The 113,558-nt window shown below is 32.4% G+C and overlaps 2 protein-coding genes across 5 annotated transcripts; one reads left to right on the top strand and one right to left on the bottom strand.

The window, feature by feature from the left end:
• Positions 1–5,296: 5,296 nt before the first annotated feature.
• Positions 5,297–112,110, bottom strand: LOC106673247 (cubilin). Of its 4 annotated transcripts, XM_024229384.1 has the most exons (18): positions 112,007–112,110; positions 84,523–84,632; positions 72,426–72,493; positions 46,184–46,276; positions 27,510–27,560; positions 18,940–18,987; positions 10,731–10,908; positions 9,287–9,498; positions 8,521–8,728; positions 8,181–8,389; positions 7,885–8,113; positions 7,619–7,815; positions 7,199–7,427; positions 6,914–7,134; positions 6,674–6,856; positions 6,454–6,583; positions 6,206–6,390; positions 5,297–6,149 (listed from the first exon to the last, which is right to left on the bottom strand). In XM_024229384.1, exons 4-18 carry the CDS (start codon positions 46,266–46,268, stop codon positions 5,932–5,934), a joined length of 2,583 nt encoding a protein of 860 aa, XP_024085152.1. In that variant the 5' UTR covers positions 46,269–46,276; positions 72,426–72,493; positions 84,523–84,632; positions 112,007–112,110; the 3' UTR covers positions 5,297–5,931. The 4 variants fall into 4 exon arrangements, with proteins under 4 accessions (XP_024085152.1, XP_024085153.1, XP_024085154.1 ...); XM_024229385.1 differs by lacking the exon at positions 18,940–18,987; XM_024229386.1 differs by lacking the exon at positions 27,510–27,560.
• LOC106673248 lies at positions 76,151–80,141 on the top strand. The gene is made up of 4 exons (XM_014405291.2): positions 76,151–77,365; positions 77,455–77,641; positions 79,337–79,610; positions 79,669–80,141. The coding sequence occupies exon 1, from the start codon at positions 76,159–76,161 to the stop codon at positions 77,083–77,085; it is 927 nt and encodes a 308-aa protein (XP_014260777.1). The 5' UTR covers positions 76,151–76,158; the 3' UTR covers positions 77,086–77,365; positions 77,455–77,641; positions 79,337–79,610; positions 79,669–80,141.
• Positions 112,111–113,558: the final 1,448 nt, after the last annotated feature.

Genomic DNA, 113,558 nt, shown 5'->3' with positions numbered 1-113,558 from the left:
AAAATACAAATCGTGTTATTACAGATTTGTTTAGAGTGAGGAGTCATTGGACCTGATCCCATAACAAAATGTAGGCTTTATTATCTATGATACACACAATATATTTAATATGTTTAACTTTCATTGGAAAAGTGATTTATTATTATTAACTAATTGCAGAGTGAGCATTTTCATACAATAATTTATTATACTTTACATTATTATACTTTCATAAGTGTTTATTTACGTGTATATCTTTCACCCGTCTCAACCATAATAATTTTAATAATAATTATAATTTATTTTTTATTTTTATATCTTTTTTGTATAAAACATACAACATATGTAACAATTTCCTATGTCAGTGTTATTTGTATTTTATTATTTTATTGAATTATTTCCATTTTGGTTTTTTCCCCTTTTCTCCTCAATGGAAGAAGAGATGAAGCCGATTTGTGCATTATTCAGGGCGATATATAGTTTTTTGTTTTTTTAAAATCTTATAGTACAAAATATTTACACTTCACACAATGGGTATTGCCTGATAAACACACTTCACACAAACCTTCATGACATCTTAAATTTTATTTATGAAACTTATAGTAAGATGGAATTGGAAAGAAGAAATAAGAAAGTACATATCAGAGAATAGTAATTTCAAGAAAATATTTTTATGAAAAAGAACATTTTCATGAGAAGATACAGATCGTCAAGCAATTAGATGCTCAAATTTTAAAATATCAATTCCAAGTGTTTAAAATTTACTATCTTCTTTCTTTCAACTTTTATTGTTTGAATTACTTTATAATAATTACATATTTGTTCGTATAACTTCTTTTTTATGAAGGTAAAATATGCAATTAAAAATCTTATAAAGTCAAAAAAATTGTCTTCAGGTGAATATTATCTTAGTAATTACAGATATTAGTTGTTTTTTTAAATGAAGCTTTGGAAGTTCTACATATTTGACATAAAGTTCAATATTTTATACTAATGAAATGAAAATGTATTATGAATGGATAGTCTCTTTTTGACAACACAAAATAAACGAATTTCAATGAATAAAACGTACAATTTTCTTGTCATCAATGGTAATGAGGGTCTCTTTTCTATCAGGCAGTGTATATCTAGTTTGGATTGTCAGTATTAAATGTTATATATAATATTGATAATATTTTTATTTAAAAAAAAATAAAATAGCATGGTTTAGTTCGAAATTATGAGGAAAATTGAGGTAAAGGTTGTTTGCGTTCCAATTTAAGATTAGATGTTTAGAACAATGCGCAAAATTAGAAAATTAGTTTTTTTAAGAACAAAATCCAGAATCTTTGAGCACTTATGAAGGAATGAAGATTACAATAGACATTATAACAAATAGCTATGAAGAATTTTTTTGTGATTAACCCTGTTTCTGTCTCATTAAATTTATAATTACATTATTACAAATTTCAAAACAATCAACAAAAGAAATGGAACAAAGCACAATATACACTTTATACAAACATTTTCCCAACAAACAATCCCCGTTTAATTTCACCCGTTAAATTACTCGACTAACAAACCAAAACAGAAATAATTAATAAAATAAATATCTTATTAATAATCTTTAATCATGGTGTAATATTACTTTATTTTTCAGGATGGAAATAAACACTGACTGTTTTTATTTTACAGCTTGTTTCGAATTATACAAGACTTTTTTCCTAACAAGTAATGCCAACGCTCTAATACAATCCAATTTATATTTTGTTATAACCCTATATAAAAAAAATGCACAAATGTTTTTTTAAATATTTTTTTAATAAGTAACTTTTTAAAATAATATAAACAAATTTTCTCTTTGCTACGTAACTCTGTCAAAAATGGGCACTTAATAGTAATGTTTTTCTTTTTCTTAAGTATTTTCTCTAAAATAATAGAATGCCTTAAGCAACCCAAAAAATAAATGAAAAAAAAGAGATTATATACTATTAACAAATCTCTCTATACACGCTTTGAGCCAAATATTGCGGAAGATCATGATCTTATGTTCTAGAATAGTTGCAGCATAAACGATGCTTCTGTTTAAATATAAGATTGCATGATAATGGAAAATTGAGTGTGTGACATTGTTTTTTTTTCTTTCTCTCTCTTCTCTGTATTATTATCTTTTTCTCTTCATCATATTTATACTTAAAAATACTACATATAATACACAACCAATCGATATTGTTGCATCCCCCCCTACTACTACTTCCGCCGTAATTCATGATAATAAAATGTTTAATATGTATGATAACAATGCAAACATCTTTAATCTATAATTTAACTTATATAAAATTTCTTTTATAGATTAAAAATGTTCAAACTTAATTTTTTTTTTTTTTTAAATGCATTTATTAGATATTTCTGTAGTCAACTCAAATTTTTCCATAATTTTTTCTTGTTCTTGTACATATCGATATAAACAAAAATATAAATAGTTTTCTAATAACAAGACACACACACACACACTTGACAACATATCTGTGATAGGAGTAGGTTCAGTAACTATATTATTTTTGATACTAAAGGTTATATAAATAGTACTAATATTTTTTAAAATAAATATTAAACTAAAATATATTTGTGACCTTTATGGCTAATGTGCGAAAAATGTTTTGATTATTTTCAGCAATAAAAGGATGCCTTGTGCTTGGATAACTATAATTGTTTAATTAGTTGTAGGTAAGCTTTGTTTTTTTATTTATTAAAACCTAATTCAAAAAAATATCTAAACTCTAATTATATATTTTTGTTAATTTGGCAACATTCTTTTATTATTTTCTTTTTTAATTATTTTTATAAAGATAAAGAACGCATATGTAATATAACATTTAAATTGATGAAACCCTTTACCTTAGTTCACTCTTGATGCGCGTGAATTTTTGTTTAACCAAAAGTGGAAGTTAAAAATAAACTAATTAATAATTATTTATATATTGACTTGGTTTTGTTATCAAATAATTACAAACTAGAGTAAAAATTTTCATTTTAAAAGATTTTTTTTTCATTGAACTGAAAAGGACAAAATAATCCTTAAATAAGTATAAATTAAATATGATTATGAACAAAGAAAACACTAAATACACATACAACAAAATGCTTATTTCCATTTTTAAGTTTTATATCATATATAATATATATATTTTTTAGAATCTATCAGTACTAAAGAAACATTTTTGTTAACAATGATTGAGATTATAATATTTAATTATTTTTTAATATAGATATATTTTTTTTCAATATTTTCCCCTCATTATTTACAGTAGAATAAGTATACTCAATACGTGTAACTTTTGTTAAAAAAAAATTATTTACTCTTAATAAAAAAATATTTGCTGCAAAAATGTAAGCAATCGTTGTTACAACTTAGGCTCGACTCATTGAGTCGTTCAAAAAACTACACAATAATTGTTATCTATTCTGTTCATCAGTAATACTCATCATGTGTGCCAGGTTTAGAAATGGTTTGGATGGTTTTTGTTAACTTCAAATGGATAAAAGAACGTTTTTTTTTTAGATAAATGTGTCAATTAGAAACTCAAGTCAACTTTAAGCAAATGATATCAAAGTTGAAGAATTAAAATTAAAATTCAACGGTTTTCTTCATTCATTTGTAAACAAGCTGGGTGGAAATTTTCTTGGATTAATCAAACCGAATTTCCTAATAAAAATGAAGAAAAATCATTTAAGATCCAACATTCTGGCCAAAGGGCACAAAATGTACCGTTTGCTATTTTTATTTTCTCTTTTTAATTATGCTCTCATTGTATATAGATTGGATTAGCAAGGGACTATAGCAGTATTTAAAAAATCAATAATAGTTAACATTTTTTTCTGTATTAAAAGTTATTTTAGAAATAATTAACCTGTGTATTAAGTTAGTGAAGAGTGTAAGACCGAGAGGGATATTTTAAATTGTTCTTCTTGTGTATAACTTAAAATTCTGTTACTGATCCCTTTGGTCTAAAATATAATTCTGTTAAAATTGAATGTCCCTATTGTTAATGATTTTTTTTCTCCGCAAGGCATACTTTTTCTCCATTGCTAAAATAAAGAACAAATTATTTTTGTGCTTTAAACAGCACTGTGTTAATGCCAAAAACATAAAATAAATCAACATATCAAAAAGCTGTTTGTGAACTTAGTAATACACCCTTAATAATTATATAAACTACTCGACATGTGGATTAAATATACATTGCATTAATATCTTACATGACGACTTGTTTTGATATTATATTATTATATAAATTTAGTTTCAACAGTATGTATACTAATTTATAAAACAACAACACACATGATTGTTTTTTTAAAATTATTTTTGTCACTCATTTTTTGAAATTATTTTTATTTTTATAGGCTAGTTCATTATTTTCTCACTAATAGTAAGTTGTTTATTATTATATTGACAACCCACACCTGCGGCAGTAACAAACTCCCTTTATATATTATAAATAATTTATTTTTTTATTTTTCTTAATTTTGTTGGCACATGTTGTTTAAGTACAATTAATACTGATCATTGACAATGTAACCAATGAATGAGAAGTATTTATGGATTCTATGATATACAATATCATGCCTTATAATGGACATGCGATTATTAAAAAAATATATGAATCTACTGATAACTCTACAAAATTGTCTTCATATCCATCATGTTTAAGGTTTCATTGGTTGGGTATTATCGTTTTTGTTGTTAAAATTACCCATGGAACAACTTATTCATCCCTTAAGATAAATGCTTGTAGGCAATTAGAGAATATCTCAATGTCATAAGGACAATTGACAGTATTAAAAACATTTACTAACTAAACAAAACACAAAGTAACTCTAAAAAACAAACAAAACGTTCAGTTTAAATGGGGAGGAACTTACTTTCATTACTTATTTATGCAAATGCATATATTTCACAATATATACATACATACAAGCATTCACACAGTTTTCAAAAAATGTTTCAGAGACATTCATTTTGTTTTAGTGATGTTTCCTTTATTTATAAAATATATATTTTTTATTTCATTTAGTACACGGAAGTTATATAAAATTATGAAACATTTAATGTCAGTGTGAGTACTCAATTTTCCGGCCATTTTGTTATTATTTTATTATCTTTAATTAAACAGTAACCTTACCAATGTTAATTCCATTTATCCACATCTCTTCTTTCAACGGTAATACACTACTAAACATATTCACCATATCCTATAACATTTTAGTATAAGTTCGCACAGGTTTTTATTATTTTAGTTTAAAATCTATTANTTATATAATTTGTATTTTACAGTAATGTCCAATATTTTTTCCCATTATATTAACAAAGGATACAAAAACAGTAGTTTACTGTCTGTATATATGAGCAAGGACTGCACAGCACGTATTCACAAAGCCTGACCAGAATTCGTTGAAGTTGACACAGTGCACTTTGGAAATTCCGTCGAGATCCCCTTCCATTTTGCAAACGCCTTAATTAATTTTCTGAATTTATTATAATACATATATATTTTTTTTTGTAAATATAACACTAGTATGGATACTAAGTATAATTCGATCAACGATAATTACAAAAGTTAGGAGGTTATTCACTTTCCTCTGCACCGTATAAAACGTAATTCAGGTGTTCTTTATTTTATTTTAGTTATTTAATGTTTTAATTATTTAACACCAATTTATTTGGGAACCGTCATCCCCGCACCATACACTTCCATATGATGATAGATAACTTTTGTAACATAAATGCATCTATTCTATGTGCTATTGTCAAAAATTTTAGCATTTGAAAAAATTTATTTTGGGACTATAAAGCAATTACTAGAAATATTTATGTATTTGGAGTAAAAATACATGCCTTATAATTTATCTGAATTTAAACTTAGGTAGATGAAAGTGTAGTCTGTGGGTTTGACAGGTTGGGTTGAGCAAGGATCAGACACTGTCGACGCTTGCAAACCTCTGTCCTAGTTCATCGCATACACGCTGTCGCGAAGTTGGGGGTGGAGGGCGAGGAAGATGGAGATGGTGAGGACGACGCCTCCTTGAGCGTAAGCGCCTACACAATAAACAACCAAGTCCAATCAATAGGAGACTACAGCCTACTCCGATGACTGATGGCCAGAAAATTTCCATTGCAACTTCTGTGATGCCTGAAAACATGACAATACAGTTAACAATGATCATTTAACAATACGCATTTACTTACAGTTAATTTCATCTGAGGTATCATTAACTCCACAATTAGCGACCCTGTTACAGCGAAGTTTATCTGCAATGCAGAAACTGCTTTGTTGGCAGCGAAACTCATCACAATTTTCACCTGAATCTGCCACTTCAGTCCATACAGCTTTGAACCCTTTTGCACCAACTGATTTGTCTGCAGATATGAAACTAAAAAAACCCATACAATTACAATACAATTAACATATAACTTATCAGGTATAGATAGAATACCTTATACGGATATAATTGGATTCTGACATGTATTGCCATTTCTCAGTGTCCTTCTTTTCCCCGCAAAGTTCTAATGGGGGCCCATCAAGAGTGTACCATAGTCGGACAACTGCTGCTGGACAACCTCTTGCTGTGAAATTAATTTGTGTTTAGCAATAATGAAAATAATTTTAAATTTATAAACTAATAGGTAACACAATTAGAATGTAGAAAGACTTACTATTGGGTTCACCCTCTATAGCAAATTGTTCAAAGTTGAGTAAGACCTTATGGTTTGGGCGGACATTAATGTACCAGTTACATGTTTTACTGGCAACTCCTTTAATCGGACCTCCATATTTCAATGGGAAGTTTGGGCTAACAATAACTCCGTAATGGCTGCTACTCACATTGCTACCACAGTCTAGATGAAATTAAATGTTAAACTGATATATTGATATTCAATAATTTAAAGACAAACCTCCAAAAATTGACTTAGCGACATCGAAGGAGTACCGTGCTTTAAAGCCACTGTAAACTCCTTCCTTATCAGTATGTAGGATGACTTTTAGGCCAATAGCCCCCCTGTTGGAGTCCAACGGGCCAGGGGCTGTCATACCGCAATATCGTCCGATCAGCTTCTCCGTACCGTCCCTGTATAGATTGTACATCTCCAGCCAGTCTTCAAAACAGATGGAAGAACTGAAAATTGGAAAAACAAAATTATACGGGGACCTAGGTCATTTTGTTTTTTCATCTCAATTACCCATAAAAGCCAAATGTTCCATTTATCGCATCTGCACGAACTCGAAAATGATCAAATATAAGTGAGACTTGTTCGTTAGGTGTTGCATTGAACACATATGTGCAGTTGGTCTGACTTGGATAGTTTGAAGGGTATCGTGGAGAATTGAACTCTCCCTTTTTCCTGCTTGAACTTCTGTATGTAAATGTACAACTACCATCAGGGGCTGCTGTTCCCGGAATTCGATATTCTGTTCATAACATACAAATTCAGATAAAAATGTCAGAACAATAATTAATTTAAACTGTAATTAATTAAAGCATAAAAGTTAAAAATACTTTTTAACCATGTAATATTAATTAATGCAAATTATGAAAATTCATATAATTGTATGGGTGCTATTTGTTAGTTAAAATTCTATTGCTTAATTCATATACTGACCTGTTTCAAAAGTATATTTTGCTTTAAAACCTTGCCCTTGGAGTTCACCACTGCTGAAAACCATCACTAATCTTGGGCCATCGGACACAACAATGTTTGGCTTGATCTCTTTACCGCACAGCTCATGGTCAAATTTTTCATAAGAATCTGTCGCTTCTTGCCCTTTTAAATACAACTTCAAATAGCCATCACTGCAGCTGCAAAGATTCAATTGAAAATTTAAACCACTGTTTTAAACTGGAACCTTTTGGTTTGGATGTACTTACTCTCCTTTTTCTCCTTTTGGTATATCAAACTTTAAGAATTCTAAGCGTACTCGTTCTAAATGTTGTGAGTCTTGCATTCCATAAATGAAATATCGACAGACTATTTTTGGCATATAAGGAAACGGATAGTTGGGACTGAATACATATCCACTTGATTCCTTTTTACTCAAAATTTTCTGATCACATTCAGATCCTCTTATATGCTCACCATCATTTTTCCCAATAAAATCTGCGGAATACAATAATATATATCTCTTTTCTACCTATTAAAGACAAGTCATATTGCAACTATTTACCTAACTTAACAAAACTTTCACTAAATTCAAAAATGCCTTTGAAACCTCGATTCTGTGTGTTGGCAGTGCGCTGTAGAGTTTCAAAGACAATGAACATGGTTGATTCAGAGGAATACAAAACGAGATTTCTCTGTTGACCGCAGTAGGTACCTATGACAGCCGAATCGTTTGTGATGCCATCATAGATCTTTAAAACATCAAACGGGCAGCTGGAACAATAAGCGCAGTACATATTTAGAATATACATATAACTTACAATAAAGTACAACCTTAATACGACAAGGAAATAATAAAACTTTTCAGTTTGAAGACCTTTTATAACTTTTGATATTGAACTTACTGAGGTCCACCATAGAAAAGATCAAAATCCCTGAACTCCAGCCGTACCCTTTGACCAGGTTTTCCTAGGAGCAGGTAAGTACAGGTGAGATCCTTAGGGTAGCTTCCTGGGTATGTTGGGGATACTATGTTACCCTGACGTTTCTGTTCGGCATGAATTGTATATGAGCACAGTGAAGTAGGAGCTGGGGTGCCGATTTGATACTCCGCTGTAACAATAATAATAATAAAATTATTCTTTTAATGTAAGGTTGTGGTTGAGATAATAAAGTCAGTCAAAGAGGTAAAAAAGTCAAGTTCTCATCAAAGAATGAGCGGGTTCCAAATTTTAATTTTAATTTATCTCAACCAAGACCTTACGTAAAAAGAATAATTAACTGAAAGAAGTAACTTGGTCAATTGACCACTAAAACATAAATGGAACAATAATAATAATAAAAATCAATCTCATATATATTTGTATTTTTAAATAAAGAATAAATAAAATTTTAACTTTAAAACAATATATTTGGAAAAAAGGAAAATATTAAGAAACATTTTTTGATATAAATTCTAATTTCAAGAAAAAAAAACTTAAAAAAAGTTAAAATTTATCTTTTTGGCATTTATTATATTTAAAAACAATATTAAAAACAAAAGTACAACAAACTACTTTTTACCCAAAAACTACTAAAAAAAATTTTGAAAAATTTTAGTAAGGCAGACTTCCAAGTGGAATACTTGGGTATGTTTCTAAATGGAAGGAGGGATATCTCAGGGGTACTTACAGTCGTTGATGAAGGAGTAACGGCCTGCGAAAAGCTCAGGGGTGGTGATGTTCTTATCGGTATAGAAGCTTATAGCGATTGCTCGATAAAGGGAGATCCTTCTCCTCGGTGGTATGGGGCCACAGAACCTCCCTCCAAAAGGTGAATTGATCAACTCTGATGTCTCTGGTTGTTGAACCTCAGAGTAGACGTCGAGGTACTCGTGCGCACACCTATAATTTGTACCATCCAATTAAAAAATATATGTTTAAGGTGTGGTTTATAACGTAAATCTCACTAAAACCTTGTAAAAAAAAGAGCTTTTAATTTGTGTATTTCTCTAGATCCTAAACATACCAAGCACCATTGAAGCAACCAATTATTTAATTTTAATGTCTAGTTAATAAAGATTTTATTTAGAATGTATTTATTAGCATAAATGTAGGAGCACATTCCTTGGGAAATATTGAGTACTAATTGAGGGGTAATATGAATACATTGTGGTTTTGTGATTTTAATTTATTAATATGAATGGGGGAGCTTATCCCCAATCGCCCCAAAGAGTAGTGAGAATGAAGTCTAGAGTGTGAATGGAGAATTTATCAGTGTGAATGGAGGGCTACCTCCAATTACCACAAGGAATATTGAGTACTCTAGGGTAGTGTGAGTACTAACCAGACTTTCATGTTTCTTGTTTCTGTTTTTTGTTTGTTTGTTATTTGTGCTATTTTTTCCACTATTGACGAGCCCCTGAGGTACAGACAGGTTAGCAATAGATAAAAGAAAGAGAAATTCAGCTACCATCCTAATTGGTCTGATCATAACTTAACTGGAGAAACAGAAAAATGCTTAGTACAACCAAGAAAACCAAAGAAAAAGAGGGCTGGTGATGACTTTATACATATACATATATATATATATATATATATTGGGTTGTCCGGAAAATAATGCAGGATTTTGGTATTAAACAAAAAAAAAGANATCAATATATAGGACCATAATCTAAATTTAAAATCCAGGCAGTTATCTTTTCAGCGTTTGCAATTGCATATGGTTAAGTGGTTTTACGACTATCAGAAGTTGAAAAATTAGTATGAAAAGTCTTCTGAAGTATCTACATGCAAAATATACTTGTCATTTATTCAAAACCAATACTGACCAAAGGTGAGTTGATTTGAGTTTGGTTAAACTGATTTTAGTATAGGACTCTTCATCACCATTGTCTGTGCTATTTATTAAAACTGACAGATTTAGTTATTACTTACAATTCATTGCACACAATTTTTATCAAAGGTACAATATTTTTTCACTTGCTTTCAAACATGTTTGATTAGTTTTGTCAATAAAAAATAAAAAAATAAATTAATTAAAAAACTTAAAAAATGATTGTCAGTCATTATTATATATAGGATATGACATGATAATTATTATTTCAGTATTTCAGGTCAATGTAAGAGCTACTTACTCAGGTGGTGTTCCGCGAAGGTCGAACCCTGTGAATGTGATCTGTGCGCGTTGATTTGGGGCAGCGAGAAATGTGTAGACGCACTGCCGCGAGTGTCCAGCTGAGTTCACCAAAATAGGAGCTGTGAATGTCCCGTTCTGCGGCCCACCAGCACGGCTCACAAACGTACGGTCGCACTCTGAGGAGAAATTAAAAAAAATGTATATTTTTATGATTAAGGCTGAGAAAATGGCTTCAATTTTGATTCATGTGCACAAAATGAATATTTATTTGCAGAAATAACAGCAATATATGTGTGTATGTTCTTCTTTTAACTGATACTTTGTTATCTGCAAATTCTCATTATAAGCATTGTTTATCTTAAATTAATTTACATACTCATAAGAGTAGTACTTTTATTTCAATAATGTTTGGACCATTGAGCAATTTTGCAAAGAATTTTCCAAGCATAAAAAAATAATCATTAAATAATATTAAACTAATGATTAATATGGTCACGTCTTGTGATAGTCAGAACAGAAAACATAACAAAGAAAGGCAGGGGATACTACTACACAAATCAAAAAAACTTTTCAACAGGCTACCACCCTTATCAATAATTTTTAAAAGGATGGTGGTGATTAAGGATTTAACAATTAATTATCACCCAAAAGAAAGAAAACATCAAGCAAATGCTGGTCATACCAAAATTACCAAAAAAGTTATGATAACTAAATAAATCTATCTCTGACTTATCAAAGAAAATTCTAGACGTTGAAAAACTATATAATATAATTAGGGGAAAGATAAAACAAAAGAAAAAAATCTGTAGCTCTTCAGTAGTATGCAGATGGCTCAAAGGTGGAAAATAGTATGGGAATGGGCATAAAGGGGCCTAATTATGAGCATTACATGACCCTCGGCATCATCACAACCATCTTCCTATTGCTAGCCATAGAAACACGGGAACATGAAATAATTACCAAAACTCTCAAGGGTGCAACAATAATAATTGTATCAGATAACCACGGAGCTACAAAGACTCTCCAATTTCCAAAGAAACAACAAGATAAACTCAAAACTAGCCTCAAACTGCCAGAATACTTAAAAAAATTGAAATATACAAATATTCTAATGCTAAGGTCTGTCCCAGGCCATGAGGGAATTTCAGGCAATAAGGCTCAAATTCATTTTGTGGGATAAATTATAGCCATATTAAAAAATAACTGGAATCTTGGGTAACTAAAGAACACAACAAATACTGGTGATGTATACTAGAAAAGAAGGGTGCAAAAAGAAAAAAAAAGAAAACAAAAGTTGACTATGTCTAGAAGGGACAGAGACAACAGACCATACAGCTGTTCTGCAATAGGTAGGAAAAGGTTTTGACTCCTGAAAAGAATTCTGTACTTCATTAAAAAATAAAAAAAAATTCAAGAAATTCTTTAGCAGAGATCGGACACAATTTATGCAAATTTAAGTGCTAAAGCCTTTATCTCCAAACGAAAGAAGAAACAATTTTTCATTTTTGTCCAATTATTTATTGTGTAAAATATATATTGATAATTACATCCCATATTTTCCAAAATATTTTAAACTTAAAATGCGCGTTTTTAATTTGAGAGCAGTATTTTACTTTTATCGTTGATCCGTGTTCTTTCTATAAATAATTTTCTACTGACAAAGTCGAATGATAATCTGGGAGGGTTAGCCTCAATTCCTTTATACTAATTATTCAACAGATCAATAATCCAATTTAAAATCAATCCGAATCGAGAATAAGCATTTCTTTTTTGATAGTTGTTATATACGGAAATTTTTACAATAAATGCTCTTTTATCCAATGGATTTATTATTCATTAACTTAAGATGTTTATGGTGAACATTTCAATGTTCTGTAAAAGTTTACATTAAACATAGAAAAAAATGTTTTGTGTTATAAGATTTCACATCAAATATTGCAATGAACAAATGTTCAATTCGTAAAACTTCAAGTATTGACGTATATGAGACAGTTTTATAAAGTTGTTGTTTCTTCCGGGTAAGAGGAGTAAGGCAGGGCAAGAGAAGCAATTCCCTGTATATTGGATGTTGGCAGGTGAACGAGTATCGCCAAATTGACCTGAAAGAGGATAACAGAAAGGCAGGGAGGTGGGCAGGATTGTTACAAATAGCAATTAGTTACAAATCGACACGAGTATTCTTTTTGCTCCGGGTGGAAACAAATCGGGGTATTTTTTTCCTCAATCTTGGCTATCTAGCGAATGAATTTAAACCGATTTGTACTTTCGATTGAATCTGATCAAAATTGAATCATGACAACTAAGTATACAACAAATTTGAGCACTGATTTGGATTGATAAATAGTATTACTTTATTCTAACTTTATCCGACTAGCTACGGAAAATTGAAAAATTAAATATTCCATGGAAAACTTTAGTTAATAATAAATAAGAAATATAATGATAACATAAATAATACGTATATTTTATTTTTTACGTAGTTTAATTTTTAAAGGTAAAATCGTGTTTTGTAGCTCTGAATAGACTAAACCTGCAAGACACGACGATCGTGCCGGACTGTATCGTCCGACCCCGTTCCTTTTGATTCCACGTGGTTGATTTTTATTAGCAATTAATAAAAAAAAATTGTGTTAATTAATTTTTTCTACAACTGTATATGTATTATATACAACCAGCAGTTGGATTTCAATTTATGATTGTGGCATTACGGGCGTTATAGAGAAAGCTACCCATTGGCAGCTTATATATGTACGTATTCTTTTCAGTCGCTTACTTGGTAATTCTGGGAAATAGAGTAATCGTATTTGTGTGTTAGTGTGATATTGTAATTTACTGTGAAAACGTCTGTAATATGTTTTAATAAATGAAAAAACTATTAGTATGTGAAGATCTCTGTGAAGTATGTTATTGTTTACGTAAAAAGGGGGCAGAAAAAATTAGTCTTAAAATTTTGGATTGAAAACTTTGTAATCTTTGAAGATTGTAATATTTGGCCGATCCATAAACTAGGCACCCGTACATTCAAATAGGTTTGAGTACGTGTATGTATGTTGAAAGTTTTGATTTTAATGATAATTTTGATTGTCGGTTGAGTAGGTAATAAAGCATTTTAAATCGTGTGTTGTCTGTTTTTTTAATCGTGTGTGTGGATTCCAAGTTAGTCTTGTATCAAATGTAAGTCTTAAATTGTAAACTTTTTTCGGATTGAGGAACAGGTTCATTGTACAAGCATAGGCTGAGTTAAGTCTCTCAGCGGAGTGAAAGTGATATGTTATAACTTTGAGAGGTTAAACTTTATTTTTCAAAGAATGCTCAATTTTTCAATTGTTGTGTAAATGAATTTGTAACATAATTGTTGTCATCTGCGTATGTGGCGGAAGATGCATTCTCATTTGAGGGCACATCAGAAGTAAAAATTGTGCTAAACAGAGGAGCCAATATTGGCACTCCTGCAAGCATATCTTCCGTTTCAGACGTCTTCGTACCCTGGTTTACTGCGAAAAATCTCTTAAGGTATGATTGTATAATCAGATAATAGGCCTGGGCTAAAAATAATTTTAATTTGTATAATAATCCCTCATGTCGTACTTTGTCGAACGCCTGAGAAACATCTAGAAACACTCCAGTCGCGTACAGTTTCTGCTGGAGGCATGAAGTAATAAAATCTGTAACTCTGTGAATCTGATGAGTAGTGAAATGATGGGTTCCAAACCCAAATTGTTGTCTGGTAAGATGTTGTTTGAAGTAGTAATAGAAATAATTCTTTTGTAAATTATTTTTTCGAATAATTTAGAAGGAACGGGTAACAAACTAAGGGCGATAAGATGATGGGGAGCTTATATTTTTATGAGATCATTTTAATATAAGAAAATTTCTATTGTATGGGAAAGTGTGTAGTTCTCAAAATTGCGTTAAATGAAAAAGGCAGAAAGATGACGGATTTTTTGGGAAGTTCTTGAACAACTTCAACTGTTATCAAATTATGATCAGGTGATTTTTTTAGCAAGGTTTTGTATTTCTTGTGTATTTTAATTTTTTTAAATAATGCTTATTATTAGTTTTGTTATTTAGTAGTGTTTGAAAAGAAGTTTTGAATTAATTAGTTGATTTGGATTTATATAAGCCCAAATCTGCACATGTGTGTACATATATACACATGTGCAGAGTTGAGTCTATCACTTCTCGCAGTCTACCGGTAATTCCAGCTTTTGTAATTTATAAAAAATTACCGCCAGGCCTTGAGAATCACCCACCTCGGTGTTGGCAGTCAGGGGTCACCTCAGTTTTGTCCGTCTACCCACCGAGGTTCCTGCTGTCAACAGAATTGATAATTGAACTCTTTAATATGGAACGTCAGTAAAAATACCGGTCCAAAATACTGCCTGTTCAAATTCGTATTTCACGATTAAAATTAAATCTCCAGCACTTTTCTCCCCTTGCTCTTCAAAATACATCAACTTTTATTTACACCCATAACCGTTTATCTCCCGGTGGAAAAGAGTTTCGCTGATCTGGAAGTATACAACGCAAGCCAAACATGCAGAGCCGACAGAAAATTCGTTACCGTTTTACACTCATCGCTAATCACTCGTAGAATGTTTATATTTGTTTTGTTTTGTACCGGACCCCTTTTGGATTTTTAAGAACAGCGTCAAATTTGTTTGCAATTACGATTCCAACCTTTGACCGATCAATGCGTATGAATTAATTCTCAGACGAGGCCAACTATTGCCCGGTTTTCTTTCAATCTAAAAATAATATTCCTTCAGATAATATCGATTTGTTTTATTCTCAAACACACCATAAATGATTAGAAGAGGAAAATTCTTGGTCGATTTATTTAATTTATCTATTTATCTATTTGATATCTCAACTAAAATATGTTAAAGTAAGATTTACAATATTTTTATGGCAAAAAGAAAAACAGCTATTTATCATGTAAATCTTAAATAAATCATGTCATAATTCAAACAAAATCGGCATGTTGTTAATTTAAAAAATATTCGTAAACGTTTATAAAATCTTACAATTTGTTGACTAATTTAATAGGGTATTTCAGGTGGACTAAAAAGCCTTTTCCTAGTAAAGTGTCGTGCCACAATGACATTTAAAGGGCGCTCAGGGATCACTAGAATTCCCAGTGGCATTTTATACTTGCTTTTCGTTTCTTGAAACCCCGTAGCCGCTTTTTCTTTGATAGAAATGATTCCATGATGTTGTTGATCCTGATTCCTGAGACAAAAAAACACAAAAACAGTCGGCTATAAATTTGCTGATAATTTGTTTTTCTATTTTAATCAGCTTCATTATCGACCGGGTACAACGTTCTAAACTTCCTGGCTTTTTATACTTTATACTTCATATCCCAATGTTATTTTCTTCTAACTATTGACCGTTCAAGAACAATAACAAGTTTGTCCTTTGGAATGAAATTGATCGCAAAGTAAAGCCGAAATTCAAAATTAGATTTTGTTAAGACTAAAGTATCGTTAATAGTGTCAATTTTTAATTAAACGCCATATTAACAGTTTCAACATTTTTGTCGAGGAACTGCATGTTTGGAAGAAATCGGTTTGTTAGACGATTTTTATGCAATTCATCAGTGCGGGATTTAGTCAGACATATTCTTTTGTTTTTTTTTGTAACACGTTATGAAGACTTGAAACGCGTCAGACAGACGAAACCGGCAACTGTTGGCCGACCAGGACCAAACCGGCCAAACTATTTCGAATAAGTTCATATAAATTTTTTTAATGTATGTATTAAAAAATTAATTCTTTTCTATTGTATATTGCATAAGAAGATTTTGGATTGTTAAGCTTGTAACTATGGTTTAGATTTTTCTTAATCAATTACATGATTTTGGAAAAGTTTTCGATGAAAATTTAACGGTCTTTCTGGGAAGTCTGCCTATGACATTAAATTTTTGATTTATTAATTACGGTGTAGCTAGTGCGAGAGGAAATGAGATGCAAAAATATGATCATGATGATGAGAAAGAGATGTCTTTAGACAAGGATCACTTTAGTTTTTAAATCGAACGTTTGAGAAAGAAAAAAAGAAACACGGTCTATGTGATAGAGTGAAAGTGAGAGAGAGAGGGAGAGAGAGAGAGGCAGAGAGAGAGAGAAGAGAGAGAGAGAGGGAGAGAGAGAGGCAGAGAGAGAGAGAGAGAGAGAGAGAGAGTGAGAGAGAGAGAGTTGAAAATGAAGGAGTTTATATGGTCAGTGAAAAAAGAGAAATAAAAAGTAATATAGATGTACGTAGATTACAAGTAGAGGTAGCTAGATAGTGAGAGAAAAGATGCGAAGAAGGGAGGTTCGAGGGAGGAAATGAAAGAGGAGAGAGCCAGCGAGAGAGTGATAAAGAGGATGAGTGAGTGAGTGAGAGAGAGAGAGAGAGTGAGAGTGAGAAAGGGTGAGTGAGTGTGAGAGAGAGAGAACGAAAGGGTGAATGATTGTGATAGAGTGAAAGTGAGAGAGAGAGAGAGAGAGAGAGAGAGGGAGAGAGAGAGAGAGGCAGAGAGAGAGAGAGTGAGAGAGAGAGAGAGAGTTGAAAATGAAGGAGTTTATATGGTCAGTGAAAAAAAGAGAAATAAAAACGTAATATAGATGTACGTAGATTACAAGTAGAGGTAGCTAGATAGTGAGAGAAAAGATGGGAAGAAGGGAGGTTCGAGGGAGGAAATGAAAGAGGAGAGAGCGAGCGAGAGAGTGATAAAGAGGGTGAGTGAGTGAGTGAGTGAGTGAGAGAGGAAGAGAGAGAGAGTGAGAGTGAGAAAGGGTGAGTGAGTGTGAGAGAGAGAGAGAACGAAAGAGTGAGTGATTGTGATAGAGTGAAAGTGAAAGAGAGAGAGAGAGAGAGAGAGAGAGAGAGAGGAGAGGGAGAGAGAGAGAGAGAGTGAGAGAGAGAGCTTGATGGCATATGTGTTTCGGAATCTTGTCTGTGTTGTGTGTCTTGTAAAAATATACGTTGAATGTTTCATGGCTTGTTTTATTTCATTTCCTCCCTGTTTACCTGTTTATCCTTAGGATTATTATCTACAATTTAGTATGTTACTAATATGTGCGTGATGTACTGAGCCGTATTAATAATTTGAAAAATTACCAAGAAAAGAATAAAGTATCAATTTGTCAAGTCGATTATGAAAAAATATCGTGCAGGATTTGAAAGGCGTTGAAATTATTTATTGGCCCAATAAATTGATTTCATGTTAGGTTTAACGTAGCTTGGTTTGTCTATTTGTCTAGTAGAGTGAGTTCTTGGTAATGTTTTAAATGAGAAAATTGTGTCATGTATGATTATAGTGGTAACAATTGCCTTAACTAGTATCCAAAATTTATATTATTGAATTCTACTGTGTGTATGACAGAAGTTTTATTTCACCTTTGTTCAAAACTGTAAAAAAGTAAAACAGTTCATAGTATCAAAATTGATCCACATCGTTTTGAATTTCACGGGCTTTACCTGCATCTGGTAAATTTTGGTTCTTTATTCCGAAGGATTTGAAGCTTAATCGTATCGATGGATTAGAAATCGTCTAGCATTTCATCTATTTTATAAAAAATCAGGTAAGTGAATCCTTTCCTCCTTGATCTAGGTCAAAGCCCCCTAGAGACTGCTGACTGTACCGCCGCCTTTATTAAATTGCAAATTCTCTCCGTTAGGCCTCCCTTGGCGTTCCATTGTAGGGCAAATATCGGCTTAAGATATGCTTAAGAGAAATCGATAAGGTCGCGATGACCCCTGAAAGTAAGGTTTTACATTTTTTTATTGTTACGATTGATAAAACGACACGGTTAGAACGATAAGCTATTCCGATTTTAAATATAACGGAAATCTTGTATTTAACAATAACTTAACGCGTTTTAATGCCAAAGTAATTTGTACAAGAAATTACTTTATGCTTTGAATTTTCTTCTGTGAGGTACAGAAAAAACATGTTGACTTATTTTAAAATAAATTTCCTAGATAAACCATGAAAATTAAAAATAAAGTTTTGAACATTGATAAACGATTTGTAAAGCGAGGCTGCTTGGTTTCTTAGAAAGAGTTTTACAAAGCCTGAAATAGTGTGCGTTTCTAATATTTTTCGCTGAAAATATAAGTAAGCTCTAAGCTAAGGATGCTACTATTATGATAATACAATCTGGCGAAAAGTGATCCGAAAGGGGTACACTTTTTTTTTAGAAACTTAACTAACTTACCCGATTTCCCGATTCTATGTTTCCTTTCGTGTGCGGAGCAAGTCCCATCTGGAATCAATTGGAAACTGGTATCAGATTGACAAGAGGGTGAACGATGGGGAGAGGGGTGAGAATTTCTAAATTAAAACGAATCATATTACACGTTATTAGAATTTTGTTGTTGTACGATGCGTTTACATCCTGTCGAACCGTTTGATGATAAATCGTAAGCAATTAAAAATGTGAAATTAAAAGACACGATAAATTAACTGTACATTCTATCGACCGTTATGGATATTTTGTAATAAAAGAATATTTTTACTATCATTGTTGATGGTTGTGTCGTAAAATGCTAAACTTTGTCACCCACATTTCTGATACGGAGTAAACTGTTGGATTTCATTCGTTGTAATTTAATTCTTAATTCAATTACTCTTGGAACATACGTTGTAATATTGTAAATAGATGTACAAATATAACAAAAATCTAGTAAATTACTAATTATATTTTTAAAGTTCTGATGATTGAGATATAATCCTTGAAAACTCAACCAAAGAACTGAGTGTTTTTTTCCAATAAGGCTTATGCCTGATTTTTAATATAAGATTAAACTTAAGTTAATTTTTAATTTATTACTTTCACGCTTCATCATTTCCAGACATCCTTTTTCAATTTTTTACAATTTTCGTTATGTACATTATATTTTCTGATGTTATGTTTTATCTTGTTAAATTACAGATTTCTTGGGGTCTAATTGATTGATTTTTGGCAATTTCAGAAAACCTTTGTGTATGTATGAAGGGTAACCAAAGTTTTATTCTCTACCAATCCTTTTTCTTACTTAATCAATAATTGTAAAAATAATTGCAAATACAACAAAGTTTCTAATGCGAGCGATTCCACTTCGAGGAATTTCTTTAGATGGGAATAAGGAAATGAAATAAATAGAAGATGGAAATAAAATTTGAACGAATTATCTCTTGAATTTCACAACAATGAAAAACGTTCATGACATTTCAGGCAAACAACTCAAAATGTATTTTTTTGTCTCTTTTCCAGATGAAAACTCTCCAAAAATTTACACTTTTTAAAAAATGGTTTGAAAAAAGTATATTTTGAGGGTAAAATATAACATATAGAGCCTAAATTAAACAGTATAATGGTTTATAACACACACAGACACACACATAAACTCACTTTCTTTATTTATCTTTCCACTTTCTATATATATCTCCTTTTTTCTCCATCAATCTCATTCGCTCTTATTCTTTTCATCTCACATTATTGCTTAAACTATTTTTTCCACTTTCTCTCATACTTTCTCTTTACTACAGAAAAGAGCCTCCTCTATCGAATTTTCTTAAAACTATTTCGACTATTCTATCTATCATATACACACTCAATACTCTCTTTATTATTCCATTTTTTCTTTATCTATCTATCGCACTGAACCCTCTTCTCATCCTCTTTACGTCACTCTCATGCACTTTTCTCTTTTCATCTGCCATTTGCTCATATACTCTCTCTCGCACCCTCTTTATTTCTCTCTTCTTTATCTCTATATACATATCTTTATATCTATATCTGTGTAACTATCTTTCTATCTACCTACTATGTATTTATCTATCTATATTTTTCTCCATCTCTCACTATCCATGTTTTGTCCTTTTAACTACTTCTATTTTTCCATTTCTTTATTTCTATTTACTGTAGTTCACTATTTCTTTTCTCTCACCACACATACACCCTCTTTTTAATTCTGCCCTCTCTCTTTTTGTTCTCGTTTCTCTCAGCCTTTCTCATTTTTCCCTCTCACCAATCTTTTTCCTGGATTTCTTTTTCTCTAACTGTCTATATCTTTCTATCACATTCTTTATATTTTTCTCAATAGTTCTTCCTTTTTGTATGCACAAATTCCCTTTTTTCATTCACTCTCTCTCTCTCTCTCTCCCTCCCTCCCTTTCTCTCTAATCCCACTCATACAGGTTTTTAGAATTTTTGGTTTCGTGTTGCGAGTAGCATTGTATAAATACTTATAAAAATTTCTATAGTATTAGTATTAGTAGTACATTTATAAATACAATTAAAAATTAAAAGGAAAACTAAAAAACAACTGTTTTTGTGTTGTGGTGTTTCAAATTTACTTTCAGTCGCGGTGAAAGTGTAAAGTGTAAGGTTTTACAGAAATAAATCTTATTTAGCTGGGTGGTTTTAAGCCGTTAAATTAAGTTTAAAAAATGACATTTGGATTGACGATGGAAGTGTTCCTTTGAAAACTGAAAGCAATTAAATTAATAAAATAAATGAAATTGCATTCAATGAGGAGAGCGTGTTAAATGAAGGAGGAAGGCGAAGTGATTGTCGTCCATTATTATGCGAACAGCCAACCAGACTAACTTGAATAAATGATAGGAGGAAAATAGTCTCCATAGAAGAGGAAATTCATAGACCATGAGGTTCTCCGGTTCTGAAATAGGGTATCGACCACCAAAAGTAGATTATGTCCTGGGTCAGATCTGAATTAGTGGCCCCTTTGAGGGGAGTCATTACCGAGTTAGGCGCTGTCCTAACTCGCACTCCGCCGAGCATGTCCGGGTTCCCAGTGCCACCAAGTTTCCGTGAGCGCGTCAAACGACCATTGGTGGAATTTAATTCAATTTCGAGTTTAAAAATCCGTCAATTTTTGGTGAGTTTTTTTTCAGGCGGACCTCCATTGCGTTAAAGATAAATACGATGATCAGTTCAATTATTGCACTTCATTCTTCCACGCATTAATTAGTTAAATAAGTCACGCTATTTGATGAAGTCGTGTCTAAATTTTTTATTAATACTCCTCTGATTCGACACTAGACAGTAAAGCAATCATTCCCATTAATATTTAAACATACATTTGTACTACACCCAAGTAAATTACATAAACATATGTACATGTTTTATTTATGCAGTACACTGTTTATGCGTTTACTGTTTAATTTCTGACGACACCCAATTTGTTTATCTATTTGGCTGAGGATTATGACGGTATGAAAGTGAGAAAGAGAAAGAGGATGTGGGAGAGAGAGACGACGATATGTTTCTAAAAGCTCGTTGCTCATCTAATAATAATCATATTATTCTTAAATTATTATTTATTAATTTGCAAACATATTCAATGAATTGATAACAGTCGTTTTGTTCCCGTTTTTAAATGAAAAAAGAAGAGAAGATGGATAGTGAGAGAGAAGAAAAGTGGAAAAGGGAGAGAAAAACGTTGCGAGAAAGAGATAGATATGTAGATAGAAGGTAGGTAGATATATAAATTGTTACATGAATAGTTTGATAGATAGAAGATAGAATTAGATAGATTGATATATTTATAAATAGAATGCGCAGGACAGAAAGAGATAGATAGACAGATAGATAGAAGAGAGCGGGTGAGAAAGAAAGAGAGAGGGAGGGAGAAAAAAAGAAAAGAGAGCGTATGTGTAGCAAATAGAAAAAGGGAGGAAGCTAATTGTGTGATAAGTCGAAAGAAAGAGGTAGAGAAAGTTTGAGGGAAAGAACGATAGTCAGAGAGAAAAGTGTGCGTGTGTGTCTGAGAGAGAGAGAGAGATAGATAGAGAGAGAGAGAGAGAGAGAGAGAGAGAACGAAAAACTGAGAGTATGTGTAGCGAATGGAAAAAAGGAGAAAGCGAATTGTAAGATCAATCGAAAGAAAGACGTAGAGAAAGTTTGAGGGAAAGAACGATAGTCAGAGGGAGGAAAAGAGAGAGATAGAATGAGAGGGAGAGAGAAAAAAATTAGAGGGAGAAAATAGAGAAAGATAGATTGGAAGGTAGTTTCGAAGATAGATTAGATAGAGAATAGATGAGAAAATAGAGGAAAAAATTTGGACAGTCTGAAGTTGCAAAAAAATTGACTATGTAGTCTCTTTTATTCAAAATTTAACTATTACGAAAACACCATATCACGGATTTTTTGTCTAAAAAACATTACTAAAGACTGATTTTATTGATAAATTCATTTTTAAACATTTAGCCCAATTTCTTACACCTGAAATTTATTGTACGAAGATTTCTAATTGATAGCAAATTGCTACACGCAACAAATTAGAATTATCCCTGATCATTTTCTTTCGATCAGTTAAAAGCAAAAATCCTTATATCCGGTTTTTAAAGTTGAACCTCACGCAATAATCCCATGTAAAGTAACAGGAATTCCGACGAGTATAGTGTTTTTCATGGGTCGAAAAAGAATAAGGAAAGTGCTATCCAAATTGTTATTCTGCCTAACAACCTTCTCTGACCAGACCAGGTTTAAACGATCGGTGAATAAAAAACTGTTTCGAATGCTTTATAGACCGAAGTTTCATTTCTTATTCTAACACCCGCATCCAATCCATTCATTCTTTGCCCTTGCCATTTTTGCTATCTCTGAAGGATCATGAAATTAATGAATGGGCCGGCTTTTATTAACAGAGATTGATGGACGGTGTGAAGCCAGACAATTCAAAATCCATCAAAAATATGTTTCTTTTATTTAAACAGAGAAAGAATTTTACGAGGTTGTTTGAAAAAACAAATTCTTATGGTCTTCTTCATCTTTTTATTTGCGAAAGAACATCCAGCTTTCACGTTAAGCAACGATCAGGCCGAACCTTCTCTGGTCGATAATGCTGAATTACTCAGCAGTGGAGGCTACCACTCGTGGATTATCGGCTCCAATTTCTACTTACTACGAAAAATCTTTATGTCAAAAAAACGTGATTTTAAGAATTTGTCTGCACAAATGTGCTACAAATATCACAACACAATGGATTTGAGATTGGGTTAAATATCCAATGTAAAATTTTGATTTATTCAGAATAAAAGGTGAACAGGCAAAGCAATATGCTTTATAGTAAAAGTAATTATGCCTCTCCCTGCTTATAACTCTGACGTAGTGAATTTTTAGATAAATGTGAATTTATAGCAAATATATTAGAATTTGCTATAAATCTGTATTTATGTAATTTACATCAATATGTTGATAAATACTAAGGGGATGATGCAAAATAAATAATATAGATTTTGGAATAGTAATGAATTTTTCTAAATTTTTATACCTTATCTTTAATTAGATATTGTTTTGGTAAATTTAATTTATCCTTGGACGTAAATAATCAAAAGATACGATCTCGAGATATACTTTAGGGGTCTTTGTATAGAGAATCAAGTGCACGGCCAAAGGGTGTGAGAGTAGGGTTACCCGAGGGTTGATTAAGTGGACCTTTTTTTAAGACCCTTAAGCACCGCTTACTCAACAACTTCTTAGTGTACAACCAAAGGCTAAATACGATCCTGTACTCGGTTGAATCCCAATGATTTACAATTCGGTCGGGCTGGACTAATGGATAAGGGAAGACAATAAAATGTCATTAACTGAAACCCGGTGGGATTAAATGCATCATCCAGCCTCTTTTTTTGCCGTTCGAAAGCACAATTTCGCCATTATACTTTTGAAATTATTTGTTTATCAAATTGTTTTAAAGTACTAAGTTTTAAAAAATGTTGTTGTTAAATGTAAAATCTTTTTAAATATAAACCAACATTAAAACTTAGTAGATTTATTATGTTTAGTATTCTGATTGACCAAATTACTTCTTTCAATTAATTATTCTTTCAAGGTCTTGCTTGAAAAGAAATATTAAAACTTAAGTAATACAAACATTTTTAATGGACTAACCTGAAAAACCAAAATTTGTGGAAATTGTACAGTATTAAGCAATTATGTTATACAGTGACAGAACACCCGATTTTCATTGCTGTTAATTAGCTGAAAATTACAGCGAATCTTTCTTTTCCCAATTGCGACAACGATGCATTACAAAAACCTTTTGTGTACATGAAATTAATAATTTTTTTAAACTTATTCTATTAGTTGTTAATTTTCAAACACATTCGCTACAGTATAGTTTTCATTTGTTCCCAAGAAAGGTAAATTGTGTCGAAAGTTAAGCTTTATTGGTTGGTCACTGTCTTTGGACAAGGATCACTTTAGTTTTTTAAACGGAAGGTTTGAGAAAGAAAAAGAGAAACAAGTATACAAAGAAGAAAAGTGGGTCTATGTTATAGAGTGAAAGTGAGTGTGTGAGAGAGAGAGAGAAAAAGTGTGAGAGAGAGGTTGGGAGGAAAGAAAAGAAAGAAAGAGAGATAGTACAATAATGGGAGTATGTGTAACGAGTAGAAAACAGTGATATAGAGTTACATAAGGGAAAACGGTTAAAATATATTGAAAGAAAGATATGGAGAAGAAAAAAATATAGTGAGAGGAAAGAAAAGTGTGCGTGTGTGTGTCTGAGAAAGAGAGAGAGAGAGAGAGAGAGAGAGAGAGAGAGAGAGAGAGAGAGAGAGAGAGATAGATAGATAGAGATAGAGATAGAGATAGAGATAGATAGATAGAGATAGAGAGAGAGAGAGAGAGAGAGAGATAGATAGATAGAGATAGAGATAGAGATAGAGATAGAGATAGAGATAGAGATAGAGATAGAGAGAGAGAGAGAGAGAGATATAGATAGATAGATAGATAGATAGATAGAGATAGAGATAGAGAGAGAGAGAGAGAGAGAGAGAGAGAGAATTAGAGAGGTAAAGAGAGAGAATGATAGATAGACATTAGTGGAAGGTAGAAAGCAATATATGGATAGGTAGATATAGAGAGTTAGAGAAAGAGAGAGTGAGAAAGAATGAAAAAGTGAGTGTATTTATGGTGAGTAACAAATGGAAAAATCAGAAAAAGAGATATAGATGTAGATAAAGGAAAAATGGTGAGATAAATATAAAGAAAGAAACGGAGACATACTGTTAGGGAGAGAAAAAGAAGAGAAGGAAGGATACTGAGAGGAAGGAAAAAAGTGTCTGTGGGTATGTATGTTTCAGAGAAAGAGAGAGAGAGAGACAGTGAAAATAGAAAAATAAAGAGAGCAAAGGAGAGAAGACATAGATAGAGAGAAAAAATAAAGATAGACAGATAGATAAATAGATTGATATTTAGATAGATATATATAGAGAGAGAATAAAGATAGATAGATAGAGAAAGAGTGAGAGAAAGAGAGTATGTGTACCAGTGAGCAATATATATGTTTTTCTGACAAACTATCAACGTTTTGTCATAATTTTAGGAAATATCTAAGGCCAATTTTTTTGTTTGTGCGCAAGTTACTTTAAATAATTCATCAAACCCCAACTTACAGTTTTATAAAGATTTTACAGTTGGTTTTTCAAACCTTTAACCACGGTCGAATGGGCTTCTTTTGGAATAGATTTATATGTCATCAATTGGAAGATGAAAGCGAAATTACCGGAACAGACATCAATAACAATTTTTCCACCCAGTTTGGTACAGCCGGAAGTGCGCGAATTGATTTCACACGAAAAATACCATCATAGGTTGAGTCATCTTTTCTTTTATTGGCTGGGAAAATTAACACGGTGATGATCGTTACATATGTTAATGAACTTATTATAATAAGTATATAAGGTAGATAAGTATATTTTTTATAAAGGCGTACCTGAAATTTAGGATAATATTATGAATAACATTTTTCAATAAACTGAAGAATATAATTAACGATAATTTATAAGTTCCGTATGTTGAAAATACAAATATTGTTTGTTTCTGGTTAATTGTTGGCAATGTTTTTACCGTAAATGTCAGTTATCTTTGAAACTTTTAAAAGTAAGCCAGATTTGTTACTTTTGATTATAAATTTATATTTGATGTCGCAGTGCATATTATGTACAAGTTTTTTTTAAGCCGCTCATTAACCATGGGATCTTTGACTCGTTTTGCCATTAATCCGGTTTACCCAACTTCGTCACCAATGACCTTCGCCTTTAGAACGTGTTTCGTCTCTTTTCGAACCCGGACTTTTTTCTCTTTTTCCTCTCCTTCTTCGGCGTGTTTAACGTCGATTCTATCGTTCTACATATTCAGCCCTGAGAAAAAGGGTTATTTCAACGAGCACCTGCCAAAATGTACAAAGAGCCTCCGCCTGTCATTTCTGCGTTGATAAGATGCTCAACTGGGGGTAACTCGCTATCTGTTAATAAACTTGTGCCTTTGTCCCTTGGGGCGAGCCTTGTTTTCTAACTCAAAACTACATCCTTTCACGGGGTTTTCGTCCTTTTGAGAGTGAAAGCCTTCCCTGATTAAAACCAATAGTTAAAAGGACTGTAGGCCATGCCCTTTTCAAACCGCAGAATAATGAGCTTTGATAATAAGTCGCTTTGTGCTTTCAAACATTTGACATTTGGAATCGTAGAAATCCAATTAAGTCAGACTTTATATACGTGGATAAGTGAAGGACAATCTTATTATGTGACTAAAACGTACAATTTTGTCAATGTTTTACTTTTACGTAAGGCATTTTTTGTAAAGTAGTGCTAGGAATTGAATCTTGCATTATTATTTTCTTATTTGTTTTAATAATAAAGACAATTTTATTTCTTTAATAATACAGATGAATGATAAATTCGTAACTATTTTTTTAAAAATATTAACGACTTATTTGGACACAATTGATAATTTAAGTAGTTCTGCAACAATCATTGTATCGAAAAAGCGGTACATACTCAAATAAGGCAGTTTCAACCTGTCAGCCGAATTGATTTCACTGGACTCACCTGCAAATCATAAACATGACATATTAATTTATGAAACAAAATTGAATTAAAAAAGGAATGTTAAACTTTGTTAATATAATTTTTAACAATTATTCAATAGAAAATCTTTACCCCTAATTACAGCTAAAGAAAAAACTTTTTTTTGTGGGTTGTTTCAATTGAAGGGGATGGTAACCTGTAGTTCGGTCAGTTCCGAACATTTTGGGCCACTTTTCTTGTTGTTGTTGTGAAAATATTAGTTATTTTTCTTTAGCAATTAGCAGTTGTAGTAGTAGTTGTTTTTGTTGTAAGAAACAGTATATGTTTCTTGTGAAGTATTTATGCTGAATTATTATTCTATGTTGTAACAAAATAGTCGTTTTTGATGTCGCAATAATAGTTGTTTTGTTTAGTAATTAGTAGTTGTAATGTTAGTTGTAGTTGTTATTGATGTTGTTTGTATTCTAACAAACGTAGTCGTAGTACCATGTTGTAGTAATATATTCGTTTTTGTTGTAGCAATAATATTTGCTTTTGAGCAATTGTTTTTAAAGGTAGTAGCAATTAGTAGTTGAAGTAGTAGTTGTTGGTTTTTTGTTATAATAACAGTTATTTTTAGTTGCACTAATAGTAGCTATTTTCATTTTATCAACAGCACTTGTTTTAGTAATGCTTTTTATTTTTTGTACTAATCGAAGAATTTTTTCTTGCTGTAGCGATATTAATATTTTTGCCTGAAATTTTTAGTAGCTCTTTGTTATAAGAGCAGTAGTTGTTGCAGAAATATTGGTCATTTTTTTAGTAGCATTAGTTGTTTATGTACTAGCATTTTTTATTTGTGGAACTAATTGAATTTGGTCCTTTCCGACTAAGGAACAAGTATTAGTAGCTTTTATATTATCTTGGATTTTTATTGTATATTTGTTTTTGAGCAATTCTTTGTAAAGATAACAGCAGTAGTTTTTCTTTTTTATGTCAATAGTAGTAGTTCATGCTGTATAAATTGTGTTTGTTTTTGATGTAGCAATAGTAGTAATTTTCTAAGGCAATTAGTTATTTGTAGTAGCAGCAGTTGTTTGTTTGTAACAACATAACACAGCAATTGTTCTTGTAATAGATTTGTAATTATGTTTGTTACACTAAGTAGTTATTCTTAGTTATACTAACGCAGTAGTTTTTTGTTTGTACCAATGGTAGTTTTTTTTAAGAAACTTATTATAATTGTAGCAATAGCAGTTTTATAACAACAATAGTTAATACTTTTATAGTAGTTGTTTTTGTTGCATAATTAGAAATAATGTTTATTGTACTAATAAAATTTGTTTCTAGTTTATTAGTAGCTGAAACAATAATAGTTGTTATGGCAATATTAGTCGTTTTTTCGTAGCAGTAGTAGATGTTATCATTGTAACAGTTGCAGTTTTTTATTATTCAGCTGTTTCTGAGTAGTTTTCTTCTGGTTGTGGCAATAACAATTTTTTGTTGTAACAGCAATGATTATTTTTGTTGCGGAAATTGTTTTTCGTTTTTCTTGTAACAATTATTTGTTGAGTAGTAGTTGTTGTTGTTGGCTATAGAAGCAATGATTGTTGTAACATTAGTACTTATAGCAATAGAAGTTTTTATTTATCAAAATAGTAGTAGTTTTAGTGGTAGTATGAATAAACTAACCCAATATTGAACGATTGATTTCTCATTTAACATGCGGAAGAAACAGTATCGTTGACAATTACGATTTTTCAAGAAAGAAGTCAAATAATTTACGTATTCAATTTTTTTTTTAATTTTACGATTTTATATAAAATAAATTAGAGATGCCGGGATAGATTTGCGTTCAGGCTATACAAATATGACACAATATATGTACACAAATTTCTAAACCGAATTAAATAAAATCAGAATTTAAAGTGTTTTAGCAAAAATATTTAATTAACACGTTTTGAAAGAAAATTCAAAATGACGAAAAATCTTTTAATGATAGATTAAAATTTAAATTAACAATGTATTATCTGGTTTTGCTCTTAATACATTATTACGATGGCGGGTTTATATTAAAATAAGTATGTTGCGATTAATATAACAATAAAAATAGACGTAATAAATAGGCTAATAATTGCTATATTTGCATATTTGCCCTATATATAGTTTGAAATGGACAACAAAATATGGGTGTCCGGTTTTTTGAATATAAACGACCAAACTCAAAATATTCGTCTGTTTGTATTAATAAAAATAATAATTAAATGGTTTTAAAATATTATAGATAAAGTATTATTAGAGAAATAAACAGATTTTTTATATATAAATTTTACCAAAGAGACCAAAAAGACTCTTTGGTCAAGGTTACGCAAAGTGAATTTAATTCGGTTTTAATTAATATTACTGCCATGTTGTGTAATGTGGGTTTTGAAAACTTTCCACAAAATCAAAAAGTTCGAAATTGTCCGGAAACAAGGAGTAATATGCTTTTCAAACCTACAGGCCCAAAGTTGGAATTAAGCTCAAGTTTGGTATAAGCCTTTGAAATCTGGGATTCTAATAACGAAGTGGAAATGGAAGCGAAAGCATTTTGTCCGACCGTTTCGAAAAGAAGGAAACGACCCTTTTCTCTTTTCTTTATCGACTCTATTTTCACCGTTATCGACAAGTAGGATTCATTCTTATGCTCGGATCGATCTTTAAGCACTTTGGCGTGGGTCGGTTATCTCCAGGAGGCTCACTTTTAAGCAATCGTTTATTCATGGAAAAACACTGGAGTGTGTCACCGAGGCATTTTCGATTTAGAAGACTTCGATGTCTGCCCATGTTCTTCTAAGTTGTTAAAATATGAGAATTTCTGTGTTAAAGTATATAAATTATTTTATTTTTAAAAAGAAACGTAGGAAATATAAAACAGAAAATTATCTTTCGTCCGTTCCTGTTATTTTAATCAGACTATCCTTCTGTTTAGTCTGTCAGATGGTTTTTAACTTCTCGCCATCTTCAGGAAGAGTCTGAATTATTCATCGCTCAGACCTTACGAGAAAATGTCGCAATATACTAATACTGTAAGTTTTACATAATGCAAAAAAATTTTTGTAGAAATTTTTTTTTCAATAATCAACTATAATCCAAATAATAAATTGTTTGTATTTACAGTGTTATTTTTTGGAATAATAACAAACCGTACGATACAATTAAATTGAACGAGAAAGAAAAGTAGATATCGTTGATAGAGATGTGGAAAAGTTTGGAATGCTGTTGTGACAGCTTTCCATTTCCTCTACTAAGCGGTCTAAAAACTCGAAGGTATTCTATTGGGAAATGATACTAAACACTCTGACCACTGTTCAATATTTTGCGACTGCGGAGAACTCCCTAAAATTGTCTATCAAATTTATCTGGTTTTTTTGTGGACAAATAGAATGGAGAAAGACATAGACAAGAAAAATTAGGAATTCGAATCCCTGACAAATTATATCGACTTGAGGGATGGCCACTGTTTTAATTCCCCGGCCGTATATTTGGCCAATTGCTCTTTTCCCCCCGCTGACCCATTTCTTGTCCTATTTATTTCCCTCCGAAGGCCAATGATCGGCCGAGTTATGTCCCAAATTTACAGTTTCGGTTGACTGATGACAATTAGAAACAAACCTAATTACCGTTAACTTTTAAATGTGCAAACAACAATTTATCGTATACGTTCGGATTTTATTTATCGTAAAAATATATCAATTCAACGTTTAATCATCAAAAATAATTTACTAATAAAACTTGTTGCTATCAATATTTAATTTTTTTCCTTGAATGGGCGTGTTTAAACTTTTTTCCTATGATTATTAAAATATTGTAAATATTTTCTAAATTCTTAGGAAATAGTAATACTTAAAATTTTTGAGTATTTAGCACATAGATTTATTTTTAAGTTTATGTTTTAACCGTAAAATTGAAATATAATGATTGTCGGTAGCGTTTAACCTTTAAACAGCACCATGCTGCTCGTTGCTTTTTGCAATTTTAATAGCCAAAAGTGCAATTTATACATATTAATATGCAAAAAAAATTCGTAACACTTTATTGTAACATATTGGAATCTCTATACCAAATTGATTTTTTATGTCTAGCTATTACAACCTACTTTATGTCTATCTTATTACAAATTGCAATGCTTAAACAACAATCTCTACAATGTGTAAACAGAAGAAAACATTTATATAATAAATTTCTAATGATTGCATAAACATTTTTTTTCCTGAAACGTAAATTTTACCTAAGTAGATTATATGTACGAAAAAAGGATAAATTTTGTTTTAAACTGCGTTTTTTTACAAATTCCCTTTTCCGATATTGCACAATAATTGATTTCTAAAACTAATGGACAAGGGACGTCAGATCTCAGGTCGTAGATTCCCCTTGTCGTCCGTAAATTTTCTGATGCATCCCTCACATCAAATTATTGGTCATTTACTCTTCTAAATATGAAAAACATAATGCCCCTAGAAGTTTTTAAAACATATATATATATTGGAAATAACAACTTGAATGCTATGATGAAAATTCATTTAGTATGACAAACGATAAAATATTGGAGTTATCATATGTAAGACATTTTCAGAGATCAATATAGTTAAATTTAAAACAAATTTTTTATTGATTGATAAAAAAGACAGAAAATAGTACAAATAACTAACAAATTATATCATAATTTTCAACTTAGATTTAAGTAATTCGAACCAGTTTGATATTCCAAAAATTAAATTGGTTAGATTAAAACAGAAGGATCCTTTTGATAAAACTCTTACGCGGATTGGACATTTAATAAATTGTGCGAATCTGTTGAAGCATAACGATAATCCCTAATAAACTGTATTAGGCTGCTATAAAAATTATAGGTTAAATTTATTTTAATAAATGTATCATTTTTAAACAGTTATATTTCAAATTTTATTTTGACTCTTATAATTGATAACTTTTAACATAAGAGATAAACACTTTATAGCTTACACGTATATTTTTTTAAACATAAAACTGTTTAATAAATAAAAAAAGTTGGATATGTATAAAATGTGAGTATTTGCACAGTAATGAATTATGAGGATTTATGGAAGAAGAACAGTTACTCATTGCTGATAATTTTCTGGAAATAATAGGGGATAATGGGGCTGAGAAAAAAAAGACTTCAATACCATAATCTCCAAAAAAGCATTATTTACATAATAATTTTTTAGTAACAAGGAGCAAGAACAATTGTCTAATATAATAGTTAGATGTGTAACAGTAAAAAATGAGTGTTTTGTAGTTTTAGCCAACAGAAATTTGAAAAAACAAAAACTAAACATCGATATAAAACATTATATTATTAAAAAAGAACTTTGTCATCTTGAAGTTGTTTTTATAGCAATCAATAGGAAATATGTGAAATTTTAAATTAGGTGGTGCAACAGTAAAAAAGATTTTCTTGGTTTGTAAATGAACTTTTAATCACGTCATTTTTATAGTTTTGTTTTTATATGCTAGTAGATTTTTGGTCCTTAATTTTCTTCAGGTCCCCACATCAAGGAAACATAAAGGTGAAAAGAAAATCACTTGGCAAAAGCAAAGAAAGAAGTATAACAGAAGGAAAATATAACAGATCGTATAAAATTAACAGAAAAAACCTACTAGGTACAATAGTGTTTTGTTTTATACGAAAAAATTTAACATGGCCATATAGTATCAAAAAATTTAAAAATAAAATAAGACGGAGGAAAACCTATTTACAAAGTTAAAATGTGAAAGGATGAAACGTGCCTATAAAAATGCTAAGAAAATTTTTTTTAAGCAATCGACCTAAAACAAAATAAAAAGAAAGATTCATTTTGACTGTTTCTAACTTTTTTCTCACGAACAACAACTGGGCAACAAAAATGATAATACATGACATTAAATAAACGTTGTTAATAATTTTTTTTTGTTATTAAAAAAAGTGATTCTTTTGAACGAATTTGGTTTCTTTTTCATGTAGCTCGGATTCAACCAATTGTTTTTCAAAATGTATATGCCGAAGCAGCCTTGCTTCTTCTTGAGCATAAAAAAGTTTTTATAATTCAAGTGCGTCCCTTGATTTTATAAATTGTATTTAAATAGCAATATTTCAATTAATATTTTGATTTTACTAAGTTTCTAACAACAAAGATGCAAGAAAAACTGTTTAGTGTGACAGTTGAAGTTGTAACGTTGTAAATTAGGAAACGTGAATATGACGACAATAAAAATGCTAAACAATTTTTTAAAACCAAAAACTCAATAAACCAAAATATGCATTTCGAGTGAATGGAACTTTTGTATTTGGACCGGCAAGAAGGTTCAATAATAATAATTGACAGTATCTATTTTGTAAATACCAATTCAAATAAAAACGGTTTAGTAGCAAACTTGAAAATGTGATTATTATGCCAATATAAATGCTTAAACATTGAAATCAGTATTTTTTTAGTAAGGCGAAATAAATTTAACGAAGAACTTTGAGAGTTTAGAACTTTTGTCTTGGGGGAGGAAAGATGGTATTAAAGAGGTGTTGTTTTGATTAAATCCCTTTTAATTTAAAGAATTACAAAAAAATCCGTTTCAAATCTCTTAATCCTTTTCCGTGTACCTGAAGGATCGGCTAAGTGTTGTCAGGTGTGATCGACTGTCCGACGAGGACTATCAGGACGATGAAGACAAGCAGGATGACGAGGATACAGCAGATTGCGACGGCCGCGACCATGTTCCCTGGATCCGACGTGATTGTTGAAATGTTGAAATTCTAGAATGTGAACCGATCACGGACGCTGTTTAACCGAAACTGCTGTCCGTTCAAATATATGAAATATTGATCCTTCGGTGCGCCTGCCCCATCTGATCTCCCTCTCCAGATTCGCCTTCCACTACCACGTGACCGAAACCACGCTCGCGTAGCTCCCCCTCCCGGAACCCACCTGTTAATACTCTCTCAACTTTGTTTCAAAATCCTAAAGACTTTTGAAAGCTGTTAGAAAAAGAAAGCTGAAACGTTTTACAGCACACACTAAACACTCTATTTTGTATTGTCGAATACAGTATGGTTTTAAACTCAAAAGAGCGGGCTTTTGACGGGTTTGATCTAATAAATTCACGGGTTACTGAGAAGCGCGAAAAACCTGTCAACCGTCATATAATCCTTCGGCGAACACTTATAAGGATTGATCTGCAAGAAGGGGAACACCAACCTTCTAACTTTTTCAGTAAAAATATTTTTTTACGAGGTTAAGCAACAGTAGAGGGTATATCAACCCTCTAGGTTCCGGTGTTTTTGAAAAAAAGCGCGTTTGTTGTAAGTATGTCGGGTTCGAATGCAGGGCCACTGTATTCGAACCCGGGACCTTTACCTTACAGTGATGAGCTCCGTGTCAACGCCTAAACCGTTGCGGCCTCCGACGCCACTCAGTACCAATATTTGCTGAGTCATTCAGAGCTTTGAGAAAAGTCAGCATTCAAGCAGTTGATCTCATATTAGGTCGGTGAGGTAATGTTAATTTTTAGTCCAAAGAACGACTGTCATTTTGTCCGTTAAATCGTTAGGACATGGAACCCGATAATAAATGTGTTTCAGTACCGTAATGATGTAAATCATTTGTCAGACGTAAAACATTTCATTTTATATGTAACAAGCATCGTCCCTTGAGCTGAGTGCTTTCTTTGTCGTGGATGAAGTTTTTAATGATGTGGAAGTTCAAGCAGCCTTCTTTTTGTTCCTCCAACCAGACGACATCTTCTTTTAGGTCAGCCAAGTATCCTACTGGAGAAGGGTACTCGCAGATACTATACACACTGTAACTACGACCTCTTTACCCGTCCAGATTAATCCATTCACCTTTGTTGGTCGAACACGTCGCTAATATTGGCCACCAGTTCATAAACTACTGAAGAATTAGTGTATTAAAATACATTTTCATAAAAGCAGCAAGAGTTTACCGTCCTTAAATCACATATCTTTCCTATAGTCAACCACGTAAGATACTTTGATTTGTACTTTGACAAAAACCTAATCCGGAACCAACGTAATAGGTCACCAATTTTCAAATTTAGAATTGAACTGTAAGATCAGTGAGAATAACATAAAAATCGTCTAAAAAATAGTTGACTATTTTCGAACTATCAAATCTCGCTTATCCGTTATCCAGTAAACCAGAGTTTATGAGAATGATCTTAACCGGCCATGAAACATTCAACACGGCGCCTAAACATGAAATATTTGAATAAAGATAACGGAGGTAAAAACACTACAAGCAACAATATTTTTCGAAAATTGTGTGGTGATTAGTGACCGTTAGTCTATGATTATTCGGAAATCGTGAGATGCGGTCTGGTGTGATGTAGTTTTCAGAAAAACATTTTTGTTATCGTACCAACGTTCGATCTTTATTGAGATCATCTTCAGGGCCTGGGATTTACAAGCATTGTTTAAATTTAACAAATGCATGTAGGATGTGGAAAAAATGAATTTATGCAAAAATAATATTTTTTTATTCGATCAAAGTATTTCTACTCACCCAAAGTGTTTGTTTTCAGTATAATTGTGCCATTCTTGCGTGTCGTGTTGAGAGTATCAGTGAGATATTACTGTTTTAAGTTTATATGCGTTGGATTTTGAAGAGGTGGGGAAGGAAGTCGGGATAGAAAGACATTTTTGTATAAGGAGTCGGCTTCTTTGAGGTGAATAGAGCCGACGATGGGAAAAAACGTTGGTAATGGTTCGGCCAAATTATCCTGTCAGGATTATACAGACGGGGATAATTAGGAAAAGGAAAGCTAAATTATTGAAAAATTAGACTATGTAAAAATGTTTGAAGTAAGGAATGTGATGAATGTTTATATGTTATATGTTTTGTGTGATGTGATGATATATGTATGTTATCGATATCGAATTTGATTAATGATATTAGCGTAACTGCGACTAAGTTTGCATGTGTCTGTTCTGTAATTGATGTTGCGTTTACCTCTGTTGATGTAAACCATTTCTAAAAAGTTACGTTTATGTTTGTTTTGTTCTGTGTGTAATATTTTTGAATTGTTGAAGTTGAAATTGTGTTTGTGTTCAAAATAGTGTATAGAGAGTGCTGTAGGATTTTGCTTGGTTTATTTGCAATCATAGATATGTTGTATACTCTCTTATCCAGATATTGGAATGTAAGTTACCGGACAATTTAAACAATTGATTTTGTAGATTACATCAGATTTATTTGTTTTTGTGGGTTTTTTTTATAACTTTCCTTTAAGGAATGCTAATTTATGGCCTTATGTTAATCATATCAAGTTATAATTATGGATAATTTTATTTAAGAAAAAGCATTCTCTTATTTTTACGTCTATTATATTATGATTTTGTTGCGTTAAATGTATTTAATTAAGGGTTCAATTGTATCAGATCTGTGGGAGTCACATAGGAGATTGGACACTGTGATGGGAAGAGGTATAATCAGCGATCTGTAAAATGTTTCTCTGCCTGAGGCGGTAAGAGGGCACTCAAGAAGGACGTGGTTGGCATTTGCCACTACTAAGTTGTTGCAGGAGCAGTAAGGGGAATTAAGGATTTTGATTTTATAAAGGTGGACAGGTAGACTATTGTGGTCTATTCGGAGACGGATTATGAAAGTAAGGGATTGTCGGGGATAATTCATAGAACGGAACCACGAGAAGGGAGGGATATGGGTTTGAATTGATTTGTAAACCTTGGCATTACTTGTGGAGCTAAACTACCTTTGCCAAGATCTCAAGTAATGCCTATACAAATGAGATCTAATATCTCCAACCGAAATGAAAAACTGCAAAGGACCAGATATGGCTGCTTCTTTAGCCACTCTAACGGCTTCATCGTTGTAAACATTGTCGTTATGTCCTTTTACCCAGATTATATGAATGTTAGTGTTGGAGGTTTTCAACTGACATATTAAATTGAACATCTGTTGAGGATGAAGTGATTGGCTTTAAGGATACTGTGAAGGGAATGGACCACACTTTGCCTGTCAGAGAATATAGTTAAGTCGGAAGGGTTCAGAGTCTGAGCATATTTTAAGGCTTCCGAGATTGCTAACGCTTCAGCAGTACAAATAGAGGCGACCCACTCAGTTTAATTTGTACGGCAAAATTATTGCAGGGATCAAAAGATTTATTTGTGTGGGATCTTTAATTTTGGAAAAAAGTGTGTGAATTGTTTTATAGTTTTTGAAAGCTATTTTAAAGTTATCGGACTAGAGAAATGTGTTTAATTTATGTGATAGGCCGTGAATGAATGGCATGGAAATGTATGTTGGTTTGTCTGTATTTGATAGATTTGATGTAGTATTATCAGTAATAGTGGATGGTGTTAGTGTTGAGTTGTAGTTGTTGATTGTTCTGTTGATTATGTGTTTAGGGTAGTGATTGTTTATGGACGATCTGTTTGTATATCTTACGTTCTTGTGGTGAAATGATTCATGGCTTAGGGTAATAATTCTGTGAAGTAACCTTTTGGCCGTGATTATTATTGTATGAAGAGGATGGTGAGATGTAAAGTTGAGGTAGCGATCTGTGTTTCTTGGTTATTTTATTACGAGTGTATCTAAAAATGGTATTGTTTTGTTGTTTTCGATTTCATGTATAAATTGTAGGCATGGGTGAAAGCTATTAAATGTATCTAATGGTTGAATTTGATCTGTGGGAACTGCTGTCAATATATCATGTACGTATTTAGTGACGAAGGGTAATGAGAAAGGAAGTAGTGGTATAACTGTCACACCAGACCGCATCTCACGATCTCCAGATAATCAGAAGAAAAAATGTTTAGCATAACCTAATATAAAATACACAAAATAGCAATTAAAAGGTTTATAAATAACATAATATACAAAATTAAAGTTATAATAAAGTTATAAAATCAGTATTACAAATCAATATGCTTGAAGGGAATTAATAAAAAGAAATATAATAATTCTAGGTGAATTAACTGGACAAATACGAACCACGAACATCGTAAGCCAAGATACCACAAAGCTGATTGTAACAAAAAAGCAAATGGGAAACTTTTCCCGCAAATAAATGTATCCGCGATTTGTGAAAATTTTAACAAAGAAACAACCGTCACGTTGTATTATCACATTTTAGCTAAATCATAAATAATTTAAAGCATCCAAAAAAATATTCTGATTAATGTGCGTTAAGTTTAATGTTTTAGATTTTGACAAAAGATATTCTAACAATTTGTTGATTCAAGCCCAAACGGATAAAAATAAATATTAAATGATATCTACATAGATGTACGTAGCATTGATTCAACATGGATTAAATGACTTTTTATATAAAAGTAGTTATTAGCAACAACATTATTTTGATATTTTGTACATTAGACGAATTTCCTTCAGTCTAATGAAGTGTAATTACTACACTAATTAAGACAGAACAGAAAAATTATATATCTATTACTTTTTCAGATAAGAAAATTGTTGCGTACTGTTTTTCTTCTGTGGTTAGAAATGTGTGCCCTTTTCAGAAAAAGTATAATAAAGTAAAAATTGATCAATTATGTAATTCCTAATTGATTTTACGATATTCTGTGTGCGCGTGGTGCGTAAAACTTTGGAACTTCATTACACTAATGAAGGGATGAATTATCGCTGCAACGTCTAATTATTCAAGCCGGCAATCAGTCATCCTTTATCGCGATTGAATACTGCTGAAGGTTTCAAGTGTCTGCGAGTATCCTCGTTTACAAAAAAAATCACGCGATATGATATAGTCATTATTAAAAATTTTAAATTTATACTTTCTTGATGTTTGGGTGAACGAATGGTTAATTCGAACCTTGTTTTAGTTGATATGGGACCAACCGATTTGGCGTTTTCACGGAAGTCGATTTGTAACCGCATTAGCCTAATTGGGCGATGAATTATCATTGCCACGTCTAACTTTAGGCAGACAACCAACGGTTCTACTTCAAATCTCATGTATAATGGAGAGCTGGTTTCCTGAACGAAACGATTATTCTAGGTGTGACTCAGCAGAAATCGATATCAATTATTAACAATATCTTGCAGTCCGCTGTGCAAAAGGGAAGGAGTCGCTGCCTTTTGAATTTTGAATTAGGACTTACAATTAGTTATTCACCCGGGTTGTTTTTATTTATTAACTTTCAGGCTTTCTCCATCCCGTTCCATTAAGAAGATTATAACACACCGGGTTTATAGTTTACACACTGGCGCCAGGTTTAGTCGAGTTTAGACGACCTGTCTTGACATAAAGTCACTCGTCAAGTTGCCGTTAAACTAGACTGGCAGACAACTAGATTACCAATTAGTATTTGGCTTTGAGGTCTCCCGGGAAAAGCTGGGATGAGCCAAATTTGACACGACGGCATCACTCATCCTTTTTTTCTGTCTGAACTACTGCTAACTTCTTTCTCTCTGAGTACCTCTATCTAGCCATCTGTTTCTTTCTATTTATTTCAGATTCGCTTTCTAACTTGCCCACTCGACACGCAAACTCTCTCTTTATCGTTCTCTCTTTCTCTCTCTCTCTCTCTCTCTCTCTCTCTCTCTCTCTCTCTCTCTCTCTCTCTACTTCTTTCTTACAATCTATCCATTTCTCTAGCTCGTGAAATTTATCTGTTTATACATCTTATTAAATATGTAATTATTTATGAAGTATGAATGAATTTATAAGATATATTCGATTCATCAATTTGTTATTAATATAAGGATCTTTCATGTTTAACGGGTACAGACTTATTATTTTATTTCATTTTATTTTTTATAATCATCATATTAATCCCACAACGTTATAAATACACGCTCCCACAACGTTATAATCTATATTTTTATCTATCCCTCTCCTCTCTCTCCCTTCCCCCTCTCCCTCCCATCTTTTTCTCTCTCTCTCCTATCTTTTTTTCTATCTATTTCTATTTCTATCAACCTCTCTCCTCTATCTCTCTCTTTCTCTCTCCATGTATCTATATATCCATCTATCTTAATCATTCATTATAATTCTTTCAGCCTGTTTCTTTCTTTCCCTTTTTCTTTCTCTCTTTCTATTCCTCTCCCTCCCTCTCTCTTTCTTTCTCTCCTATCTTTTTTCTCTCTCTCGTTTCTCACTCTTTTCTTTCTCTTTCCTCTCTCTCTTTCTCATCATCATCATCTATTTGTTGCATCTCATTTCGTCTAGTTACACCTTAATAATAAATCAAAACTTTAATGTCATTTAATGTCATTATAATATTATAGGATAAACAGAGTGGAACCCAAATCTGAAAGACCATGATATTTTGGACTAAAACTTTTCCAGAACCACGTAAATGATTAAGAAAGAGTCTAAGACATACTTACGAGCTTATCAATGCAAAATATTCTTAACAAAACAATATAAACATTAAAAAATATATATAAATAAATGAACTTATTCGAAATAGTTTGGCGTGTTTGGTCCTCTTGGTCTGCCAATACTTGCCGGTTTCGTCTGTCTGATCTATATTTCATCATTACACCTTTTGATATTGATATTTTTATTTATATTTATACATTTAATACAAATATATATTTATATCAATATCACGTTTATCTCTCTAATGTCGTGTATTGAAGTTAGATTTTGGTTGTTATTTTATTTTCTTTATAATTTTTTCAATATAATTTTGGGCATCGATAGTTAAACATACCTCAATCGTTTACCTGTACCTGTCTCATGTAATCAATAAATTAAAGCCTTACAAAGTAATTAGCAAAAATTTAAGATTGATTTCCAGTAAGTTTTTCATTCGGTAAAGAGAAATCCGTCACCTTCGTCCCAATCACCCTTGGCTTAATAGTTTCACCTTACCAATCTTTTCAGCTTATCAAGGAAATTCAATACAACTTTGTACGATTAGTTAAAAGTTGTGTGCTGATATGGTCTCGAACTTTTTGATCAACTCCGGCCGAGAAAAACCAGCGAACATGTCTATTAATTTGTTAAGTACTGTGGGGAACATTTTCTTTATCAACTATCTCGCTAAGCAATCTACTGATATGTATGGGTAAGGAAATAAATCATTTTGATGTAACCGTCTAAATGTTGGACGGTCTGAACTGTTACGCTAAACCGTAAAGGATGCTTACTTATATTAAAATCAAATACAGATTAATTTTTGTTAAAATAAAAAATAACGTGTTTGGTTGTTAAATAATGAAAATTTTTACAAGAATTATGACAATAAAAAACACGTAAACACAGTCTTAATACCTAACGTAGAAGTCGTTTGCTTGATAAGCCTTTCCGTAACTTGAATAAATCAATTTAAAACACCCTGTGTTAGAGGGGAAAATACAACATAAACTCAAGACTACAGCCATTTCAATCCCGACGACATTAATTCACTGAAACTGTCCTACAGTTTGAAATATTAACTTTTATAAATGTATCATCTGTATATAGAAAAATTTATTAATGACAATCTACCGATATTTAACAAAGTAGGTTATAAATCTACAATTCTACAGGATTTTGTTAGTTTATTTTCTTTCAGAATACTCACAGAGCTTTGTAAGAAGCGCAAGATAAGAATAAATTAAAAGAGCATTTTTTCAAAGGGTTCGGAATAAAGTAAGTCATTGTTTAAGAGATTAAAGTCTGCCCGGTATATTCATTTGGTGCTCTGGTGTGACGATGGTCGTGGGCGAGGGGATTTGTAATTTCCTGTTTAAGACCCCGGCTAAAGGGGCAGAACCCTTTTCCCTGTTTAGAACTCTTAAAAGCATCTCAAATATCTTCTAATATTCCAAATAACATGTCTATCGAATATATAAAAACATTCATTTATTATTTGGCGTGGCAAATATTATAACTAAATGTAATTTGATTTGATATCGAGGGTTGATTTGTCTTTTATGTTTACCACTAAATACAAAATCAAGAAATGTTTAAAATCTGTTTTTACAATTATAACTCTTAAATTTAACTGCTGATTAATTAAATGTAACATGTTCAAATGGTTTGTACAGTTGTAGTTAATTCCAATATTTTTTTCTGTTCCTAGAGAACGATACAAAACAGGTTTACTTTTCCTAGAGTGATGCTGTTTTGTTTGCTAAACTACAAAAAGAATGAAAATATCTGTTCTAAACTGGCAAACAGAGCTATAACACAATATTTATATTTACATATATTTTATTTGATTGGATGTCAAAATGTTATAATTATATTTCACTTTTCATAAGAATTTTATAGGTTTGTATTATCTTTAAAAAATCTTGTTAGATAAGAACGTGAATTATCAATATAAATTACTTTTAAATTTTCTCATGAAAATAACCCCAGAAGTACAGTATAACATTACCTATTTACCATTTGCACAAAATAACTGGCACTATCCTTTTAAAAAGTATTTGCACAAAATGTTGTATAGTACAGAAAAACAATCGATGTCAGAATTTATTTAAAAAAATAAACTACAAAAAGTGAAATAATAGTTAATAGGGAAATATATTTTTAGAAATATTATAGGAACAAATCAGGCGCTACGGTTATACTAACCGCACGACACTACAGTCGTGAAGGTAATGTGTTGGGGAGCGCCGTACTTTTTGATTTTTTTCTGTAATTAGTTACCATAGTTACCATCCGTTATATTGTTAACTAAACTATGGTATAGTTTTTGCATAACAGTAAAGGTGATTAGAAGATACTTTTCTTTTTAATAAACTCAAAAAATAAAGGTGAGTTATCAACTATTTAGTCATTTGGCTGTAGTTTATTTATTTATTTTTTTTAAACCGTAAATCAAGATAGGTTTTAGTCTGGTGGAATAAATCAGGCTCTGCTTATCAAGGGATAATTTGGACTTGTTGTCCATTTGACGTTTAGTTAGTCGGTAGCGCCAATGTATGAGAGTTCCAAGTCAATCTCTTGCTTCGATAAAGGTTATTGTCAAAACGTTATAATTAAATTTTACTTTCATTACATGTTTTTGTATTATATTTAAAAAAACTCTTGTTAGATAAGAACGTGAGTTATAAATATAATAATTTTTAAAAATATAAGTATTTTTAAATTATCTCATGAAATGGCCACAGACCGATTTCAAAATATAGCAGTATCTATTTACCATTTGAACAAAATATTGTATTGAGAAAAACAATCTAAGTCAGAATTTAGTAACCCCTCCCCCCCAAAAAAAAACCACATGAAATAATAATTAATTAGGAAATATGATTTTAAAAATATTATATATACAAATATTATATAAACAGTAAATCAACATAGGTTTTCGTCTGGTGGAATAAATCAGCCTCTGGTTATCAAGGGATAATTTGGACTTGTTGTCCATTAGACGTTTAGTTAGTCGGTAGCGCCAATGTATGAGAGTTCCAAGTCAGTCTCTTGCTTCAATAAACGTTATTATCAAAACGTTATAATGAAGTTCATTAAAGTTCGTGGTCGGATTGACCGAATAACGTTTTTCAATTAATTAATCTATATATAAGGATCACTAATTTCGTGGTCCGCTTGACCAATTAATATATTACAATTAATTAAGAGTTTTAGTTGAGATAAAAAAGTCAATGGCACGAGCGGGATTGGAACCCACGATCTTCGGCTTGATACGCCGCTGCCCTACCACTTGACCTATCGTGACCTCGATCCACTAGGACAACAACTTTCCATCTCAACCGCACCTTTTTTATTTAATTTTCCCTCCTTTTTGCCAAAAGGTGCGGTTGAGATGGGAAGTTGGTGTCCGAGTGGATCGGGGTCACTATAGCTCAAGTGGTAGAGCAGCTGCGTATCAAGCCGAAGATCGTGGGTTCGAATCCCGCTCGTGCCATTGACTTTTTTATCTCAACTAAAAACCTTAATTAATTGTAATATATATAAGGTATTGGTTGAGATAAAGTTATAATGAAGTTTCACGTTCATTATAATTTTATGTTTTCGTATTATATTTAAAAAAGACTTTTATTAAATAAGAACGTGAATTATAACTATAATAATTGTTAAAAATATAATTATTTTTAAATTATTTCATGAAAATGACCACAGACCGATTTCAAAATATAATAGTATCTATTTACCATTTGAACTAAATGTTGTATTGTTGAGAAAAACAATCGAAGTCAAAATTTAGTAACAAAAAAAACAAGCCATGAATTAATAATTAATAACGAAATATGATTTTAAAAATATTATAGGAACAAATCAGGCGCTACGGTTATACTAACCGCACGACACTACAGTCGTGAAGGTAATGTGTTGGGGAGCGCCGTACTTTTTGATTTTTTTGATGGTAATTAGTTACCATCCGTTATATTGTTAACTAAACTATGGTATAGTTTTTGCATAACAGTAAAAGTGATTAGAGATTGTGAGGTGATTTTCTTTTTAATTAACCCAAAAAATATACATGAGTTATCAATTGTTTAGTCATTTGGCTGTAGTTTATTTTATTTTATTTTTTTTAACAGTAAGTCAACATAGGTTTTAGTCTGGTGGTATAAAACAGCCTCTGGTATCAAGGGATAATTTGGACTTGTCCATTAGACGTTTAGTTAGTCGGTAGCGCCAATGTATGAGGATTCCAAATCAGTCTCTTGCCTAAATAAAGCTCAAGATAAAAGAAAAAAATTTCTTAAATTCTTGGAATCAATAAGGTACGCTAGAACTTGTAGAAGTCGTAATTTGAATGCACTTATTTAATTTTACATCTAACAAACCCATTTAAAATAAATAAAAAATACTACACAAATTAATATTTCTGTTAATTTGCGATTCCTGACTATTTACTCAGTCTGTGTATTATTCATATTTTGTCATCAATCAATAATGTTGTTAACTGAATCTCTTTATTGTTTAAATCCTTATTAGTATAGACATAATTTTCAATATTGACGCTAATATCTCACCAACCTAAATATTTTCGAGACTAGTGATACTTTCAAACTATAGTTATCAAAAGAATCAATCAGTGAATAAAGAATGTTTTTATTATAATTATTACATTTAATGTCAAGGGAACGAAGCGTTTTGAAGGAAGGATACAAAATTCCAATCCGATCCTGTCTGAGAATGCCGAGATGTGTATGACCAAAGAAAGGAAGGGTGGTTTAGGCTTGATTAACTGCCGTTAGGTAGTTGGCAATCGGCTGGTAAGGGGGACCGGTATTAGCATGTTTTAATCACGTAAGACAGGTATTAGAGCTTTGTGGGCGCTTTCGAACTAACTTAGGTCTTAGAATATCCACTAAACTGAAACCAAAACAGATCCCTTTGTACTAACTACTCTTTTCATTAGGAGTATCATCAAAGGTTTTTATACGTTCGCTTTTTTATTGTGTTATCTCTAACTTAGAGACATCAAGACATATCTGTTTTGATTGAGTGATTTCACAGAAGAATTTATTTTCAAGAATTTATTTTTTTTAAAGAAAAAATTCAATTTTCTTTAAGCTTTATGAACCAATTTTATTTACCAATTTATTTAGTTTTGAGCGTTATATTACCCCAAGTCGTACATATTGCACATTTTACAGGCACATTTTTTATAAAAGTAATCTTGTGTAAAACGTTACCTCACAATATTTTACTTTTATCTAGCCGTTTAACTACATTATTTAAATGAAATGTATAAATGAAATGTTAAATGTCATAAAAAAATTACTCACCTGATGAGGCCCGTAGACAGATCGACAGTAGACAAAATATGAGTGACAAGGCCAGTGTTGGGGCGTGCCGGGTTCCACGAGCCATACTGTGTCCTGCAAGTGAAAAACAATTGCTAAAACTAAAATTTTTTAAAATTCAATTATTATCAGTTTTTAAATAAATTTTTACGATTTTAAAATTCAACAAATGCTGAACAGTGGTGTTTATTTTAAGGAATTTTATGACTTACTTACAATTATTTATCCAATTTTGTACACATTAGATTTTTATAAGGTTGCTAATATACGAAGACAATAAGTAAAAATGTAGATAAGAAAAACATCTAAACATTCATTACCTGTTAAAAACCTATCAGAGATGAAAACAGTTAGAAAGAATACACTCCCTTTGTCGAGCTTTATAAGAATTTATTTATTAAGAATAATCATCAAGACTTTACAACGCTAATTAATTAATTCAAAGTTGAAAAATGTAATTATTGAGACCATACAGTATCAAGACCATACATTCAAAATGTATATCCAATTATCTATTATATTAAAATATTGTGTGGTATAATCAAATAAAATATTAACCAGATGAATTTCCTTTGAAAAGAAAAATGATATATCAATGCACCCTTACGCATTCCCAAATTTAAATAGAAAATAATTTACACTCTATTTTTTGTGCTGTAAAAATGATGTTTTTTCCAATAATATTCAACGTAAAAGTAAGTTAATGAGTATATTAAATATGATTTTCCATTGCTTGCACAAGCATTTAGGGTGATAACGTTGTTTACACGCATGTGTATAGATGAAACAAAGCAATAATAAAAAAATAAGAAATAAATTTTGAAAAAGACTGACATAATAAAAGAAATACATACCTACATATTATAGAAAAGAGAAAAAGATTGGCAAAGAAAAAGATGCCGAAGGAACAAAAATCTTTTTCCTACAGCGTATTATCGACTAAAATTTTCGACTAAACCCAATTTTCAAAAAGAAAAGTAAAAATGATTGGAAAAATGTATCCTACCTGCGATTAAACGTTTAAAAATAATGATCAGTCCAGATTGTCTATGCGGCATTGGTTTCAAATATGGATGAATTATCTATTTGTATGTACCACCTTTGAAAACGATAAGCTGTTTGTATTAGAAGACAAATTATCGATGAAATTGTTAGATAGCCTATATCACAAGGCGTCTGAACCTCAAAAGACTAACGAGTATTTTTAAAGATTGTTGATTCAATAGATATTGATAAACTGTAATAATTAAAAGTTTAAAAACTGTGATAACCAGTTTGAAAAACTATTCAAGTTGAATTTTTAACACGTACCATCAATAGGGGCCCTATGAGGAAACACCCCCCACCCACTCACTCACACACTTAGGTGCATAAAACTATTACGCAAACAATCAATTATTTCAATCATACACTGGTCACACTCACCTATAAAGGTGGCTTTTCTCAATATTTTAACATTTGTAATATGAAAAAGTGAAATTCAGATTATCAAATTTTTTAGAGATGGTAAAAATTGAGAAATGAGGAGGTTTTGCATTCGTGGGCTTCTCATATAATATAAAGTCCATATCTCCCTATCCATCTTCTCGATAACCTTGATTGTGCCAGTTCGTTAAATCTCGTCCACTGTGCACTGGACGCCGGTCCATCTGCCACTATAGTTCTTCGAGTGGCATTGCTTCGAGGAGGGCCGTACGTATATCATTCTGAAGAAGATCGTAAAAAGCAGAATTTAATCGAACAGGTAAGAAAACGAGCGTTGTCATAAATTAACGCTGATTTCAAAAATGTTGTATCATAAGTTGAAAACAAATGCGTAAAAGTAGAGCAAAAAAGTTTTTATTACAAATAAACGTGGTTTTCTCGAGAAAAACTTTAAAACATTTTGGTTGAAATAGAAATGTGTGGTTGGCGGAATTTAGCTATACATTTGGTCTAGTTTCACCGCATTGAATATCGTTATCTACTTGCAATACACCATGTACATATATCATGTATTGTTGAAAGTTAAAATTTGTTAACAAGAAATTAGAACGAAAAAAAATTGGGCAAATTTGTATCATTTGTGTTCTCGAGAGTTCTGAAAATTACATTGACGTGATTGACGTATCAAAATCTATTTTACAAAATTCAATTTCATCATGAGAGGCCCATTTGCCGCGTCAAAGACAAATCGACAAGCTTAATAACATCTCGGGGCATAAGGGAAAGAAAGAAAAATCGACACTTTTCAATATTACCACCCCGTCTCTGAGATGATAAATCCCCAAATACAAATTATTACTTAATCAACCGGTGTAGTAATGGGAGTTGTACTACCTCCCGGAAATGAAAAGTGGCTAATAGCGAAAATAGTTTCGTCGCTATCCGCAAGAGCACTGGAGTATGGCGGTTCCAGTGGAATTGGGGGTAACTACGGTATTTGCCCTCATCCCCATTTCACCTTACCAAATAAACAATAAAGGGGTGAGCCGATGGCCAAAACTTGTTAAGATTAAAACGATTAACAAATCACTTATTTACAGAATAAGATAGACGATGTATTACATATTAATATAAAAAAATAAACTACAGAGGCAAATACCTTAATATTGAGTCACATGTAATTATTGCTCAGCTAAACTCATAAACATGTATAATATTGACTTTTTTAGTAAAAAAAAGGCGTTGGTTGTTATTTTGAACTCATAATAAAATTTACTATTAAAAAATTAATAGAATTTTTTAAAATACAAAACAAAAATTAATGTTAACTACTTTCAAAAATTTATATTATACTTCAACCGGATAGATTTTTATAATTAAGTTAGGAATGGAAAAATGTGTCTATATTGTACGGTAGAGAGTGGATAAATTTTTGAAAGCTGCACCGACGAAATATCTTATTCAACTAAGAATACGCGGTGGGGGGTGAGATAAGCCTCCCTAACAGCAACTCGCTCTTTATTATTATACAGAGTGGCTGATAAAACCTTAATTTACCACGATAACAGATAATGTAGTGTGTCTTTTACCACTTTCTATCTATACTATCGAAATCCGCCTTCACCCAAACGGATAACTTACATGTAACCAGTTTGTTTTACGACGAAATATACCTCCACGGTTTTCGTGTTGTAAAAGTTTCCAATGTTATTTTGCGTTTTGGATGAAAAAGACGATAGCGGCGAGAGTGAAGAATTTATAAGGGGCTGAAATCAATCTAATTTTCGGTGGTAATTTATTTCGAACTTTTCCCAGGCGTTAACGTTGAAGAGTTTCCGGGATTTTCCTTTTGTGAGTAGTTACGTCGATTAAATTAACTGTATCCTGTATTAAAGTTAGGTTTTCAAGACATTAACGTAGAGATGACTTTTAGAGCAAAGTTTATAAATTAACTTTTCAAGGCAATGATACTTTTTTACAGAACTTAAACTTTATTAAATTGTAATGCGCAATTATCTAGAGGTGAAAAAATGAGACACTCTCTTATCTTACAAACTGAATTATGAAAGAAAGAAAAAATTAAAATTTTAACCTGATAAATGCTCTAGGTTGAATATTTACAGAAAAAACTAGATATAATTAATCTTAAGATTGTCATAAATATGTTATGTAAAAAATGAAATATTTTTAATTTTATTAGTAGGTGTGTAGGTGTGGGAGAGAGAGAAAGAAAGAGCTTGAGAGATAGTACGAAAAGAATGGTTAGTAAATAAAGCAGAAATATGAGGTCAATTGATTGATTGAACGATTTTTGTGTTGATCACGCAAGATTTAGGCTGACATCTAACGCCAATTACATATTTACAATAAATAAAGTTAACACCGCGTTTGTCACATATTTTCAAATATTTAACCTTTAACTTGAACTTAACTACAAAACGAATAAAATAAATTTGTTCATCTACAATACAATATATGAAATAGGAGAAAATTAATGCAGTAAAAAAGTAATACATAATCAGCATTCAAAAATTGGATTTGTTTATCTATTTTAGTTAAACTTTGTACGATTAAACATCTTGAGAGAGAACAAGATACTGTTGTATCAAACGAGTCATACACAACTAAACGGTAGATAGTAATAATGTGCGGTTAATATGTGATAAATGATGGATAAGGATCGAAGGAAAACGTGTGTGTGAGTCTGTCTTTATGTATATGCGCGCGCGTGGTGAGAAAAAATAAAAATTAAAAAGAACGAGGTAAAAAAAAGTGAGAGAGAGAGTTAAAAGGAGAGTTTTTAATTTTATTTGAAATGCTTTATTTAAAACTCACAGATATATTATTATATATATAATATTATACTCATTTAGAGATGTATATGAGAGAGAGAGAGAGAGAGAGAGAGAGAGAGAGAGAGAGATAGAGAGATAGAGAGAGAAAGAAACGGAAAAAGAGAGAAATAGCGAGTGAGATAAATTGCTCGAAAAAGAAAGAAAGTAAAAATGGGAGCAAAAAAAGGTGTATTACAGAAAGACTTTCTAATCTAAATAGAACGAAAGGAAGGGCGTTACATATTGAAATAGATAGAGATTGAAACAAAAGGTGTGTGTGTGTGTGTGTGTGTGTGTGTGTGTGTGTGTGTGTGTGTGTGTGTGTGTGTGTGTGTGTGTGTGTGTGTGTGTGTGTGCGGGAGCGCGCGCGTGCGTTCGTTAGAAAGGGTGGTAGAGAAGGAATGAGTTAGTAAGAGAAACTCCATGAGAAAGAAAAAAGCGAAAAGACAAAAAGAGATCTAGTAATAAATACATAGATAGACATAATTATGTAAAAAGGAAGAAAGAAAGATAGAAAATAAACAGCCAGACAGAGATTGAAGGAAAAAGTATGCGTGCAAGAAAGAAAGAGAGAGAGTGAGAAAGAGAGATAGTTTGAGTGCGAGAGGGAGGGAGAGAAAGAGAGAGAAAAAATCGAACGAGAAAAATTGCTTGAAAAAGAAAGAAAGCATAAAGAGAAAAAATTTGTAGAATAAATATGCATTCAAATCTAAATAGAACGAAATAAAGAGCGTTAAATAAAGAAATAGAAACTGAAAGAAAAAATGATAGAGAGAAGGAGAGCGAAACTGAATGAGTGAGAGAAGAAATGAAGCAAAAATAAATGAGAAAAATGTAATATAGTAATCAATAAACAATATACATCCTATATATACAACATAAACAGTTATAAAAAGACAGAAATTGAAAAGAAAAGTGTTAAAGAGAGAGAGCGAGAGAGAGATTGGGAGACAGAGTGAGAAAGTGAAAGACATGATTTTAATGATAGATTGGCAGATAAACAGCATAATTTCATTAAAAACATTAATTTAAATAATGATTAATATTGTGACCCATGATATGTGGGTAAATAATGTGGGACGACTTATATTACTGGAAAGTCGAATGTGAAAAGAAGATAAAGAATGAGAAGTGAACTAAAAAAAATTTCGCACTCATACACCAACAATATAAAGACTGTACAAATATAGGTAATAATCACGACAGAATTTTTTCAGACAGTAAGCACCAAGTAAGTGGCGCTGCTGGGGGAACGTAAGGGAACTGAAATTGTATGTTGCATTGTTGTCCTAGCAACGGATATACAGTTTAGCTGCGTCCTCCATGGCATATTTTTTGCCCATACGAAATTTATGCTGTGCATGGTCCAAAATCAAATAACATGCTTCATCCTTTTTTTTTACAAAATAGGTTTTTGAAACTATTAAATATCGCGCAAAATTTTCTATTTAATGTACATAATTCGGTTTGCCATTCATTTGTGGCCGCGTTCCTTAAATTAGATTGGAAAAGTTTTTAAATTGCATTTTTGAGTATTTTATCCCTTTAGGGGTTTTCTTAATTATAATCAATAATTGCCCACAAAGATTGTGCAGATGATAAGAAAAATATTATACAATAGATTTTATTATTAAATTGGTAAATAGAGTTTTCTTTAAAAGTTTATTTTCTAAACATCACGAGATGGTCTTAATAAAAACCAAAGTCAGTTGTAACTGTGACTCACAATCCTTGACAATGTTGGGACTGAATCTTAAAAACTTGATTATGTCAATTTGTAGACATATTTAAAATTATTTTGCCATGATGATGACGTTAAAATAGGAAAGCTTGGAAGAAATAACTGAATATGCTTTTCTATAAAGACCATTCAAGAGTATTTGTGGGTAGAAAAGTGATCGATAAATTTAACACTTAAAAGATGATATCTATAATAGTAATTTTTATTATATAATAATAATAATTCAACAGTCAAAGCAGCCAACAAAAACCTCTGTCTTTGCAACTTCAAACTATTTCAAATTTAGGCGGCCCGCTTCAAGTTTCCTGATTGTATTCCAACTTGAACAGGATGCTACAAAACAAACTAAAATCAACTTTCCATACAAACAAAACAACGTTGAATTAATAGAATTCATCAATATTCCTCGTCTGTACGAATTGTTTCACAGGCGTAACAACCAGATAATAGCGGGTGGTAAAGTAGAAAAATAAAAAAAAAAGAAACCTGCATCCATTATTTGATTAAAAAGACTTTTTTTAAATTACCAATAACTTTTTTTTTATATTTTAAAATATATATAAGTTAGATGAAGGTAGGTTGTGGTAGGCATTTTTTTCTATTCGACACCCTTCTATCTATATATGTATTAATTTATATTTGTCTGGCTTTTTCTTTCTTTTTCCTTTTTTTCTGGTCTTCCTTTATTTTTATTCCGAATGTCTGTCTGTCTTTCACTCCATTTCTTCCCCTAGATTTCCGTCTGTTTGTTTTTTCTCTCTGCTTGAACCTTTTTGCTACTTTTCTGGTTCGAATGTTCCCCTATGCGAGTACGATTGAATTGTAGTACTTTTTATAATACTTTAAATTCAAAACAATCATGTATTGAGAATATCGTGTTTTGCTGTTGTGGATGTGAATTTATAATAGATTAGCGATCATTTTCGCTAAAAGGGATAGGGAATTCGAGACCCAGTGCAGGTTTCGAGTTACCACATTACAAAACGACTTATGCTTCAGATGTAGCAATAATTTCCTGTCTATTTGCATTCGCTTCATCTTGAACTTCATTTTGAACGGATCTAATGATTCAACGACAAAAATATTTTTTATAAACATTAGCCTTTAAAGTCTCCCGTCATGCTGGTCCGTCTATTTTCGCTTGTTTTGTCACTCGTCGCGGACTCGTCCAGATGTAACAGGACACCTCTGACCCAAACATGCAAACTAACCTAGGAATATAGTAAAATCTGAAGATTTAGCTTTTATAATTTTACAATAGATATGTGCAAATAGAAACAGAAAGAATTAAGCCTGATTTTCTGCAGTCCTGAAGAACATGCTGGTTTTAATAATTCTTGAAAATATGTTTAGAAAGTTGTTCAAAAAAGAACAAGAATAAATAAAAGTCAATAATGAATTATTTAAATTTTAATTAAATTGTATTTTTAACTATATTTTTACATATTTCAAATTTGAGACAAACTGAGGTGAATTATTGTTACAATATAATTGTATGGCTTTTGAATTTTATTTGTGTGCAATATTTATTTATTTTGTTTTATGTTTTATTATAAGAATGAAACATATTTTATTTTGTTGTGTGCCCTGCGGATTTGGTCTTGAGACTGACGGTTATGGGAAGGGCGTGGTTGACGGTGGCGTTCCAAGTGGCGTTGAACGAGCCGAACCGGTCGGTGTTTTGTGTGACGTTGGAGGGTGGCTCGGGGTGGCCGGGTTGGTTGAAGGTTGAAGGGGTTGGGGCGGCGAGGGCGAGGCAAAGAGGGACTCTTTTTGGAAATGGGTCTGTGCCCGCTTCTCCCATATCGATCTCACCCCTTTACGGAAACCTGGCGAGAGTCTCACTTATTTTCTCTCACTCTCTCTCTTTCTCTCTCCGACATCCCTCCCTCGCTATTTCACACTCTCTCTTACTCTCGCTCTCATGTGCTCGGTCTCTTTCTTGCGCATTCGTCTATCCTTCTTTCCCCCTCTCACTATTTTATCATCTCTCCCTCTTTCTTTCTCTCTGTCTCATTCTCGCTCATTCACAAGATCACACTCGAACGCACAATTATACGATCTTACACATTTTATCAATCTAAAAGGCTCTTCGCCTCATTAACTTTATATCAACCAATTGTCTCTCTCTCCATCTCACCCAAACCAACAGGCAAACAGTCTCATTCGAATCCCTATAATAAATACAGTTTCACCCAGTCACTCAGTTACACTCTCTCTCTCTCTCTTTCTCTCTCTCTCTCTCTCTCTCTCTCTCTCCCACTTACTCACTCTCCCCACTCTCTCACTCTTTCACTCACTCGTTTACTCACTCACTCTTACGCTCTCTCTCCCCGCCCATTCACTCTCTCTTTCCTCATTCACACTCAGCTCTCTCTCACACTCACTCTCTCTATCTCTCTATCTATCTATCTACTGCCTATCTATATATCTCTATCTATCTACGTTAACTTTTTTTATCTATCTATCTGTCTGCGTGTCTTTCTCGTACTTGCTTTCATCCTATCATTTTATTCAACATTCATTTATACAATTTAACTTCAACGAAAATAAATACGATCTCATTCTTTTATTTTATTCCTGTAAATACTCAAAATTGATTTCTGTGTATGTGTGTGTCTGTCTGTCAGTCTTTCCCCATTTATTTATTCAATAAAGAAGACTATAAGCGAACAAGCATATAGTCAATATGTATTTATGTCTATACAGGGTGAATTGCTACTCGTGCTACAAACTTCTCCAGTAGATTCTTCACCCTAAAATGAACAAAAAAGTTCATATTGTCCATGNGTTGAGAATCGGACCATGGACAATATGAACTTTTTTGTTCATTTTAGGGTGAAGAATCTACTGGAGAAGTTTGTAGCACGAGTAGCAATTCACCCTGTATATATTTTCAGGAGCCGCGGTAGCCGAATGGTTAAGGCTTCAGACTCTCGGCTAGTAAATCCCGCGGTCGAGGGTTCGACCCCCTCGTCGCCTCTGGACTTTTTTTCTGACGCCTAAGGGGACCGGTGGACACAATGCAAAGAAATTGACACGGCACAGCAGCTCAATGGAAGGGGGATCAGATCTCAGCGACCCCGAATTTGGTCCCAACCCCCTTCAAAATTGATTTTCTTCGATGGAAGAACACCGGGACACCGGGGTTCAAATTCACACGGTCTTGCGAGCCCCCAAAAATGGAGCCATTGGTAAAGTACAATAAGCTGAATAGCTGCAGTGCAGTATATATTCCAACTACAAGTTCGCTCTCTTTCTCTCTATTTCCCTATTTTTCTATCCATCTATCAATATCAATATAATTTATACATATTTACTTCTTGTTAGTCATTCTCCAAATCTCGATCTATCTTCACGATTCCTTTCTTCTATCTAAAATCTTCAGCTTCTCACTTTATGTTACCACACTCTATCTATTTTTTACATATTTATCTATAAATCAATTCATCCATGAATTTTTAAACTCAACTCAAACGTTTCACTATGCCATATATCGTTTACACTATTTTTCTCACTCTCTTTCTGTCTATCCATCTATTAGGTAACTAGAATTAAAAAAATAAGTAATTTTATAGTTACCTTTAAAACAAGCAATCAATCAAAAGTAATCTATCTGCATCCCATCGTTTTATCTATTCGTCTATCTATTTAGCGATCAATCGATTTCAATATGCATTTATATATTATTCTATATATTGTGTATATTCAGTTTTTTGGCCTCTCATTCGCATATTTGCGTTTTTACAATTTAATTTTTTTCGTATTAATTTTTTCTTACTTTCTTTTCGAAACACATTCTCGGCTCTCTCTTGTTAATTCTCACAAAATCATCCTTACTGTCTCGTCTCTCATTCTGTCGTACCCTATTCCGACATTGCCCCGAGCGCTTGGACTACTCTTCGGAACTTCATGTGTGTGTACTTCACTGTTCAAACTAAACAAACAAGTAGCTCGGAGAAATTGACAATGAGTAAAAGAGCCCTCGATGTACAATTTAAATAAACTAATAACATTTTTAACAAAAAATTGATTCATTTTGTTTTAACTTCTAAAATTCTTATTATATAGTAAACGTTTAATCGTTGGTATTAAACGATAACGTACATTAAAATAATTTTAAAAATTACTGTTCATTCTATTCAACAAACAATTTATTTAAAACAATTCACTTTAAATTGAAAAAAATGGAATTAAGACATTATGTTCAAATGCGTCGTTATGATCTCAGTTTACTCGAGATGTAACGAATTTGATTTATGTAATAAAGCGGTCTTGTATTGATGGAAAAATACATGTTCTCGCCAAATTTCTCAAGTTGTTAAATATAATAAATAAACATCAATCTTCCAGTCCACGATGTGTCTGGATAAGAGAAAGTAAGTTCTCTCGTGAAAAGGAACACATAAATTGACTGTCGAAAACTTTCAATCTTTTAGCCTTTTTAGGCTGAGGCTACAGTGTCAACAATGTCTATCAAGGGAATCAATCTTCTTTTTATTAAATTCATTGGATTTTTATATTATGATTTTGTATAGTGTACTGTGAGAATGTGATTATTGATTGTATAGTCCTGTTTGATTTATTAGTCATGTTAGCGAAAAAATTTAATTGGATTTTTTTTCTGTTCAAGCAAAAATATGGTGAAATATTATATGTATAGCTACAAATAAATATTTTGATTGTTTCTTACAATAATGCACGATATACCTAGATAAATTTACATTGATTTTTGTTCTTTTATTGACATTGTCTTAACTCGGTTTATTTAAATAAACAATCGTACGGTAGTTAAAAACGTTAACACGGCCAAGAAGAATAAAATAATAGCAATCCACAAACGAAATAATTTTAACTTTAGATTAAGAAATACTGTCCAACCAGGTAAGTATGTTCAAGACGTTAAATAAATATTTTAAATACGTGTCAGTGATTATTTATAATGTGTTTTTATTGGACTTACTTCTTTTTCAATGATTACTTACATCGATATTGAAAATTGAATGGTAGAATCTCAAAAACTGTCATCAACTTCTAAAAATGTATATTGATATATTACTATTGGTCCGTGACCTACATACGGGGCGAAAATAAAGTTACATGTTTTTCTCTTTCTCTGAAACCTCCGGGAAAAAGTAAATTTGGTATAAGGCCGTAAACAAAAGTTTTAAAGTACAATTATAATAGGATTAGAAGCTTGTAATTTGTCTGTTAAAGGCATTCGGCTAAAGATTATTTATGATTACTAAAGATTTTATAAAATAATAGAATAAAACTCAATTTTTATTCGTAACTATCCTAAAGAAATACAATGTTGATCCTTAAGTTTGAAACTATGCGCAGTGCATTAACTGTTAGTTGCAAATTTAATCTGAATTTAAAAAAAAAATTTCTTTCTCCCTCCCTCTTCTAACGATTGTGTAAAGACAAAATTTTGTATATAACACATTTTTAAATTATTATATAATTAACTCGTACAGACTTTTTTTAAAGTAAAGAAAATATAACGGAAAAAGAGGATTGATTCGTTTTTAACAGCTTCAAACCGTCATCAGCATTCTACGCGACATGCCCTGACCCGGATCCTTCTGCAGGACCCTCTTTTTGTCCCAGAACAACTGAGGATGTTTATTGTTTTTGCTGGCCCAATTCAAAAAGGGAATTGTGCTCTTCTTTAACTCGAGGTTAAAGAAACATAGAAATTTGAAAGAAAATTGTTTGTAGGCCGTGTTAGAAAATTCACGTTTTATAACAAAGACATGGTCATTATATTCCAGGCACGTAGCGATCCGTTTGAGATGACACAATGTACATATTTTTGTTACCCTTTTCTCCAGCCATTAAAAAGTTTAAAAAAGAGTTAACCTTAATAAAAAGATAACAACATTTTATTAACCAAGTGTTGTTGATCAGCACATTTGATTACATAGTCTAGAAAACTGAAGAAAGAAATAGTTTTACTGTAATAGCCTGCGATCAGGATAAATTGAAACCGCTTAACAGTACAATAGTAAATCTTTAAAAAAAGTACTTAAAGAGTTAATCACATTTTATTGATTTTAAATGACCGGCAATAAGGAAATCATGTGAACCGATATATTATGATAATATCATTTTTATTGACGACAAGGATTACGTGGCAATATTAAAAATTGGTTAGTAGTAAATTTACCTTTTTGTCATTTCCTTATGAGTGAGGTTTGTGTTATTTGTATGCTAAATTTTTCATAGCTTAACTAAAATTGGTTAAAGTTGATTTTAATTGAAAATTCGTTTGAAATTAAATTTTTGAACTCGTTAAAATCATAAAAATGTACAGGTACGAGAGACGTACGGATAAAAATGCTCGCCACCAACGCATACACTCTCTCGCATTATTTTTCTCTCACCCTATTTTTATTTCTCTCTCTTACTCTTTTACTCCCCCCCCCTCTCTCTCTCTCTCTCTCTCTCTCTTTCTCTCTCTCTCTCTCTCTCTCTCTCTCATATACATCTCTAAATCTGCGAGTTTTAAATATAGCATTTCAAATCAAATTAAAAACTCTCCTTTTAACTCTCTCTCTTTCTCTCTCTCTCTCTCTCTCTCTCTCTCTCATATACATTTCTAAACCTGCGAGTTTTAAATAAAGCATTTCAAATAAAATTTAAAACTCTCCTTTTAACTCTCTCTCTCTCTCTCTCTCTCTCTCTCTCATATACATTTCTAAATCTGCGAGTTTAAATAAAGCATTTCAAATAAAATTAAAAACTCTCCTTTTAACTCTCTCTCTCTCTCACTCTCTCTTTCTCTCTCTCTTTCTCTAACTATCTATATATATCTTTCTTTCTTTTCATTCCCTCTTTCCCATTTTTTTGCAAATTTATTCATTTTTTTTCACTTTTATTAGAATTTCGCCAACATCTTAACTCACCCAGAAAAGTCAACAGACCTGTGGGTAATTCACAGGTTGAATTTTCATTGTGACTTCTTCTGGCAGATGGTTTTTACCGAAAATTTTGTTTTGTATAATTTTTGTACTAAATAGACATTAATATGTTTTTATCGTGACGTTTAGTATCAACTTTAAACTATGTTTAAACTTTACACAAATTTTTGATTCGTTGGAAAGAGTTCGCGTTGCTAATCGTTTGAATCATATTAGTAAAAAGGTTGAGATCCCTGCACGACCGGAAATCGATCGAGGGGATATTTTCCTTCAAACAGACACTCAAGTCCAACGGGGGTAAGAGAGGAAAAAAGGAAGTAAGAAAAAGGAACATAAAAGTAGTCTGGAGGTATGTAAATGGTCCGACGGCTAAGAGAAAGTGTTAGAGATTATCTGTGTTTGTTCGGTACTAGATGTGGGTCAAGCATTAAATCCCCGGCGAATGTGTTGACCCAGGTCGCCGTATCCTTCACCTCCGGCTCAATGGTCGACGGTCTGATCACGGTATTTTAAGTATTTCTATGGTAATTCGGAAAAACCCTTCTTGCCGCCGATGGAACGAAGAAAATGATGCTCCTGTTATGATAAATCATTTTTTCTAATCGGGAACCCGCCCCTATAAGAGGTTGAGTTACCCTCTCGATATTACATGCATCTACTATATTTCACATTGCCCTTTGTTTTTTCTGTATATAATTTATTATTCTGTTTAAATTGGTTATTTCCTTATTCATACATTTGTTTTATAATATATTATATATTACTATTTCAGAAAACGTGCATTAATAATGTATAATTTTTCACAAATATTTATTTTTATAAAATAACACACTCTCGACAGTGCCGGTGAAAAATAATTTTAAAAATACTAAAGCCAGAAAATTCAGACACATTTTTTCCCATTAATCGGAATAACAATCTACATAGACTAACCCTTAAAAAATAACACATTACAAAAAAGCTAGGAAGTAATTGCTAGCTAAACCTTCCAACAAAAGAATACAGTTTATTCATTGAAAAGTCCTCAGAACTATCCTGGGATTAGCTGATACTTCTTCATCAACACCGATTTCTAAATGGCATTCTTAAGCAAAATAATTATAACTTACTAGCCCAAACCTTATTCACTCTCTCCATAGGACCTTGGAGTTTTCGGACCTAGAGGTCAACAACATAATTACTCTTTACCAATTACTTTTGTATATATAATTACTCTTGTTTAGGTACGAGGTCCCAGAAAGCAGAGGGGCAACGAAAAGGCCTATAATATATGCAAGGAAAGTTTGATGAGGACAACTGTCGCCTTCAACGCATGCCAAACTATCAACAACGAACATCAATGAAACAATGTTTTAAGAAAAATTTCTTGCTTCAATGAGAATGTATACGAATACAAAAACGTTTTGAAAAATCCATCCAATGACCATCGCAGAAACTAACGTAAAATCTAGAAACCTAGGACGTGTGATTATACTCGACACTGCACACTTCGAGCAGCAGAAACAGAGTGCAGATATTGACAGGAAGAAAAAGAAACACATATATTTTTGATGGTGTGAAGGCAGGTAAAATTAAATACCTCCTACTCATGAAAAACACGCACGGAATTATTTAACAAAGCTTTGCCATCTGATAAAAAGCTTTAAGCTTAAGGAAGAGCTCTGATAATAATGGAAATTGCATAATGGACAAATATTGGTTGCGTGGTGTTGGAAGTAAAGAGACCAAATCTTATTAACTATAACCCCTCAAGCCAAATTTATAGCTGAATATCCATTTCGTTACGCGTTTCAGGAATAATGATTAGAGAAATAATTTTAAAGTAATTTGGTCGTTGCCGATAATTTTAGTCTGACTATATTCGCCGGGTTCGCATCATGATACTATTCTCCAGTTAAGATTTACATAATTTTGTGTTACTTTCTTCCCATTCAATAATAGCTGAGAACAATAAGCGGGGCGACCGTTATACACTTCGGCACGACTGAACTGCTATGATGGTTTAGCCTAATCACATTTTTTTGAACACAGGTTAAACTAGCGGTTTATATATATATATATATATATGCTTTTTTGCAATTTGCTGTTATGCAAGTATACCCACGATATACTAGCCGGGTAAAATAATAAACGAGTTTACAAAAAGACAAGTAAATAGTATTATCAAAATTAAATTCACTAATTTCGTGGTCCGCTTGACCAATTAATTGTAATATATTAATTGGTCAAGGGGACCACGAAATTAGTGAATTTAATGATTAAAAATGAAGTATACTTCACTAAAGCTCTCCGTGGCCATTTCATTTGTCATCGAGAATCCAATCCGATTAGACGATATTTGAAAAATGGCAAAAAGGAGGGAAAATTCAAAAGGTGCGGTTGATCTGGGAAGTCGGTGTCCGAGTGGATCGAAGTCACGATAGCTCAAGTGGTAGAGCAGCGGCGTATCAAGCCGAAGATCGTGGGTTCGAATCCCGCTCGTGCCATTGACTTTTTTATCTCAACTAAAAACCTTAATTAATTGTAATTATCAAAATGTTTAAGTAACTCAACACGTCTAAACCGACACATTGTGTTTAAAAGAAAACGGTTTCCTTCTTGACATAATGAATTCTACGCAATATGCCAGTCTTAAATATTTATGTAATAGACTAAAAGAAATTAAATTTGGTGTATCATTGTTTCGAGTGTTAACCCATTAACTAAAATCCATAAGGAATTCACGATTGGTGATTATTCAACTGAAATTGACATGAAATATTTTCTTTATATACTTTCCTTTAAAAATAACAAGTAGTTTTAGTTTGAAACATACGTAAATGCCTAACAATATTAAGATTAAAAATTTCATTTAAAAACGGGCTTCGGGAAATCTAGCCAAATTTTAATCCATAATACTGATACATTTTGTTTTGTCAGATTATTAAATCTGCCAAAATTACAAAACCATTTTAGATGATAGTACAGAGATCTAGAAAGAATTTATAACTGTGCAAAAACAATGCAGAAATTATTTAAAATATAAACAATAATACAAAAAAATAAACTCGTAATGAACAGTGATAGTGAATATAGTATGTGATCACGGATTTGATCACTGATCATAATTTTTCAGTGTATTTTCACTCAAATAGAGATCTGAGGGACAATAAAAACAACTTCTTCAAAAGTCAAATTAAAATCTTATAACTTGTTTTATAAAATAATAAATAACCAAAATCTTTTACCTAAAAGTTCCCTTTGTGAGGATATATTATATTATTTCCTATTATAATGTATAATAAAATATATAAATATGTGTAAACAATTATGCAGTATGTAAACAAAGCACACGCACATTGATTGGAATAATAATTGTTGTTAAAAACGAAATTGCAAATAACGTTAAAGATAGGAAACATAGTGTTGATCCTTGTTCTAACGGTAGGGTAACTGCATTGCAGGGACAAGGCGATGACAAGGGAAGCTCTGCTACTAGTTGCTTAAACGCCAATTTTAACTCTAAAAAGGTCAGTTTTTTTAAGCTTAGTTTTTGTCATTCGATTGTAAAAATGTAATTTTGCACCTTGTTTTTTTAAGTCGTTACAACAAATCCTTGATACCTTCTGGAATTTTTTTTCTCTATTTCTTTTTATCTCGCCATTAACAAGTAAATTTTTTATAATTTAAGATTAATTAGAATTTTGAATTTTCCAATGGAAATTTGTGTGTGTGTGTGTGTGTGTGTGTGTGTGTGTGTGTGTGTGTGTGTGTGTGTGTGTGTGAACGTACCATTTTAATTGAAAATAAAATCGAGAGTAAGCGTATATCGAGCTGTTTTTGACAATAAACTAATACAAATTGTTTTAAATTTTGACAGGGGAAACCGTAAATTTTTGTGGCAAAGCCCACCCTCATTTTTTTTTCTTTTGCTCAAACGCCGTGACTACATAATGGATCTCCGAGTTTATAGCGGCGATAAAAAATATCAGTTCAGAGGAAGAGCAAGCCGTGTTCCGCATGCGACGGATATGAATATTTCCGAAGGCATTTTAGAACAACGTAAACTTGCAAGTCGGCTCGCCCCGTCTCGCTCTCTTCGCAGCCATTTTCATAGCCCGATTCATTAAAACTCCTCTTTTCCACCGGGTCATCGTTGGTTTGAACCAGATATCTTTCGGAAAGTAGATTTTATTGTTTTAATATTATAAATATTATTGATATCGCAATTGTTCTATCTGTCTTTCCTAAGACTGACATCTAATTTGATGTCCTTTATTTAAATTATTCCTTGTAACACTGTTCAAAATGTGATAACTGGTGCACTCGTCGATACTTTTCGTTTTCAGAAAGAGTCTGTAACGAATCTGAGTTAAAAGCGAGACTCGTGCCCGGCCAATAATGAGGGAAGTTATTGGTTGCGGCCCCAATATCTTGAAGACACGTAATGCCCCCGGTATTGGTCATCTAAAAGGACGAACCCGTTACTTTTCCCAGAGATCACACAGACTCAATTCGATTTTCCACGTCTTAAAAATAAAACAAAAAAGTAAACGTGCATCGAACAGACTGTTTTAACAAACCCTCGAATCATATAAAAAATCCAAATTTTAAAAGAAATCTAACAGAAATGTACTGAGAAATTAAGATTAAAATTATATATGGCTAATGAGTCTAAACGTAAAGTAATGCATAGTTTCGACGTTTTAAATCATTGTGGTCTACTTTCCATCCTCACCGTTTTGATTTTTCATATCTTTACATCGGTCATACCTTTAAACATCGGTGGAGGTTCAGGGTTATAATCAGGGGGTGGCCAATTTTTAAAGCCACTATGAAACTCGGTAGTTAATAACAGTGCTTGTTCAATCGAAAACTTAAGTATTACGGCAGAATTCGGTCGTTTCGGATCATGACTTGTCTATCTTTGCAAATAAAGCCGAAAGTGATCTTAACAAAATAGTGAACTGCATGAGAGATAACATATTTACTTTAAATTCAAAAAAATGGTCATTCGTGCCAATATTAATCCGACAAGAAGCAGAGACTAAAAATATAACCCTTACCATCAATGTGAAAACCAATCCGCACCAAAACTGCCATCCAATTAACGCTGTTGTTGAAGCAAAATATCTTGGCATAATAATTGATATAAATATGAAATGGAATAAACACGTAAATTATTTATGTAATAAGTTACGCAAATGCATTTATATAATTCCCAGCATAAAATGTTCTCCTGACAAAATAAAACAATTGGTCTACAAAGCGTTATTCCAATCTATAATGCAGTTTGGAATAACTGCATGGGGAGGAACATATAGATATATAGTTGAACTGTTTATTTATTACAAAAAATATGTATAAAAATGTTATTCAAAAGAAGTTTTAGACTTCCATCAGTACTATTGTTTGAAAATTATCATTTATATAGCGTTCATCAATTATATGTTAAAAATTTATGCAAGCTATTATATAAAGCAAAGAGTTTAATTCTACAGAACACTTGGGTTACTAGAGGGACCGTTTATAGAATAAAATTACCATCGATCAAAAAAACAATTAGCCAAAACTCACCATTGTTTAAAGCAATAATATTAATAAATAATTTATTTTCCAAATTATATAATTATTACTAGTTTTAATTGCCATTATATTAAATTATGTCAATCATAACATATAATGTAGATTAAAGCTTTATTCCAAATTTGTACAAATTTTATACAAAATGTAGAACAATTACTTAGGTACAACTCCATGCAAGGAACTAGCATAATGCTATCTTGCATAGTTACAAAAAATTGTAATCACAAGCAAACTCAAGAAATATGTAAGTTTATACTTAAGAAAAAAATGTAAAATTTATAAATCCGGTATGTATGAGGACAAAATAAATAATCTTTGCTATTATAATTTGTTACACTTATTGTTTAAATTCAGCCATCTCTCGTAGTAGGTCAGGGATATAAACAGGTTGAGGCAAAACACTGACAAATATGTTTGTCAATAATAGCGGCTACCCAATCCAACATTTAAAGCGAACTACAAGTTCGTTCAGAAGACCGCAATGGCAAGTTGTCCGACACGCTTTTGCCACACAAGCGTCTATGTGTTCGAAACCTGGCATAGTCCATGAAATTTTATTAGAGAATAACGAATAATAAAATGTTTTATATTGGGTTGTCCGGAAAATAATGCAGGATTTTAAGTTTTCATTAAAAAAAATCTATATAAAATATTCTGTTTACGTTTACAGGATTACTCATTTGTATGAATGTCAACACTTATTAATCCTCTTCCAAATGATATTGTTTGTTTACCTCTGTAGCATTCCGCTACTTGGAAATAATTCAGTCATCCTTATAATGTCAAAGCGAGAATTTCGTACGATTTTCTTTTACGAGTTTAAACTCGGCCGAAGCGGAGCCCAAACGGCTAGAAACATTAACCAAGTCTGGGGCGAGGGTTGTGTTAATGAGTGCACTGTGCAAAGGTGGTTTAAAAAATTTCGGGAGGGAGATTTCAGCCTTGAAGATGAAGAAGGTCGTGGAAGGCCTTCCTCTCTTAATGATGATGTTCTGCGATCAGTGGTGGGTGCAGAGCAACTCAAAGTCAGTAAAACGACCGTCGCTGACCACCTCAAGGCGATTGGAAAAGTGAAAAAACTCGAAAATTGGGTTCCACACTCATTAAACGATCGCCAAAAAAATCAGCGCTTTGATGTTTGTGCATCACTTCTTTGTCGAAACAAAAATGACCCATTTCTGGCCAGAATTGTTACATGTGACGAAAAGTGGATTCTCTACGATAACACTAGACGTTCTGGACAGTGGCTCGACAAAGGAGAAGCTCCAATACATTTTCCAAAGCCCCCAACTCATCAAAAAAAGGTAATGGTTACGGTATGGTGGGCTTCATTTGGTTTAATACACTACAGCTTCTTAAATCCTGGCGAAACCATCAATGCTGAATCATACTGTAACCAAATTAATACCATGCATCAGAAATTGGCAGTAATGAAGCCCTCTTTGGTCAATCGGAAAGGGCCCATTTTGTTGCATGACAACGCTCGACCACATGTGTCACGTGTAACGTCACAAAAATTATTGGAGCTTGGCTATGAAACTTTGCCTCACCCACCCTACTCTCCGGACCTCTCGCCTACTGACTACCATTTTTTTAGACACCTGGACCACTACTTACAACACATAATATTCAAAAATCAAACGGAACTGGAAAATGCATTTATTGACTTTATCAATTCTAAAAATTCTGAATTCTACTCAGACGGAATTAATAAGTTACCAACACGTTGGGAGAAATGTATTGAGAGTATGGGAAATTATTTTGATTAAAGAACATTGCTTTAAAGTAACTAGTTTCTTTTTTTTTGTTTAATACCAAAATCCTGCATTATTTTCCGGACAACCCAATAAAATGGTTTTACCCCTTGTCTGCGACATATTTTGTTTGTTTCGTATCATTTAATTCTATTTTCAGTTTAATTAGGTTTAACAGGTGGGTCAGGATATAAGCAAAACTCCTTCCATTTTATATATTGCCTATTATAAAATAGGCAGACTGAAATAATTGTAAATGGCCAAACTAAGTTCAGCATATCGAATACCTCGACAAGGAATTCAACAATTAGTCACACTTTTTAAATTTAATCAACTTTCTAATTTAAATTTTGAAATTAAGTGAAGAAATGTTGATAAAAGGTTGTTTAAATTAAAGTTTTTATTATTAAAGAACTTCTATGTTGAAAATTATAAATTTATTCTATATTTTTGTACATAGTACATAAGCGATTTTTGGCAATACTGCACTAGATGATTTTGAGAGTGTTTTATGTTTTTAAAAAATATATATATAATTTTTTTTAATGAAATTTCATGGAATTCCATCGAGGCACAACTAAGCGAATGAACCACCGGCTAATGTTTATTCATTGTCATTATCATTGTTTGTGAGCGGGCGAGGGTAGTAAGGGCGGTTCAAGGGTTCGAGTTGTGAAGAACCCCTTTTGCCAAGCGCGGGAACTACAAACTCCCGCATACCACCTTCCCAGGATCCCTTCAAAGGGACCTGAAGTAATTTCCAGCCTCACCTGTCTCCAGGCAGAACTACGAGCAAAAATTAGACCCGCTGTCAAAGGAAGACCCACCCTTCATTAGAACCCCTGCCATTCCGGGTGCCCTTGGCCACACCTCAATCGTGGTAAATCAGTATTAAAAAAATTCATAAAATTATGTAAAAAAATGTACGTTTATGAAAATTAAGATATTATATATGTTTCAGTTTCAAATTCTGATTTATGAATTAATAAGCCAAGAAGCTTTTTAGTGGATTTGATGCTTATACCTGTGATCAAATTATACTTATTTATAATCAAATGAAACGTCTTTCTAGAATTGTGTCTAACAAGATAATTTTATATAAGAGTTTGTACGTATAATTCAACCAAATCGACTATAGAATTTTAGTTCTAGGTTTTGACGGCTTTCGAAAGAACAAGCTTTATCAAATTTTCCGTTTGAAACCAACTATTGGCATTTTGTTTTGACAGGGTAGGCTAACTAATTTGAAAAATCCAAAGTAACTCTGGTTAAGGGTTGAGGCGAGGCTGGGAGTTTGGCAAGAGGATGTCACATACTGATATTCTGTAATTAATCTAAAAGTTGAAAGTTTTGACACCTGTCGACAAGTTTTATCTCTTGATTGGTGACAACCGCTCTCCAAGTTCGCCCCTCTGCCCTCAATGCCCTGCAAGAACGGGAAATTAACGCCGCCCATCGCCCATTTCCGCGTGATTCCACGCCACTTTGACCGTGGGCGAAATAGGGTTTTTCTCGGCGACGATAAGAATTTTTTGGGAAAAAAGACAATCCTTGCCACGAATTCCCAAAGAGGCAAATTTATTCAAAGTTCCTTTTTACTCTTTTTTGTTTTGTTTTTTGGTACTCCGTACTTAAAAGGTTCATTTTGCTTTCCTTTTCCCTGGCGAATTCAATCCATGACGTTGAATATCTGAATAACTTCTATACTTTTCTTGTAAATTTTTAATATTTGCTCTTTGATTTCAATTTTAAATTAATAATTATTTGGAGATCGTGAGATGCGGTCTGGTGTGACGTAGGTTTTAGAAAAACATTTTCTTTGTCATGCCAACGTTTCGATCTTTATTGAGATCATCTTCAGGGCCTTGTATTGGTTGCATTTCAACAAAAATTGTTTTAATTAATAAAAATAAAATAATCATTAACTAACAGTCACTAAACACCAAACACCACACAAATGGCAGTAAGTATGAAATTCAAACATTTTCTTTATCGTGCCAACGTTTCGATCTTTATTCAGATCATCTTCAGGGCTCAAAGTGTGTATTTTCTGTGTAGATGTATCATTATTGTGGGTCGTTTTGAGAGTGACACTCTGCACAGAAAACAAATACTTAGAGCCCTGAAGATGATTTGAATAAAGATTGAAACGTTGGCACGATAAACAAAATGTTTTTCTAAAACCTTGTCACACCAGACCGCAGCTCATGAACTCCAAAAAATCATTAACTAATAGTAACTTAACACCACACATTTAAGCCAACATTACGTTGGTTGACTTTAGAGGGAGGTTTTAGATTTTTAGCCTAGTGTGTGCGTTTTTCCAGCTAGATTCTTTGTTTAAAAATTAATTAAATCTGAAAACAAAAATTGGCCTTTTTCATTCATCATTTTTGACGTAATTAAATAAATAAGAAAAACATGCACAGACCAGAATGATGAAGCAATACTGAAACCTCTCAAAGCTGCGAGAATAAACGGACTGACATGATAAAAGACTATCAAATAAAAATTAACATAAATTTTACATAGTTAAATCTGATAGATGTGTAAAGTATTGTTGATCATAAATATGTCTAGACGTTAAAGATAAATCTACAACGCCTTATCCGCCTCAATCATTAATCAACTTCTTATAAATTATTTTTATTAGTGCGCGATTTCCATGTAACTTTAATTAATCAATTCATTCTTAATGTTAATTAATGGTACGAGATAAAGTATGTTTCTCTTCATGCTTAACTTTTGGAAATAAAATGTTTTCAAGAAAATAGTTTTATGTGAAGAAACTTTTTATATGTCAGAGGTGGTGTGTAACTGGTGCAATGTTATCGCTTCAAAAAATTGATAAAAATGATAAATTATGCCGCCGTATGATGGATCAATATGAATAAGATTTCATAAATAAAAATTTAAATTAAGAGTAATTAAATGCACGAGGTTCCTATTGTGATTTTCTTATTTAGCTGGAATAATGATTACATTATTAAAGATTTTTTTAATTTGAAATTTACAACCGTAGAATTAACTACGTTGATAAAAAATAATTCTATTGTCCGGAAAAGTCATTTAGTAATGACACGCCGACAAATTTAAGTTTAGAGATGAAATGTGAATTATGTGGGCTTGTTTGACATTTGTGACAAAGCCAACTGAATTCACCGACCACCATTTCTAAGGAAAGGACGTCGACAAAAGAAGCATCGGCCCCTGCATTAAGGACGAAACGGTCAATTTCATCAAATATTTGTATCCGAGCCGACAAAATGAAGGTATAAAGAAATAAAACCTGTATTAGTGAATAGAAATGTAATATCAACCCCTCCGTGACAACGGCAGGCCCTTTATCCTATATTTCTTCGGTGACGCGGCAAAAAATGCTGCACTCGGCCTTCCCACCTCGCTCACCATGTTCGTTGGACACAACGTCATTAAATTACCATCTGTTCCGGTATTCCGCAAACTTCGGTTCAACGGAAGACGTAAATACTGCATTGCAGGAATTGTGCGATACGAAGCAGAAAAAATATGACTGCATGCAATTTACCAGCCGTTAATGTAATAGTATGAAACACAGCAGGAAGGAAAATAAACATGGAGTAACAATAAACTATTTTATAAAAATAATATAATATATTATATATACGTAATGAAATTATCCATGGATTTTTTGCAGTATAAATAATTAGGACACACTAAAAAGATTTGGAACCGTTGCATTATTTTTTTCATGCTTCTGTTTATTTTAAAAATGAAATAATACAATTTATGAATAATATTATTATCTAATTAATCATTTGGCACAAAAATAAAAGAATAAATTACGAAATCCTAAACCAACTGTTTCAACAAACATTAATTAAATTTAAGTAACATTCAATTAATTAAGATTTTAAGTTGAGATAAAAAAGTCAGTGTCACGAGCGGGATTCGAACCCACGACCTTCGGCTTGATACGCCACTACTCTACCACTTGAGCTATCGTGACTTCGATCCCCTCAGGCACTAACTTCCCTTCTCAACCCCACCTTTTGAATTTTCCTTCCTTTTTGCCATTTTTCAAATGTCGTGTAATGGGATTGGATTCTCGGCGACAAATGAAATGGCCACGGCGAGCTTTAGTGAAGTATACTTCAATTTAATTCATTAAATTCACTATTTTTCGTAAAAAATGGCAAAAAGGAGGGAAAATTCAAAAGGTGGGGTTGAGATGGGAAGTTAGTGCCCGAGGGGATCGAAGTCACGATAGCTCAAGTGGTAGAGTAGCGGCGTATCAAGCCGAAGGTCGTGGGTTCGAATCCCGCTCGTGACACTGACTTTTTTATCTCAACTTAAAACCTTAATTAACTGAATGTTATTAATTGGTCAAGCGGACCACGAAAAATAGTGAATTTAAGTAATATTGTTTATAGTTGTAACGTTTATATTCTTGCTTTAAATTCTATTGACCAAGAGAAAATAAATATGTAATAATATAATATAATGCTAACGTAATTAACGGTGATCTGTAGGGAGAAAGATTATCTCTCCCTATTTTTAACATTTTTCTGTATTTTCATTCAGAGTATTAACGCCCAAGGGAAAAGTATAAACAGCTTAATAGATTTGTTGGTGGTAATCTATGCCGACGATGTAATCATAACTGTCCACTAACGGAAGGATTAAATTGAATATCTAAAAGAAAACTGCGAACTAAATGATTTCAAAATAAATATAAGTAATAATAATTTGAAGATTCAGTATTGTCTCTAAATCATTCGGGTACTTAAAAGTTAAAAATTGAACCTCGTGTCCTATTACTAATACCAGCCCAGCCCTAGAATTCTTAAAATTTTTGCTGCGATTAACCTTAATTATCCTGAAATTTAATTCGTTATTTTCACTCCTATGGATATCATATTGAATTTGACATGTTGAGAGCACAAATATAATTAGATAATAGAATAGACTCACTCTCTCACCCACTATAAAATACATTTTCTATTTACGTACAATTCATTCAACTTTGTTGGTGGAGTACTGGATATTCCTTCATTACAGTTTACGTCTATTACCATCTACACGTACACTAACTTGTTTAAATGAAGGTCTATGGTCTATGGTATTTGACATTCTGCATCGATGCACTTGTACTACACATACAATCACGCTTATAAATACATTTTCACCAAACAGTTATCTTTTATACATAATAATGAGATGAAAATAAAAATAGAGGATCCGACGTTTTGCTGTCGTACTGGAGCCCAATTCTCACATCGGATTGCATTCGTCCTCGATCTCTATATCGAGCCATGGAATGACATCAATTAAGTGGAGCACAAAACAATTTATTTCTTCTTGCAGGACACAACGCGGGCTTTGCCGAAAAATAAATATGTTGTGAAACTTTCATGTTCTTTCTTTAGGCGGGTCAGTATGATCTTTCTTCTGATCTGTAACTCTGTCGGGCCAGCTATGCGTGTATTGATGATTCTGTATGGAGAGTCTCTTAATCATTTGTTTACTTAGAAGGTATAATTTAACCTAGCATCTTCTCAATTACACTATCAAGACTATTAAGGTCGACCTGATATTTTATCAACGATAGAAATGATGAATGATGGAGTGAGTGTGGTGTTCAATCTTTTTTTTTAAAAGATAGTTCCTACTCGCAGTAAGTTGTTTTGCAACGATCCGGATTTCGAGCCCTTTAGCTCATCATCAGCTTCAACTAAAGGGCTCGAAATCCGGATCGTTGCAAAACAACTTACTGCGAGTAGGAACTATCTTCTTTTTTTTTAAAGGATTTTTTCTCTCTTGTAAATACCGACACATTTATGCTTATAATTACGTTCTCCAAAACAGTTATGATACATCTATCACCAAACTTCTTATATATAACAGTTGACAATCTTATTTACCAATAAAACATAATATTATTTATTATATTGAAAAAAATTATCTAATAATAATCCTGAAAAAGAAAAATTAACTTACCATATCGGCAGTGTCCGTGCGTTTTGGCTGTTGTGATGAACCAATTACGCAACCCTTCTTCACTTCACCTGTAAAAAATAAACCGAATTTAGTTAAAATACTTTTTTACATTAGATTTGAAAAACAAACTGTTAATAAATGAAGTTAAATTTGAAAAAAATGCAAAACAGAAAATTCGTAAGATTAATTCGTTTATTATAATTCTCTGGCAGATTAAGGCTTTCAATTTATCTTTCGAGTCTTTATAGCAAAGTCGTTTCTTTGCCAATGAAATTTAAAGAAAGCATCTGATTTCAATCAATTTTATATGATAATTTTCATAAACAATGAATAGTTTGTTCTATCATCAATATCATTGTTTTATAATAATACAAGTGAATTCTCTTCGGAAAGTAAACAACGCTTCTTCTTTTTAATTTACTTATTTTTATCTCTACAATGTTTCATAGATTTATTGTGAGACACATTTCCGCCTAGAGGACTGGCCTAGTGCTCTGTCTGCAGAAAAAATGATATATGAACTGTTTTCCCTAGACGTAAATAGGAAATTGCGCGCTATAACTGAAAATCGTACTTGGATGAAAGGGAAAGCTTCCGTTTCGATAATGCGCCGGTTCACCTACTCTACACGATTTACTTTTTCTAAAATAGTTAGCCTTAAAAAGAAATTACATTGGTGACATGAAATTAGTTAGTTGATTGGTAATATAAAATTTCTAAAAATTATTCTTATTTTGTTCAGATATGAGATTTTAATACACTCTATAAGATCTCATCCGCTTAGTAAAATTGCTACTTCGATATTTATAGAAGATGATTTATGTATGTTTTACTCTAATTTAAGTGCTTTATCAAAGTGTGAGAGGGTTGGAAAACGGAATGCTATCATATCAGTTAAACCAATTTAATATTAATTATCCGAGTCTGCAGAGGAACAGTTTACAACAAGAGTTTATGGAACGGATCCCACATTAACGACGGCTTCGCATAAAAATCATCGACTTAATCAGATAATGAGAGGATAATGAGTGAGATAGAAGCGCCGCAGACTTCCCCTTCTTATCGCACGAGATACAGCTCACTAAGCGATATATAACGAGACCTTCAAATAAATATATTTAAACGTTTATAAAAGCTGCAGAGAAAAGCGGGCGATTATGAAAGCTGCAGGCTATTCAAAGTGTACACTAACTCATTATAGTCGATAAACATTGGATAGGAGTTGCCGAACTTACACTCGTTTATCTGATGTCCCCGACGCGCTAGTAGAAAAGCACTGTTGGACTTTTTAATATTAAAAAAGAAAAACAATTTGACAGCGGTTATAATTTAACACAAAATTAAATATTTAGTAAAAAATTGCCGGACTAAAATATAAATCAGTATTTGCTCTTATTTGTTTAAAGCACGGACAGAACCACTTACGCATGTTAATAAGCGCATCAGAATGATTGATGATTAATGATTAATCATCATGGTCTGCCTGTTCTCTGATGATTTTCAGCTTCAGTGCTGTGATTGTATGATTTCCGTTTAGTCAAGTATTATTTGGAGGACCAGTACTGAATTGCTTGAGGACCCGAAACTCGTCTAACAAACGAGGCTAGGACAAATTAGGATACAATATAGCCAGTAATGACCAAAATCGTATATTTTTGCCACTTTTTTCTCAGTATTTTTTAAAACCGTGAACGTACTTAAACAATAGAATTAATAATACTCCAAAATCCCTGTGGTGACAGGACATTTGACGTTGCAAAGATCCTTAAAATTGGTCGTTTCTGATCATTTTGATCGGGCATTTCTCACCGTTTTACACTATCAGACGCTTTTCGGCTTCTCGTCTCCTTCAGCGTTGGGTCTGGATTTTCGTTTAGTTCCTGAAAAGCTAAAATTCGTCTGATAAACCAACAAGGAGAGGTAGCAGGACAAGACGATATTTTTTAGACTAGTTTCAAATTTTGGCCTTTTTTGGAGAAAAATTTTACAGTGTACACCAGACTCAGTTCAACTTCAACATTTCAAGTTGTACAAACATTTCAAATACTTCTCTATACATCTTGCCACACTTTAAAGGTTTTTTGTACGCTGAAAGCAATAGAACAATGGATTTTAAATTGATCAAAAAAGACAAATTTATGGCCAATAGTTTGAAAAAACAAACTTCGTTTGCTTCGCTGTTAATTCCAATCATTTGTTTCTTCACTAAAGCCAAGAAACTTTCTTCCATACATCCTACCGAGTGATGAATCCAAGTTCACCTCACCTCTAAACCGTTGAAATTTGGAAATGTTTGCAGAAGAAAATCCGAGAATTTCGTACTCTTGTCATCATCAGGTGGTTCACAGTATTGGTGTGGGCTTTTCGGAAATAAAATAATTGGGCCTTATTTCTTCGAAAATAATTTAAATAGTGCTCAGGTCCCGAATTTTTTGAGGGAGCTTACCAACATTATTAGTTGATGTTCCTCTGTAACAATGACAAAGAATGATTCTCCAGCTTGATGGATGCGCCGCCCACAATCCTTTACAGGTGAGACGTTATTGGAATCGTCACTTCTGGGATAGGTGGATAGAACCTTATGGCCCGATCTGTTGGCCTCCTCGGTGACTCGATTTAACTCCACTTAACTATTTTCTGTGGGGCCGTTTAAAAAACAGTGAACCCTAAGTTGAAGAACTGCGGCAAAGGATATAAAAGTATTGTCAATCCATCCCTGACGTCCCTGGCTCTGACAGCTGGTAAAGAATGGTTAAAATGAGCAAATATTTGCATCTTTACGCAAGGCAGGCAGTTCGAACCTGAAATATGAACATGAAATAGCAAACCAGATGGTTGTTTTTTCCATAACTTTATCATTTTTTGACCAACTTAAGCTGATGTATAGTATCGTTTTTACGATTTTGTACTATGAATTGACAATAGACAAGTACACCGGAATCCCGGAGTGGTTATGGCTTGATGATTGATTGGGTTGATATGTAACATAAAATTGTCGTTTCCGATCATTTTGGCTAACCCACCCTTATTGGGTTTTTCTTGTTCAAGAACCAGCTCGTACATAGACCTTCACAGAAACATAGCGTGTGTTCTGCGGTCTCCTCCTTTTCCGAGCAGTATCTGCACATGTTTCTTCTGTCCGATGCATGTGCTTTCTTATGTGGCAGTGCCCTGGTAGGAGTCCAACCAAAATCCTGGTTTGGTTGCGCTTACTTGCCAGCTTCCAGTAATTATTTTGTAAGTTTCGCGAATGTTCCTTCTATGACCATCTTCGCGTACCTCATACCTGTGGTATTGTTCGACTAGGTTTTGGCCTCCTTAAGGATAAAGCAAGATCCTACACTAAGGAGCCGCTGGAAAAACTATGGAGGTTGATTAATAAACTGAAGCTGCCCAGTGAGTTAAAAATAACAGGGGAACACAATAGGCAATAGCACAATTCAGGTCGAGATGCAGTAGGGCTTGTGGCTACTCTTTTATCCCTATCCCTATCTTTGTTGGATTGGTTTGTCGAGAGAATTTCTGTTTCGTCATCTTTGGTGATGGAACTGTATAATTTGAATTCAGGCGAAGACTTTTTTCAATTCAAACTACAGATTGCTCTCTGCGGGCCCTAGAAGTCTCTTAATAAAAGTATAGCCCTTTAAATACATAGTTTAACATTTTCTACCAGGTGTAACAAAATCAGCTGAATCCCAGAATGATAGAAATAATGAGAAAATATTATTTTTAAATGTTTTATTGTAAAGTGATGGCTACTGTGTTTTTTATTTTATTAATCCTTGTTATACATTCCTTAAGTACAGAATGGGAGATTCCAGCCGTGAAGAAATATCCGTTTGTTGTGAGCATTCAGAAAAAGTGGAAAGAGCAACACGTTTGTTTAGGTACAATTATAAATGTCAATTACGTAATTACGTCCTGTAATTGCTTCTGTGACTGGAATGAGCCATGGGGCGAGCGGGTGTGTTATGGGAAAGGCGATTTCGTGTTGTATTACTCAAAAAACCGAACTGCCCAAGACGATCGGGGTGAATCCAAGGAAATAGCTGCTCTGAAGATTCACCCCGATTGCGGCCGATTCAAAAAAAGGCTGGGCTGGGATTACAACATGGCGATTGTAGTATCAAAGAGCGAGTTCAAGTCGTGGCCGTCGGCGAAACCGATTTTCAACTTGGTCAAAAGGGAAGCGGTGGCCAGTCTGCACGGCTACCAAAACGGCGAATGTACGTCTGTCGTTCGTCGTAACGGATCGACATTTGTCAACTTGACGAACCGAATTTACTTCCAGGCCGTCGAACTGACAGTTCTCACCTTCGACGACTGTATCAAAGCTATCTGTCTGTTCTCGCACGACTCATGTTTGACGAAAGACAGCGACGACGACCACCACATCTGCGTCCGCCCGCTCAGATTCGACAACCACATCTGCGAGCTGGATCAAGGTGCGCCCCTCCTCTGTGCCAATCGCTTCTGGGCCATTTTGGATTGGAAACCACTTTGTTCTACATCCGTTCGGTCACCGGCACTTTTTTCAATACTCAATCCGATTGGAGTTTTATACAACGTATTGAAAGACGGGTCGTCGCACATCAACGGATCAACGATTTTAACATTCATATGTTTATGTTTGCACATTTTTTTATTTCTGAATGTGTAAATAAAATGTCCCGGGAATGTTTGTTTTATTACATTTGCCTTCTCGATTTTGAAAAGGTAAAGATTTAGATGGCATTTATCTTCAACAACACTAAATACACTCCACTGAAATATTTCACAACTAAATGGCTATAATAATAACAAAACAGTTTGATGTTTAATGAATTTAAAATGTCTGTTTACAACTACAAAATACATACATTTTTATTTTTAAAATTTCCGTTAGAGTATATGTTCTTAAAAAATCATTAAAATACTTTTTAGTAGGAAAATGTTAAATGGTGAGATTTATCAATGCGTTCTTCTGTATGGTAAACTTGTAATTTGGTCGTTATCGATCATATTGATCTGCCTACCATTTATGTTTTAGCCTGCCGCTTTGCGGCTTCTCGTCATCTTCAGAGATGAGGCTTTCCCCACCCAACCAGCACGCCGTGCTTAAGAAAGACTTCATACCGGCAAAACAAACATTTACTCGGCATGTTAAAATTACAGTTTTTGGGGAGTGTTTAATTTCTTAAGGCTTGGTCTCACCTACGAAGAGAGATCAAAATAAGGTAAAAGAAACTATATATCTATAAATATATTTACTCTAAATCAAAAGAACTATCTTTGCTGGTTTCCCCTGGTCTTAAAACAATTTACATTTAGATATTAAAATTTTATATTGTCTAATTAAATCAAACAGCCAGAGATAAACTTACCTAATATTTGATTGCAGTTTAACTAATTTAACTGAACCTAATAAAATAAATAAATTCTTGCAGTATAAGATCTTATGTTCGATATCCTCGTGGAATCCACACTTGTGGATGTAACTTAACAACTTACCGTGCCCTGTCATAATTAGGATGGTCCAGTAATCGGGGAGATCCTTATTGCTAGGGGTCGAAACCGAACCGATGAGAAGTACCGAAAGGTTAGCCTGCCTTGAATGCCATTTTCTCACTATTTCTCTTCTACCCATTTGACTTGAAACCGTTTGCTTGGCTCCACACACCTCGTACGCTGATCATTCTTTCTCTCTTTCCTCAAAACAATGCTTTTTTTCTGTACAATCAGGATTATAAGAGGGGTGGAATTTAAAACTTTGAGTGCATGCATGAATGTCGTTTTGCACCGAGCTTTTTACCAACTTCTACTCTTAGGTATCTTACCTTAGTGCTCGGCTTGTATTGATTATTTTAATAATAGGTGCCGTTATAATCGTGACTTTTAATATGAAGGTTATATAATTTTTTTTATGGATATGTTTAGTTGGAAAATGTTTCACATATACTGAAAGTGTTTGAATAGGCTAAACCATCAAAGCACGTTGGTTGAGCGAAAGTGTATAGCGGTGGCGCCGTTAATTTTCCTTGTTAAAAAAAAATACGAAATTTTATTTAAAAAACCTCGATAATGTATTTTCTGAAATGAAGAATAATTGTATATCAACATTGACTCAATGATTTTGGAAAGGTGAATATATAATGCTTACTAAATGGCATCCATCTATAATTAAATTAATCTCCTCCTTTAATTTACAGCTATGTAACATTTAACGTTAAACTATTGGAAAAGGTTGTACGTACATACAATGTGTGTGTGTGTGTGTGTGTGTGTAATAATACGTATGTTTACATTTTTTTAATGAAAAAAGTTGTAGAATAAGGTTTAATACATGCTGAAAGTATTTGAATAGGCTAAACAAACAAACCATGTTGATTGTGCAAAAGTGTATAGCGGTGGCGCCGTTAATTTTCCTTGTCATTTATTTAAACACAAAAAAAAACAAGATTTTGTTTAAGAATCTCGATTATGTACTGTCTGAAATGAAGAATAATTGTATATCAACAGTGACTCAATGAATTTGAAAAGGTGAAGATATAAGGCTTACTAAATGGCATCCATCTATAACTACATTAATCTCCTCCTTTAATTTACAACTATGTAACATTTAACGTTAAACTATTGGAAAAGGTTGTACGTACATACAATCAAGGTAAAAAAATCGGACACTTGTATTTATTTTTCGATTTTCCACAACAACTAAATATAACAGTTAATAGTTTACTTAAAATATAAACCCAAAATTACATGTTGTTTACGTCTATAAAGTGTTACTACGCTTTTTACACTCTTTAGATTAAAAATAATGAAAATCAGATCAATTTTATCCTTTCTATAGCAAACTTGTTGAGACAGTTAATTGTTTTTTAGTTTTTCATTTATGAAATAATAAATTCGAATAACAATTTTTTTCTTAAAAGCATTGTTTTAAGTCGAGATCTCGCGCGGGCAGATGCTTTGGCCAACGACTCGATCGAAGAAAAGGTAGTGATTGACAACGAAGCGCGGCGGGTCGAGACGATCGTTTTATTGCTCTTAACGCACCACGGAACCGTCCACTTAACGGCTTCCTTGATAGGTAGTCAACTCCAAACGGTCCGTAATGTAAAGGCGAGCTGTAAAACAGTCAACAGAAAGAAGCTTCGTGAGAATAGTGTAGTCTCTAGACGTCCCGCATCAGATTCTCAACATCGAGTAAAAATGTGACTATTTTCAAATCAGCATCTCCCTTGAACAATTGTTCTTTTTACAGAAGAGGTGCCGGTGGCAATCAGTTGACCGGGAATGTGGAGTGGAGTACACGCTTTTCCTGTGTCATGCACGAGTCACAAACTTTTCAAAGACAATCAGTTATAGTGTGGGGTGTTCTTTGTCTACGCTAAGGTACATCGAGGAAGTTCTTCTGGAAGCTAAGGTCCCATTCGTTCCATTTATTGGGATAACATCGTGTTAATGTATAATAACAGTCCATTGTGAATTTTAAAAAACACTTATGACACATTATAAAAAGACGGGTTAGACATCTTTTGCCGCCTACAACAAGCGTTGAACAGCTTCAAACCACTGATAAATGCAATTATGTTTCACAAGGTGAAATTTTTAATTTCGGTTTCTTATTTACTCGATGCTTAGGAGACTTAAGACCCTCCGAGAGGCCAGAGGAAGTAATAAGCGTTATTAAGAGCAAACAAAGTTTATACATTGTTATTTAAATTTTAAACTATCATCAAATGATTTTTCCGTGTTTCAGAGAATTTTCTTTCATACCATCAATATTTTAATTAAATTAAAACTAAAAATTTTAATTAAATTAATAAAAAATAATTTTGAAAATATTTTAACTCATGAATTTCTGATCTCCTTTAATTTGGTTTACCATAAAATAGATTATATAACAATAAAAATCCATATAGAAAATTTTAACTTGAAATAAACAACAAAATAATAGTGTCCGATTTGTTTTCTTTGAATATATAGACATTGTTTTTACTAAAAACATTTAGTAGGAAAATAGTTGTCACCTATGTAAACGTATTTGAATAGGCTGAACCATCAAAGCACTTTGGTTGTTCCAAAGAGTATAGGGGATGTGCCGTTAATTTTCCTCGGCATGTATTGAATCGAATGAAAGATACAATATTAAAATAAATATTGTATTTTATCTTGCACGCCCTCAACATTGACTCGTGAACTTCAAATTAATTAGCAAAGGAATCATTTAAATTTCAGTGAATACAAAGGATTTTGAGATTTCGAGGCTGTGGCACAATCGTGCGGTTCGAATCGCGAAGTGGGGCCAAAGTTTAATTAGCTTTAGGCGGGCTTGGAGAAAAATGCGGAAATAAATGTTGTTCAAGCTTTCTAAAGAAAAATGAAATCATTTTAACGCAATCCAGGATAAACCACCACCGAGGGAAAACTGGGTCGTGACATATATTCCCCGGCTCCCTTTTTATTCGCAACCGCATACGTGGTATCTTTAGATTTTATTATCTCTCCCACTTTTGAGTAAATTCAAACAGACGACCATGAAGGGTGGAAGGCAAATCAAACGTTTCAATCTGAGAAAATTGAGAAAATTAAAGACCAAAAATTTCAACTTGGTCCTTGAGCCCGTAACGATTTGTAAGCGGTGGTAGTAAGAACAAGCTAATAAAACCAGCCCAATCGTGTGTAGAAGTGCGATATGTGATAAATAGATAGACAAACGGCAAAAGAGAAGGAGGGGAAATGGAGTGATATAGAAATAAGGTTGGGAAAAGAAGGGGATTTCGAGAGAGGGGAGCTTTGACCGAGCGTGACCCGGCGCGAGTGAGCGTAGTGAATCGATGTCTAGGTTTCCATGGTGACATCCGCTCCACCCACCAACCATTGTTGCTGTGTTTACACCCTACGTGCACTCGAGTGCTGCTTCTGCTAGTATCTCGACGACTTTTAGACGGAAAGGGTCGAAAACCCTGTCATGGGGTAAAGCAGCTTCGGATGCTGAAAAGAGCTGAAACTGCCACACTCGAGTACTAAAGATAAGCTAATGATTTCTTCAAAACCATTTCCCAAATAGGCAAAAAAATTTCCTCATGGCTCAACATCCTATAAATAAACTGAGATAAAACAGAACAACCAAATATTTCAACACTATCCTTTTTTCATCGAAGGAGCAGATTCTTTAACCAAAAACCTATTAAAACAGTAAGGAAGTAAATAATCTAACCACATTTCATTATAAGCAATTTATAATTTAATTCAATCTGTTTCAATAATCAAACAATTACTTATCCCATATTATAAAATTAACAAATCTACAAATTCTATCCTTTTGAAAATGTTCATCTTTATCCAACTAACAATGAAGCAGATCAAGGAAATTTGAACCATGTTTTTTTTAAATTTACAAAAAATCATCAAAAAGCACGATAAATTCAGCAAGCCACAGATCATGATCATACAAGGTAAGTCATAAAGGATACAGTCGTCTTAAAGTCGAAGTACTTAAAAAGACATCAGCATCAACAAGATAACATTGTCAGAACAAAAATCTCACATTGGTAAATAATATATACGTCGATATTATTATGAATTCTGTTTCAATTGAATTATTAATAGAATAGAAAGGGACCTAAGTGAGAGCCCTTGGGGACTCCAAAGGATGAAAGGAAAAGAAAAGAATGATAAGATTTTAATTTAATATACTGTTTTCTAATGGTAAGGTGGGAAGATAATCAAATTAAAAGAGTGAGATGGAAAACACGATCGGTTAATTCGACTATAAAAATGGGTGATTAACTTGGTCAAATGCTTCGGAAAAGTCAGTATATTTGGCAGCGACTTGACACTTTTCAGCAAACAAGTTTAAAATAAAGTTCTGGAAGGAGGTGATTAGTTTAGAATTTTCCTTTGGTGAAGCCATGTTGTTTATCTAAAGTAGTGTTGAGAATAAAAGGTTTTAATTTATCTAATATAAGGGATTCGAATAATTTGGATATGCCGTCAATATTCCATTTGTCACCACTTTGTAGATTGGCATTCTGTAGTTTTGTATAAGAAGTTCAGGAAATATATAATTATAATATATAATATTAATATTATATATATTAATATTTATATATAATATTCTTTTAATATTATATATAATATGAAACAAAGGTAGGGAAAGGAGGAATGTCAGGTGATTTACTAAGTCAGATTGTTCTTAAACGGAGTGAAAATGTGATGCAAATAAATTAGCTATGGTTTGAGGTTATGAGGTGGATGGTGATTTAAGTACATATTGCTAGGTATGAACCATTTAGTAAATTTAAATCTTCACCTTTTCAAAATCTTTGAGTCATTGTTGGTATACAATTATTCTTCATTTAAAACAATAAATAATCGAGATTTTTTAAACAAAATTTTGTATTTTTTCTGACTAAATGACATAGAAATGAACGGCGCCACCGCTATACACTTCCGCACAACCAACTTGCATTGCTGGTTTAGCCTATTCAAATACATCTAGCCTATGTGAAACCTTTTCCTATTAAATCTTTTCGTTAAAAAAAATATAAACGTACATAATACATGTAATATTTATGTATATATAATAGTGGATAAGAAAGTAGTAGAAAGGTGCGTATTTTGTCTTAGGCATCATCAAGATATCTGGGCTTGGTGAGAATACTTTGGTTAACTATGATAAACTAAAAAAACATATGGCTTAATTTAACATATAATAAATAAAAATAAATAATTGACCAGTTCCTTACTTTCAAAATTATAATTATACTAATTACACATGGCTTCATTTACTTGTTGATTTTTTACGGTTAGACATTCATAACTTTATGAACTAATCAATTCATATTTTTAGACGTATATTTTTAATAATTTTCAGTCCGATTTCCTCTCTTATCCAGAACAATCTCTCTATAAAATATTTATTTGGCACAGGCAATAAACTTTTACAAATTATAAAAACGTATTTTTGGTTTAAAATAATTATATGTATTAAAACTCATTTTATCCTAGATTCACATAGAATTCCTTCATACAAAACTCACTCCTGTCTCCATCATTCTACGATTCTACCACTCTATAGATTAAAGAGTATTACATGGGTGCGTTAGAGGAATTAGGCCAGGCTTTTATTTATTTTTATATGCAATATTGACATGAGGAAATTTAGACTGCGTCCTATAAACGAACGATGTACCATTTAGTTTATTAAAATCATGTAATAAAAATGATAAAATACAATTGATATCAATTTTTAATATTAGTATTCTATTTTTATATTTGAAAATAATCAGGAATAATTTCAATTGAAAAGACAACAGACTGACGTGGAATCCCCATACAAAACGTAAGAAACAACTTAATAGAAAACAAGGACAACTACGAAGACTTTTGGAATTAAAATCTGTTTTGACCGTCAAAACTCAACTAACTTTATATAAGACATCCGGCGCATTCAATCTTTCCAATCAAAATCTCTTAGACAAATTGTCAAAGTTCCTTCTTATGTCATTAACCTCACTATATACACATCTTTCACACTTTTTTCAAAGAACTGATCTCGCTTCCAAAATTTCCATATAAAAATTTCGATCTCAAGCCTTATCTAGACTTTCCCATTCTCCATTCTGAAACCCTCCATATCGCTTTAAATTTAAATCCATATGCATTTTATTTGGTTGTAATTGACCAAAGTAATGAATTAAAGTGATTTATAATCAAGCAAGTAACCGGTAATAACCATACAAGTTACATCATAAATGATATGCTTAATGGGTAGGAGAATTTAATAATAAACCGAATTGTTAATTAGTTTGGTAATTTATTAATAAATCAGAATATAACTTCTTTTTCTTATAATTTCTTACTAACTCAATGTGGCTTTTAAACATTTTTTTTAATAATTAGGTTTATGATAGAAGATAGAATCAACCCCGAAATATAAAAAGATTATTATTGGCATGAGGTTTATTTTTTAACACTACCTTTATAGAAAATAAAAGGCACAATATATTAATTAATATATTTTCAAACTGCCAAATTAAGAATATAGAACTTTACTAATTAAAATTTATTACTTAGGATTCGTTTAAGGAATATATTTTTAAGTACTTACAGTACGTATCTTCATAACACCCGTCATTTCTCCTAATTTTAAGCCATTAAGGATTAGAGACCATAATGGCGTTAAAATCGGTCAAGACTCATGTTTCTATTAAGAAGTACCTGGAACAGATGAAAATCAAGAATAAATCACTGATATAAAATTGAAATTTTGTCAAGTTTCAATTATTTAAACGGATCGTTTTACGTATAAAAAACCTGTGGATTATGTCATTCTCTAATGATTGTCTAATGTATGACCGAAAAGCCTGAGACCGTAAATTGCTCACAAACAAGATTTCAAAGCATACCACAATTAGACTACTACCAGAAAAATTTACAAAAACTAGACAATCTCAATTATATTTTTATATACAATTTGAAAATGAGGAAATTTAGACCGCATCTTCTAAACCAATGATATATCAATTTAGAATAAAAGAGTTTTGGCCATTCTATATGTGATAACCAGATGGAGGTTATAATTCTGATATAAAATGGACGGTTTCGATTCGTTCGCTGTAAATTAAATTCTTACTCTCATAATCCTTGAATAAGGTTCAGAAGTGTACATAGATATTCATTTTTACCAGAGCGGCTAGCTATTATGGCCATTGCCTGATCCTCACGTTTTGTCTATCTCTCATTTTTTAATGCTTTTATGATTGATGATTAGCCTTCTATACGTGACTAAAATGTGCTAAATTAAAATACACATCATACTATTATGACGAGAACCTATTCTAAGTTTGTCGAGACACGAGTGTTCTCGACATCCTGCTGAGAACCCACGCCTCTCCTAAATTTACGTACAACCAAAACATATGGTTGTGAGGCCAGCGAGGCGATTTCACCTTGACTTTCTTCCTTCATTCGCGTCAATAGATACATTCACACAAATTAAAAATTACGTATTCCCTATCCTATATAAACCGAAATGGTTAGATTTGATTCGATATTTTACACCGTGTCTATAAACACAACCTCTCACGCAAATAAATACATTCACATAATTGTGTCGTCACTAGAATATACAGGGTGAGTCATTTTTTGACGCACCATTGGAAAATCAACGTGGGTGCGTTTAAATCTGATTGAAGGCCTATTTCTTTTGATTTTAACATTAAAAAAGGAAGTGAGTCAATTTTCGGTGCACCATAGGAAAATCAACGTTGGTGCGTCTAATTATGACTCGGCACATTTTATTTTGTTAGTCTCGTACCAAAAAATAGGCGAGTCACTTTTCGACGCACCATTCGTTACAAATTAGTTTTAGTAGGTTGGAAGGAAAATAAACAAAACCAATATTATTAAAACATTATTCAAACACTATGTAAAAATTTAAAAAAAAATTCATCATTTTTTCTGGTAAAGTAAAAAAATTAAATAAATGTAACAATCTCCTTTTTTCTGGTAAAGTAAAAAAATTAAATAAATGTAACCATCTCCTTTGTTAGCAAACTAAAAATGTTCAAAATCATTATAATAATTGTTCAAACAGACCTCCATTTGCTGCAACGTAGTAGCCTAGTCTATCGTAAAACGATGATCGGACGAAAAAAATACTCTTAAACCTTAATCAAATTAATTTGTGAAGAATTTTTTTTAAATTTTTACATTGTGTTTGTATAATGTTTTAATAATATTGGTTTTGTTTATTTTCCTTCCAACCTACTAAAACTAATTTGTAACGCATCGTGCGTCAAAAAGTGACTCGCCTATTTTTGGTACGAGACTAACAAAATAAAATGTGCCGAGTCATAATTAGACGCACCAACATTGGTTTTCCTATGGTGCACCGAAAATTGACTCACTTTCTTTTATTAATATTAATCAAACGAAATAAGCCTCGAGTCTTTTCCAATGGTGCATCAAAAAATCACTCACCCTGTATATTACGCCATTGACTACGACTCTGTCACATTGAAAATTATATAAAACTAAATATTTTATATGACCAAGAAAATAGTCTTTCTGTAAGTACTCGATAATCCATCACAAACAGAACCAAATATTCCAACGTTCAAGCTAATAAATACATTCCCTCTAATTAGGAATGTTATTTCTATATCCGATCATTTCCGTTTATCTACTTCAAGTATCCAATCCATGTTTTATTATAATTGTATTTGTTAACCTTGTACATTATTAATAAAACAATGACAAATATGAATCCTTGGAATGTTTGAGGAAGGAAGTAAGTTTTTTCATTCCAACTGATCTTAAGCCTTATCTCTAATTTTTTAGAGATACTCAAAGACAAAAATCGTACACTCGTATTTTGTTGTTTCTTTCAAACTAAATATATTATTATAGTTATATTAATTACAACATACGTGTTTTGATAAAAATCAAATCAAAGGAGATCAGAAATTGACTATTTTTAATAAAAATGATTTAATTATAATGGTTTGAAAGAAAATTAACCAAAGCACTACCATTTAGTAACGAAATAAATTTTTAGATAAATTTTGAGTTAAAAATTAAATAAATAAATTTGACATATGGTTTAAAAAATATTTGGGTAAGTGTTTTTTTATTACTTGAGCACAAGAGTCAAATTATAAATAACACTTTTCCATTTTGTCAATATATGTTTGTAAGTGTGTGTATACATATGATTGTACATTGTTTTAGCATTTTCCTTGGCAGCGACTTCGGGTTGTTATTATTATAGTACATTATGCAGGATCTCCCTCCGGAGACGCTCTTTCTACGGATCCAATAAGTGCCGGCCTCCTGGTTTATTCATCTCTGCCTCCTCCGCCCACCGTGCCCCCGAGCCATCTGACAACTTGTACATTTCTTGTAATCCCACCACCTATGTGACGCCGGGGTCGATTTACATACACAATTTATTTTCCCATTAGTGTATGCAAATGGATTGTTTGAACACGGCCGGACGCAAGAGTTCCTTCATATTACAATTCGATGACCGACGAAGTATATGGCGGTGCAAAACATAAGTCTACCAGAACCATATGGTTCTAATTTCTTCTCGTTACTTTATTAGTTATTTTATTTTGTTTAACCGGCAATTGGCATCCATTATCGACTGAATACTCTTGGCTTTAAACAATTTTATGTTTAAAACGATAAATCCTCTTAATCGTTTTGAACCCAACTCAAGGCCTGCGAGTCGATGAAGTGTTATCAGTAGCCAGATCAAATTGATCGTCTCTGAACGCCAACCATTCGCTGGGGCGTATCGGTTTAACGCCATTTTCTATTTAAACGGGCCAAAGGTGATACGAAAAAAAATACGATATAGGATAAATAACACAATTTTAATAACATTTTGACAAACCGACAAAATCTCATCGTTTAAGCTCTCTTTGTTTGTTCAGATAAGAGTTCTAGCTATACGTTTTAAGTGTTGTTATTAATTACACATTATTATATGTAGATTGGACATTTACAATAATCCCAGATTCACCATGTTTTTTCGTGCAAAACACGTTTTGCAATTTGCGATTTTCCGTGAAAGGTATTAACAAGAAATCCCTTTTTTATTATTAATTGATTTATGAACTCCTGCGCTGGATATTTATATATACACACTTTTATGCTCTACCCTTTTATTTTTAATAATAAAAAATGTAGAAAAAATGAAATACACGTCTGTAATTATTTTTTATAAATTAATTTAACGAATTAAATTACTAGAAAATAAACATACTCGTAACATATTATCAAAATAAAAACTGCTTTACTTGCTGACAAAACAATGTGCCCGGTTACATTTTTAGAAAATGGATTAAATATGGAATTAGGTATAGATCAAAACGAAAGTGATAAATAATTGCTAAGATAAAGTATGAACAAATTTTTACATCTAGGCTTCAAAAATGTTTTGAATTTGGATTTGTATAGACTTAAATCCGCACAGACTCGTATTTACATACAAACATGTGCCGACTTGGGCCTATTTACTTCTCGTAGACCACCGGCAAATCATTTCCTGGTTTTGCTATTTACAGTAAACTGCCGGCAGACTCGAGAATCACCCAGCACGGTGTCCGGGGACAGACCTCAGTCTTACTCGTCCAACCGCCGAGGTTGGGCTCCAGGTGCTATGAACGGCATCCAAACCAATTCGTTCTCACGTTCATTCTTAAATAATTCACTCTGATACATACGATTCATTCAGTTAGGGTGATGGAGTACTCGATATTCTTCCATCACCCCTTACACATATTATACACTAATTGATGGACGATGGGATACTCGATATTTCTCCATCGACCCACGCACATCATCACACATCCACACTAATAAATACATTCACTATCAACACAACCTTTTTTACATACTTTACAACTAACCTAATAGAGGGTCGTTGAAGTACTCGATATTCCGCCATCGTCTCTTTTACATCACACATTCTCGCTAATGAATACATTCACTCTCGACACAAGCTAGGTATACACAACTGTTACTATTACATACAACAAAACAACCCCGTTTCCTCCAAGAATCGGAACAAGGGACCCAAATACTCGCTGCCGTGCCCAAGACCATTCTTAAATCTGATGACATTCCTACTCGCTTTTTGTATGAAGCCAAGGACAATTGCACCCTTCAATTAGGGGGGGCACATCGAGCAACCTTTCTCTGCATGCCGGACACATACGCGGGCTTTGCACAAAAAGTAAGTGTCCGTCTGTTAACCTCGCATGGCCAATTCTTAATCAGGTGAGGATACAGTCTCCTAGTCGAATCTTCTGGGGGTCACCCATCAACAGTGCTTCAAAAATGTTTTATCATTGGAAAAAAAAATTTCAATTGATACCAAAAAACATGGTGACTAATTATTCAAATAAAAAATTATAAATTCACTTATTTCGTGGTCCGCTTCACCAATTAAATCATTACAATTAATTAAGGTTTTTAGTTGAGACGAAAAAAAGTTAATGGCACGAGCGGGTTTCGAAAAATGGCAAAAAGAAGGGAAAACTCATACGGTGGGGTTGAGATAGGAAGTTGATGTCCGAGTGGATAGAGGTCAAGACAGCTCATGTGGTAGAGCAGCGGCGTATCTAGCCGAAGATCGTGGGTTCGAATGCCGCTCGTGCCATTAACTTTTTTTCATCTCAACTAAAAACCTGAATTAATTGTAATAAAAAATTATATTTGACAGTAATAGTATAGCTCTCAGGAGAAAAATAATGACTTTTTTAAAATTCCGCTATAACTTTTGTTAAATATAACCGAATTTCACATTTCTTTTTGCGTTGTTTTTAGAAGAAAAACAACTTAAAAAAAAAGTATTATTTGCAAATTGGAAAATCAAAAGTTTTACTTCGGTACTCAGTTATTTTAAGAGATAATAGTGGGTCATATAGTTTAAAATAAACTAGAGGAAAAATAATTAAATACAAATAACTTTTTCAAATTTTGTAGTTTTAAAAAATAAAGAGGATGGAGCATATAACTCAGGCCACCTTACATACATAATATAAAGAGCTTTTTTTTGCTGAAATAATTTTAAATATTAATAACAATTTTATAGATATTTTTTAACATTGTGATATCAGGCCTATATGTCTCATGTATAGTTGCTCACAAATTACACCGGATACCTCTACAAATAAAAATTAATGATAACAAAATCGAAAGAAAAATATAAAAAACGTTATTAAAATATCTACATCCTATGAGTGACGACTGAAGAATAAAAGAATGGAGTGGGTTAAACTCCACCCCGAGGAATACCGAGCACTCAGGGAGTGAATGTGATTGTATAGGATGATGATGTGTATTTATGTATTATAGGTCTATTGTCTATTCTGTGCTTTTAAGCCTGGGGGAAAAACGAGAGGTTAGCAATTTAGGATATCGACTTAGACTTCATACAAAAGCAGAACGTCAATAACAGATCGAGACGCTCCAATGGCTGCAGGTTAAAAAAAAACATATGCGTGTAAGACCAGGAAAAGAAGTACAAACACGCAGGCTTTGGAATCATCCGGATGAGGGCAAGTTTCCATTAGGTTTGGAAGTAGGTTGCTCTAAGATTGAGAAATCTGAAAGCAGTTTATACGGTTACAATTGTTTATTCTCTGATAATTGTCTATTTAAGCGGGTCCTGCTTTCACTCAGAAAATCTTTTTGCGTTCTTAGAAAATCAAACTTTAAAATATAATTGTTGCTATTAATTTAATGATTATTATTATCATTATTTGTAATTGGACCATTTCCAATCATCATGCATCTCAAGGTTTTGATCTGTCAGACGAGTTTATTATTCACATTCCATGGTTGGTCTGTGATTTTCTCGTTATTATCACTATTTCTAATTTTTAGTGCATTAAAAGATAAAGAACATATCGTAAAATTAAATTAATAACAAAAACTGCTTGAATATTAAGATCTGTTCATTACTGGTATTTAGACTTAACAAAAATTTACTCCGGCTACTTTTATAATTTCTATATAGCATAATTGCAGTCTAAACTATAAACAAAACATTTAAGAGTTCACTTCTTCATAGAATCCAGGAAAATACGGTTATTAATGGCTAAATTTATAAAACCATGCTGCCAGATGATCTTAATTAAAGCAATATTTTCCTTCTCCAGAACAAAAATTTCCGACGATCAATTTTAGAAATATGATTTTAGACGATCTCTACAAAACGTCAAAATGGTCGTTTGGTTTGATCATCCTGGTTTGTACATCCTTTTTGTTTCAAAGGATCAGACACACTTTCCCATTTGGCCATTTTCAATGGTGGGCTTTAACGAGAAATCAGTTGTTTTTACGGTTTCCGCTGTTTTCTCTGATTTTTTTAAAGTATTCCAATGGGTACCAGACGAGAGGTTAAACTTCTTAGTAGAAACTTTACTATACTTTTTTCAAATCAATCTCAATCAAAATACCAAGAGCTGTGCCAGGAATCATGCTGAAATACTTAGATTTTGGATTGAATAGACAAATAAACCGAATTACGTGTAAACTTGTCACACCTTACTTACATCCATGACCTACCAGCTAGATAGCTAAATACAAACAACGTGTGTAACCAATTATAACAACAATTATAGGCAACCCAGGATGATCCGAAACGACCAAATTAAACAATTATACTTAAATTTTACATTTAATATTAATATTATTTACTACTGAGTTATGTGGTAACTTGTCACACCTTGCATAGAGCTTTAATTATTGTCAATTTAAATTCCATGGACTGCTGGCATGGCAAACACGAGTCGGACGCCCTAACCACTCGGTCATCCGGTCCCCTGATTATTTTTTATATTTTTTTCTCAATCAAATAGCACTGGTTGTTATTGGAAAATTTTTCAAACTTCGCAACGAAAAAGATGCAAAAAATAGGCGCAGTGTGAAAATATCAAAATTGAAATGTAAAAATTAAATGGGCCTTAACGGACAAATTGAAACGGAAATCAATTCGTCCTTTCAAGAAATTTAGCCTCCCCAATTAAACGAACGAAATCGGAAGTAGGTTGATGTTGATACGAACGAGAACGATTGTTGTGGAACAATGGTTTTGCGGTCGGGTGTTGCCTTCGCCGTCCCTTTTCCACTCCACCCCTTCACCGATCTCCCGAAGTGAAACAAAACTGTTTATAACCGAACCCTCTTGACTGACACCCAATTAAACTGTGCCGAACTAGGGGGAAATTGCTGTTTGCGGAACATTGATATAGTCGAGGGTAGACGAGTGGATGGCAGGAAAGTGTGTGAAATGAACGCGGGTGGCCTCTGCACTCCGTCCTCCCACCCAATCTGCTTATATATATATTACACAGGGCGGGCGACCAGGACCCGAGGGGTTAAAAGCCTGAGTAGGCCCGTACCCCATCCCTAGAAGGTCCGGGACCTGGTCGGCTCACGAGTCCTGTATAAACCTATTGGACCTATTCACAAACCCCAGGATTGTGGACCATTTTATCCTGGGGAGTGTTTTGGTTATGTCCTCTCCTTCGAAAGTATTAAATCTTTCCCTAGCATACCTATCGCATTCTGCGAGGTAGTGTCGGGCCGTTTCTTCTTTTGTTTCGCAGAAGCGGCAGAAGGGGTCTGGTAGAGTACCCATTATGAAGAGGTGTCTTCTCAAGGGGCAATGGCCCGTTAGGATACCTATCAGCCTCCTTATTCCCCTCCTAGAGTTAGAGAATAGCCATTTCGATTCTTTAGGTTTGATTTCCTTCAGAAACTCCTTCGATTGTCTGCATCCTGGGGACATATTCCATTCCTTTAGGAATTGTTTCATGCCCCAGCTACCTATACTCTCTTTTGCTGTGCTTAAAGAGTGGGGTAATACCGGTTGTGGTCCGACGAACTCAGTATTTGAACCTTCCTTGGCCAGGCTGTCCGCCTCCTCATTGCCATAGTGCCCCTTATGAGCAGGTATCCATACGAGGGTTACCCTATTCTCATACCTGGTGATAGTCCTATTAATGAGTTCAACGGTTTCCTCTACCAGTCTAGATGTTGATAGTTCTTTTTGTAATGATTTTAGACTGGCCTGACTGTCGGAAAAAATTTTAATATCTTTTCCCTTAATCTTGTTATCCATCAGTGTTCTACAGCAGACATTAATGGCCCAGACCTCTGCCTGAAAGACCGAGGTGTTATTACCAAGAGGATAGGAGATGCTGATCCCTAATTTAGGTATGTGTATTCCAGCACCACTTCCCTTATCCTTAATGAGTGAGCCATCGGTGTAGCAATCTAGACTACGATGGTCATCATCAGACCTATAGTTATAGTCACAGGGAGTGACTACCTGAAAGTATTTTTTCCCTAAAGGTGTTTTCACCTTTTTATCGCTTACACCCAGTAGTTGGTTGTTGACCTTACTCAATAAATGTAAAATTTTCGAGTGTCCTATATTATTTCCCTTATGGTTCCAGCTGCCTTCACTAATTAATCTATAGCAGCTGGTTAGTGCTTTAACCTTGACCTCAATGTGTAGAGGTGTGGTGTTTGTTATCACTTCCAAAGCTAGGGTTGGTGTAGTGGGAAAAGCTCCCGTCATCATCATACAACCTAGTCTTTGTTCCACCAAACTAGGGCTGCAAATAGAAATCTTGGTAGTATGATCGCGGTGTATATCCATTTGGCCACCCATGGTTTAATACCCCATGTTCTACCAACGATTCTCCTACACTGCACCATGGATACCCAATCTGCTTACACTAGTTCCTTTTATCATCATAATTTATTCCCCTAACCCTTTAAACCAGAATGCATTATACATTTTTCCCCGTAAGTAATTAAAAAAAGGTGCTAATGCAAAATTTATTCAGGCTTTATACTTTATATTGCAATTTTGAGTTTTATCTCAAATGCCTCGAAATCTAATCTAAGCTAAAACATAAAAATCAAGGATCCAAGGTGTTTTTACTAATTAAAATAAGCATTATTTCTTTCTTTTGGCCAATATTAATAACTCTATTATGTTTAGTGGCCTAATTGACCAAATTACTTTTTTCAATTAATTATTCTTTATGTAAGGTTTTGGTCGAGATGAAAAAGTTAGTGTCACGAGCGGGATTCGAACCCACTACCTTCGGCTCAATACGCCGTTACTCTAACCACTTGAGCTATTGCGATTTCCATTTGAAGTAGCGGCGTATTGAGCCGAAGGTAGTAGGTTCGAATCCTGCTCGTGACACTAACTTTTTCATCTCGACCAAAACCTAAAATTAAGAATATTAATAAAATTATTTCTAAGTCATCAAACTCTTATGAAACTGTTGAAAAATCATTGGACTCTTGAAAAAAACCAGAAAAATTATTATAAAAATCATAGATAAAAAATTTAGAAAATCTATATCTATTCCTTTGAACATTAGTGTTTAAGAACGAAAAGCGGTTCTGTATAAAAATAAATAGCAGCCCTATCACGTCTATGGCGCAATAATCCTCCTTTAACACGTCATCTCACCCCAAAAAATGGATCATGGTAATTTAAATGACAACCCTCACAATGAATCTAAAATAGAATTATCACATAAAAAATGAAATGTAGCTGATAAAATTAAATATGAATAAACTATCTAATAATCTAAAATATTAACTATATAACTATAACTATATAACTATAACTATTAACTATCTAATAATAAAATAAACAATCCCTCCTATGCAAGGCTTAATAATATAGCTTGTTCGTTTTTATATAAGACATTGCCTTTTATTTTTGCCTTGCCTATTTTATTGTAAAACTAAATATTGTTCCAATGTTCCAAAAGTAATTTTTCAGGTAGAATCTAATGGCGCTATTAGAATTTTAATGAACCGGCGCGTAAAGACGGATTATCAATTTTTTTTCAAAAGTAATGCCCTATTTTTTCACACATTTTCAAAGTCCTTTCCATTCTAAAAAAATGTAATACAAGAAACATAAAAATTCATCGATTTGTTGGAGAAATAAAAAGGTCTTTATTCAGAACTCAATAATTGAATTTTAATAAGCGAATGGTATGTAAATAAGAAAGAATTATTTAAGAACGAGTGAGATGGTCTAAGTTAAAAACATCATTCTTTACTGGCTGAAATGATACATATGTATGATAAATCCTAGGGGTTTATTTTCTTTAGCAATAGTTTAATATGTAACTGAAAATGTAGCTGGGTGTCTACAATTATGAAATGTCATACTGCAACTTAATATGAATAACATAGTTTTAGTACAAATTTAAATTTACGATCGTTTATATATTATTTTATTATTGCCTTTTTCACATTGCTACATTCTTTCATTAATTTGACTGAAGACAAACTGTTCTGATGCTTCAGAATACAATTTGAACACTAGTGACAATTTCCATTAATATCTCTTTTTTCACGTATCATGAATGTCGACTCTTAATTATAATGCAGTTTGAAAATAAAATTAAACTACGCTTAAATTATTAATCAAGAAATTTTCTTTAAAAAATCCACCCTTTTAACCATGATTCTAGTAGAGAATATTTCTTACCTAAGTGGTTTGTTAACGGAATACAGAGAAAGATGAACAAACTTGAAGAAAATTCGACAATATGTGCAAGGAAATCAATAATCATTAAATCATATTTAATTTTATTAACAATGAAAAAATAATATTTTCAAAATATTACAAATATTTTGCTTTAATAGAGCAATATTTTAAAAAGAGACATCAAATTTCAATAAATACCATGGTGGATACTGTAGAAATAAAGTTGATGAATTTATTGCAACAGATATGAACAATAATTTGTAAGTATGTCCAAAAAACACCGAGAGGGAAAGCACGCTCAAATTTTAGTTATAAATTTAAATCGATTGCGCATTTATTGGATTTCAAAGAAGAATTGACAGTTTTCTGAGAAATTAGTTGGCGATATTTCTCCTCTCAGTGGGATTCTGTTCACAGTGTCCTTCTCGGAATGTAAATAACCTCCGTATCGAATCCCAGATCCCTCTTTTACAATGCACTCATTCCTGGCCATTTCACTCTGACAATTTTCCAATGATTGAATTTTTATTAATTTTCTTAAAAGGCCTAGTTACATCAGTTTGAATCTCAGTTGAATTTCTGCAAATTAAATATCAGATTTTATTAGACTCAACTTTTTTCAGACTTGTCAATAGTACACGTTAACTGTTAATTGGTTGTAAGTTAAAATAGTTTTTAAATAAGTCAATTTTTATTTGTTACTACTGTTTATGTATAAAAATTAAATTGCTATTCAATAAATCACACAAATATACTTTTTATTCGACAATTTTCAATAAAATCTACTGGGCATTAGATTTATAATACACAAATGTTTTATCTTTATAAAAATGCTGGGATAATAAGCCACAATACCTTCAATTATAAAAAATCCATAATTCTAATTAAATAAAACATTCTTTGAATCCTTAAAAATTTATTTCGCCACAAAATGTTCCGTCATAGCTTTTTTCCCACCATTTTATAACTTTTTTTATTTTGTTATTTTTGTTAAACAAGGGGTGAGTATTATTTTCCTTTGAAGCATAGAGAACACAATTACAATAAAAGTGACCAAGTTGACGTCGCGAAAAGATCGCTATATTTTTTGACCGAATCTGAAATTTTCAAAACACCTTTCTTAAAAAATGAAATTTTGTTAACAGTTTTTCCAACTTCAACTAAATTCAGCTATTGAGGGAAAAGGCAGCCTGCATTGTAGAATAGAAATGAACCCGTTTTTCTCTTGGCAACGCAACTTTTCATATTTCGACGGCGACTCGGTAAAAATTACTTCACTTCGTCTGAGACGTGTCGTTTTTCCTATATGCGCCGGCCTCCTTTGGATTCTAAGAACTTTGGAAAAGTATTAGCAGTAAAAATGGTAAGTTTTGTTTGGAAGGAATAGTAAAAACTAAACAGTTTTTACATTGAAAACTAAGTTAATCGCGGAATCATTACGAACCACGTGCTGCAAATGTTGAGTAAACTTTTAATAAAACAATAATGTTCATAATTAAATAATGTCCAATGTGGCGTTTTCTTGATTGTAAAGCCAATATTAACTTGAAAAAAATATTTTAGAATATTTCCTGACGGTATTTAAATGCTGTTTTAACGCCTGGAACAATAGGGCTTGTTGGATATATCGAGGTTTCCTTGGGATAATGGTTCAAATAAAAAAACGTTGTTTATCCTTTTTCGCTTTCACTTTATTCAGCTAATGAGACTATTCTGCCCAAGAAACTTTTCCGTAAAGTCAACAATTTTTTTTTTCAGAATGCAGTTTACTTGGTTGCCTCACCGGCTTCCTCTTTGAAGCGGCCTAGCCCGGCAAACATTTTTTATAGTGTTGGTTTTGTATTATCTAAATTACATCCGACTTTCTGTTCAAGAGGGTAAAATAAATAGCCATACGGTTAACTGAAACTGAATAAAAACGAAATGTGTAATTAAATGCAATTTCGTGAATTTTCCCGCTTGACATTATATAACCAACATAAACGAAGTTTGCGGTCATCTTGGTCTGATAAACAGAACAAAACAACACTTACACACTTACCTCTAACTAGGTCTTACAATATAATAAGAATATATCTAATTATTTTTATTTGGGGAAAATAGTAAACCTAAAAAGCTATCGTGCCAAATTATAGGGGGATAGGGATAGGGATAAGAGAGGCGGCCACAAGGCCTACTGCACATCGACCTAAATAGATCTATTGTGCTCCTCTGTTAATTATAACTCATTACCCAGCTTCAGACTATTAACCAGCCTCCACAGCTTTGCCAGCGGTACCTTGGTGTAGGATCTTGCTTGTGGTTTCTCTTGTCCTAGTTGCAAGAACCTGCACCTGAATAGACCTTCACAGAAACATAAAATGTGTTCTGCGGTCTCCTCCTCTTCCTGGCAGTATCTGCACAGTGTTTCTTCTGTCTGTACTCCTATCCGGTGCATGTGCTTTCTTAAGTGGTAGTGCCCCGTCAGGAGTCCAACCAGAATCCTGGTTCGGTTGCGGTTGCCTTCCAGTAATTCTTTTGTAAGTTTTGCGGATGGTCCTTCTATGGATCTCTCTCTTACCTCATGCCTGCGGTATTGCTCCGCCAGGTTTTGGACTCATTAAGGATCCATTTTAAGATGTATGCTCTTTTGTGGCTAGGCCTCAGTAGGGTTCTGGGCCCATAGAGCCCATGTTCGCTCCCTTTTTGGCCAGCATGTCAACCTTTTAGTTGCCTCTATGCCCCGAATGTCCTGGGACCCATGCCAGAGTAAAGTCATTAGGATCGCTGTCTTCCGTCAGGGCCTCCATGCATTTCCAAACACTCTTTGCTTTCGCCCTGAGAGCTCCCTGGCTGTCAGAGAAAATGGCTATCTTTTGGAAATGTATTCCTAGCCTTTTTCTCTGGCACATTGTTCGATCGCTATGATTTCAGACTAGAAAACTGTATCATACTTGCCTAGGTTTACCACCAGTTCGATCTTGGGGCCCCAGGCTCCCGTACCATTGTCGGTTTTGGAGGACTCATGGAGGCAGGTATTTTTGGAGCCATCAGTGTACCAGTAAGAATTTGCTTTTAGTGGTGTTCTCTTGGCCCATTCTTCCCGTTCTGGTATCAGTACTTTGAACTTCTTGTTGAAGTTGTATGTTGGAGTGGTGGCATCAGTTGGCCTACCTAGAATGGCATCTGCCTGTATCTTCTCTCTCAGTTTCCATTGCTTATTCACATGGCCTATCCTAGCAGATGGTTGTCCATTCATGATCCTGTGGGCTGCTGCTCCGGCTTCTCTTTGGATTAAAATGTGAAGTGGTGGGAGGTTTAACAAAACGTCCAGGGCCGCATTGGAGTTGTGCTCATGGCACCAGTGACACTGAGACACGCTTGTCTTGCCACTTAGCAGCCTTATTGCTTTGGCCTGAATAGTTTTGGTTCACCACATCATCGATGCCAAATTATAGAAGAGCGTTTATTTTCTTTCAGTGTACGTAGAATTCGTCGTAACTATAATTTTTTAAACCATTTTTCAGCAGATTGTGCCGGTACTGCCCTCATATTGCTTACGAGATTTAATAGTTTTTTTTATTTATTCCAGCACGGTCAACATCTGTGGCCCTGCGTGCAGTCCCGATATGCGTGTAAAACGTGGTGAGCATGTCAGAGCAGAAACATGTACTGCATATCCTGCAGCCTGGAGATTTTAGTCCTGTATGTTAGATTCCATAAGGAGCTTACATACAGGAGCACCGGCCTTAGCACAAAAAGAGTTTATTAGAAGTGAAAGATGACTGATGAAAAGCAGAGAAAAAGTACACGATTCGCCGCTTTTCCTTTGTTCTCTTTATTATTTACATGAGAAATATAAATGAGTTTTCCTTCCATTATGAGCCCAATATATTGACTGACTCAGACTGTAACACAGTCAGGCCAGCAATTTGAACTTTCTTAAACAGTCTACCCCTGCTGTAAATTATTTCCATCATTTTATTATGAATATTTTTTTTTATCTAACGATTGCAAAAATTACCTATGCATTGTGTTGTTTAACCTTTTCAAAAGTGTATCTACCCTCCAAGAAAAAATAAAATACCGATATCATCAGCATAAAGAGTCATGTTTACATTCTTTGGGCGAGTTATTACGTTAAAATATATCAAGAACAAAGTGGGTTAAAGGCTAAAGCCACATAAATGTCGGTCGGTTGGGAAATGGATAACCAAACAAGGAACTGCATGTCTGGATAAAGAGATAGGTGTGGATATTTTTCTGATGTAGGGAGGGCAGTTATGCCTCATATCATCCTACTGAGTTATGCCCAACAGTGTCAAATATCGATCAAAACCTTGTCAGCATGTTTCTTTATATTAAAGATTAGTGTTAAATCATCTACTAGCATGACTAGCTGGCCATGTCTTGATAATAATCCTTTATGTTTTGGCCTGTTAAACGCAAGTTTTTATCTTGCCCCAATCTTCAGGGGTAGCTGGTTGTTTTGCTTATGGCGTGTTTTAGTGTTAGTGTGTTAAAAATGAACGCAATTGATGATAACACTAAACCAATAGATAGATCAATACTGAAGATAACTAAATGCCAAAACACGTCTCACAGACCAACACAGCAAAAATAGGCAAATTTCGATAGTAAAGATCAAATTCCCATCCAGAGACCAAGATCAGACCACACAGAGAAACTATTAATAAATTAAATTAATAACAAACAAACTGTTTAAATATTAAGATACAAGTAAGTCTGAACAAAAATTTACCCAGACATGTGTTATAAAATTTTGTTGCGTTGAAAAATATGGAGCAAAGTTAGAAAAGGGCTAACTAACTGAAATTTGACCTTAAGATGTTCACATAATCCTATCACAAATTAATATGTGTATAATAATTATGTATGTGACAAAACAAACTCTAGAGTTGATAATATTTGTATATAAGATCAAAGACTTCAAAGAAAATAAATATATAGATAATAGATGTATAGAAAAATAGAGCAATATTAAGTGAGACAATAAATTACTATTTAAACATAAACACGTGATTTATTTAATTGAAATGAATTACGTAAATAAAAGAAAATTTAAACTGGCGTGTTATTTCTTCTTGGGGTCAGCAGGGTGTTTGGTAGTTTGGAGGAGTCTGATTATTATGATCTTCCTACTTCTCTCTTTTCGTCTGTCAGAAAGGTTCTTTTCTCTTCGTTTTTAGGTTTAAAAAATGGGAATGAAATTTGCCTAAGCAGCATTTGCATCAATACACAGCTTGCGGTTTTAACTTCAACCATCTTACGTAGGCCAAAGCATTATAGATAGATTAGGATGATCATAAACGACCAAATTCAGGTTCAACACCTGAACCACCAACATTAATTAAAAATATTTTTCCTGGATACCACATCCGAATTTTAAGCGACAGTCTTGAAGTATCGAGAAAGTCTAAAAAAAAGTCTTTTCGTCTTAATAAATCAACAATTTTACCAAATTCATGGAACGTTCATCTTTCGGTAAAGTTTCCTCTTATCAGTAGTTAATGGAGTTTTAACCCAATTTCTTGATCATTGCTTTAAATTGAATGGTTATAGGGGGTGTATCTTTCATTCCCAGCAGCTTACCTTCTATATTTACCTGGTACGGAGAACTTCCGAAATTTTTCTTAGCTTTTCAGACTCCAATTTTCATCGAATAAAAGAAAAAGTAAAAACGTATATGCAGCAAAGGAAATGAAAACCGACTACAGGTTAAAATAAAAAACGAATAGGACATATTTTGATAAAGTGTTTCTAAACTTACTTCTAATTTAGCAAATTGATAGAAAACATATAAATGATGGAACCGTTTGTGTAAAGAACATGAGCAACGGGCCAACAATTTAATTAAGCAATAAAATTCCAACATGGGAACAACATATATCTCTCATTGCTGATAAAAACTATTTAAACTATAAATTATTAAAAATAATACAAATATACGAATATATAATAATTAATATAAACAAAAAATAAAATAAAAACTATTAAAAAAAATGAAAAACAATATACCAAAAATCATTGAAGTATTTGAAAATGTGGAACGTATTCAAAGAATAATGTCTTAATATCGTTTGACTTTTCAAAAATTTTCTTGCAATCGTGGAAGATAAACAAAAATAAAAAATAACCTTTAACTAAAAACATTTAACCAGAAATCACATCAATAAAAACAAAAACTATGATATAGTTTTTTATATATACTATAGGTTCAGTATTTTAAGATCATTAGATTTGAAATATCACGAGAAAAAGGTGTTAGCAAATAATACATAGCCTCCAATTTTTGCTCTAACGACATATCAAAAGAAAACAAATTTTCTAAAAACAAAGGAAAGTTAATACGTATTCATTGATTGTGGAGAATTTTTCAGAGGACCGTTGAGGCATTATTTGCTATTTGGGTGTTTACATTGACAAAAGTCTTACTAGGAGCTCAATTTAAAATAATATACCTGGACGATATAAACTACTCAAAAGATTACTTGACAATAGAAACTTTCACTACAAAACAAACGCGTCATTACTACAACCAATCTTACAGAATCGAACTCTGGGCTTCAAACCAAGCGTTCCAACCACCAAAGAATCCAGTCATTCAAATCCAACACACAATAACGCCCCCAAAAGTTCTTAAATCCTCAACGCAAGCCCTTTCATCCCGAACCCTCCTGACAATTTTCCCAGACGCCAAATCTCACGATCTTCTCCCAAGAGAGAAAATTTAATAGTTCTGTGATATTGTGGTGATTTATAATGTTATAAATAAGCCATTTATATAATCTAATAACACAAAATTTATAACGAAGTATAAATCCAAAATCCATATTGTACAATAATATAAAGTCACACTAAAAGAGAACTGGAATCTTTGTTAACTAAAGAACACAACGAATATTGGAAACAAAGACCAGGCATGAGGCAAGCAAAAAGCCTAGACACCAAACAACTCAACGGGAGAGAGAGAAAATCTTATTTATCAGGAAAGAATTAAAAACTCTAACTGGCATATTTACACGACAGGCTCGACGTAAATATCATCTTAAACAATTGGATTATCAACAGTGACCATATCCTATACAACTGCCCTGCAATCGCAGGGATAATAAGGAAAGATTATGGTACCTGGAAAAACCGTTCTTGAACGACGCAAATCTTGATATCATAACTTGAGAAGAATTCTTTACTTCATAAAAAAAAGAATATCTTGCAGGAAATCCATTAGTAGAGATCGGCACAATAGAGGAAAGGTTAAGTGTGGAGGAAATAAAATGTTGGTTGTAACACTCTATCTCTTATGACACATATTACAATACTAATGTTTTGTGGTACATTCAATGCTAAATATCAAAAAAATCAATTTAAATAATGTGTATATTTAGAAAAAGTACCGTCATGGTTTGTAAAATTGCGAAGTACTTTTAATTTCTAAAACACCCAGTAGCTAGCCACGATAGACGTTGCAGGTGAAGCGTAAAAAAATATTCTAAAGATAAATGAAATGTAATATTTTTTATGTTGCATTGACTAATTTGATTAAAACAGCTAATTAATTTATAATTTTAAGGTCGAAACAAACGGCGCTATAGGCCAACACTACCGCAACATAGGCAAGTAGTGCGGGTTTAGCCTATTCTGCAACAATCTTTTTTCTTTAAACGAAAACTATTTGTTTAATATAATCTTTTTATATTAAAAATAATTCGCCAAAAATTGGAAATAATAATTAATCATAAATGATAACTAATTAAGTAATTATGAAATACTTTACAGAACATGTCAATGTCGTACTTCACAAATGAATGTCTTATTTTATTCAAAATAATTCCAACTTGTCCTTAGGCACTTTTCAAACTAAAGAATTAATATTACTTCTAAAATACAAAAATATATCAAATAATATATTATTTAATAGCAGGTTTTTCTCAAACTGTGCAAAATAAAAAGACTTACTTAACAATCCCAAATCTTGTTTTTTTTTGGTTTTTTTTAGCTTTTTCTACATCAATTTAACATTTACCAATTGTTTAGAACTAACCAAGCTTTTTAATCTATCATATATTGTACAAAAAAGTTCAAAAGACAAATAGATTTTATTTTGAAATACCCCGTGCCCTATATATTATAGATATACATGTATGTAGAAAATTTTATGAAAACAAAAAATAATATTAGCGTAGCTCTTTACACATTATAAACTGATTTTTTCTAACAATGCAGCTTTTTCTATTTTATAAAAGTTTAAACAGTTTTTCGCATCAAATTATTTGTATAAAGAAAAGGAACTTGTACTGATAATTTTATAAAACAGTTTGTCTAATAAAATAGCATTAATTAGCAAATTAAATTAAATTTTTATCATTTATAATGTATTTTTTTAATATTCTTAACACATTTATTAGGTTTAGGGAAACAGTGACTTAAAATTTAGTAAAACTTACAAAGAAAAATTTATTTATATTTAGTGATCAACTTAATAAATAACTATACTTTGTTAGTTTATTGGTCCTATTGCTGAACCAGAGCAATTGATTTATAATTTTATGTAAAGTGCGGTTGAGATGAAAATGAATAATTAATTGAAACCATCAACAAATAGCTAATCGGATAAATTAATTAACGATAAACGTTAACAGATTTATTTTATTCTATATTTATTTTGGAATCATAATAGGGTACATTGGGTAATAAAGTGTTTGACATTTGAAATTTAAGCATTATAACCGGATTATATATATTAATGTAGCTTTTTCATAGCAAAGCAACAATTAAAACATGAAATTATATTAATTTATTATTATTAATTTCTTTCAAAATAAAATAACATTAATTAAAGAAAATAATTTTCTAATAAAATAATAAATTTAATTTGTATCATTCATTCTGTTTTTGTTTTTTTAAGGGTGACAATACATAGAAGGTTTAAGAAAACAGTGACTTAAAATTTAGTAAAACTTGCAAAAAAAAATCTATTTCTATTTATTGATCAATTTACTAAATCACTAATTTGATAAATTAATTAACTACAAACAATAACAGGTTTATTTTATTCTATATTGAGTTTTCAATCATAACTGGGTATATTATTAATATAGTGTTTGACATTTCAAATTTAGACAAATCGTAAAAGATCAGAAAATTGTTTTTAAGAGAATGGTGTTGACTATAACTTTTATCCAAGAGTCATTAAAGAGGATGGCATTGTTTTAGAACTCTCTCCTAATGATTACCCCGAAAACCCCCGCCACTTCACCGTCCACCTTTTCCCTTAATAAAATATACAAAGAGCCTTTCAATGGTTTCTCCACCGTTGTATGACGTTTCCGATGAAGTTCCACCTTTGATTGCAAGAAGTAAATTAAGAGCTGAAAAGTTAAATAAATAGTAAAGAGATAATTAAATACAGAATACTGACGAAATAAAAGTAGGTATTTTGTTATTGAAAACCCATGATTAAATTGAAATAATAATTTAATCAATTAAAGACATCTACCTTCCACGCTTTAACTTGAGCTATAAATTGCGATACCCAATAAAAAATTGTGTTTATATTTTATACATTCTCCATATAAGGTTCAATATTTCATTCCTTGCTGATTGCTTCTTCTATCAATGATGTTCCATTGTGAGATCTGTCTTTCATATTTTCATCAATCGTTTGTCATTTCTTTCTATTTCGGTCCCTCTGCACGCATAAAAACATCCATTTTCCTTCGGTCAAGACTACATTTATAAGGTAGATCTTCGGCATAAACAGAATAAAACAAAATAGTTCGTTTTCTAATATAATACAATTTTCCTAAAGTTATTTTTAAATATTATAATAATATCAATATTTTTCCAAAAATTGTGATTTAAAAAAATAGACTAATTTTAAATTAGAAATGTATAAACTTATTTATGTCGATGACCGTAATACGGATTTGTTTGAAAAGAAAAACTTTAAAGTGATTTAGTAATATTATGACAAAATGTATTTTCAAATAAAATGAAACTAAACTTTTCATCTAAATTGTCAATTATATCAATTTTATTACTTTTCAATTAAACAAAAACTTGTGTTCTCTTAAGATTTTAAAATTTTTAAAATAACCTATAGAACAAAACTGTTTTATAAAAGGTGAGGAAAACAAAAAACATTGAACAAAGATTGCACTATGCTTTCCTCTCATATTATTAGTATTAGTACTAATAATAAATTTGTATTTTTGACATATTTTTTATATTACTGACAAAAGATCCATTCTATTAATTCCTGTTAAATATTACGTTTTTACTCAAATTTCATTTGTTTATTTCTTTGAATACTTTTTATTGAATGTCAATGACTTTTGAGATATTTTATAATTTATATTTATACTCTGCATGACATGCCTTCCATTGTTTTTAAGATGGAATAGTTTTACTCACAATTAAATCAATACTTCATATGAATTATATATTTTTTATTTAGGTTTATATTAAATAATGTATTCAAAATTATATTTTCTAAAGTCAAATTATTATTGAAAACGAGAAAGAGATCATTTATTTTTAAAAGGTAACCTATTTATGTACAAATATACACGTTGTGTTATTTTTAAACCGATTTAAAAAATGTAAGTTGTTTTTTTATAAATGTAATTCGTTCATTTGGCAAAAGCCCCCTGCACTCATGTGCGACAAACGTGACCAACTACAAACAGTTGTAAATAGAGCAATATAAGTTCTTGCGTCTATGTTCAGGCTCCCACGAAATAAAAAATTGTTGACCTATACAAGATTAACAATATTTTGGAAATTTGGACTTTCGTCGCTTTATGTAGAATAGGTTTCAAAAGCATATGGTATGTATACCCTAAAATACTACAAAAATTAAATAGAAAAGGAATTTTTTGTAAATTTCATTGCAAATTATTCTATTCCTATCCAGTTATTTATAACGCTTTTTACGTACCTTTCTTATTTAGTAATGATTATTCTTAATTTTTAAATATTAACGCATTATTAAACTTTATAACCACATTATAAAAATATATAGCCATAACGGCGTCAAGTGCCAACACTTACTCAACACTTCCAAGTCGTGAAGGTTTAGCCTATTCAACAGTTCTGCAAAGTACTAGTTTTTTAACATAACAATAATTACAATGTCATCAATAAGACAAAAATAAATAAAACAATGACATTATTTTCCCTGGTTTCTTTTCTGTTTTAGTGAAATTGTGAAACTGTACATTATCTAGTTGGTTACATTAAGTAATGAACGAAATTAAAAAATGACCGTTTCATAAATTATTTTACTTTTTCCGAGCCTGTGGGGTAAACATTAAATTAATTGTATTAGTTCTTCCCCATTCTTCCCATGCCAGATCGGTTAAATTTCGGAAACAATAGAATTTTATCTACTGATAAAGGACACATAATGATAAAACACTGTTATCACATTTTACTTCCTTACAATTCACTTTGTTTTGAATGCTTCTCCGGAAATAGATTTTCTTTGTAATCACTCACAAATAAATTTACAAACTGACAATATTTTTGACATCAGTTATCGGACTGTCATTTAAATTATCTCCTTTTGACCAAGATAATAGAAATATTTGATTTTTTGATTTTTCAATTTGGCGAATTGCTAGCAGATACCTCTTCGTTTGAAAGGGGACTTGGGAAGAAAATCGCTTTTCATAGTAAACCGTCTTGGGGAGCAATTTAGTACTCGGAAAAAGGGTCGGCCGGATATCGCTTTATTCTACCGTACTCTGATTTATATTTCCCAGCAGCCATGAGATAAGCCCTTGGCAGTGGCTCTTCAATACTCCTATTATCAGTGTACAGGGAAAACGCCTTATCTCATTTCCAAGCGGTTTTATCACTCAATCGGCTAGTGAACATTAAATAAAGCATTAATTGATACGAAATAAATTTTAGGGATTGAAAAGGACAAGTGTAACTGTCAAACCTTCTTGTAACTTTTGCTTAACAAAAAATATACCTTTTGATAATTTCAAAATTAATTCCTTGGTATATTAGTAAACAACCTTAAAGGATATTATTAAAAGTTATAAAAAGTATATCTTACTACCATTTATACTATTTTTAATTGTATACTGATTGTTTAGTAATGGAAAATAATATATAAATTCAATCTAGTCGATTATGTTTTTACGTCAGAAAGTAACAGTTTCTCCAAATAGTATCACAAAAACAAAATTAACCTGCAATAACAAAACAATAATAATTATATTTCAAAAAATAAAAAAATAATATCAGTATTAGAATAAGCACTACTTTCGTCTTTAGACATACAACTTTTTTCTAGAATGCCAAGGGTTTTAATATTTTAAATATATTTCTATATTTTTCAACTTTTTAAATAATAAATAATTTAATTGATCAAGCGGACCACGCAAACGAGTGCTTTTAAATAATTATTTAAAGTTTGAAGGTTCTGGAGGTTCTTTTTTAAAATATCTACGAAGGAACTGACTGTATTCTTTCTAACTGGCCTTATCATTTAAACTTACTTCATTGGAATATTTGTAAAATAGTATTAATATCCATTATTCCAAGTTATAAAACGTGATTCTTATTACCATTTATAAAAATTCTTTAGTTATTCAGCAGTATAGTATTCAGTAATTTTAGTATTCAGTCTTGGCAATAATGGTTTTACTTCATAAAGATTTTACAAAAATGAGAGGTAAGAACAATTTTTCCAAATATTATCTGATTAAAACTAAAATTAATCAACAATAATAAAACACTAATAATTAATTTTAAAAACAAAGAAGAAGAAGCACCATATCAGTATTGTGATAACTATTTGTCTATCCTTTTATTTTCAGATATTTAACCGTTTTCTAGAAAGCAACAGAATTCAAAACTTTGAATAGATATTCCTATTTGTTAAAGTTTTAAATAATTATTTAAAATTTCAAAGTCTTTATAAAAATTATACATTTTAAGACAACTCTTATTTTTTTAAACTTTTGTTTTTAGATTTATAACTTTTTTTAGAAAGCAAGAGGTTTCACAAATTTGAATCACTATTCCTACTTGTTAACCTTTTAAATAATTATTTTAAGTTTTAAGGTACTGATAAAGGTAATCCATTTCTCGAAAGCTCAAGAAAGAACCTGGCTGTTTTTTTTATTAGTGACCTCAATCTTGTTAGTGTTCTTAATATATAATTATAACCGAAGGCTGATCAATAATTATATCAGAAATAATTTTTCCATATATTAGAAATATGAAGAAAGTTTAGAAAGAGATATAAAATTTAATAAAAATCATATGAACCATAAAAACTTGCATTATGTTTTTGTGTTTGAATTTACTCCGTAGCTTTTTTATAAAAGAAATATTGACCTAGATTGATAGACACTTGATTTAAGATTAGTTCGGTTTCATAAAGCCCTGCGGACAGCTTTTTTATAAATAAAACTACATAAATATTCAAATAATATAAGGATATCTTACAAAAGCTAGTAAATAAATAAATAAGTTGAGACACTAGTGTGTAAAGCATAGAAGGAAGTTAATTGTAAAACCACTTAAACTTTATTCAATCTTGGAAAAGCCCAAGGTACAGTTTTTTAGAATTATTTTACGAGTTTGGTCAATATTAAACGGATTATTTTCAAAATTGTAATAAAAAATTAAGGCTGGATAAAAACATTATTTGTAGTAATGATTGATAACTTTCTGTTTTGGTTATTTTGGCTTCAGTATTTGTTTAAATCCACTTCCTTAAACAAAAATCACCTTAAAGTAAACATTAGCGTGGTTTGAGTGAATTTTGATTACTCAGTATCAAATTAAGCCACGGATTGATAAGCGAGGGAGAAACACTTGAGTTCTCTAATTAATCAACCTTTTGACGGATTGCCCGACGAGGAACCATAGCGCCCTCCACCCCCTGATGATCATTGCCTTTTTGTCTTGGTGGTGGTGGAGGGGAGGTAAAATGATTTTTTAATCGACATCAGACGTTTTATTGCCCGATAAAATTAACGATTCTACGACCGGGTCGAAAGTGTGGAAACAATTTGTTCCCTAATAGTGCAACGTTGTTGGCCTAGCATGAAATAACAATATCTAAAACTTTGTTTCAAACTGATCAAACGTGACTTTTTTATTACAATTATATAAAATTGTATATTGTATATTTTTCTTTTATCTACACTAAGCATCTAAAGTTAAATTCTAATTATATTGTCAATATAGTAATAGTAATATATAATTTATTTATTGGAGTGTAATGAATATATCGTTTATACTATCATTTCATTGCTACTGATAGATTAAACATTCACACATTTTTATTATTTACGGCATAATATTCTTATTTTTGCGATAGTTCCATTTTCTATGGCTGTTTCATAACCCGCGTTCTACAACATACTTCAAACTTTGTTCAATATAAATGTACTTAACACGTTCACTGCGGATGATTGGGTTGTTATAGGCGGATGACGCCAACCTGGCGGCCAAAGAATATCCGCCTGGTAAAAAAGGCGAAAAATTAGATCCAGTATGGAATGTATTAAATTCCACTACTAAAAATGTACAGATTGAGAAGAAATTGAAATATAAAGAAATTGCATTCTTCAAATATGAAATAGTAAAGAGGATTTGACACTGATGCCCTTGATATCAACGCAGAACTGTACTTTCCTTAGATAAAAAATAATAATATAAAAATTATTATATTTACTTGTTTTAAACATTTTCTTTTATAAAAATGGTTAGGTATTTTAGAATAATGCAAAATAATTGTTATTTTTTGTCTTAATTAAACAAAAACCACAAATAAACTAAGTAGAAAAATGTGTAGGCATGTCGAGAAGGCTGTTTTGTCGTATTTTCCCTTTTTTAAAAACGAAGAAAACAAAAATGCATATAATTAATTTATAAACATCAATAAATATTGCACAAGCAAGAAAATCTGTCTTGTATAAGAACAGAACTTTATTCAATTCAGTAAAGACAAATTAAGCAAGCTCCAAGCACTTGCTTGTTTAGACATAAATTTTTGGTACTATGAATGTGATAAATATGCAATACCAAATTTTAGAACAATAAATATTTGTTTCAAAGTACTATATTGATGTTTTTGTGTAATATAAGTTTTAAACTTAAAATACTTAATAATTGTTATAATTTTAATGTAGTATTTAAAGAGTTTTTATATCTTTAAATAATGATAATTTAATTAAGAATTTTGCTTTTATTTGAGAGCCGTGTTAACACAAAATCGAATAATATATTCTAGCACCACCCATTCCCAGTGTACGTCCTAACTTTGTCGTGAGGGCGCCCTGATCCAAAATTAATAAGATTTAACCTTCTGAATAGTCCCACCCATTAAGTAAGCAAATTGTGAGAGCTATGGCATTAAATTTAGTTATTGGGCAATATAATGTTACGGGAAAATGTCACAAAGGCGTGAGAGAGGGTGGAAAAGGCCTTTGCGAGTTGTAAAGAATCTAAAGCGTCGAGTATGGGCGTTGCTGGTGGTGGATTGAGGTTATCTCGGTCACATCGAGAAAAGCTGGCACGCAAAGTAAGTATTTAAATCTCCAGTGCAAAAATATAAAATCTATGACCTACGAAACTCGATTTTTTGTAAAAGAAAAATTAATAAAATAACTAAAATGAAAATTCAATTTTTGTAAAGATAAAATATTGTTTAAAAAATTATAATAATTATTATATACTTTTAGGTTTGATATTAAAATATAAAAATATAATCTGAACTGAAACATAAAGGAAAATTAGTCATGGATGAATTGGTTAATATAACAAATCAAAATTTCAATAGTAAAAAATATTAGCTTGTCCTAAAAAGAAATATAGGAATATTTGATCATTGTTTGGCTCGTATTTATTTAATTAAAATAAAACAGATTATTCATTGTTAGTTCGGTGTTTCACTTTCATAACAACCCTTGGTTTAGAATTTGTTAGAAACTTTGTCAAATAAGTTAAAAATTAGTCTTCTTTAGAGAAACAGTTTTTATTAAAATAAATTTTGAGGAACCGTTTCAAGAAAAATGTACTGTAAGGTTGTCAGGAAGGTTATTTATTGGAATTCTTCAAAATTAAAAAAAGTTTTGGTTTTGGAGAAATCGTTCGTTTCGCTGAGACAAATAGATCTCATTCTTTTTTAAAGCGATGAAAGGCGTTTTGTGTTGTTGTCAAAATTTGTTTTGAAGGGTATAAAAGGTCAGGGCGGGGGTGGGGCTGTGGTTGTCAGCCGGGAACCTTCACACCGTCCGAGGTCTCTCGTCCCTGTCGGCACGCGAGCGAAGCGTACGATCCGAGGATTGAATCGGCGATTTTCCCGACAGTACTTAAACGCAAAGGAGTCTACTTCCTGGTATTTACAGAGGGGGGGAGGAGCCGGAGGACTCGTAGCCGCACAGATATCGATCGGGAGTGTCGGCCTTCTCCCGTTGGCGGTTTGAGAAGACGGTCATCCCGACCGCGATAACGGGCTGTAAAAAGCCCGAGAAAGAAGTGATAAAAAAACGAGATGACTTACTGATAATCCTTGGCTTGGCTGAGTCATGTCTGTCCACATCACCACTGACCCCTAACAGCGCGAACCCACAGTCCCTGAGCCTACGCAGGCCCTGGCTCTCTCGGGGCTTACTGGCACTGGCACTGGCAAACAGCAAGGGCGCGGCTCCACACCCTCCCAAATATTCCGCGCAAGCTCCACAAATTAACTCTAGTTTCTGACTCGAGCCCTTCTTCGCCCTCTCGTGCCTATCTCCTCCTATCTATTACATCTCGTGTTTACATTTATCCACGTGTGCATAAATTAAAATAATAAAACACTAGTAGGCGGAAAACATTGCTGATAAAAGTTTCAGAGAATTTTCTCATATTCGGGTTTTAGACACCCACTTTTAATAGCCTGTTAAGAAACTGGATTTTTTTTATATACGATATGAAACCGATATATATCCACAAATGAAAGAAAATATATAATCCTTCACTTGAGTTAAATTAAATTAATTGACTCGGATTGGGCATAGGTTTAAAAACTAATCACCAATTACATAAATATCAGAAAACAAAAGATTTCTTAACAGAAACGTCTTTTAAAAAAATTAAGTATTATCACATGCAAAAAGTGTTTAAATTCACCTTCTATAAGATAATTTTTCTTCCTTTTGTGTGTTTCTTATTAATTATTTTTTTGTTACTTAACAAAACAGACTATATAAGCATATAAAGGATTTCTAAAACAGATATCAAAGGTAGAAATTTCAAAATTTAAAAAAAAAGTGTTCGACAAAGATGCCCATTGTCACCAATTTTATTTTTCGCCGAACTACAAGTATTTTCAAATAATTCTATTGTAAAAACGAAGGCATTTTAATATAGAGGAAAAAGTTAACGAACCTTAGATTTACCGACGATGTTATGTTGGTGGCAAGAGATGGCAAATATCTTCAAATAATTGTACAATCTTGCAAAAATAAACTACAAAATAGGGTTCACCATGAACAAAAAGAAAAGTAAAATAATGACAAATAATACTAAAAGAAATAGAATCGAAGTTGGTAGGGCTTAAACGTTGATAAAATACTGGGAATTAGACAAAGAAAAATGGCAAGGAGCATCCTAATTAGACAAGGTCAGCAAAGGGAAACTCCGGCAGGGACTGACTCCCACAGGAAGCACATCTGAGGAGCTGGCCACATGGCAAGAATGTACGAAACGAAATAAGCAAGAATAAGCATAGAATGTGCCCTGAGATCGGTGAAAGGAAGAGACGACCCACCAGATGATCGCCAGACGAAATTCGTCGAGATTGGGAATTCGTTGGGACGTGCTGAAAAGAGATAGAAGAAAAGTATAGAAGAAAATGTTAACTAACGATTAAAAAATTCAACTAGTTTCAACTAGTTAAATAGTTTATTTTATAAAGGATGACTAATTTTAAAAAAATTGTTAACTGTTTAAAGACAAAAAAAATTATTTAAATTAATAAGAAAGAAAAATTAGGTTTATGACTTTTTTTAAGGATCGTAAAAAACAAGATTGTTATTGAATACATTAAAGAAATTTCGCTGCTACAACGA

This window comes from Cimex lectularius, unplaced genomic scaffold, assembly GCF_000648675.2.
Source record: "Cimex lectularius strain Harlan isolate CLEC.00 unplaced genomic scaffold, Clec_2.1 scaffold288, whole genome shotgun sequence".
Lineage (NCBI taxonomy): Eukaryota > Metazoa > Arthropoda > Insecta > Hemiptera > Cimicidae > Cimex > Cimex lectularius.
Note: the sequence above shows the minus strand (reverse complement) of the source record. Positions and strands in the feature narration are given on the sequence as shown.

Bases quoted from the DNA above. Each gene is read 5' to 3' on its own strand.
- LOC106673247 (XM_024229384.1), bottom strand. From the start codon at position 46,268: ATGGCTCGTGGAACCCGGCACGCCCCAACACTGGCCTTGTCACTCATA. The intron at 10,909-18,939 runs GTAAGTTAGTTA...ATTTCTCCTCAG, and splicing joins ACATAGAATCGGGAAATCGG to AGTGCGACCGTACGTTTGTG. The intron at 8,390-8,520 runs GTAAGTTCAATA...TTATTGTTCCAG, and splicing joins CTTTTCTATGGTGGACCTCA to CTGCCCGTTTGATGTTTTAA.
- LOC106673248 (XM_014405291.2), top strand. From the start codon at position 76,159: ATGTTTTATTGTAAAGTGATGGCTACTGTGTTTTTTATTTTATTAATC.